Genomic DNA, 143,789 nt, shown 5'->3' on the forward strand with positions numbered 1-143,789 from the left:
CATATATATATATATATATATATATGTTAGGCCTTACAAGCTAGATGTGTGAGGATTATATGATACTTGAAAAATATTACATTATATTATTAAAAATTGTTTTTAAACTTGATTTTTTAAATAAATTTAGCTAAATCATTTTAGGAAATATCTTGAACACAAAAAATTAGCGAAACTTGATTTAGAAAATAATTTAATAAAATAAGAAAAGATAATTAGTTAAGTTAAAGTTATTTAATATTTTAGTGGCATGAGAATGTAAATATTGAAAAAAATATAGGATTAGTTCAGTTTTGTACTTATGTTTTATGTTTTAATAGATTAGATGAATATCAAGTAAGTTTAATTAAACAAAATCTCATAAATGAGAAAAGGAAAAAAAAATAAAAAAATTACTTTTTTTTTTTTTTGTCAACAATAAAAAAATTACTAGTCACATGAACATTGCAAGGAAGTGTGCGTTACATAGAGGGAAAGAGGAATGCATAGCAAAACACGTGCCCCAATAAATCTCATTGGTCAGTGATTTTCGGCGATGATGCCTACACGCATGCTTCTTCCCCTTTTGCAAGTTGAGCACCATTCAATTGTTAATAAAACTAGAACTTTTCCCGGGCTACGCCCGGGTTTATTTTCATAAATTCTTACTTTATTTTAAGATGTTATGTTATTTATATTTATATTTAAATATACAATATATTTTTTGACAATAAAAATTATTAAAATGGAGTTAAACTTATTAGAATGCAAAACGAAAATAATGAAAAAATACACATTTCCATTATTTGAATATTATCATAGTAGAAAAATAGGTTATAACTCTTATCATTTAATTTTTTTTTCCTAATTCTTTTGCTCATTATATATTTTCAAAATCTTTCATTTTTATGTGTATGTGAAAGTTGCATTTTATATTATATTTAATTTAAAATTTTAGTATACCTAATATGTTTTTTTGTTATTTTTCGATGTTGCTTGAATCATCTTAATTGAAAAAGCATATATGATATCATAGATAAATGATCAGAAAGAAAATATTCCTCTAATAACACTTCAATTATTATTAAAGATTATGTCGTTAATGTGAAATCGACTTTTGAATACCAGAATAGATCTCAAACCATTTTTAATATATTTTATGGTGTAATATAAAATTTAGTAAATAAAATTTATATTTGTAACATAATATGAATTAGAAATATATAAAATATAATACTGAATTTTATTAACACAATATCTGAATCATCTTTTTTACATTTCTTTGGTTTTTTATTAATTATTTTGAAATGTTAACTTATGAGTAGTTAATTTTTGATACCGGTACCATAGTCTTTCATATAATTTGACTATTGTTAGAAAAAAACAGTGATAATTTGATTAATTGTTGTTTCTTCTTTTAAAGGTATATTAACTTCTTCTTTTTTTGAGCAAAAAGGTATATCAACTACTTCTGGATATTCTCTGTTTATTAAAATGAGAATGTTGTTTTATATATTCTTCTTCAATTGTTATGTGATCATTTTTAGTGTTCTGGTCGCATGTAATACTCATTTTTCATGTTTATTTTGGTTTAAATTTTCAGTTTTTTTTTTATCTTTGCTTGTGTTTTGTTATATATATAATCTAATTAATAATATAGTTTTATTTGAACCATAAGTTTTTTTTAATGTTTTGTGGTTCATATACTTTAATCTAATTGATAATAGTGTTTTGTTATATCTCTTCCTATTTTAGATGCTTGATTTGTAAGAATAGCTGAGTGAACCATATTCATTATTTTCATCCCCATTTTTAAAGAATTTAGTTGTGAAGTGCATTTCAATGTTACAGTTGAAACTTTTATGTTTGATTAAAATGATAAAAGTACGATTAGTTTAATATTATAATAGTTTCAACTAAACAAAAGAAATCAGGTGATAGATACATGTGTACGACTGATAAGTGAGACGGTGGAACATGAAAAAGTATTTTTTTGCCAAAAACATGAAAAAGCATTTAGTAAAATAGTTTCATATCCACGACTGTTTTAATACAAATAATTAATTAGAAAAAATTACTTAAACAAACATTTTAAGTATCATTGTTGTTATGTTTCATAAAAATGAAAACATTAAAAGAGAAACACAATCATTCTTTTTGCTAAATACAGTTATGGAAGACTCATTCGAGATTTGAGATGATGACAAAGTAATCTAAAGTGGATTAGTTGAGAGCTATATGTCAAATCTGGACACAGACATATACTCAGAGGGGAGTGTGGTGAACTGGCCAGAGTAGATAGCATCAGGATCAAGATGACCAATGTTAAGCTAAAGGGAGCCATGGTCATTTAAGGTGATTAATTTTTTTGTGGCCGAGCTGCTAATTACAACCAGACAACAAAAGAATCAGATTAGAAAATAAGATAGCAAGCTAAAGATCAATCAAAACATTATGGGAAGAATTAAATTAGCCATATACCATTTCTTCTGAGTGTATTGCACTCTTACGACTCCTTCTTTTGCATGATTCTAGTTTTGAAAACTAATATGATCCGTAGAGCTGAAATATTCCAATTCTCAGTCTCGCTCTCATTTTCTCCACTGGTATTGGCACACCTTAGAATTCGTCCGGTGGTTAACTGGAGCTGACGTCGGCGGGACCGTTTCCTCCTGATCTATTTCTCTCTTCTATGTTCAAATGCGTCTGGTGAAAGCATACTCGACCATTCTCCTCCAGCCGGTGGTTCCCGCAGTGCAATGGTGTTCTTGTTGTTCTCACTCAAGCGAATTCCTCTTCACTTTTCGAGATTTGTGTTCATTCTCCATCGAAGGCTCCATAAGGCCTTTTCAACTAAAAACGCATTTCTTACCAACTTTATTTAAGTTGTAAAGCCATTGTTTATTTATTTATAAGCAATATTTTTCTCTTTTGAGTCCTTATACGTTGATTACAAAAAACACTCTTGATAGGACAAAACATATATTTGTACACAAATGAATATTGGTAATGGCAAGTACAATAGAACAGCTTTCAAACTTTTGTCTTTGATCGTCATAACATAGTTGTACTGGGAGATTTCCTATCTCTAGCGTGTTGAGAATACATACAAAGAATTAAGATAACTACAGAACCTGTCAGATTTGTTTTTGTTTCATTAACTCATGACATCTATTTTTAACATCATCAATCATCACTGCTTTTTGCCAGGGCACATCCAATAGTCCTCTCAGCATTAAGTAAGGCAGCTTATTTTGATTAAGTTATACGATTCAAAACCATCTTATCTTCTTTAACCTTCCCAACCTAGGCAAAAACAAAGCAGCTGATCAGTGACTTCATCAATTTTACATATTCCTATATGAAGTTAGAGAGCAAGAAATTGAACTTACAAAGAACATAAAATACCTCTTATCGTGCAAGCTTAAGCTCAGCTTCTAATGGAGCAAGGATGGCTTCAATTGGAGGCATAAAATCATCGTTTTGTAGAGCATGGACCCTTCTTAAGATGGCTTCCGCAGAATACTCAGCAACCATTGTCCATTGATGTTTTTTTCTCCTCATTGATTTTATTGATTTCTAGATTCTGCAACACGTTTACTAAGTGTTATTTAGCATAAAAATTAGTGTAACATTATCCAGCAAAGGAAGGATTCATCAAGCAATAATTTGTTTTAAAGATTGGATTCGGTCAAGTTGAGCTTCTATTCTATGAGCTACTGTAAGCTCACTACTTGCAACCAAGAAACAGAACTTAGTAATAAAAGGTCATGTCTACAAATGTTTGACAGTGTACGACATAAAAGTCAAAGACAAACATGATAAACGAAATGTACAAATGTTCAAATAATAAAAACTTAAGAACTTGACTTGTTGTGAAAGGAAGAGATAAACTCACTTATGAATTTAGTGGAGGATGTTCATTGTACGAAGCTGATAAATAAACACTTCATGATTGTTTTCGTGAATGAATCATACTCCTACTTCTTAGTCTCACAGCCATCATTAAGCAGCAGAGCAGTTGATAATTATGAGATGGTTTAGTTCTTATTCCCAGTCTGCAATGTCATAATTAGAAGTCGGCGAAGAAACATCTTATTGTGGGAACATTCAAAATTTGCCAACTTACGCTATAAATTCTTCTTTGTCTACCAAAACCTTCAAAAGAGTAAGCAAAGAGTAGAAACCTTTAATGTGTCCATTTTCTAGGTAAAGATTTTTTTTTCTTTTATCCTCTCCTCTGCGCTCTCCTCCAGTCATGTAGTTTCAGTGTAGATAGGAGAAGGTCCCTCGAATGCGCTGCATCATACCATTGTGAGTTGCAAAATAAGTTAGATTTTTTGGGTAAAGTTTGTAAATGATATTTTGGATATTCTCATAGTTCTCACCATGAATTTTTCGTAAGAATCATTCAACTTTCCATAGACTCTGCCTTTCTGCACAAAGTTTAACAGTTTTAAATCATGCCATGCCACAAAGCTGACTGTGAAACTACGTTGAGGACCATGATGGAGAACATTACCTAGATATTCTGAGACTGAAGATCTCAGTGGTGTTTTCCACCTCAGATTTGAACTCCATGTGAAAAGCATAAGCTATATAGTACGAAGCATGTCTTTCCAATGTCATTAACTTCAAAAATATTGTAAATCATTTATGCATCAGCAAATCCTCCGCCTTTGAAAATTAACAAAAGTTACCATCAAACCTACTGAGTTCATAGATAGCTACTTCTTTTATCATGTGTTTAAATGTTGAGACAATGCACAATTACAGAGGGAAGCGATTTATAGAAATCTAAGCAAGCAACTAAAAAAAACTTCAGAACAGAAAACACAAATAGCATGAACCAAACCACAGATTAGTTGGACTTCTTGGTTTCAAATTAAATAAATAAATTCACACTCAATACAAAAGATCTAATTATAAACAAATGAAAGGCAGCTAAAGTACGCCTCTTCTGTTCAATTTTATGGCAGATGATAATAATCACAAAATTGATATCAATTTAAAGAAACAATTTTGGGTTAAAGACACAAACCTGTTCGTCCATGATGACCATTTCAAGTCCAATAAAGTTCCATACTTTTTCTGCGTTTTTCGGGTGAGATGTGAAATACAAAGCGAGAGGAGAGGAGATTTCTGGTTGAATAGGTGACTATCGGTTGGGTTTTGCCATGGCTTGCGCTTATTGAGATGAGCTTTTCGGGTTTTGATTCTTAGCAAGCTAAAAAAGCTAAAAAGAAAGAGTTTATAAAGAATGAGAAAGAGAGGAGGCCAAAGGAAATCATTAAGAGGGAATTAAAGCAAACGATTGATTGCATAGAGGATGTGTAACGAAGATTGGAAGAAGATGAAAGAAGATGGTTTATTCTATGACGATTTTAGAAGATTAGGGTATGTCAACTGTTTTTAACCTGGGTCGGATATGAGGTCCGAAAAGTTGATTTCGGAAGATTTAAGAGCCCAAACGCAGGAGGCCCGTATTTTTTAAAAAATTGGCTAAGTAAAGATGATGTGGCATATTTAAATCTCCTGATTGGATGATTTTTTTAAGGACGTGGACATGCTAGAATCTCTCCATATCTTCCTTTTAGTATAGGATAGATATCACATTTTTTGTTTAAAAACGTTGACTTATTGACCATCTTATAAGTGATTGCTTCCACTCCCAGTTTTTTCTTATTCGAAGCTGACTTTACGGAATTAAAGTGGTACTTTACTGAAACAATACATAACCAAACTTGACGGATCGCAATTAATTTGTGTTTTTTTTTAGCAAAAATTTTAGTGTCTTTCTAACGAAAAAGGGTATTCTAACACTATGAGTCGCATTTATTTAATTGTTTTGATTTAATTAAAGAAACAGCGTTAGGCTTCCTCGTCCTCTCTAATGGCCACCACTGCTGTTGAAGTATGAACAAGAAACCCAAGACTTTGAGCTCCGTAAGCTTTTCTTTTCTATATATTGCTCTTCTTTCTTTTGCTTCATCGGTAGGAGTTGGTGCTTTTCTTTTCTTGTTCACGTCTTGCCATTTCAAGGTCTTCTGGACTTCCAGGGAATTGCAAAAAGAAAAGAAAGAAAAAGTTGTGTAGTTTAGTTTTATATAGCTTGATCCAATTGAAGTTTTCTGTCAACATTGAATGATATGAAGCTTCCTAAACCATGGAATTTCAAGTCATTTTTGTTGTAGTTAGTGGGTTTGTGCTTATTTGATCTAGTTCTCTCTTCCGCAGCTCTGCAATGTCAGACAGCGAAGTATGTGTATAGAGATGCACAATCTTCACATTGTGGCACTGTTGATAAATGAGATCATTTTCGCTCTTGTCATCTGTGAGTTTAGTGTTGTTGTTGTTGATCTTCTCTTTGTTGCTTTTTCAGGTATCACTAAATATGAACCAGAAAAGAAAGAGCTCGTCTCTTCGTCGCTTGTTCACTTTCGTGTTCTTGCTTGCCGTAGTTTTCCTTATAGGGAATGCGTTTATTACAGTAGACTATAAACAAGTATAACTTTCTTCTGTAACTTCAGACTTAATATCTTAAGCATATTTTAAATCTTGAGTATAAACTGTTTTGGTTATAATTTATTGACAGGGCAATATCTCGGCATGGAGTTCGATAATTAGACTAAATCTTGGAAAACTGAAAATGTGCAAGGTTTGTTGGTTCGTTGATTACTCTAGTTTTTTATGGACATAAACAAGTTTCCTTGCCTGTCTGAATATTGATGACTCTGTTCATGTAACTTTGTTGAATTAGACACAACTTAGGCCTCTTGGAAGCGAGACGCTACCGAGAGGCATTGTTGCAAGTACATCTGACTTGGAAATGCGACCGTTATGGGGCGCAAAACGAAATAAGGTGTTTACCCGTTACCAGCTATTTCTCAAGTTTCTCTTTAGACATTTCTTACCGCACTTGAGAATCTATTTTCTGTTTTGTTTTTTTTTTCCTCAGAACCCAAAACAGAACTTATTGGCTATGGCAGTCGGAATCAAACAAAAGGAAAGTGTCAACAAGATTCTCAAGAAGGTAAACCACAGAGATTGCCTCTTGGTTATGAAACAAGTTTGATGTGATATCCACCTTCCTTTTGTGGCAGTTCTCATCAAGTGAGTTTGTCGTTATGCTGTTCCATTATGATGGCACCGTAGATGAATGGAAGGAGTTTGAGTGGAGTGAAACTGCTATTCATGTTTCTGTTGTAAACCAAACCAAGTGGTAACTATCTTTTCTGACTCATGAATCTGATATAATAGCATTTGGCTGTACAGTTTTTTTTTTTTTTAATTCGTGTTAGGTGGTTTGCAAAGCGTTTCCTACACCCGGACATTGTCTCAGCATATTCTTACATATTTCTATGGGATGAAGATCTCGGTGTTGACCATTTTGATGCTACACGGTAATATTGTCAGACAAAGAGCTTTTTTTTTTTTTATAATTTAGTAAACATGTGAAACTAAAGTATTATGCTATCATCAGGTATGTTTCAATAATTAGAGAAGAAGGGCTTGAAATATCGCAACCAGCTCTTGATCCTAATTTGTCTGAAGTGCATCATCAACTTACTTCACGAGACAACAAATCGAGAGTACATAGGTATTTCTCTCATGTTCCAATATTTTTCTATCTAAGATGATCACTTGATGTATACTATTGCAATGTCCTTTATGTGTACCAGGAGAACATACAAAGTCATTGGTAAGGCTAGGTGCAACGAGAATAGCACTGGACCTCCTTGCACGGGGTATGAACACTGACTATCTTGTCTCCTTCAGTGAAAAGCATGACTAGATAATTTAACTCATAAAAAAACTACCTACATACAGATTTGTCGAAATGATGGCTCCTGTGTTCTCCAGAGCAGCCTGGAGGTGTGCATGGCATATGATTCAGGTATTGCATTACGTTTGATGGTGAAGACCATCACCATCTGTATACTTGAACTGTTTTATTCTTTTACAGAATGACTTAAACCATGGATGGGGTATAGACTTTCAGCTTGGATATTGCGCTCAGGTAAATTATGACTAAGCCATGCCAATACATCCTTTGTGTTGTTTTTTCTTTTCTTTTCTGAGAGTACTGTGTTGTTGCGTTGAATAGGGTGATCGAACTAAAAACATCGGCATTGTTGATTCCGAGTATATACTCCATCTTGGTCTTCCTACGTTAGGAGGTTCGGCTGAAAATAAGGTTTGATACTGCCTCTCTTGCCAATCCTTTAGCCTAGCCTTTATTATTTTTATTTGGAAAGTAACAATAGTTACTGCATATAAGCAGATAGATTCGGAACAACTTGATAAGACCAAGACTGAGGATAGTTCAGACAAATCTGTATGCAATTCAAAACATTTTTTTTGTAATTGCTCGCTCTCTCAGTAGATATCCAGTTATAGTCTAATAGCTGTTGTCATGCAGAAACCATCATCAACTTCTCAAATGTCATCTGCTAGATCTGAGGTAAACATGTAACCAGTCCGGTATTTGAAAATATGATATCAGCAGTCTCTTCTTAAGGTTCATAGACTGTTTTATATGGCTAAAAAGTGGTTATTACATAGGTTCGGAAGCAGACCTACGCCGAACTGGAGACTTTTAAACACAGATGGAGAAATGCCGTCAAGAACGATGAGTGCTGGATAGACCGATTCCAACCATAGAGGATTTCTTGTTTTGGACCAAATTATACAATTCATAGAAAGGCAAAAGACACGGAGAGATGACAGCTAGAGATCTTTGGATGCTGTTAACCAATTAATGGAGGTATACATAGAATTTACCAATACTGGAGATTCTACTTTGGTGATTCTTCTATCTCTCAGTTTATAGAGCCTCAAAGTTTAGCACAAAAATCTTACTAATGACTTATATATGTACGCACCACTGGAAATACACAAAGGTTGTGAAATAAAACTTGAGTTTTTTTTTCTTTTAACAAATGGGGTTGTTCATGACATCTTTGTGTGTTTCTCTATCTTCTTGCTGAAGTCGCCCTAGTTAGATAAGAGCAGCTTTGCTTATGATTCTTGAGATTAGTCCCCCAATCTCTTCTCCGCAATCCTCTTGTACATGATGACCAGCCTAATAATAAGATAAAAATAGGTTAATGTTGGTAGCTTTCCTGTTTATGGAGGTCTCATGGGCACACAAGGAAATAATAGACTGTACCATTGGAAGTTCAACAAGATTATGGCCCGAACTCTTGCAGAACTCTTCAACTCCTTGATAGCTCAGCCACTTGTCTCGTTGTCCCCAGCACACGGTGGTCGGGATTTTCCAGTCTTTATCCATCAGTGAGCTCCTCATTTCTTCTGTATAGCCCTGTCAGGGAAAATCCATAAGAATATTCCAATCTTCCTCTAGATATCATCAAACCTTGGTTTTGGTAAGCAACCTTAAGCTCCTTCTTCATGGCCCTACTGATGGCGTTGAGTGCAAAGCCAGAAGAACCTGAGGTAAGATAAGGTCTTCGGTAAACCATCGCATCATCTTCTTTCATTTTGTAAGGACCACAGCTCGTCAAGGGCTTGTCACTTGCTCTCAGAGGATCCTATTGGTGGTTTTAGATAAGCCAGGATTTTATTTCATATGATCAAAAACAGTAAGAAGCAAGTTTGACGGAAACAAACCTGAGAGAAAATCTCTCCGAGCAAAAAGTTGCTGAATACAGACAAGGTTGATGGAAGTTTAGCATGTTCGGGAGTGAGCTGCAACGGCAACAAACTAAGTAAAGTTAGTTTGAAAGAAGAGAAGAAAATGTTACGTTTCAATTTTTATGTTTAAAATCCCTTCCTTACAGGAGGATTCAAGAGTATGAGATTCTTGATCTTCTCTGGTCGGTTTCTTGCGTATTTAACCGCAGCGGTTGAGAAGTAACCCTGATAAAAAAAGACAAGTTTACACTGAACATATCTGACATATTGCTACATTAGTTAAAAGTGAGAAATACTATTTACCTGCACAACCAGTGAGACCTGAGTAGTAGTAACTTCATCAATGAATGATTCAAGAGACGAAACATACTCTGAAAAGCCGCAGATTATTGTGATAAAATCAAGCAAAAAAAGTCTGTTCACGGGAGGTTTAAGACAAGATGTTACCGTCTAATGTATAGTTGAATCCATATCCAGCCTGAGGCTTGTCAGAAAATCCAAATCCTAGCCAATCGAAAGCAATGGCGCGGTAGTTCTTTGAAAGGACGGGAAGAGCTTTCCGGTAAGAGTAAGCCTAGTCACAAAATAAAAACATGCTCAAAATCTGAAACTTATTCAAGATAACAAGATTTTATTTATTTACCTGGGATGGGAATCCATGGATGAGTATAACAGGAGGACTGTCTACCTTCCCAGATTCTACACAAAACCACCTATGGAAACCAAAAATCAGAAGTCCTCCTAATGTAAGATAAGAGATGAGAAGTTTGTAATCCTACCTGAAAACATCTTTTGAAGCTTGAGAGCTAGATCCCATTGTTAGTCCGAAAATGGGATCTTTGGCTTCTTCACCAGATCCACCAACTCTGTGAGCTTTAACCCATTTGCCTTGCTTTAACCATTCATCTGATGGACTCGGTTGATCCGAATACTTCCCTGCCATGAAGAAACCATCATTATTTGTTCTTTTCCTACTAAACCAAGAAGAAGAAGATTAAAAGAATGGGTAAAAACCTCCACTGAATGAGAATCCATCTCCAGCAGACACAGGAGCATCAATAAGATAGTCCTGTTAAGAAACGAGTTAATTATTTTGCTCAATGTTTTATCTTTCAGTAAACTGACTTCGATCATACATCTTTGTTATTGGACTTGCAGATGAATCCGGGATGTTTTGCAGGAGAATATCTGGTGAAGTGATATGAAGCAGGTGATGCAGAGGCCGATGTAAGAGATGATCGGAGCTGATGAGTGTGCAAAAAGTTAGGGTTATGAATATGAACAGCCATTATATTTTTCTTCTGATATGTGTGAGAGAGAGAGAGAGAGAGAGTGAATGGTTGGTTTAAACCGTTGCTTCGAGGTTGAGATAGGCTTTATGTGGTTGACTGGCTTTCCCCAGTTTCGCCGTGACGGAGACATCAATATTTTCCTTCCGTCTCTTACGAGTATAACTTTTTTTTGTGAAACGAAAAAAAAAGGAATATAATTGTTTTATAAAAATTTAAAGTGAAAATCTCGTTTTTTTATTATTTTAAAAAAAAATTAGCTTCGTCAATTTAAGAATTCTCAAATTTATCATTTGTAGCTTCGTCAATTTAAGAATTCTCAAATTTATCATTATTTTAACACAATTTTTATAAAACAATTATATTCCTTTTTTAAAAAAAATAATATAAATAACATATCAAAATGCACATTTATCAAAAAAAAAAGTTAGGCGTTTAAAATGCACATTTCTAGTAAAATAAAATCAAACAAATAAATTTTGATATTCTTATATTATTTGTTTGGTTTTATTTTACTAGAAATGTGCATTTTAAACGCCTAACTTTTTTTTTTTGGGTAAAATAAGTTCAGTCATCGGAATTAGGCAACCAGGCTTCGGTGGTACGAGGCTTTACTACAGATGATCTGTTAATATAAGGTCGATTAAACGCTTAACTTTTACTACGTAATACACCAAACTATAAAAAGTTTTATCAAATGGACAATGGTGAGATTTTATTATTCCAAAATAGATGTTTGTCTCCCTACATTTTCATCTTTTGTACCGAAACATTATATAAAAGATATGCAAAGTAGTATGTAGTCAAATGCTATATATTATTGTTTACATTTGTTAAGATAATTGTTTACATTTGTTAAGCTACGAAAAGATGTTAAGCTATAAGAGCGATTTGCATGAAAAATATCGAATAATTGAAAATTTTGCAAGGAACAACATTAGGCCAACTCCAACGCTAATAACGCTAGTACAGGATAAAAAAAAATAAAATGATAAAAAAATTCAAAGAATTGGAGAAAGGTAAACCTTTAGAAATGTTCGTTCCTAAACATAGGCAGTACAGGAACCTCCGTAAAAATTCCCTAAGACACTTGTCATTGTTTAAATGGCTAGTTTTGGTTTAAGAGTTCAACTTTAAATATGTAAACAAACAATATTAAAACTATTAGTATTTTATTGTTAAGATGTATACCCACCGTTGGGCATGCTCTTAAAAACATGCTTGTCAATAGCATCTGTCGAGAATATTTTATCATATACTATTTTCTATAATTTAGCCTAAATTAATATAGAGAACTAATAATACATTATTATAAAGTATTATCTAACTATATAAAAAATTGTTTGAGTCTCTCCCGCATTGTCCACGTGGAAAGTCTTTTGTTATAGACGTGACGCGTGTCTCACTTCTCCACAAACCGAGCTAGGCTGTGTCTAGGAGGTCACATGACCCCAATTTATTTGTGGAAAAAAAATTATTTTCCTGGATTTTTAGCTACTATCAAGTAAATTGATTATATTTTGTTACATGCTCCCGCTAATTTTGGTGATTTAATTGTTTTTGCCCCCACTATATAATCATCATGGGTCAACCATTGAGCTCGAGCTTGCTCCTCTGCAGCTACGCCTTCTTCCAAACATCAGTGCTCTGCTGGCCGGTTTGTTGTCTCGTCTCGCATGTGTCTCCGTCCCACCGTCGTGACCGCATCTCCGCCATACACAAGCACTGCTGTGTCTGGATCTTCTCTTCTCGCCACCGTCACATCTCCACCATTCGATTGTGGGCACATGGGGTAAAGCTTAAGCCGAGAGGATTGAATCGAGCATAATGGTCTTCAGTAAGCGATCGATTCGTCCATCTTGGGCTGGATCGAGTGCTGCGGTTCGAGCATGATGAATCGAGCGGTTGGGTCTTCTCAGTTCGATCGATGCAAGCTTAGGGCAGCTGAGGATCCATCTTCTGTTGTTTTTGCGAAACTTATCCCTGCTCTTTTGCATATTTTCTATTTGACCCCTAACTTTACAATAGTGCAGATTTCTCCTTGTTTTTGGTTCAAAACTTCTGGTTGTGTACCCCAAATCCATGTGTATGCAAAATTTACTTATGTAACTCCTAATGATGCATAATTTACAAATTTTCAAGTATTGGGTGTTTTCATGCAAATCGCTCATATATATTTAAACACTTAAAATGACTAAAATAGATGATTAATTATATACAAAACACAATATATCACTAACATTACTTAAAATAAAAATTGTCTAAGGATAAATATTAAAATAGTCATATAGTAATATTATTTTTAGCTAACAAAACTATTATCCGGCTTTTACAATGTTTGTTGTAGAAAAAATAAGCTAAGATTTGTCAAATCATTTAAAACGCTTTCTCCTAAAATGTTTGTCCAAAAACTTCCATCAGATATACACTCATAACTCAAAATTGGTGGCCGGATAAATCTTTCTATTTTCAGCTAAGAATAATATTAGTTGTTAATAGGGTTTGATACAATTTTGTAGGATTGTTTATAGTAAATTTTATTTGGTTTTTTGATATTTATATGGATATAATTTTTTATTTCAAGTTTTTAGAATAATGTTTTCATATTATTTATTCAATCTAACATGTGAAATGCAATCTTTTCTATCGAACATATGAAATGTTTAGTGAGGCGACCGGTGTGGATTCAATGTAAAGGATTTGGCTACAACCATTTTGAATGTACAAGACTGTTATAGAGAATGTGCATTTAAAAGGAGGAGATCGACACTAATGTTAAGATGTAATTAAGGATTATTGGATGTACAAAAATTTATATATTCGGATAAGCTTAACATTAGCTATGATTTAAATAATTGATAGCTGGATAAACAAAATTTTAAGTATAACTAACAAATTTATTAACTGTCGTTTAATAACCGTACAAACAGAAAAATCCTTGAAAATAACAATACTCTAATATTTACTATTATTATCATCTGTAAACTGCTTATATAGCTTGCTAAAAAGTTATTATCCCGTCTAATAAAATATGTAATCCCCCTATATATTAAAAGAGAAGTTACTTTAGTGAGGTCTGGTGACGTTTCGTTGATATGTGAAGTTTCAAAAAAATTGTTATAATTTGATTGGTCGATTGTTTTTAATTTTTGTTTATTTAAATTAGATCTAAAAATTTAAGGTAAGTCTAAAAACATTTAACATCACATACCATATAATCTAAATAATATTACAAATAACAATTTATGACAACTAATTCTCGAAATTATAGAAAGATTAATTTCTTTTAATATTTATAAACTATAAAATATAGTGAACAAACTTTTATATAAGATAATTATAATAGTTTTATACTCTACTTGATGAATTGTATTCCAATATAATTATATAGTAACTATTTTAAATATTACAAAATCTAAACATGTTTATTAATATTATTTTGAAATTATTTATCGTTGTTTACAGAATACATTTATCAGAATTTTAAAATTATTTATATAATGTTATAAATTATTTATAAACATATAAATTCTACTATATATTGATTGAGAAGTCACATAAATGATTTTTTATTACGTGTTGATCATAAATGAACTCTTCAAATTGTTATAATTTGATTGACCGATGATTTTTAATTTTATTTATTTTCATTATATCTAAAAGGAAAGAATAATTCAATTATCACTTTCCAAATAATCTACATAATATTAGAAATAATTATTTATCGTAACTAATTGTTGAAACTATGAAAGAGTAATGATGCGATCAATTTTTTTACATATTTATAAATTACATAAAATAATAAACAAAAATGTTTATTTGAATTGATATAATGATTTTATTTCTCGTATAGAAAGAATTATATTTGTATATAAAGTATCATATAACTATTAATGTCTAATAATTCAATGAATGCTTTATAAATAATTAAATACATTTATAAAATTATAAATACATTTATAAAATTATAAATACATTTATAAAATTATAAATACATTTATAAAATTATAAATACATTTATAAAATTATAAATACATTTATAAAATTATAAAACATTTATAAAATTATAAATACATTTATAAAATTATTTATATTGGCTATCAGATGTTTTAAATTATTATAAGAGGTTCTAAGTTATTTATAGAAGCTTATACATTAATTTATAAAATGTATTTTGAAAATTATCCTCCTATTATAATATTTTTAATTTTTTCATTTTGAATGGTAAAATTCCTCAACTATGTTTACTTAGTGTAAAAACCCCTAAACTAAAGATTTACTGGTAGTAATGGTAATTATGACTTGTTAGAGTTTAATTCATTAAATAAAGTTAGTTTATGGGGTTTTTCTTTAAATACTTAGTTTGGGGGTTTTTACCCAAAACAAACTTAGTTGAAGAGTTTTAACGTTAAAATTTCTTATTCTTTCCTTATCATCTAATATTTAAACTAGAGTTTACCCCGCACATCGTGCGGGTATATTTTCATTTTATAAATATTTAATTTTAATATTATTATATAAATTTAAATATACAATTTATATCTTAGTGTTATGTATTTTATAACTTTTTAATTTTATTGTTTAGGTTTCTTATTACTTTATTAATATAGATAACTTTATTAATATAGGAGTTTGTTTTATACATTTTACCTTTTTATTACGTTTTCAAGTTTTCATAATTTCAAATAATCAAATAAAAATATTTTTCACATTTTGATTTTTGAAAATATATAACTGTAGAAATAAATTTTTAACATATGTTAATAACTTCATTTATATAAAAAAATCTGACATGATTAACAAATTTGAACCTGTTTTAGTGGTAGATGATAATTTATTTAAATGAAAGCATTATATTACTTAATTACGAAATTAATTAATGTAATATTTAATAAAAATTATTTAAAATTTAGTAGGATTTTGTTAGATTTTTCTCAACAGATTTTGTTATAACTAAAAATAAAATTCAAATCTATAGTTAAAATTTATTTATTATTAATATTCCTATTAATTATTATGTCATATTATGTGATTAATGAAATGGTCCTAGTAGACTTCTAAATAGTAGATAAAAATGGTACTTCTCTTTTAATAGAGAAGATTCTTATAGTGGGATTTGTTTTATCAAAAACCAGTTGCAATCAACTGACGAGATATCTTCTTTCCTAATATCATGCATTTAATATTTAAATATATATCTAGCAAGATTTGAGTTACCAAAATTATGTATATATTATAACCAAAATATCTTAAAAAATTTATTAGAAGATATTTTATCTCATAGCTGAATTAGAATTTATTAGAGGATATTCTATCTCATAGCTTCTCTTGAAAACTAGGTCATTTAGAAACTTAAACCAATTTGTTATATAAATATCACGCAACCATATTAGTTTCACGCATCTATCTTTTAAGTTTTCATATCTTTTTGATCGTTCTAATTTAAATTCTACTTTTGTGATCTTGCGCAGGTGTATGATAATCAATAAGTAACTCATAGACGTGAACTCGATTACTGGTAATTTTATGGGAGATTCTTCTTTTCCGTTTATTTTTGTTATCTTCCTCTCCATGTTGTATTTCTATCTATATTTTTGCATCAGTAGTGATTCAACTAACAAAAAGAGACGAATTTATTTATCCAGGAACTGATCATCTCTTTTTTTGAAAAATGTATTTCTTTTTTTTATAAAGTTAAATCACTTATCAAGAATATAATATAAGATGTGTATGCTAATCAAGTGCAATTTATTTTATTGTACGTGATCCTCTTCGGTACGTCTGAGAGCCAAAGGTAATCTCAAAGTTTCTTAAAAACTTTGAAACTCATTGACGTTGTCCTATCAATTATATAATTTGTTATCTTTTGTAGATTGTTTACATCTTTAAATATTTTTGTTAGAATTACCTCTTTTCTGACTCAAGGCTTAGAGAAGGAAACCGTAAATCATCTCTGCTGTTACAAAGAAACCAATGATAATAAATCTCAGGTAATTCAAATCTCTCTTTTATATTTCATGGCTGATTTTTTTATTAGGTTTATGCGTGAAATATTTATTTTTTCTCAATTACATTTTTCTGATGTTTTAAGATTAGTGTTAAATGTGATCGTTTGAAGCATAATGCATTCTCAGAACACACCTCCATGATAAACACTTCTATGTATATTGTGTCAATTATGTTAGTGATTTTGCATCTGAGTATTGTGATGTTTCGAGAGAGAAAGCGTATCATCTCAAACCGAGATTGTTGGGAAAGGTAATTGGTTTATAGATATGTAACTGGATAATTGACATCTAAAGGATACATTTTATTAGATAGTACCAAGCATTCCTTTTAAACCTTTTGAATAACTTTTTGAATTAACAGAATAATCATGTTTAACCTATAAGTAGTTCAAAGAGTTATGTATCTAAAGGGATACGCTTTATCAGATATAAATGATATGTTTTATTAGATAGTACCAAGCAGTCCTTTTAAACTCAAACAATGCCATGTTTTGAGTTATATACATTGATTGACCTTTTTTTCCTTGTGGTGTGTATTCAGATAGCAGTAATGAAGTGCAGATATAAAGTAATATCAATCAAAATTAAGAGAAAAGTCTTTTAAAAGCATAGATAATCACATGGGCCTCTCTTGAACATGGAAAACAACCAGCAGTTTTGCCAGACCTGAATTTCTTAAACATGTTTTCTACTTTCTTTTTTCTTTTTATTTAGTTTCACCTGATGAAAAGTTTGAATCACAAACTCTTGACATTTTAAAATTTATATTATTTGTTTGTGTAATGGTGCAGAGGTTTCAATGAGACCGGCTTATCGTTCGTCCAAAAAAGTATTGGTGAATGACAAGCTTGAAGCTGAAGTGAAGAAGAATAGAAGGATGATAAGCTTGAAGGAGACGCTGCTTTGAACAAGTTCTTCTGGTGATATATATTTGAAATCTGATGAAGATATGAAGAGTGCTAGAGCAAATAATTTGTGAGTATCTATCTATCTATATTTCTATTTAGTCTTTCTTCACTCATGGAGATTACAATGTTTTGGTATTTTGATTGACTCTTTTGCAGTTTTGCACAATCAAAAGGTGGAATCTAATGGGACAGTGCTTTCAATAGACTGGAAAGATGTTGGTGCTAAAAAAATCGAGAGCACTCTTCAAGATGATCTGGTGCTCAAGACATGTGAAATATGATCTTATATGATGTGTGGGTTTTACCTTAATCTAGACAGAACTCGAAGCCTTGGTCTTAAGGTCTGGTTTCTCTACTTTGTAGACTTAAGGTACTTTGTATTTTCCATAACTCATATTGTTTATACGAAACACTGAAATGTTTAATCTAAACGTTTTAATGTATTCTTTGTTCATATGAACATAGTATAAATATCAATATGTAACATCGAATCTTTCATATTAACCACATAAATGTAACATAAGTATTATATAGTTGTAAATATATAATTATTAATTTAATATTAATGTTAATACCTGCATATGCGCGCGGGCGGTCCATCTAGTCCTCTACTATATCTGGTGCTCATATAGCTTGCTAATAAAATATGTAATTGTCTAATAAATTATGTATTGTCTACTATTTTTGGTTTGTAGATTAGGATCTCTCAAATCATTAAAGATATTGGCTCTGTGGGAACCAAAATTCACACCGTCGATTTCCGTTATCGGAGGAAATTCAAGAAACCCTAACTTTTCCTGAGGCCCCGGATTCTCTACGAGAACCAACGACAAGTAACCAGACAAATGCGGAAAATACGAAAAGATAACAAAACGAACTCATAGAAAAAGATAGATCTTATTTCGAATCCATGTAAGAGCGTTGCAATCATTACAAGAGATTATAAAAGCTTCGGCCGCAAGGGCTGTCAGTAAATTCCTTAGTTCTAACAACCTAAAACCTTAAACCTAGTTGAGTCGCAGCTTGAATACAGAAGACGAAAAAGATACGAAAAAGGTTTTGATTGATTTCGGACTGAACCTTATGAAAGGCTGCCTACGTACCCCTTTCGAGAATCAAGCCGAACGTAGTTCAAGAGTGAACCAAGAGACGAACTGCTTGTGCGGGTTCGTCTGGTAATCGGGTGCCAGTCATAGAAACATAGCATGTCGAGAATAATGCCTAAAAGTTTCTAAGTGCAGAGAGTTCTAAGTCTAAAAGAATTGTCCTTTTCCTCTTCAACCTCGAAGTCCTTATATACTCCTCCTAGAGACGGTTTTCTCTTTCCCTTTCTGCCCTCGGTCGAGTTTATTGCTTCGCGGAAATATTCCATTTTCCTTCGATCTTCGTGTTTATCTTTGGAAACTTCACATTTATCCTCCGAACTTGACATTTATCTTCTCTTGCAGAATAAAAGATAAACAGTCATAATGATTGGGCTCGATTTAGTATAAAATTGCAAGTGGGCTTCTAGCTGCGTTTTGGACCCTTTCGGGCCGTTTTCCTACTTAAGCGTTTTTAAAATTGACGTCGATTCCGAAGAAGGTTCAAATTTCTCGTATAGTGGAGGCAGTTCGAGGTGTTAAGTTAACTGTTGCAATTTTATACGATCAATTCGAACTTCATACGAGACAACAAGTTAATGCGGTTTTAAATCGTAAAGTTCCGATGGTGACTCTGATCGAGATGAAACAAGAGCATGTTCGATCCAATCCCGAAGGAGGGAGCTATGAGGACGGGACTGTGACAACACGATCGTTCCAGCTCAGCCATCCGACGAACTGGACTGGTCCAGCTCGGCGGATGGCCGAGCTGGTCGCGTGTTTGATCCAGCTCAGCCATCCGCCGAGCTGGACTGGTTCAGTTGGCGGATGGCCGAGCTGGTAGTGTTTGTCGATCCAGCTCGGCCATCCGCCGTGACCGATTTTGACCGCAACAGGCCCTTACAATGTTTGTAAATAACTTCCATCAGATAAACTCTCCTAACTCAATTGCATATAAACTAACATCAAATTTGGTTATACGGGAACAATTTTAACCAGCCAATAATCCTGGCTTCAAAACTTTGAAAAAGATTCTGATGAAGAAACTGAAATCACATGTCTTCTTTTCTTCTTGGCTAGACTAAATCTGAAAGTTCAGATTTTTAAATCAAAAGACAAATCTTTTATGATGGGAATGAATGACACACTTGGATAGATTGCACGATTGAAAGATTCTGGGTTGATTCGCGAGGATGTTTATGTAAATCTAAAACGTTTGGGTTTAAACTGAAAAGAACCAGAATGTCAGAGACCTGTCGTGCAAAAACATAGAAAGTCACCATTGGAGAGATCGATCTTTCTCTTTTCCGGATCTGGAGGTTGATGGCGATGGCAAGGATGAGCATGAGGCTTGATTTCGAGCATGACGACGTCGGTAGAGTAAGGCGACTGAAGATCTGGTAACGGAGAAGTATGCCGTGTGAAACTCGCGATGGTCTCGAACTCGACGTATACAGAGGTGAAAGGTGAAGCACATCCGTGAAAGGGATAAGCTTGACGGTGCTGATCTACATTCAAACGCGGTGGTGGACAGAAGAATAGAGCTCAGGTTCATGGCGAGTCGGATGCGGTTGCAGAAGATGACAAGTGAAGCTTGATACGAAGAAGAACTCGAAACTCGAATTCTTTAAGGTTGAACAAGAGAGGTTAAGTAAATTTTTTTCTTTCTTTGTTTTGTTCGATTGAAAACATTTTCTGAAGGTTTTACATCCTGTAAAGAGAGAGAAGAAATTAACATGGATATACATATATTGATATATTTTTGTAGAGATATAAAGAGAGAGAAAGAGGCATAAATACACATGTCTAAATCATAGGGGTATTTTGGTCTGAAAATGAATCATACAGTTTCACAAAAGTTCATTTTCTAGATTTGCAAATTACATTGTTTCCCTTGTATATGGAGTGCAATTTCTCATTATAAAAACTATAAAGGATTATGAATTGGTATCTGGTCAAAAGATTAATTTCTCAAAATCTTATTTACAATTGAGACATAAAATTAATTTTCAATAAAAGAAGAAATAAAATATATTTTAGGTATTCACACAATATGTGGAATGGGCTTTTATCTGAAAATCGTAAAGAGACTCATAGGTACAAAGATAGATTTTTAGCTTATTTGAGAAAATATTTTACAATCAGATGAAAGAATGAACTTGAAATTTATATCAAAAGGGAGAAATGAGGTATTAATTAAGTTGGCTCCAACCGGGGTTACCCATTCAATAACATCGTGGTTTTGGTTTCCCAAACCTGGGACTACCAAGCTAACAAAATATAGTAGCACACTTTGTGGAGCTCTGTTCAAAAATACGGAGGTATGAATTGGATGGTTTGAGATCAGTTATCTCTCATAAATGGTGAACTTCTGTAAGTTCAAGAAAAGGTACTTGTTCATTGTTGAAGCAGAGGGAATACTATACATGCGGAATATGTCAGGAACCACTGGGACATAAGCTCTGGCAGCATAGAAGAGGGCCATACTGTCCCTGATGACTATATGTTGATCACATAGAGTTATGCAGGTACCAAACGCAAGGTTGCTGTTGATCCGGGCTTTCTTATTTCAGGCAGGAAAAAAACCAAGGTCTCAAATGCAAATATCATAACTTCTCAGCAATTTCCGAAGTGCCAGGCCAAAGTGTTGTTTAATCTAAACTCCAAAGTGTTCCCTTCTGATAAATTTTCTATGCCAGAAGTCAGTCCTTCACTCCTTCCGATGTCATATGAACCCTCCTATCTACCTCTAGGGTGATCTTCTCAGGGTAGGATATACTTCATATAGTTTCATTACTTTTTTGGATTACATCGGATGCTAAAATTGATTTGTCTTTCGTTGCAGGTGATTTCTCAGTTGTACTATCTTGGGGGCAAGTACAAAGGAGATCTCTTCTGCCACTCAGGAGGAGACAGAGGCTTTGTCTTGACTGTTGATGGAGGGAAGGATAGATGTATCATCAAGGAGAAAGAGATCAAAATTCTCAAACTGAATGTGAAGACCTTGGACAAAGCAGGAATATCGACAGCATCATAAAATACCAACATGTTCATTGAGAGAGAAAAAAAATTGAAGAAGAGTGTTTGTCACTAGTTTTGTTGTTTCTAATTGCTGATAAGTATTGATAGATTTTTTTTGGTAGGTTGCAGGAGACATGAGTCTCCTACTCTTTATTTACAACAAAAACAAAAGGTACAGGCAAACTTGCCGAGGTCTAGAAACCCCCTGAATATCCTCCAAAGAGATAGCACCAACACTATCAGACACAACCTCAAAAACATGCAAACCCAATGATAAAGAAGAAGCATAGTTAGCTAATCCATCTGCTAGACGATTAGCCTCCCTATACACATGCGACACCTTGACTAACCAGTCTCTTGATATGAAGCCATAGCACAAACGTACTAGGAATGACAGGGGATGAGAGTCGTTAATCCCTGTATGAAGAAAGCCCACCACACTCTCTGAGTCCATTTCCAGCTCTAACTGACGATATCCCCGGTCCCATGCTATACATAGACCGTAATATACTCCCCACAATTCTGCCAAAGGTGCTGAACAGATTCCAATATTAAAAGCAAAACCTCCCTGCCACACACCATACTCATCTCGCATAACACCCCCCGCAGTAGCAAGACCCTGATTACCTTTTGATGCTCCATCTGTATTTTAGTTTTATCCATCCATGCGCTGGTCTCCGCCATGATATCTGCATCCCCACACGTTCCCGAACTCGACTGCAATCACTAAGTTTGTCATGCGCTGCTAGCACTTCATGAGCTTTTTCTTTAAGAAACTTCACTCTGTCTCGACACTTTCCTTCGTCTCCAAAAACATAACCACATCTCCATTTCGAACACCACCAAGCCGTTAGAGCAAAAGTCATGGGCCATAGATTTCCAAGCTCTGCTTCTCTCTTCGCAAGGTTCTCAAAAAGCCATGGTAAAGAGTGGAAGCTGAAAGAAACGTTGTTGTCTACTCGGGGGGAGAAGTCGCGTCCACAACTCCGCAGCTGCTGGACAGTCCCGAAGCACATGAAGAATAGTTTCGTCTCCTCCCTTACACAAAGGACACTCACTGGTCTCACTCAAATGTCTGCGTTTACGTTCCACATTAGTCATGATCACCTGATGCGTTACCAACCATAGGAAAACACAGACCCGTTCTGGGGTCATCACACTCCACACCCGCTGATATAAAGCCTCCATGTTTGGCCGTGGCACCATGTTGCTTGTCAAGAAAGCATAGGCTGAGTTCACCGTGAACACACCATCTTTACTCTCTCCACACGACATTCTATCTCTGGCACCAGTTACTTCATCAATCACCACAGATGCCAATCTCAGACGATTGGACATCGACATATACGGTGCAATCTCTTCCTGTACCCAACCAGTTCCAGTTTTCCATACCTCCCGAACACGTACCTCCAATCTTTCTTCCAGAATATCCACCATACTCAACATAGCCAAAGGTTCATTAACCAGCCAATTATCTTTCCAGAACCGGATGCGGCAACCATCACCAAGAACCCAAGCCATTCCCGGAACAACCACCTCTCATAATCCCATCACTAGGCTCCTCCATGTCGACGACCACGTTCCCTTTTTTTCCAACCACGATGCGTCCTCTACTTATCCCACTCGAAACTTCTTCCTCAGTATATTGACCCAGAGTCCATCTTGCGTGTTTAACAACCTCCAACCCAACTTAGCTAATAAAGCAATATTCATCTCTCTAGCTAAGCGTATCCCAAGTCCACCTTCACTCTTTGGTTTACATATCTTCTCCCAAGAAAGCAGATGTTGTTTTCTATTTCCCTCGTGGCTACCCCAAAAGAAAGACCGAGCAATTTTGTCTAACTGGTCCAGAGTTGATACCGGAAGAGCTATGGTACTCATGGTATGTACTGGAATAGACGCAAGAACATACTTAGTCAGTGTAATCCTCCCTGCCAGGCTTAAGAACCTCCTCTTCCAACCAGCTAGTTTAGATGACACCTTTACAATAACTTCTCCAAACGTCTCCTTATTAATTCTTTTTTGCAACACAGGCATACCCAAATATTTTTCCAACTCTTTTGTTCCCTTAATTCCACTCTCACTGCTTATTAAACTCGCTAAATCCCGGTGCACATTCTCAGAGAAGAAGATTAGAGATTTTTCTAGACTTACTTTCTGCCCAGATGCTCCGCAGAATTTCTCCAACACTCTGCGAATCACTCGAATCTGCAAGACTGACGCGCCCGCAAACAAGATCAGGTCATCCGCAAAGCAAACATGTGACAAAGATGGCCCTCCCCGTGATAGCTTTATTGGCTTCCACTCCTTCTCAGCAATATGGCATAAACGCTCCATACATAGAACAAATAGATATGGAGACAGAGGGTCTCCCTGCCGAAGTCCACGCTGAGGCATAAACACTTCTGTCCTCTCCCCTTTCCACAGTAAACTCATTTCTGGATTCATCACGCATTGCATAATCCATTGGATCCATCTCTCTGGTAACTTTGCTGCTTGGAGAATATCTTCCAAGAAATTCCATCAGATTCGATCATAAGCTTTTTCAAGGTCTAATTTAAGCAACATCCAGCCTCTACGTCCTTTCTTCCTCCTCATCGAGTGAACTGCTTCCTGGACCACTACAATGTTGTCCGTACTAAGCCTGCCTGGGATGAAACTCGCTTGTGCCGGACCAATAAGATTAGGCATAAGCTTCTTTAATCTCAGCACCATCGCTTTTGTTATTGTCTTGAACAAGACATTGCATAAGCTTATGGGGCAAAATTGCATTATTCTTTCGGGCTTGAGGACTTTCGGTATGAGAACCAACATTGGATCATTCATCCCTTTGGTAAGTATTCCTGATTCAAATAACCCCAGCACACACCTCGTGACCGACTCCCCCACTACTTCCCACGAGTCCTGGTAGAAGACAGGTTGAAAACCATCCGGTCCTGGGGCCTTGAACTTACCCATAGATCGAACCGAAGTCTCCATATCCTCAGAGCAAACGGTTTGTTTAAAATCTCCTTCTCATCTCTCGTGAAAGCAGTAAAGCCCTGCTGCGGAAGTTTCTCTGTGTTCATATTGAGATCCTCCGTTGAATACAATCTTCTATAATAAGCTATTGCTAGCTTTTCCAATTCTTCTGACTGATCTATCCAACGACCATCTTCATCCTTCAGCATCTCAATTTTATTTCTCTTACTTCGAACAATTGTACTCGTATGGTAGTAGTTTGTATTCCTATCACCAAGCACTACCCATTTCTCACATGATTTCTGATACCATAGAACCTCCTCCTGTTCCAAAACAACATCAAATTCTTTCTGTAAAGCCGCTTCCCTCCCCAACAAGGCATCTGTCGGGTTTCTCTCCAGCTCCTCTTGAATTCCCTTAATATCATTCATTAACTTTTCTTTCCGTTGTTTCAGATCTCCAAATACCTCTTTGTTCCACTTTTTAAGCTTCACTTTCAACAACGCAAGAGCCTCAGGAGTACGCATTTCCCGGTTCCAAGATGCCGAGAGTAGGTCTTTGAAACCTTCATGTTTAAGCCATGCCGCTTCAAAACGAAAAGGTCTCCTCTTAGGATTACCTCTCCTTTCAGGTTCTAGCTGCACATAAATTGGTGTGTGGTCTGACGCTAAACGGAAGATGCGAGACCACCGCCTCCTGCCACCTTACCCGTGTCTGGGCACTACACAAGACCCTGTCCAACCTTCTAGCAACAAAATTCCGAGTATATTTACCTCTTCTCCATGTGAATGTGCTTCCTCTTAAACCCATATCAACCAACGCAAGTTCATTTATCCACTCACCGAACGCCAAGGAGTCTGGTGAAAGTCTACCATTGCCTCCTGACCTCTCATCCAACCTCAAGATAGTATTAAAATCTCCTCCTATCAATACCGGCTCAGCGATATTTTCGATCACCCGCTTCAACTGTCCCCACAACCCACTTCGACGACTGACTGTAGGCGCAGCATAGACCGCAATAAGGTGAATAACTTCCATTCCAATTTCCACCCGTGCATGGACAAACTGTTCTGACGATTCCACAACCGTTAGGACACCATCATTATTCCTCCACAATAGCTAAATGCCGCCACTCTGTCCAACGGCATCCACCCGAAAAGAATTATCAAAACCTAAGCTCTGATAGATCTTCATCGCTTTATCCCCTCCCGCATGGGTCTCGAATAGCGCAAGAAAGTCTGTGTCGAACTTCTTCAAAATATATCGCATAGAACATCTGAAATTGGGTTTATTTGCCCCCCGGCAATTCCAGAATATGCAATTCATCATTCTTATAATGATACAGTCTAAGTGAACTACCGGGTGCCCTGTTAATAACATTTAATGACCTTAAATATCAGCGGCCGTTTTGTAATTTTAATTTCTGAGAAATGTGATTATCCGCTAGCTCGGAAATTACATCCGAGGGATTTGATTTTTTTCCACCTACAATCTATTCTATTAACATAGAAGACACAACTTATATTCACTCATAAGTGATTTTTTAAAAAATTGGATCTTTTTAAAAAAATCATATTTATTTATTTCTATTTAACATGTTGGCATCATTAAGATATCACATCTTATATAATCAACACATATAATAACTTAAAATATTTTTCATTTTATTTTTGTTATAAAAATTCTATTGAATAAAATCTAACAAAATTTTACAAATAAATAATATTTTTATATAATAATGCATTTATTAATTTGGTAAATAGTAGTATGATTTTATTCAAATCAATGTTAATTATATTTTATTATATAAAAAACATTTATGATATTTTCATAAACTTTATAGTTATAGTATATATTATACTAAATTTGAAATTATATTATTATGTAATAAAAATTTTATAAAAAATTAAAATGTATAAAAAATATCTATATATTAACAATGGCAAAGAAAAACTTAAAAAACAAAATTATAAAATTATATTATATATAGCATTAAAATTCAAATCATATATATATATATTTTTAATGATTATATCAAAATTATACATGTATAACATAGGCAGAAGAAAATAATCGACAATAAAAAAAAAGAAAAGGGTATAGTCTTTGTTAGATTTAGAAACATACATATGTTTTTTTCCCAAAAAGAAAATCAGTTCCTATAATTTTTCCTTGTGAGAACAAGATAAATTAATTACTAATTAGTAATGATCCATTTGATATTGACATACTATATTGACCCATTTATAAGATGTATATTGTTTTAATAGATAAGAAGATTTCTATATCAGGTAAATCCCAATTTAAATTTATATATGTTTGCATTACATTACATAAAAAATTATGTTCTAATATTATACCTCCAAATCTAACATATTAAAATCAAAAATAAAATTTTATTTAATACTCAATCGTTTATTTTATCATTTCTATAAATATCTTTTACTAAATGCTTAAATATTAGTGGATGTGAATATAGATCCATTTATTAGTTCTAATAATATATAAGGAATTATAAAATAATTTTCAAATTTTTTGAACTTTCCATATATTAGTTTGTCAAATAATAAACACAATCCAACAAAAAATATATATAATAAGAAGCAACAAATACATGTGAGTTTAAAATACTTAATTGAATAAAATAAACAAACTATAAAATCTAAGCATTTGAAAAATAATATAAATAATTAAATATATATATATATATACATATAAAATTAAAACAAACACACGCATGGTCGTGCGGAATGCGGATCAAGCTCAAGTTTGTATTAAAAATGTAATTTTCTTTTTGTGTTCAATGAATTTTTTCCCATCAAATTGCTGATCTATTACTCGACCAATGTAATAAAATTCCTAGTGAAAATTGTATCTAGGAAATAATCAAAAGAAACATTTTCCAACCGGAGAAGATAAATAATAGAAAAATCATTGAATCAACACGTCTTTTAGCTCTATTGAAAACCTCAACCATGCTCCTGGATCTTGAATCATTGTGATTAGCTCTCTGGAGTCAGTCCCATAAAACTGGCACGTCGACGTTTGTACACTCCATATAGCGCTTCAAGTTCTGAATGTAAGGATGATATCCTTGTTCTTTGTTTTTTGGCTCCCAAAAGTTATATTTCCCCTCTGGAATTCTTCCATGTCCATCCACAACCATTGAAGAGTGCGTCATGTGTTCATGAGCCATAGATCATACAAATCTCTGAGATTATGATTTGTAAAGAAAGTTGTTTAACTTCTGGTATATCTTTCCGTTTGCTGTTAACTTCAAACCATGCATGGCATTATGATTCCGCATGTCGAACAGTTTTCAATGAGTCCATGTTTAATTTTTTGGACAATTTTTCATTCGTTATTTTTCAAATATAGCAGATAATCCAAGAATATAAATTTCTATCCAAATCTAGGTTTTCAATACCGTTCTTTCGCCAAAAGAGAAAATATATATCCCTGTATTGACTTGAGGAGAGAAAATCAAGGGTGGTGTAGGAGTTGCTGCTATAGACCATTTTTTTATTGTTGGTGGACATTTAAAAATTGCATGATTGATAGTTTTATTTTCAGTTTTCACATCTAGAACAATAATTATCATATTGCATATGACAATGGACAAGATTAATAGTAACAACTAGATGTCCCGATACCGTTTGCCATATACGATGATGTATTTTTTTTTTACGGTGCTTTGTCCTTTCATTCTCTGCAAAGATTTGAAGTTTTGCAATAAAAGTTTATTGTCAGATGTCAACAAATCATTATGTGAATAAAGACCAAGAAATATTTAAGAGGAGATCCATAGTATTATACAAAGACGACCCTGAGATTCAAGATTCTTGCTCAGACAAAAGTAAAAAAGAAACAATGGTGCAAGAGAGTCTCTGTAGATAACATACTGGTGAAGCTCATATTTTGAACTACATTCATTTGACGTAATAAGGAAGGTCAAGAACGTAGAGGAGAAAGTAAGCCCAAGTCACACCAGAGATCCCTCCGAAGAAGAACCCTCCCGTGAATTTTGCCCATCCCTCAGCTGTCTGAAGCTGATCGGGCTGCTTCTTCCGCCCAGTCAACGTCAAACTCGGAGCAATCGAAGGCTCTCCTTCCTTGAACGAAGAGATTCCGTAGATAGTGAGGCACATGCTGAGGATGACTACAAGCCCAGCGGCGGCTAAGGAGCCGGCAGAACCAGCGTAAGCAGTGTTCCTTAATGGGCCAGCTTTGACGAATGGGCCCACTAAGAGGAAACCATGTGCCAAGCCCACTTCGACACCACGGAGGAGAGGGTTGACGGCGGTGCGGTAAGCCGGGAGGTTGGAAAGATACCACGCAATCAATGGGCTTGACGTTACAGGAGTCTCCAAACTTCCGATGAATGGATCGCCGTTGATTGGTTGGACCACTTGAAATGTTGGCTGCCAAATTATACTTGTCAGATTATTTGCATTCTAAGTTTTTTTGATCGATATATCTATGTATATATGGAGCATATAACTTTTCATTGCATATATCAAGAGGGCAACTTACTATTATCTTATAATATTAATTCTGTAGAAGAGGTTCTGCAGAGTTATAAAAAAATTGTGATACCTTGTTATGGCTACTGAACCCTAACAAATCATCTAGATATGAATAAAATGTTGCTTTTCCTAATTTTTTTAAGACATCATATCGCATGATTGATAATTAGTATTGAAATCTGCACGAGTAATTTGTAGATTTGGCACATAATCTGATCTGCATCGTGTCGGATTGTTAACTTAAAAGATAAATACCTTGTCGGACTGAACAGCTCGGACGGTGAAGGAAGAGATTCTCTTGGTCGGATATACGCCGAAAGAAGGGCCGGAGATTCCCTTAGGGACGGCTAGACGCCTAGCAATTGAAGTGGAGGATAAGCTGCTCCTTAGCTGGCTCGCCATTGGAGATGCACTTGCTGCCATTGTTTTTGAGAAACAAAAATCAAAACGACTTCAGTATGTGATGAAGAAATAAGCAAATCTACGAGACTTAAGATTGCATATGCCGATGTGGCATGATGAGGATCTGGTTCGTGAGATTTTGTGGCGCTTAGTTATACATGTGTTTTACTTATCTGATTCTCATTGGATGTTATCTTATCCTCTTTGAGACAACATTTTCATATATTTTTTTTATCATTGTAAGAAATAATTATTATTATTATTTTTTTTTTGTAAAAAATATTAAAATTTGTTTTTATTAATAGAAATAGAAACGTAATAATACATGGTATTATACTCCACAAGACTCAACAACACTGCTCCAGGTGTAAAGACTAATCCCTCACTGTCTTCACTCGCTGTTGTCATCATCTTCCTCACTGTCTTCCAACTTGACATGGTTCATGTTCCTCTCTGGAGGAGGGAGCCCATCATCTTCATCCTCCTCCTCATCTTCTTCTTCACTGTCTTCCGATATGATATGGTTCATGTTCCTCTCAAGAGGAGGGAGGCCATCATCATCATCATCATCCTCAGATTCATCACCTTTTTTCCTAACATGTTCTTTGAGGGGAGCTGGTTGTTTTGAGATCTGAGTTTGCTGAGTAAGCCAAGAATTTTGCACTGATATGATCTCAGCACTATTCCCGCATATTGACTTTGAAGTTTGAATGGAATTTATTGACAAAAAAAAGAAATAATTATTTACCTAAACACTAAATAAAGTTGTTTGATATTCAAATTTGTTTTTTGACTGTTAAGAAAATTGATAACTGTAAAAATATCTCATTCGAATATGATATGTCTATAATCGAGTCCCTAACATGAGACAAGTTTGTTTTAAAAAAAATTAATTTTATTTTTTTATATTATATAATAAATATATATTATTTACTGATAATTAAAATATAGTTATTCATCTATCACAAATAACTATGCAAATATGTGAATCAAGTACAACAATCAAACAACATAATGATTTCCACAAAGAAAATTTAAAAAATATATTTATGTTATGTAGTCTTATTTTATATTCTGTAAATAATGTAATACAATATTATACATTATTTTTTTAAGAATTGAGAAATACATATAATATCTTATCCGAATTAAAAAATCTAGTAATTATGAAAATTTTATAGAAGATTAAGGAGGAGGTGAAAGCAACATTATTTATGGTGCATCCGAGAAAAGCCATAGGACCTGATGGTATGACAGCTTTATTTTTCTAACAATCTTTGTCTCTTATCAAGATGGATGTTGTGAATATGGTTAATGAGTTTTGAATGTGTTGTAGCCCTGAAATCCGTGGTTCAACCAGAGTCTCACCAAACCTCCCAAACCGACCATCTAGGAGAAACCAGCGACCGAGGTTCAGTCCAAGGCGTATATCTCCACAACCAGAATAACTTTCAACATGAAACAATTTTTATTGGATTCTACACTCACGAAGGAGTCCAGCAAAATTGGAATCGAGCCAAAATATTAATGGAGCAAGAAGTTATAAATTTTACAAGTCACACGTTTCTCAGCCCGTCCATCTGCGAGTACCCGACTTTAGAAGCAGATTCAAGTCCAAGGAAGGAGCGGCCTGAACCAAAGCCCATCATAGGATTCAATAGGGATCTCTCATCTTTCCAACAAGCCCAATATCAGGAGAAATGGCCACGGAATTATGAAGTTATGATCTAATCTCCAAAACCGGCCAAACCAGTTCTACACTTGCCTCAATTGGAAGCTAGCCGGTTCAATCAGCTTCAAACAAGACATTGGCGATCAGGAGATCATTTCAACCAATCAGGAGATATTCTAGGAGTCCAGGAGGAGTTCTGCAAGTTCATACCATGCACCAGGAACCATTGGATCAGGAGGATCCTCATTTACTTCAACTTGCCTTATTTGGAGTCTCAAGCATTAAAACTCCAACAGCTCTTTTTCCTTCAGATTAGGCACGACCTCAGCACATTCCAAACCATCAAGAAGGTTCCCAGGAATCTTAGTTATCCCCTCAAACCGTCCAGATACAAGGAGAACACCATCTACATTCATTTGGCCAAGATTCTCACCATAAAGCCTCCAACAGCTAGTTTTCATGGAGCCATCAATTCCTTTGCTTCCAAATTTATTATTTCGATTATATTTCTTTCCTTATGTCATTTTATGACTGTTAGAGAGTCCCAATAGTCGAGCCTATAAAGCTCAATTATTTTGTCTTTGTAAATCACCTTGAACTTTTATGAATAAAAATACAGTTTTTCTAGTTTTGTCAAAACTATTGTTCTAAGTCTTTTGAGTGTGTGAGAAACAGCTCCAGAGCAACCAAGCTTATCAAAGATCCCTTCCATAGATCTTTGTGGTGTCTATCAATCCATTTCGTCCATCCCAACCACTGGCCAAGCTTGAGAGAGTTACACAACCAGCAAGCAAAGCTCCATCTCATTCCACTTCAACCATCATTTGATCAAGCTGAGAGTGTTACACAACCAGCAGCTTGATTCCATCCTATCCTTTGTTTATTTATCTTGTTTAATATCATTATCATCATCATCTCATTAGTTTTCATAATTGTTTCTGTTTGCATGATAAAACTCTAAAAACTCATAAAAATCGGTTCTCTTTGTTTTCAGGTTTAAACCTTGGTTCCACCATTCTATCCATTCGTGGGTTACCCCCCCCCCCCCCCCTGTGCCTACAACATTTTGGTATCAGAGCTGAAGTTCCTGAATCAGGTTATATCTATCCTTGCATCATATTTCAATTTTTTGCATTTGTTTCCATTTATAAAAAAAAAAAAAAAAACAGTTTTTGCATTGTTATTGTTGTTCTTAAGAAAAGAAAACTAAAGAAGAAGGAGTTGTCTAGTTTGATCCACGAAATTCTTTTGAAATACTTGTCTAGTTGTTTGCATTCATTCCCCCAGCTCCACTTGTCATATTTAGATTTTGTGCATTCATTTAAAAAAAAAACTGCATTTCCATATTTGTTTCTTGCATTGAAAAGTTAAAAAAAAAAGAGCATAGCATTTTATTAATTTCGTGCATACCATATTTTTTTCATAATTTTTTTTTATTTGCATTAAAAAAAAATCATTCAGATTAGTTTATATCATTTTGGGTTCAAGTATACATATTTGTTTCCATTTTCGGTTACTTGCATAAGAAAATTCAAAAAAAAATCAGTGTTAGTTCTCTTTACATATTTTCTTTTCACTTGTGTTAATTGTCATTCCATATTGATTCATTTCGTTTTTGCATTGAGAAAACCAAAAGAAAAATTATTTTAGCATAGTTTATTTCATTTCGGTTCATAATTGCAATTTTTTTTGTTTCATTTTAGTTAGCTTGCATTTTTGGTTCATATTTTGATTCGACCAGAACTTTCCATACCTTCACTTGATCTTTGAGAGTGTTTTCAGGAAGCCATGGTAGGAACTAGGAAAAACACACAGCCAAAGTCAGATGGCCAAACAAAACCAACAGTTGACAGCTTTGCAAGAGATCAATGTCGGATTGCTCAGTTGAGGAAAAGAAACAAGGCACGAGTCCAACGTCCACAGCAAGGAGAAAGGAGATTTGGAGACGCACCAGAGGCTGTCTATGTCGAGCCCAAGCCACCAGATCCTTCAAGGATCAATCAACATCCAACTTCTCAAACCCATACTCATCATGTTGCTAATTCTCGGTTTGAATATAACTCTTTTGCTGATAAAGTTAAACTCTTTACATTTTCAGGAAAAAGAGGTTATCTAATATGGGAGAGGAACCTTGATGAATGGTTTCACTACAACAACATCTTGAAGGAAGAAAGGCTTGCTTATGCCATTGATCAACTTAGAGATGATGCCTTTAAATGGTGGGTACAAGAAGAAGATGATAGATGGTATTACAAGGAGCCAACTATCAAAACGTGGAGAGATCTTAAGGAACTCATGAGATATGAGTTTGCACCAAAGTATACAAGTGCTGAAATCCAGGAAATATACCCAAGGAGGTATCCAACTCATGGTTCCAAAGAAGCAAGAAAAGTTGTACCAAAAGAAGGCCATAGAAGCTTGATCCGCCAAGACCAGATTCGGCCAAACCAGAGGCCCATGGTTTTCTATGATCAATACCAACCTTATAAGGTCCCAAAGGCCATGGAGAAGAAGAACCTTGTCAGCCAAGACACACTGGCCAGACACAAAGAAAAATCAGACAAACCGATTTTTCAAGAGAAGGCCAAGGTAAGTCCTATACTTGATAAATTTGTTTATAAATCATCTCCCACTGGTATGAGTCACTTGTATTTGTCCAAGGATGTTAAGACAGGTCCTGAGGTTGAGAAAGACACGATCTCCACATCTTTGTTGGAATCAAAAGTTGTCCATGATTTAATTCTAAGAGACAAGGAGATTGTAAACCAAAAGAAAGAAGAGCCATCAAGCCAATGTAAGTCTTCTAACTCTGAGGATTTAAAATATCAGACATGTTATAGATGTCATAAGAAAGGACACTATGCTGTAGTTTGTCCTACTAAGCAAGCATTGATAGAAACATCACTAGAAAAGAAAACAGAATTATCTACTAAAAGTGATAGTTTTATTCAATCTAATTTATTGGTTCCAAATTCTTGCGTAATGCACTTATCTTTGTCAAAGGGTGATGTAACAGGAACTAAGGAGCATGAATTAAAAGGAGAGGAGCCACCAGGCGCCACACCTATGATGGACAAGAAGATGGTTCAAGACACGATGCAGTCCATGTTGCTTAAAGAAGCAAAACCAGTAAATGAAGTATCATACCAAGGTAAGTGTCTAACACCACCTAGAGATACTAGTACCTGACGTGTGTGTTCTTGATGTAGGGAGTAAAAATGAAAGCTATCTGCTTACTGAAGTTCCACAGAAGGAACCAGACCATAAGCTCAGTCATGAACCTCCTCACAAGTGGAAACCAAAATCTAAACAATGGATTGTTCAAATTCCAAAACCTATGGTAAGATTCATGTTAGCTCAGCATGTTCTTAATATTTCCATGATAGATATAATGCACTTGCTTTTTGTCCAGAGTGTTGAGACTATTTCAGGTTGCCAAGAAGAAAGCTTCAAAGAAATCCCACCAGATTATCTTACGTTGCTAGGAGAATCAACTCCAAGGAATATCAGAAACGTGGCCACCAAAACTTTGAAAGACAATCCACTCCAGAAGATAAGAAATGACCATGTCAAGAGCAGAGGCATGATTCATTCCTATTTTCTCAAAGGAGAACCACTTGATACACAATCCATTCCCAAACCGAAACAATCCCAAAGTAAGGCTCTAGAATCTCAAAAGAGAATGAAAGCTGACTTGCCCTATCTTGGTGCAGGTTATATAGTTTCGAGGTCGAAACCTTGTCAAGAGGGAGGGGATGTTGTAGCCCTGAAATCCGTGGTTCAACAAGAGTCTCACCAAACCTCCCAAACCGACAATCTAGGAGGTACCAGCGACCGAGGTTCAGTCCAAGGCGTATATCTCCACAACCAGAAGTACTTTCAACATGAAACCAATTTTATTGGATTCTACACTCAAGAAGGAATCCATCCCAATTGGAATCGAGCCAAAATATTAACGGAGCAAGAAGTTATAAATTTTACAAGTCCAAAGTTTCTCAGCCCGTCCATCTGCGAGTACCCGACTTTAGAAGCAGATTCAAGTCCAAGGAAGGAGCGGCCTGAACCAAAGACCATCATAGGATTCAATAAGGATCTCTCATATTTCCAACAAGCCCAATATCAGCATAAAATGCCACGTAATTATGAAGTTATGATCCAATCTCCAAAACCGGCCAAACCAGTTCTACACTTGTCTCAATTGGAAGCTAGCCGGTTCAATCAGCTTCAAACCAGACATTGGCGATCAGGAGATCATTTCAACCAATCAGGAGATATTCTAGGAGTCCAGGAGGAGTTCTGCAAGTTCATACCATGCACCAGGAACCATTGGATCAGGAGGATCCTCATTTACTTCAACTTGCCTTATTTGGAGTCTCAAGCATTAAAACACCAACAGCTCTTTTTCCTTCAGATTAGGCACGACCTCAGCACATTCCAAACCATCAAGAAGGTTCCTAGGAAGCTTATTTATCCCCTCAAACCGTCCAGATACAAGGAGAACACCATCTACATTCATTTGGCCAAGATTCTCACCATAAAGCCTCCAACAGCTAGTTTTCATGGAGCCATCAATTCCTTTGCTTCCAAGTTTATTATTTCGATTTTATTTATTTCCTTATGTCATTTTATGACTGTTAGAGAGTCCCAGTAGTCGAGCCTATAAAGCTCAATTAGTTTGTCTTTGTAAATCACCTTGAACTTTTATGAATGAAAATACAGTTTTTCTAGTTTTGTCAAAACTATTGTTCTAAGTCTTTTGAGTGTGTGAGAAACAGCTCAAGAGAAACCAGGCTTATCAAAGATCACTTCCATAGATCTTTGTGGTGTCTATCAATCCATTTCGTCCATCCCAACCACTTGCCAAGCTTGAGAGAGTTACACAACCAGCAAGCAAAGCTCCATCTCATTCCACTTCAACCATCATTTGATCAAGCTGAGAGTGTTACACAACCAGCAGCTTGATTCCATCCTATCCTTTGTTTATTTATCTTGTTTTATTATCATTATCATCATCATCTCATTAGTTTTCATAATTGTTTCTGTTTGCATGATAAAACTCTAAAAACTTATAAAAATCGGTTCTCTTTGTTTTCAGGTTTAAACCTTGGTTCCACCATTCTATCTATTCGTGAGTTCTGCAAGTTCATACCATGCACCAGGAACCATTGGATCAGGAGGATCCTCATTTACTTCAACTTGCCTTATTTGGAGTCTCAAGCATTAAAACACCAACAGCTCTTTTTCCTTCAGATTAGGCACGACCTCAGCACATTCCAAACCATCAAGAAGGTTCCTAGGAAGCTTATTTATCCCCTCAAACCGTCCAGATACAAGGAGAACACCATCTACATTCATTTGGCCAAGATTCTCACCATAAAGCCTCCAACAGCTAGTTTTCATGGAGCCATCAATTCCTTTGCTTCCAAGTTTATTATTTCGATTTTATTTATTTCCTTATGTCATTTTATGACTGTTAGAGAGTCCCAGTAGTCGAGCCTATAAAGCTCAATTAGTTTGTCTTTGTAAATCACCTTGAACTTTTATGAATGAAAATACAGTTTTTCTAGTTTTGTCAAAACTATTGTTCTAAGTCTTTTGAGTGTGTGAGAAACAGCTCAAGAGAAACCAGGCTTATCAAAGATCACTTCCATAGATCTTTGTGGTGTCTATCAATCCATTTCGTCCATCCCAACCACTTTCCAAGCTTGAGAGAGTTACACAACCAGCAAGCAAAGCTCCATCTCATTCCACTTCAACCATCATTTGATCAAGCTGAGAGTGTTACACAACCAGCAGCTTGATTCCATCCTATCCTTTGTTTATTTATCTTGTTTTATTATCATTATCATCATCATCTCATTAGTTTTCATAATTGTTTCTGTTTGCATGATAAAACTCTAAAAACTTATAAAAATCGGTTCTCTTTGTTTTCAGGTTTAAACCTTGGTTCCACCATTCTATCTATTCGTGGGTTACCCCCCCCCCCCCCCCCCCCCCCCCTCCCTGTGCCTACAACAGAATGTCAGGTTCCTTTGATTAACAACTAAATATAACAAATATTATTTTCTCATCTCTAAAACAATTAGGCCAACTCATATGACGAAATTGAGGCCAATTAGTATATGTAATGTGAGATATTAAATTATATCAAAAAAAATTGTGTCCACGGCTAAAGAATTACTCCCAAAAATAATTTTGGAGACGCAGTCTGCATTTGTCTCGGGACGGTTAATTTTCAGATAATATTGTAATTTCTCAAGAGATGTTTCATGGGATACATACAAATAATTCATGTAAGGAAAAATATTTAGCAATCAAAACGAATATGAATAAGGACTTCAACAAAGTAGAATGACCTTTTATATGTGGGTCTTTTTGAAAATGGGTTTCTCTCCAGTATGGGTTTCATGGATGATAAATGTATTTCGTAGGTCAAATATAAGGTATTAATAAATGGATAACCAAAAAGACATATTTGTTCAAAAAATTCCCAAAAATTGGTTCGAGACGAGGAGATCATTATCATCATATATGTTCTTTTTATGTATGTAAGCTCTTATTGCAAATAACTGGAAGGTGGAAAGAGAAAATACTTAACATGGCTAAAGAGAGCCAAAGAAAGATCGGAAATCTCTCATCTATTATTTGCAGATGGTTTTTTTTTTTTTTGTAAAGCGAATAGACAATAACGTAGGTCATTTTAAAGTTACTCAAAGATTATGGAGCGCATCGGAACAAGAAATTGATTTATTGAAATCATACATACAGTTTGGACATAAGGTTCCAGAATTTACGCAAGGGTAGCTGCAACAATTTCTTGGGATTAACATTGTAAGGGGGATGGAAAATTATCCAGTGGAGAGCCTTGACGGATCCAAGACACAAATATTTGGTTATCTTAACAAAAGAATAAACAACAAAGTGAACAGCTGGTGGTATCATTCAAATTACCCTAAAGAGTGACTTTTACTCTTTCAAATAAGAGGTTCAGTTGTAGTATTTAGGGATCAAATCCACAGAGACTCTAGGATTACACAATAGATTTGTAGTTTTTGAAGTAAAGATAGACATAGATGATGTTAAGCAGTAAAAATGGAAGGTTGTTTATAAGTTATCAAGACGAGGGAAATAGCTAGATTCAGGTAAATTCTCAGGTACGATAGGTATGCAAACTTATTAGGTTATCAGAGATTTATTAACATTGATTGTTCTCGAACTCAAACTTAGGTTATAATCTATCAACTCTAGTTTGTATAGATTATCTAATGTCTAGATCTAAGATTTCAACTTCCGTTTGTTAATCTTAAGAAAGTGTCGATCGATATACTTTATAAGTGTCGATCGATACACCTTTCAAAACGCCGATTGATACACCTGTCAGAGTGTCAATCGATGTTTTTTTTCTAGAAAGGTTTAGGGAATGGGTTTGATGTGTTCTCTAATCGCCTAGACCAACTTTCGTGTTCACCTAGTAAATTAGATCATACTAGTTTAATTTCAGGCAACATACCAAGCTCCCGTTTGCACCAATCAATCCTAAGATCTAAGTTATGGGTGATCAAGCCTGGACTTAGCAGTAAACACAACTACATGAAGAACTGATTAATTCACCCTATCAACAGTTCATATCAGCAAACCATAAATCAATCATTGAAGAACCTAAATCTAACAACAAGACTACTCATGCATATTCATAAGAAACATTATGATGGTCTGAATAATACTACAATAGAATAAAATGAAAAGTAAACAGAGTAGAGTAAGAAACAAAGGGAGTTCAAGATCTTCTCTGGGATGGTGTTCAGATCTCTCTCTCCAATCCTGAGCTCTCTCTCTCTCTCTCTCTCTCTCTCTCTCTCTCTATCTCTCTCTCTCTCTCTCTCTCTCTCTCTCTCTCTCTCTCTCTCTCTCTCTCTCTCTCGCTCTCTCTCTAAAGGTATCAAGTGTGCCTCTCCTCTAACAAAGCGTAAAATAAGTTTCTCTTTAACACAATAGAAAACCCTAATAAATAGCCTAACAAGTAGCCAGAGACTTGTGGTACAATATCTTGGAATTTCTGAGCAAAACTTGTGATTTCCTTAAATCATCATTAAATTCGCGAATTGCTCGATGTCTATCGACACTTCAAGAGCTTTCTTCAAAGCTCCATATGACTAAAAGCTCCAAATTTGTCCAATGGGTACCTGAACCTGTAAGACTCTCAAAGACACCAAATGCATATAAAAGACTCTAAAAACAGTTCATATCAGCTAAACAGTTCATTTTCTTACCAAGGGTGGTAAGGAAATACTTATAGAATCAGTGGCATTAGCTATGTCATCCCATGTCTTGTCCTGTTTTGGCTGCCTAAAACGGTTACGTTAAAATTGACTAGCGCAGTAAAACATTTCTGGTGGAGTAGTAGTGGAAACAAAACGCCATTCATTGGTTCTCATGGGATAAACTGTGTAGGGGTAAGGACAAGGGTAGTGAATTTTTTAGAGATATGCAAGATTTCAATACTGCATTACTAACAAAACAATTATGGAGACTAATAGAGACACCAAATTCCATATTTGCAAAGGTTTTTGAAGGGAGATACTACAGGAAATCTGATCCTTTGGATCCAATAAAGTCATACTCACTTTCTTTTGGATGGAAGAGTATTACTTCATCTCGATCTCTAGTTAATAAAGGGCTGATCAAAAGAGTGGGAACAGTGAAAGCCATCTCTATATAGAATTATTGTTGGATCCCCATTCCTCGGCCGAGGTCATCTATACCCAAACATGAAAACCAAATTTTGAACCAATTACTAAAGGTGGAAAACCTTATTAATCTGGTATATCTCTCCTTGAATATTAATTTTCTCAGGTGCTTACATACACCTAGACAATGTGGAATACAAAATATGGCAGCAAGTCGGTTATCTAGACCAAATAAGTATGGTTGAAATTTGACAGTATCAGATAGATATCCAGTCAAAACAGGTTATAAAACGAAACACTTATATATGGACGTCCAAATTATGCAGGAATGCTATGGACCAGATATCAAACCTATATTGGCGTTTACATGGATTCATATTGTCCTCTGAAATTATGACATTTTGTTTGGCAAGTACTATATAGTAGTTTATCGGTAACAATGAATTTAAGGTCTTATAGAATTAAATGTGATACATATTGTAGTATATGTGATGCGGAAGAAGAATCAATAAATCATGTTATTTTGAATGCCCACCAGCCATCCAAACATGTGCCTTTTCTGAAATTCTCTCACCCTCCAGTGTGATCTCAAGGGTCTTGATATTTGCGAATATGGATTATTTTTTCTGAAGACTACTAAAGAAACCTGATTAAAAGTTCTTTCTATGGATAATGTGGTATATTTGAAAGAATAGAAATGAGAAAGTCTATAACAATACAAATAAAAACCCACAAGAGATTTTACGCCTAGCGGAGGTAGAAGGAGCTTTGTGGGCTTTGACACAGATTAAAGACTCACAATTTACACCACACGCTTTGACACAACATCAAGTTTCAAACCCGGGGAATTTAACATGGTGATGCATCGACGAAGCATGGAAAGCAAGCAATAATTTTACAAGACATGGATGGTTTTGTATCAAGGAAGGTTCAGCTGAAAATATGATGGGTTCCATGAATATCTGAATCAGTCTATCACTTTTACATTTAGAATGTGAAGCTATAATCTGGAAAATAGAGTGCATGGCCAGGGGCGGATGCATAATCATATTTAGATGGGGGCACACGTTCTTATTTCATTATGTCTAATTGTAGAATTAGAGAGCATTTCTTGTATTGATAGTAACTACTGAAGGAAAAGAAAATAATAGATGGGGGCACGTGACCCCGTTGCTCCTCACTTGCGTCCGCCACTGTGCATGGCGACCTACATATCACAGACGTGGTGTTCGCAACATATTGTTTTCAACTGGTGAAAATTGTGTCTACACTGATAGAATGGTCGGCCATCACTACTTATATAGAAGAATTTTAATGACATACCTTTCCAAACTTTACGATCCAACATATTCATTCCAAGGGCGAAGAATACAAATAAACTTGCATATGGTGCTTAGAATCAGTCTCCTGCTGTAGTATATGTTGATATAATTCTAGTGAGTTGCATTCGGGATTGGAATCTTCATAGGATTAACATAACCTCTTGTTTTTGTGAGTGAGTTTCATAAAGGGACACATTTTGCACTTTTTGACATGTTAAGGCACATGTTGATGGAGGGACACTTTCTCTCATGACTCATCACATTATGGACTAAACTGCCCCTCGCTGGCTGAACCGAAACATGACCATCGTTAGAGTTTTATTAATTTTTAGTTCTGACTGGTTTGTGGGGACCAAACATAATATAAATTAGTTTCATTGGGTGTATAGGAAAGAGGGACCATTGAGAGCCATTAGATGTCAATAGATCTAAGGGTGGTGAGCTTTTGTGTGTAAAAGTTGGTTTTGATAATAAATTCATGGTTTCACTGCTTTTTTGAAACTGGAACGAGCTACAGCTAGGCGGAGGATAAGGAAAGGTAAAATTTTGTGGACGGGTTTTTGAAAGAACACACTCATTTTCATCTAAAATTTTAAAATAATGTTTCATTTTTTTTTTTATGGACGAGTTCATATCAAACATTTTAAGAGTTTTATCTATCCATATATTTTTCTTTACCTTTTTCCAAACCTACAATTTATATGTATGAAGTTTGTTTTGTGTACAAGGAGTTTGATCCAAAACAACGTTCTGTGGACGAGGTTCTATGGACTAGTACATTTACTTCTGGACGGAAAAATAGATGTTTGATTTGTGGATGCAATGGAAAATACAACTACAAACACAGTGGAGTCACTAGAACTTGAAGATTTTCCAAAAGTTGTACCTTTCGAAGAATTTAAATGGTTTTTGGGAGTTCACTTTTCAATATCCTCATTCCTAGAGAGTGCTTTCAAAGCATTTGAAGATAAAGAGCAGAGGGAGTTCACATCTTCGAAGGAGCAGAGCCTTCCAAGTTCACTCGGGTTTGGATGAAAGGCACCATGTCCGTCTAGACACCAAGAAAACTCCAGCCACCAGTAACCACCGCCCCTGTTATCTTCAGAACAGAAAAAGTCGTTCCACCCCTCCAACCTCCAAACAAAAACCCAGAAAAGATGAAAAAATGTTCAGAACAAAGTTTTAATCTTTTAGTTCTAAACCTAAAATTCTCCGACGAAGACTCAAACTTTGACCCATTAAACAGCAAGCCTACTTCGCATCTGAACAACCTCTATCTACCTAGGTTGTTAAATTTTAGAATGACCCAGAAAAAAAAAACAAATTTATCGATTAAGTGTTTATGGACAGAGTAAAAATGTGGACATGTATGTATATAAAACGTGGACATGGACACAATTGATAAAACCAAGATTTTATAGATAAAAGCTCCAAATCAAGAGCTAGAGAGCCAATATGGGTTTTTATGAAATCTTAACTTTACTAAGTGTATCCCTGAAACATAAGTTAAGAATGCCAACAAACAAAAATATACTAGTGAACACAAAAGGAATAGATTACCAATAACAACCTCACATAACTAGTTTTGACTCTATAGAAGAGGTCACAAAGACCATGCCTTTTGGAGAAAATTCAAAGAGATGAAGCAAATAAAACATCTTGAATTTTCTTACAGTGTTTGGACATCGGTGGCAAGACCAGAAACGCCTACGAAGACACGATCTGTGGATCTTGGAGATTCTCTGGAAAATGGTGGAGATTGTCTATAGCTGCAAACTAAGCCTACAGATCACTGGCGATGACATGGACAAAATTGATGATATACAAAACCATACTTTCGGGAAAAAAGAAGAAACCGAGGAAGAACAAAACCTCCTGCTGCGGTTTGCGATGGGTTGGTTCCTCAGAAGTCTTTGATTTCTTCTCTTTCTTCTCTGGATTCGAATTCGTCATGGTTTGTTTGACGATATTAAAAGGGTTTTCTAAGAATTATCGGGAAGCGGAGGAAGATGGGTAGAAAGTTGGAGAGGGAATCATGGAAACAAAACAAGCATCGAAAAATCTGGTTCATGGTGTGCTTCGACGAACGATGAAGGAAGAATATGATTGATACGAAATTAGGATTGGAAATTTGGGAAAGGAAAAGTGGATCTGAGTTTTAAAATAGGGAATGGAGAGAGAATATGAGACTCGCGACTTTTCGATAAATAAGAAATAGTCTTTTAATTAATTAGATGAGATAGTTGGTCTAGCTTGAGGGCATGAAGAACAATACACATCCATAAAGTGTCTGACCAGCGTTATGTGTCTATGGGCCTGACTGGTTCAACCGCAGCGGTTGCGGGAGTTTGCGGATGCGGGAGGTTGCCGTTCCTAGCGGTTTTAAGAAATTTGTACGACTAGTTTTGCGATTAGAAATTGGTGCGTTAGCGGGATACTTATGACTGGTTAACTACCAAATGCAGCAGCGGTTAAATATTAAATTAACAATATTTACATTTTATACAATTATAAAAATATCAAAATAATAATATTATAATAAATATAAAAGTTATATTTAGAAATTTATAGTTCATATTTTTTTAAATATAGAAAATATTTTTTTTTTAAAGTTTTATAATATTAATTAAAATATAATAGATATATTTTAGCATTTTTATAATTCCAATATAGTTTTTTTTTTGAATATTTTTATTTTTGTATTTATATTGTTTTGGAAAAAAAGACATTTTTTTTATCCTTGCGTAACCGTCCGCAACTGCAAACGCTAGCTGCAACCAGCTTTTGAATTTATGAGGTTCAGAGCGATTTGGAACGGTTTGAGCGATTGTTGCAAACGCCAACAACCGCTACCAACCGCCAAAGCTGCGTTTGCGGGTGGTAGCGGGAAAACCAGTCATACCCTGTATGTGTAGTTCATAAGTAATAATGTGTTTTAGAAAGTAAAAAATTCTGTTTCGTTGAAAAAAAAACTCCATGATTATTACAGCTAATTTACCTTTTAAAAATAGTTAAATCTGTTTTTCGAATTTTGTCAAAATAAAAATCAGTTATGGGATATAGGTGTCCGAATCCAAGCTGTATATAGAATATTCGTTGATCTCTAAAGAAAGACTAAAATGCCCTTGATTCCGTCCACATATAAAAAAAAAAAGGCCAGATCGGGTTTCCAGATTGAATTCCAATCCTCCAAATAGAGTCAATGGCGTGTCGTAGATCTCTTCTCCTCCTCCTTTTGGCTACGGTTCTTTCCGTCTCAGCCTATCTACCGGAGACTGGAACTCTTGCCGGAGACGACGTCGTCGTACTCAATCGCTCGCAGAGGGAGTTTGATTATTTCGCTCTCTCTCTCCAATGGCCCGGAACCTACTGCCGTGGAACTCGCCATTGCTGCTCCAAAAACGCTTGCTGTAGAGGGTACGTTTATATGTTTCTTTGATTTTGTTTCGGATCATCTCTCTGCTCAAAATCTTGTGTGTTCTTTTGTTGACAGCTCGGACACTCCAACTCAATTCACCATCCGTAAGTTATATTCTCTTTCAATTTTATTTTCAGTTTGAGAAGTCAACGTTTGTGTATGTTTGTCTGAGTTTGATTTTCTGGTTACTTTTACTGTTGTAAGATAAAAACGTAACATTTTTTTTTATAGTTGCTTAATGCTGATTTTCGCCATAGGATTTCTAATTACAACAATAATTTGAGTATAATCATCTCTAATACTAATCTCGTAGATGGACTATGGCCGGACTATAACGACGGTTCCTGGCCTTCATGTTGCTATCGATCCGACTTCAATGAGAAGGAGGTATAAACATTCATAATCTGCTTATGTGGGTCACTCGTGGAATTTTCTTAATTTGGTACTCCTTCCGTTTCTAAATGATCCATGTTTTGGAAAAATTATTTGTATATTCTATGTTTTCTATGAAAAAATTGCAAACTTTAAGAAAATTAATTGGTTTTATTAGATTACTATTGGTTAAAAGTTGTTGAAAATTGAAAATTATAGAAAACAATAAATTTATTATAGCTATTTAATGCGTTTTCTTAATATGTGTGAAAACTCTAAAAAGTCTATCTTTTAGAAACGGAGGAAGTATATTTTTCATGTCTTAATATCTCAAATGAAGATTCTCATAGGAAACAAAATTTGCAGATCTCTACGTTGATGGATGGCATGGATAAGTACTGGCCCAGTCTCAGCTGTGGTTCTCCGTCATCTTGCCATGGTGGAAAAGGATCATTTTGGGGCCATGAGGTGATATATATATATCTTATAACTTTCTTTCGATAGGTGTATGAATCTCCCATGACCAAAACTAACTGAGTTTCATTTGTTGGGTTTCATGTTATCTCTTTGCAATACATGATGGCAGTGGGGTAATTATATTTCCCTTCACATAACTGTATACATGGTTTGATTATGCTTCGAGTATATTTCCTCTGGTTTGAGTATATGCTAATACGATAAATGGGTTCTTCTCTTTAACATCGTTTTGATGAAACTTTTTTCAGAGAAACATGGGACTTGCTCTTCTCCTGTTATTCGTGATGAGTATAGTTACTTCATTACCACGCTTAATCTATACTTAAAGCATAATGTCACGGTAAGTCAAGTTTATGCCTACTAGCGAGTTTGTTAAACAAGAAGATTGGGCATAAAAAAAGATTTGCATGCTTTAGTTTGACTTGCATGTTTCATTTACTGTTTGAATGTTCTCTAACTAGATTGATCAACCAGATATTTTAAGCATTAGCAATTTCCATATCCTCTGCTCAAATGCTATTTAATGATCTGAGTTATAGAAAATTCGTTAACTCAGTATTTCCATTCAATTGTAGGCATGTAATGAATGTTGGTAGTTTTGTTTTACCATGCAAATGATATGCATGTTATATTGTCCCTGATTTGTCAGTTTATCAATTTGGGGTGGGCATTTTTGTACATTTTCGCTCCTAGAAGAGTTCTTAATTATTAATTTTTAACATCTGGATCTATATTTGATAGGATGTCCTTTATCAAGCTGGCTATGTTGCTTCCAACAGCGAGAAGTATCCTCTAGGAGGTATTGTCACAGCCATTCAGAATGCATTTCATATCACCCCTGAAGTAGTATGCAAAAGAGATGCAATCGATGAAATACGTATATGCTTCTATAAAGATTTCAAGGTCTGTATTCGACATCTCTTTCATCTTTAGATTGGTCATTTCCTTGATTAAAATGGCAAATTCATTAAGCTATCTGATCGCTGGCATTTTTTAAAGTTCAAACTATTTGCTAGGTATGAGAATTGCATCAGTTCATGACAGTTTTCTTTTAAAATGTTTATCACTAACAGCCCAGGGACTGTGTTGGTTCAAAAGACATGACGTCGAAAAAATCATGTCCCAAGTACGTAAGTTTGCCGGAATACACGCCATTGGGTGAGTAAAAATCATAAAACACAAACCATTTTTGTTCATTGCTTTAACAATGCATAATTCTAAGTTGTGTAGATTCATGATTAATTATAAAACAAGGATTAGTGAAGTATGGTAAAATGTTGAGAACGTGAACGAATTTCTTATGTTTGTGTGTTGCAGATGGAGAGGCTATGGTTCTGAAGATGCCAACAGATGAATAAGATTTTTCTTGTCTTCTTAGAGGCAATATTCTCATACAGGACATTGATGTTGTAATTTTATGGCAACCTATAAACAGCGAATAAAGATTGGCGTACTCTTGTTCTATGGGGAATATGATCATATGAATCTGAGCTGGTTAATTTTTTTCTCTTCTTTACAGTTACAATATTTTAAAATCCGTAACAAAATTTAAAATCTATCAATTACATGATACTATATCTGATGGAAACTTGTTTAACTAAGAAATTAGTAGTCCAAATTTATTATCAAGCAGAGAATTATAAAATTCGGGATCACCTGACGACTATCATATCATATGCATCATTTGCTTGCTTGATGCATATTTCGAAGGCATATCTTTTTATCATATGCGCTTTTTATGATTTTTTCTTATTTCATACCTCTCGTGAATATTGTTTAACTATGTGTTTTGCTCGCATATGCGGGCATAAATTTGTTATGAATACTTATTAATTTATGTTTTATTAATCTAAAATCAACATAATAAGTTATTATTTATGATTTTAAATAGTTAAATCAAACATCAAAGTATTTATATATGTCAAATATTTTTTTATCAAAATATATACTTACTATTGTGTTAATTTTTTTTAAACACTCATATCTTAGAAATAGTTTAGAAAATATCTTTATATAATTTTTTTGCTTGACTAATATTTAATTATCAATTGCTTTTTTTATCTTAACTTTTTAACTTTTATAATAAAATATTGTTTTCACATAGCAACACAATATATATAAGAATAATCTTATTTTTTATAATTCTATTATATTATTTTATAATCAATTATTTAATGTAACATATAACATATAAACTTTATACTATTAAAAGAAAATTCATTTTTAATTATATATAAAATTCAGTAAAGATATTGTTTAAAATTCGTTTTGATATAACATATAAATTTAATATTATTAACATTTGTTTTTAATTATATACAAGATTCATTAAGGATAATTTTAAATTAATATATTAATGACTCAACTAATAACAAATAATAAATCAATGATTTAGGTAAAACCTAATAAAAACATGACAATTAAGCAAAATTACATAAAATAATGGAAAACATGATAAATAAGCAAAATCACTTCATAAATAATAGTATAGATCAGTATTTGGTGATATGCAGTGAGCTATAAGAATAAGATGGTGGGTTACTCGGAAGACGTTTTATTGACCATTCTAGGATAAGGTTACAAGACAGTTAGGAAAAATGATTAGTAGAAAAGATAATGGTTCCGGCTAGGCATGGGCATTCGGGTTCTAATCGGGTTTCGGTTTTATCCATTTGGGTTTTAATTTTTTGGATTTATCAAAATCAAACCCCATTCGGGTTATATAAAAGTTCGGTTCGAGACCGGTTCGGGTTCTATCGGGTTCGGGTCGGGGTTAGTAAATCTTCAAAGAACCGGTATAACCCATTGTACTTTCGGGTTCGGGTCCCAATCGGTTCTTTGGATTTAAAATACATGATTTGCACATATTTTAATAGCCAAAACATAAGTAAAATCGATTCAAAAAAAAAACATCAGACGTGATCATTCAAAATCAAGCGAAAGATAAACATAGTTAGTGATAGAAAGAAAACAAGATAAATAAAATCATAAAACAAAAACTAAGTTCTCATGAAATGAGAAACATTATTCAATGAAAACAAAACCAAAATCTAAAAACTTTAGGCTTCAACCGTCATATTCCACCATCAACCTTCATGTAATATATAAAATTTTAGAGGTTCAATAATATCTTAAAGTATTTGGACCCATATTAAGAATTAAGATCATATTTGATGGAAGTTCTTTTGTGATTTTAAATATTTCGGGTTCTATCGGATATCTATTTAAGTCCGGGTTCGGTTCGGATAATACCCATAACCCAAAATACCAAAAAACAGGATCCATTCGGTATTTATGTCGGGTTCGGATCGGTTCAGATTTATTTTTATCGGATCGGGTTCGGTTCGGATTTTCGAGTTCGGTTTATTTGCCCAGCCCTAGTTCCGGCGAGAAGAGTAAAATGTGATAAACACTAATTCTTGCTGCGTTGGTCGTTTCTGGTTTTTAAATGCCCCTCTGTTTTGTCCTCTCCTCTCTCTATATTCGGCATCCCAAGCTCTCTACACGTGTTGACTTAATTCGGCTGGGCTGAATTGTAATGGGCTGGAATTCTTATTTATTTGCTAAGGGCTGCAATTCTTTCTCCAACAGTAAGCTCTCCAGTTCGTTACATATGTAACAGTTCGTGACGAATTTATATTGAACTCGGCAGAAGAGATTCGGCGAGAGATCCTCGGCGATTTTATCTGCTCGATTTCAACCGCGAGTTAAGTGCAGATTAAGACCGGTTTAACTGCTCCCCAATCTTTTTTGAAAAGATGTAACGTCGTCCCAATCGTGGCGCCTAATTTAGGGTTTTTGGATATTATTATTAATTATCTGACCCTAACGATGGTGTGTAAGACCCAATCCCGGACGCTTAGGCCGCGGTCGATGCCTCACGTCGCTCGGTCCACTTCTTGGCCGAACCTCTTAATTTTTGCCCTTTATTTATAATATCGCCTAAAGGTGAGGGCTAACTTAAATCTTAGCTAAAGACTTCCCTAGTCATTAATAGCCTAGATCCTTTCAACAGATACGCAGCGGAATATTCTCTAGTTAACCATTGGTCTAAAACCAATCTAACACTTGTCTGGTCGAATCACCTTAGCCTTGGTCAGTTTACTCAACTACCAATTAGCTTAAAGGTCAATCCTAAACCCAAACCAAGCCATACGATTCTGAGGTTCCATTCCCCTAAACCATTCTATCTATACTACATAAGTAAATGCTTGATCATACCTTTGCCACATCTATGGAGCTTATTAGCTCATCGGTCCTCCATTGACTCGAACTAATCATTCAACTCATTGAGTCTCTTATTGGTCTTTATCTTTGTCCCTGCATCAAACAGCTCCCCTAGGTACTTAGTCATTCAACCAACCATCCCCACAGACATAAGTAACCTTTGAGAAGTCTTTGAAAGGATAAGGGTTTGCATCTGGCCTTTCTCGGCTCATGCACAATCCGAAATCCTTTTACCTTATAGGCAATAGTACCAAGTCCACCTTCTGGACTGACAAAGCTCATTAGATCAAGTCAATCAACCAACCATCCTCACATGACTTGGAACTGATGAGTCATCATCTGGCCTGACCGGCCTTGGGACATAACCCAGACAACATATATGGTTTGTTCATACCAACCGATGCATTCATTAATCAGGTTAGGACCGACACCTTGAACCATGATTCAGAGGTCAGGTCGTCCATACTCAACCATGATCAGATCTTACACAGCCTTCCTTGAACAATTACACTTAGGCACAGTAACTATGGTCTACGACACATAGTACTAGCCACACACTTCGTCATGACTCTTAGCCAATCTCGAAGCTATCAACACCAAGGTTGATATCTAGAAGCATCACATCAATACTCTTACTCCAGCAACGTGACTATCCATACTAGTGTACGGCCATCGTACCATCGTCATGAAACATGATCCGACCACTAGACTTGATAAGCCATCATCCACTTAGCATGTACTGATATAACCGGCCTTCCATTGCCATCATGTAGGTCTACTCCCTACATAAGACATATGGTGCCTATCCTACTCACCAACCCAAAGTTGATTGTAAGATATCCCACTTAGCCTTTGCGGCCAGAACCATCCAACCATAGCCGGATCGTCCATAGTCTCGTCTAACCGTCTGGTTAAGATCTAGGTGCGATCGACCAGTTATAAGTCCGGCCCAAAGGCTCACGGACCTTCTTACCTGATCCGACCCAAAGCCTGGATCCATACCACAGAGTAAGGCCCAAGACCAAACCGGATTGCCTTGCAACCGATCAGAACTTGCAACACAACACTCCGGTTAAACTAACCGTCCGTTCGACTATTCAGCCGCGGACTGTCCCGTTGGTTTGGTCTAAGCCTTGAACCAATGGCACCGTTTGGAACTCACACCCTTTGGGAACTAGTACCCTTTGGACACACGTGCCTCTTGGCAACTCATGACCCTTGGCAACTCGCACCCATTCAGATGTTCCAACCGTTCGACCTAACCGTCCGTATGGACTGTCTGGTCCGTGCGTGTGTCCGGCCTATGGCCAAAGGACCACGCCTTAACCTACACAAGTCATGAACCATTGTGACTGTTCAGGGAAGTGTTGCAACCGTTCAGAACAGAACAGAACCGCCCCTATCCAATCGGATCACCTGATGCCGGTTTAGACCATGGACGCGCCTAACTCATCAGTTATGGACCGCGACCGCATTACTCAACCAGAACCACGGTTATAACCAATCCCAACACATCAACAAGGCCACGCCAATGTACAGAAGGAGTAGAAGAAGAAATAGATGAAAAGAATAAGAAGAATAGGACACAATCCAAACGCCCATGGCTAGACCGGTTCGGACTGTCCGATGGTCTTAGCCGATGAGTGGGTGGTTACCCCACTGACCCTATCTGACTGAACCACGGGGTTGGAGTCCATCTCCAGACCTTTCTCTACGCCTTGGGTATTCATAACCACACGGCCTCCTCTCTCCTAAACCGTTCTCCTTGCCGGAGATACTAAACCACCACGACCGGCCCTTTTCCGGCCGATCTCTTGGCCAGAACTCTCTCTCTCTCTCTCTCTACGTTTTTTCATGAGTATTTTACTCTGGAATTGGATAATGAAATCGAGAGGAGAGGCCCCATATTTATAGAAAACGAGGGAGTAAGTCTTGCCCCACGAACAGGCACGACTTGCTAGCGAATGGGCACCATCGGCCAAGGGTTGTCCCCTTTCGGCTACTTGCATCCTTTCGCCCTTTCTGATTGGGTTTGATGTCGGTCCCACGCCCCAAGACTTCTTGACTTAGCCCACGGCCTTGTCCAAGGACCCAACAGCCCATGGCCTCATGGTCGGACCTCACAGCCCGCCACTGACCCGGACCCGGACCGTCGGCCTAAAACCCGAACAGTCCGTCTAGCTGACATGAGCTGACCCCCAGCTGCCTCAGCTGAGTGAGCTAGTAGTCCAGCTAGTGGAGCTGACTTAGTAGTGGCTGAGCTGGAGTGAACTCAACCTAGCTTTGTTAAGCTGGTCGAGCTACTTCTCTATCTCGTCCAGCTACCGTCTTACTCGTCTTAGCTGTCTCTTTGCTCTTATAAGGTTAAGTCTAAGTTTCCTTATGTACTTAACCTTCTTTCTTGACCATGGAACGCTTGCCTTGATGTCCTAAGACTGGCTGGTACATTTCCTCGAACCATGGCCGTCCCGACAATCCTTTCCAGGATTGGGGGCGTGACAAGTCTCCCCCACTTGTAATGGATTCGTCCTCGAATCCGGTGATGATTATACCTTGTCCCAAGACAAAATATTCCAACCGAACGTATTCTTGTCTTGATCAGAGAATAGAACAAGCTTGATTCAAAACAACCAAATGACCACTTCGATGATCAAATTCCTTTGACCATCGTTGTACAAGTCTCCCCCACTTGATAAGGATCTAACCACAAAGATCCTATCAAGTGGTCCTTTCTGGTTTTGCTGATGGCACCCTTACTACTTCGACCACAGTCGAGGGTCCATCAAGCACCCATTCAAGTGATACATGAAAATCCATCCAAAGACATTCCTTGTGTCACTGGCCGAACTCTCCAGGTTGCGGTCCTAGTATCCAACAAGTCTATGTCTTTCCTTTGAATAGCATCTTTTTCAGATTTTATTCTTTCTCTGATCATAGTCCAAGACTAGATCATAATCAGTCCCTAGGAACATGCTGCATACTCGAGCCTTAGTAGATTTGGCCAAACCCCACACCACTCGATGTACCAGTCAAGTCCTCACAAACTTTTTCCAATCTTTAGGCTGCTCGTCCTACAACGAGTCCTAACAGATTGTTGTGGTTCTTTTGTCCTTCATGGACAATAAGGTTCATGACCTCAGCCACAACGTACTGGATCATCCCCTTAACCGACCACAACCTTTTCAGGCTTGGCCACATTGCGATCTTAGTCCCTCCAGACTAAAAACGCCTCAGACTTGACTTATGTCCTTCACTGGACTTTGTCATAATTCGATCCTGGTCCTTCCTTGGACTCGATCGTACTCTGGTCCTGGTCCACTCAGGGACTCGACCGTTTCACCCCAACCATAGGTCCATCTCCGAATAGGTCGTGGCCTGATCCTTGTCCTTTACTGGACTTGATCATTCTCAACCTTAGGTCAAACTCCGACTTGGTTGTACTGTGACCATGGTCCTCTCTCGGACGTGGTCAACTTCGGCTCTGCCATCTCGGCCCGAGCCGACAGAAATGGACTCTAGGACAGTGGTGCTGTCCCTGGTTCTAGTTCAATCATAAATGGATCCGACCAACCAGAGGGGACACTCTGTAGCGAACGGAACACATCTGGGAACTCGGACACCAACGGGTCCTCAAACAGATCTTTCAGATCGACAGAATTTGCCGCACTCCATAGTGGTAATTGTGGTAAAAAAAAATACTTCACAATCACGTCTAAGCATCCGATCCACACGGAATGCTGACACCACTACTTTCCTTAAAGCCGGACTCACACAATGGATCTCGATACCAACGAGATCCCATACAGATCAACATAATTGCCGTGCTCCGTAGTGGTAGTTGTGGTCAAAAATACTTCACAACCCTGTCTAAGCATTCGATTCACTTGGACTGCTGACACCCCTACTTTCTTTAGAGCCGGACTCAAACTCAGACTTTGGTACTGGATCGGGTGAGGTCCAGTCTCCAATTGCACACGAAGTTTGTGGCAATCGAGAGTGGCCCGATACTTTCCCAAACAGATTCATGCCTAGGATCATCTCGTGATTCTATAGGCGCGTGGATATTTTTCTCGATCAGATCTACAGGCAGATTTCTCTCCTGGATCATCACCGGGATATTTTTCAAGAGCCCTAGTGAATGCATAATTTGCCCACCGGCTGCCCTCACTAGTCTCGGATCATCCCCAGAACTCAGACATAACAGACTCTTTCCGACCAGTCCTGGACTCACAAAACTATGTGTAGCCTCTGTGTCAAAAAGTACGTGTGTTTCCACACCACAAATCCACTTGTGGAAAATATCTCAGTTCATGACCACACCACAAGGAACGTCCAATAACATCCCTCATGAAGTCTTCAATCACTTAATACTTCCACTACCATTACGTTCCTAGTTGAGTAAGATCTCGGTTTGACCACATACTTGGAAAACGTCCCATACCATTCTCCAAGGCGTCTTACTTTTGCGAATGCTCACACCATTCACAAGAGCAATTTTAATATACCTCAATCCCCATCATACTATGGTAGCTAAGATCATGTTCTTCCATTGATTGGAATGAACACCCTGAGTTTCCTCATTCTTTCTTTGGACGGATTCAGATTGGAATTGTTTCATTCCATCCGACTAGATCTATTGAAACCTACCTCGACTTATACTGAGTCCTAGCTGATCCATCTGATCACAAGTCCACTCGTGTACTGGTCATGTAGTGTCTCCTTTGAGTCAGATTTAACATTGCATATGCTTTACTTATTTTGAATAGCCATCAAGGGATAACACTTAACTTCTGTAGAATGCTGAACGTTTATTTCAACCAAAGCCACTCTCTGGTCCATGTTACTTACCTTGTTCAGGTCATCCATAAACAAGCCTTGCATTGCTTCCATCCCTTCCAACCCGTCTATTACTTCTAAATACTAGATCGACCAACCTTTCTGCTTTTTAGGTTGTTGCCCTTGGAAAATGTATCATGGCTAAGCCGGTTCATCTTAGAATTCCCACATTCACAAGCATGATACCCTAGCTTACCTCAACTCTTTCTTGGCTCACCCCAACTAAGGTTTCATAGTCATCATAGTTTTGGAAATAATTTCGGTATTTGGAACACAACATCTTAGAGCGTTGTCCTAAACAGGATCAAGCATGCTCTGTTACCAACTTGTAAGACCCAATCCCGGCCGCCTAGGCCGCGGTCGATGCCTCACGTCGCTCGGTCCACTTCCTGGCCGAACCTCTTAATTTTTGCCCTTTATTTAGAATATCGCCTAAAGGTGAGGGCTAACTTAAATCTTAGCTAAAGACTTCCCTAGTCATTAATAGCCTAGATCCTTTCAACAGATACGTAGCGGAATATTCTCTAGTTAACCATTGGTCTAAAACCAATCTAACACTTGTCTGGTCGAATCACCTTAGCCTTGGTCAGTTTACTCAACTACCAATTAGCTTAAAGGTCAATCCTAAACCCAAACCAAGCCATACGATTCTAAGGTTCCATTCCCCTAAACCATTCTATCTAGATCTACATAAGTAAATGCTAGATCATACCTTTGCCACATCTATGGAGCTTATTAGCTCATCGGTCCTCCATTGACTCGAACTAATCATTCAACTCATTGAGTCTCTTATTGGTCTTTATCTTTGTCCCTGCATCAAACAGCTCCCCTAGGTACTTAGTCATTCAACCAACCATCCCCACAGACATAAGTAACCTTTGAGAAGTCTTTGAAAGGATAAGGGTTTGCATCTGGCCTTTCTCGGCTCATGCACAATCCGAAATCCTTTTACCTTATAGGCAATAGTACCAAGTCCATCTTCTGGACTGACAAAGCTCATTAGATCCTAAGTCAATCAACCAACCATCCTCACATGACTTGGAACTGATGAGTCATCATCTGGCCTGGCCGGCCTTGGGACTTAACCCATACAACATATATGATTTGTTCATACCAACCGATGCATTCATTAATCAGGTTAGGACCGACACCTTGAACCATCATTCAGAGGTCAGGTCGTCCATACTCAACCATGATCAGATCTTACACGGCCTTCCTTGAACAATCACACTTAGGCTCAGTAACTATGGTCTACGACACATAGTACTAGCCACACACTTCGTCATGACTCTTAGCCAATCTCGAAGCTATCAACACCAAGGTTGATATCTAGAAGCATCACATCAATACTCTTACTCCAGCAACGTGACTATCCATACTAGTGTTCGGCCATCGTACCATCCACATATACAAGTAGACAGATGATACCTGAGGGTGTAGTGAGAGTGAAGAGAGTGTGATCCAATTCAGACTTCTTGAACCCACGCCCATTTAAGGTAGTGCTCAGTTTGTTATACCATGCTCTAGGAGATTGCTTCAACCCATAGATAGCCTTCTTGAGTCTCAATACATTTCCAGGTTTCACAAGGTGCTCTAGACCTGGTGGAGGATGCATATACACTTCATCCTCTAGCTCTCCTTGAAGAAAGGCATTCTTCACATCCATCTGCCACAGCTCCCACTCAAGATTCACAGCAAGAGATAGAACAATTCTTATGGTATGGAGTTTGGCAACAGGAGCAAAGGTATCAATGTAGTCTTCCCCATATGTTTGAGTGTATCCTCTAGCCACCAATCTTGTCTTCTTCCTCTCAATAGTTCCATCAGGTAGATACTTGATAGTGAATATCCACTTGCTTGTTACTGCCTTCTTCCCTCTTGGCAGCTCACTCTCAAACCAAGTGTCATTCTTTATCATAGCATTTGCTTCATCACCCACTGATTCTTTCCAATCTTCATGTAACATTGCTTCCTCATATGATCTTGGTACACTGCTCTCATCTAAGCTTGTAATGAATGCACAATGTTCCTTTGGGTAACTTGCAAACGAGCACACAGCCTGAGAGGGATGCTTCACAGCCTGAGCATTGTAGTACACTCTCGTGTTTACCCAGTTGGAAGCATCTCTATTTAGCCGTGTGCTTCTCCTTAATGGGGCTTGTTCCACTTCCACCACCGTAGGCTGGACCACCGTAGGCTGCTGAACTGCTTCTCTTTCTTCTCCATTTGGTTCCACATGATCTTCTTGAATGGATTCTTCCTGTTCTTCCTCTCTTTGTATCACACCTTGACCATGACTATCTGAGTCTTGATCCTCATGATCTTCAGGCTCAGCCTCATTTCCCCCCTCATGATCATGGTGTGATGGTTCTTCAGCTTCATTCTCCCTTGATGGTTGCTGATCCTGGGACATGTTGATTCCAAGTCCTTCCAGTACACACGCCTAAGACTTGTAGCTCTATCAGATGGTTGAGACAAATCTTCAAGATCTTCCCACTTTCTATCTCCATAAAAGCTCTTATCCTCCAAGAACTTCACATCTCTAGACACAAGTATGACATTTAGGAATGTAAAAGATTATCTGAGTTTAGAAAGGATTAAAGAAGGAGAATAAGAGATTAAAAGACAACTTAGAGACTAATGGAGAATCATAATGAAATGAGTAAAGAGAAGGATTGTTTAGAACTGTCTAATCTTTATTAAGGGATGAGATTACATATATATAGGTCCATACACTTAGGGTTTTCGAAATCATAAAGCTAAGTAAGCATGTAGAGTCAAAGAGGAGCCTAAGCTTTAATTTGAACCGGCCAATGAGTGCCTTCACACGTTTGGAGCATCTTCTTGATCCAAGACTAGATACTCTTCCTTTCCAGCTCTTGCCAGCCTGTCCTAGCTGTCAAGCCGCGTCTCCCTTATCCTCTCAACGTTCGGATAAGGTCTTGGCCGAGTGTAACTTAAGCTCAGTACATGGGAGTAACTTGGATAGTTACTTTGACCCCTTTTACCTTGTACGGATGATCACTTGTACGGCCTTGTACGGATGATCAACCCATTCCTCCTCTTCACCTCTTTGCTCTCTTTATGTTCTCAACTCCTTTGTGCCTTTACCTCAAATGCCTCAACTCATCTCAACACTCCCCCTCAAGCTTAGCTTTGTGAAAGCCTAAGCTTGGATAGCTATGAGATCTTCCTCATTAAAAACCTTACCAAGGAAAACCCATTGGGATAAAACCTTGATAAGGGAAAAAGAGTAAAGACCTCACAGCCAAGGGGATCAGCTCCTTCTCTTCCCAAGATCAATGAGGCCCAACCTGATGTGAATGGACTCCATTGTCTTTTGTCTTGCAGCTTTGGTGAACACATCCGCTAACTGATCTTCACTTCTTGTGTAGCATGGCAGGATGACTCCTAAGATGATCATCTGCCTCACCTTGTGACAATCAACTTCAATGTGCTTGGTTCTTTCATGAAACACTGAGTTGGAGGCAATGTGGATGGCAGCTTGGTTATCACAATGCATGGTCATTGGAGTGGCTTGATCAATCTCCAAATGCTTCAAGATGCCTTTGATCCACACCAGCTCGTTGGTAAGCTTCAGCATAGCTCTATACTCAGCTTCTGCACTTGAACAAGACACCACCTTCTGTTTCTTACTCTTCCAAGTAACCAAGTTGCCTCCAATGAATGTGCAATAGCCTGTGGTTGATCTCCTGTCTGCTCTATCACCAGCCCAATCCGCATCACAGTATCCAACCACTTCAGTGCTCCCATTGCAGCCCATCCATACTCCTTGATCAGGTGAGCCGTTGAGATACATCAAGATCCTCTCCACCATGCGCCAATGATGCTCCTTAGGCACTTGCATGTGTTGACTCACCTGATTCACAGCAAAACAAATGTCAGGTCTAGTTATGGTAAGATAAATCAATTTGCCAACTAGTTTTCTATAGAGTTTAGGATCCTGATAAGGTTTGCTGTCTTCAATCTCCCCCTCTCGTGGGACTTTGTAACCATCCTCCATAGGCATCCTTGCTGTCTTGCCTCCATAAGCACCTGCACCTTTCAAAAGATCAAGTGTATATTTCCTTTGGGACATGAATAAACCTTCCTTGGATCTACATATCTCAATTCCAAGAAAGTATTTCATTTCTCCCAAGTCTTTAATCTCAAACATGGATTTAAGAAACTCCTTGGTTGCTATGATACCTTCCTTATCACTTCCTGTGATAATGATATCATCAACATACACAAGGAGTGCAATCATACCTGAGGGAGTAGTGAGGGTGAAGAGGGTGTGATCTAGTTCAGACTTCTTGAAGCCTCGGCCATTGAGAGTAGTGCTCAGCTTGTTGTACCAAGCTCTTGGTGATTGCTTCAGCCCATAGATAGCTTTCTTCAATCTTAACACGTTCCCTCTCTTCACTAAGTGTTCCAGGCCTGGAGGTGGATGCATATACACTTCATCCTCAAGTTCTCCTTGTAGGAATGCATTCTTCACATCCATTTGCCATAAGCCCCATCCAAGGTTCACAGCCAAGCTCAATACAATCCGGATTGTATGTAGTTTAGCTACTGGTGCAAAGGTTTCTATGTAATCTTCTCCATAAGTTTGAGTGAAACCTCTTGCAACCAGCCTTGACTTCTTCCTCTCAATCTTTCCATCTGCCTTATACTTGATTGTGAATATCCACCTACTAGTCACAGCCTTCTTCCCTTTTGGTAACTCACTCTCATACCATGTATCATTCTTGATCATAGCTCCTGCCTCAGCTCCAACTGACTCCTTCCATTCTTTATCCATGATTGCTTCTTCATAGCTTCTTGGGATGTAAGTCTCATCCAAGTTAATCATGAAGGCACAATGTTCTTCAGGGTATTGAGCAAATGAACACACGACTTGAGAAGGATGCTCCACAGCTTGGGCATTGTAGTACACTCGCGTGTTTACCCAAGAGGAAGGATCCTTTCTCAGCCTTGTGCTTCTCCTCAATACTGGTTGTTCTTGCTCTTGAACCGGCTCATCTTGTGTAGTTGGTTCTTGTGCTTCACTCTGATGTTCTTCCTCTCCTTGGTCTTGCTCACCTTGATGATGAGAACCTGAGTTGAACTCTCCTCCTTCCTCACTCAAGCCGACTCCTTCTTGGCCATTTTCTTGAGTTTCAGGTTCACTTCCCCCCTCATGATCAAGGTGAGGTGTTTGAGCAGCTCCACTTGGTGCAGTTGAGCTCTCTTCTTGTCTTCCACTTCTTGTGGATTGGTCCTGGTTCATCTTGATACCGAGACCTTCCAAAATGATTCTTAAGACTCCAGCCTTATCTGATGTGAGATAAGCCATCATCCACTTAGCATGTTCTGATATAACCGGCCTTCCATTGCCATCATGTAGGTCTACTCCCTACATAAGACATATGGCGCCTATCCTACTCACCAACCCAAAGTTGATTGTAAGATATCCCACTTAGCCTTTGCGGCCAGAACCATCCAACCATAGCCGGATCGTCCATAGTCCCGTCTAACCGTCTGGTTAAGATCTAGGTGCGATCGACCAGTTATAAGTCCGGCCCAAAGGCTCACGGACCTTCTTACCTGATCCGACCCAAAGCCTGGATCCATACCACAGAGTAAGGCCCAAGACCAAACCGGATTGCCTTGCAACCGATCAGAACTTGCAACACAACACTCCGGTTAAACTAACCGTCCGTCCGTTCGACTATTCAGCCACGGACTGTCCCCTTGGTTCGGTCTAAGCCTTGAACCAATGGCATCGTTTGGAACTCACACCCTTTGGGAACTAGTACCCTTTGGACACACGTGCCTCTTGGCAACTCATGACCCTTGGCAACTCGCACCCATTCAGATGTTCCAACCGTTCGACCTAACCGTCCGTATGGACTGTCTGGTCCGTGCGTGTGTCCGGCCTATGGCCAAAGGACCACGCCTTAACCTACACAAGTCATGAACCATTGTGACTGTTCAGGGAAGTGTTGCAACCGTTCATAACAGAACAGAACCGCCCCTATCCAATCGGATCACCTGAGGCCGGTTTAGACCATGCACGCGCCTAACTCATCGGTTATGGACCGTGACCGCATTACTCAACCAGAACCACGGTTATAACCAATCCCAACACATCAACAAGGCCACGCCAATGTACAGAAGGAGTAGAAGAAGAAATAGATGAAAAGAATAAGAAGAATAGGACACAATCCAAACGCCCATGGCTAGACCGGTTCGGACTGTCCGATGGTCTTAGCCGATGAGTGGGTGGTTACCCCCACTGACCCTATCTGACTGAACCACGGGGTTGGAGTCCATCTCCAGACATTTCTCTATGCCTTGGGTATTCATAACCACACGGCCTCCTCTCTCCTAAACCGTTCTCCTTGCCGGAGATACTAAACCACCACGACCGGCCCTTTTCCGGCCGATCTCCTGGCCAGAACTCTCTCTCTCTCTCTCTCTCTACGTTTTTCCATGAGTATTTTACTCTGGAATTGGATAATGAAATCGACAGGAGAGGCCCCATATTTATAGAAAATGAGGGGGTAAGTCTTGCCCCACGAACAGGCACGACTTGCTAGCGAATGGGCATCATCGGCCAAGGGTTGTCCCCTTTTAGCCACTTGCATCCTTTCGCCCTTTCTGATTGGGTTTGGGGTCGGTCATAAGCCCAACCCACGCCCCAAGACTCCTGGACTTAGCCCACGGCCTTGTCCAAGGACCCAACAGCCCATGGCCTCATGGCCGGACCTCACAGCCCGCCACTGACCCGGACCCGGACCATCGGCCTTAAACCCGAACAGTCCGTCTAGCTGACATGAGCTGACTCCCAGCTGCCTCAGCTGAGTGAGCTAGTAGTCCAGCTAGTGGAGCTGACTTAGTAGTGGCTGAGCTGGAGTGAACTCAACCTAGCTTCGTTAAGCTGGTCGAGCTACTTCTCTATCTCGTCCAGCTACCGTCTTACTCGTCTTAGCTGTCTCTTTGCTCTTATAAGGTTAAGTCTAAGTTTCCTAATGTACTTAACCTTCTTTCTTGACCATGGAACGCTTTCCAGGATTGGGGGCGTGACATGGTGCCACCTTAGTAATCGCACCCTTCCTCTATAAAAGGGACGAGAGAAAATTTTATTTCTTAATTTTCATACCCGAAAAACTGATCCATACGTGAATACCCATGCCTAGGGGACCCTAAGCTATTGTTTACACGAGAAACCAATGTTTTTAAATCCGACTAGAACATTAAACTGAATTATTCTTTGAATCACCATATCATTAGATTAATTTAGAATTAAATTAAATTTAACATTTTATTTTAATTTTCATATACTATAAAATGAATTATTTTATTAATTTAAATTTTACTATAAATAATAAATTAAAAAAATTATAATCAAATTAACTTTTAAATCTATAATAAATAAAAATAAAACTTTATAATTGATACTCAATAACAAAATAAACTAATATTGTTATATTAATAAATTTTGGTTTTCTCTACTACCATTTTCTTCGAATAACATAGTAAAAAATTCCTTAAAATTTTAAGCATGACAAATATAATAGTTTATTCAATTGTATTTAATATTAAAATGTTTATGAAAATTTAATCAAAATTTAGTAGAATATTATCAAATTTTATGGGTTTTTATATTATACTATCAACCGGTATAGAGTTACGAGTTAATGGGGGAGAGAGTTTGAGGTTTGGAGTTTTAACAGATTTTAATAGGTTTTTAATTAATAAATTTCTCATTAAGTCCAAATAAAATTATATATGGAATATGGATCACTGGATTTATCATTTCGACCGCAGATCCATAACATAACATGTATAAAACACTGCAGGAAACTGAATATGCAACTTCAGTAAAAAAAATGTGAATGTCATCACCATCAACTGTGGAAAGAAATAATTTTCAAATAGTTTACCAAAAAATGTCCAAACTGTTCACCAATAGAAATTTTATGTTTCCCAAAAATATTAAATTTTGAGATTCAAACTAAATATATGTATGGTTATATACTACAGAGTTGAAATCTTAAATTCGAAGGTAAATCATAGGTTGAATAGTATGTTATATGTGATCATGATAATTTTGTACTTAGTGACTATTAATGCATTTAATTCATGAATGGTAAACGTTAACAAGTGTATTAGAGAAATGTTCAATGGATGATGATGTAATACTAGATGTTATCATATCCCCTGTATATTATTTGAGAAGCATTGCAACATTTGTTTGTAGCCACGTGTCATCACTAGAATGATTCTTAGAATCCTTAGAGAAATATGTTGGTCCATCTAAATATATAATAAACTTTTTTATTAAACCATAATAAAAACATTATTAATGTGCTTCATTATTTGCTTAAATAAGATTATGGAATTACCTAATGTGCCTAAAGTATATATGACAATTAATGATTTTGAATAATAAAGATTTGATAAAAATAAGTGTGTATTATAATTATATTTGTTTAATTTAAGCTATTAAAATAAATTAAACAATCATAGTAACCATATAATAAAAATTAAAAAAATTATTTATATATTATATTTTGAATTCTTAAAAACGAGTATAAATTACTAAAACTGTTAAAAGTTTCACATTCAAATTTTGTGATCTATAATTTAAAACTTTTGTTATGACATGATACAAATAATTAAAAAATAATATAAGTTGAAAGTCTCATTTAATAAGTATCAAAAATAAAAAGATATATAAATATATGTATCATTTTAAATTAAACTATATGCCATATAAAAATACATAAATATCTTAATTTTGAAATTTACTTTGAACATTTTTTTGATAAACAATTTGAAAAAATATTGACAACTTATTTTTTTAAAATATTATAAATTACTTAAACCCTTAATCCCACAGTGAAAATTTTGATATCACTAATTTAGACTTTTTGCTATAACAGATACAAATGATAAAAAAAATATGAGCAAAAAACATCATCTAATAAATATTAATATTAAAATATATCATATATATGTTACTATCATTTAAATTTAATTATATATCATATCAAATAGAAAAAAATATTTTTTCGATTTATAAAATTTATTTATATGGTCGCACCAATTTAATTATATAAGTAGTAGATAATGACTTTTTAATTATTCAATATATATTTATTATTTCATAATATGTTATAAACATATAATATAGAAATAATTTATATATATAATATTCATCCCACGCAAGGCGCGGATCTTAACCTAGTGTTTATTATTATTCAAGACCATGATCGTATGAATTACTAAAGTATTATGTAAGCGTTTAAAGGGTCTGTCTGGTTTCGCCGCTACCACCCGCAAACGCATCTTTTGCGGTTGCTAGTGGTTGACAGCGTTTCGAAACAATCATACAAACCGTTACAAATCACTTCAAACCACTCTGAACCTTTCAAAATCGAAAGTTGATTCCAGCTAGTGTTTGTAGTTACAGGAAGATAAAATTTTTTTTTTTCAAAAACTATATAAATATAAAAATAAAAATATTCAATAAAAATTTTAAATTGGAATTATAAAAATGCTAAAATATATGTATTATATTTTAATTAATATTATAAAATTTTAAAATAAAAATATTTTCTATAATATTAAAAATTTAAAACTATAACTTTTTAAATATAATTTTCATATTTATTATAATATTACGATTTTTGATATTTTTTATAATTATATAAAATTGTTAATTTATTATTTAACGCTGCTGTATTTGGTAGTTAACCAGTCATAAGTATCCCACAAACACACCAATTTCTAACCGCAGAACCAGTCGTACAAATATCTTAAAACCGCTAGAAATAGCAACCACCCGCATCCGCAACTTCCGCAATCGCAACCGCTGCGTTTGAACCAGTCTGGCCTATAGTTCATCTATAACCTTTAATAAAATTATAATATATTTTAAGATTAAATAGTTTTATTGTTGATTCACCCACTATATATAAAACGAAGGGATCGAAATCAACGAGGGAAGATTCACATGAGTAGACTTTTTCGTTTGATCACATCTAATTAAACTGTTGGGGAGGATATGACGGAAACAGTATAATTAATCCTTGATTTATTTTTCTTATTTTATTATAGATTTATATAAAAATAATTAATTAAGACTACGTGATGATACACGTGGGAGAAGCAATGCTTTCTTTTTTTTTGTTGGTGTGGTCAAATTGTAATTGTCACGCGTTAAATATCTGTCAAACCAAGCGCAACCTCCATTCATTAATTGAAGGAGAAAGAATCATCGAAAACCCTAAAAAGTCTTTAGAAGCAAGAATCGCTACGAGAGCCGACCAAAGAGAAAAAAAGGAAGACGCAACCAAATACTCAAAGGTCGAGTTTAATCTCTTTCTGATTCAATACTATGCTACAGAGCTTGTGATTGTCTCTTTTTTTTGGGTTTCGAAAGCTTCTGCCGGCTGCTTTCACTTTCAATCGATTCTGATATTTTCCTTGTTTCAGGTGCTGAGATGTGTCTGTTGATTGCTTCTGGTCTATGGGTTCCTGCGACATACTGAGTGTGTTGTTCGGTTTAGGTGTTTGGTGCATTGCTTATATATCTGTCGCCGTCTTTGCATCTTTTAGAATCGTTCACTCTCTTTGCTCTATTTAAGTTGGAAGATTTTGCTTTGTTACAATGGGTTATGCTCAACTCGTTATCGGTCCAGCAGGCAGCGGAAAGGTCGTTATATAGTCTTCTCATGTCAATTTTGTTTGAGATTTTTTCTAATCCGTTTTTTTTCTGGATCAGTCAACTTATTGCTCGTCTTTGTATGAACACTGTGAAACGGTCGGCAGAACAATGAATGTTGTTAACTTGGATCCTGCTGCTGAAATCTTCAACTATCCTGTGGCTATGGGTGAGTTATTCAATCAAAATCCCTTGGGTTTCACTTTCTTGGGTTCACACTTTTTTTGTTTTGGCTGTTTGCAGATATCAGAGAACTTGTTTCTTTGGAAGATGTAATGGAGGAGCTCGGGCTTGGTCCTAATGGTGCCCTGATGTACTGCATGGAGTATCCTTTTTACATAGACATAAAATGAGAGAATTTAACTACCTCCTGAGTCTTAATGCTGTTGCCTTGCATGGAGAATTCTTAACTCTTAATCCACAGATACCTTGAGGATAGCTTACATGATTGGGTGGATGAAGAATTGGAGAACTACCGAGATGATGATTACCTTATATTCGATTGTCCAGGTGCATACATGATCAATAAGTTTATTTGTCTGATTATTTTTAATCAGCTTTTGTTCTCAAGTGTTTTTTTTCTCTCTCTATTTTTTTTGTAACATCTATGCTGTTATATAGGCCAGATAGAACTGTTTACACATGTTCCTGTGCTCAAGAACTTTGTGGCGCATTTACAACAGAAGAACTTCAACGTCTGTGTTGTTTATCTGCTTGATTCACAGGTTTTCTATTTCTTTTTCTCTACCTACTAATATTGTAGTGAAAAAACGATTTGCGTTGATAAAAAATGATTTATCTTGTTGGAGCAGTTCATAACAGATGTCACCAAGTTTATCAGCGGTTGCATGTCGTCTCTCTCTGCAATGATCCAGCTTGAATTACCTCACATCAACATCCTCTCAAAGATGGATCTCTTGCAGGATAAAAGCAACATTGACAAGTATGGATTCTTCTTTTTTTTTTTTTTAGTTTCCGTTGTTAATGTTTCGAGTTAAGTAAATTTGCGTTGGATTTATGATGACTTTAGCTACTTGGATCCGGAGCCTCGCACATTGTTGGCAGAGTTAAACCAAAAGATGGGTCCTCGATATGCGAAATTGAACAAAGCCCTGATTGAGATGGTATGTAATATGGTTTTAATCCATATGTTGATCATAAAGCAAGTGTGTAGTTTGATTTTCATGATTGCGGTTTTGGGATGTGGTGGTTATTATTAGGTGGGAGAATATGGGATGGTGAATTTCATACCCCTTGACATAAGGAAAGAACGAAGGTGATAAACTAATCTGCTCTCTATCATATCTTCCAACATTGATCCAATGCAAAAGCTAATATCGACAATGTTTTCTTTGCGCAGTATTCAGTATGTGCTGTCCCAGATTGATGTCTGCATCCAGTTTGGAGAAGACGCTGATGTTAAGATCAAAGATGAGGATGAAGATTTTGGTGATGATCAATAATTTCTTACTCTGTTTCACGAACGTTTCTCTTAAAACTTCTAAACAATCTTGGTGTTGTCAAAAAGGCCAATGAACTTGTGAGAAATATTTTATTACTGAATATCAAACCTTAACTAGTGAGATTTCCAACTATTCGAAATTTCTCCACGCAGAAATTAAATGCTAAATCAGCCACAGTTCATCTTTTTTGAGGCTGCATTAACAAAATACGTCTTCTAGGTTAATATTCAAAATCTAGGTTCGTAATAGATCTCAATTTTAGTTAGAATTTTAAGGATTTTTAAGGTAAAAACTTTTCAATTAAGTTTGTTTTGGGTAAAAATTCTCAAAATAAATATTAAAAAAAAACTTTCAAACTAACTTTATTTAGTGAATTAAACTTTAACAGGTTATAATTACCACAAATACCAGTAAATATTTATTTTAGGGTTTCTACCTTACGTAAACATAGTTAAGGAGTTTTACAATTAAAAATAATAAAAAATTCAAAATTTTATAATATTATCTAGTTTGATGTGTTTTTAACATCAACATTATATATGTAAAAACCCATAAAATAAATACATAACATCAACATTAGTTTAATTTTGATTATATTTTTGGGGGTTTTACATTTTAAATTTATACATATATAATGTTGATCTTAAAAACACATCAAACTCATATATTTACAAAAGAAAATTAAAAATGCTAATTTTGAAAAATTGAACTCACTAATTTTTAGATAATTTTTTTATTTTTGGACTTTTAATGGTAAGACCCCTCAAGTATGTTTACTTAATTTACAAATCCGTAAACTAAAGATTTACCGATATTAATGGTAATTATGACCTGTTAGAGTTTAATTCATTAAATAAAATTAGTTTAAGAGTTTTTTCATTAAGTATTTAGTTTGAGGTTTTTTACCTAAAACAAATTTAGTTGATGAGTTTTAACGTTAAAAATCCGAATTTTAAGTATTTCTGTCTGTAACACAATGAATATCATCCATCACCTCGTTGCTTTTCTTTTTATAGAATTGTAAGAATAAAGTTTGTAATGTCTAAAATGTAGGATTTGTTAGAGATTTAAGTGAATAACTAGATAAAGACATGTGCAAAGCGCATTGTGAAATATTGTTTTTTTTTTAACACTAAAGATGATTATATTAACATCAACACCAAGTTACAGACCGACGATTACATGCAATCCCGGTATACAAGTCCTTACATGCAAAGTGATGAATATTACGTATACAACCTCAGAGAAGTATCCGGTTAATATAATATATGTCTGGTTATTGAAAAACTTACATCGACAGTCAATGATGTTGTTTGGTTTGCGAATCGGATAGCGTCGTTGATGATATCATTTTGGGCGGATTCGGTATGAATACCTACACGGTGTGGTGAAGTATGCCTGATGTCTCGATGTTGGCCATCTCTAGCGACATTGAAAACATTTTCAGTCTGCGTTGAAGAGCTAACTGGTATCTGGCCAGAAGAAACCTCCAATTTACGAACCAATTGTTGGATGCTTTCTAGGACATTGGTTTGGAAGGTGATGAAAGATTCAGAAAGCGTGCTTAATTGCCTCTCAATCCGGGAAACATCTTCTCTAACTTTGTCTCTGACCATCGATGCAACTGATTCACAATCTATGACCTCTGAGGTTGTTGTCTGTTTTGTCTGCTTTGGCTTCTCTGTTTTCCGGTTAATTGCTTCTGTTTTTGCATCTTCGCGCATCCTATTGACCTATAGATTAGTTACGCCGCCGGTAAAGCTTGACTTGTTGAAGGGAAATTGCTGCTCGAGTAGACTCATCAAATTGTCCACGATAGGATCCTCCTCGTCGTCCGACCAGCCAAGATCAGGTGACGCTTTGAAGTGTTCTTTGTCTTCTACTATTATAGAATGAACTGCGACCTACCACGTAAAGTAAAAAAGTAACGAGAAGTCAGTGTTGGTTGCAATGGAGACAGTGGCTCAAATTGTACTATTTCACATTTTGACTGAGAACGTGAATAAGTATGGGTAATGGTAATATGTACCTCTCCAGCTGCGTCGGTGTCGCGAGCATGACCCGGGCTGAGGCTCCGCTTCCCATTCTTATCTTCATCTACTAGATCATCTTCCTCGCCGCCGTCACCTTCTGAGCCATATGAGGATCTATCGTTGACAACCTATGTTAGAGCGGGGATGGCTTCGACCATTACAAGCTGTAGTGAAAGCACAAATCCTTTCAAAGCAATGGTGTTTTGCGACAGTGAAACCTCCTTCCTCTCTTTAATACTACTCATGAGAATGTCAAAGGATACTCTGCCCCCAGGGTATGCAAAGAAATCATCTATGTCTTTAATAAGCTCTGCGTGATCTTGTGAGATACGCGGTGTGTGCGTGGTTGGTAGAATAACAGCAGCTAGTAAAGCTAATAGAGCGTATTTCACACGAATGCAGCTATCTTTGACGGTTCTTTTCTTGAGCATTCTTACAACAGAAGTGACGGGGACCTCCTTCAGTGTCCCAAAAAGCTCCCCCCAGTATGGTTTTTCCGAGATAATTTTCTTGGCTCTTTTTTTTTGTGTGTTTTGGAAGCTTACGACAGTTTAGCCAGTTACATAGGCGAACTCTCGAAGAGAAAAACGTACAGGTTTTCCTGCGAAGATGAACCAAGCTTCGTGTTTGCTTGAGACTTTTAGCTGCCTGGAGATTATGAAAATGGCCAAAACGTCCGGAGAAAGAGGGCTTCTCCCCAATCTCAAGAAGCTTCCCGAACGATAAGCCCCTGATGGTGTCTACTTCTTCAGGATCGAGATCGTTGAGTATTTGCCTAATGGCATAGGGTTTGTGGTATGGCGTTACTCTAACGCCGACTGGTTCATGGCCCACTGCGAAAATCCTGTCTAGAATGCGTAGAGGTGGAGATGAGTGATCTTCTTCTTCCATTTTGTTACTGATTTTGTAGAATTTGGGGTTTGGTAATGAACCTCGAAGATAACGATGAGAGAGATGGAAGATTGTATCGGGGAAAGGAGAATGAGATTTCAGAGAGTAAGTATATGAATATATGTGAGAAGAGGAAGATTCACTAAATCTATTAAGATCGCTTTAGTATTAAGGACTGAGAAAATCCCAAACTGCGTACTTCATATCTTTTATCTTAGATTTTGTAATCTCACGCCGAATTGATACATATAGGGGTAGCGGTGTCTAGAAAAATTATGAATAGTGGTCAAAAAAGTGTCTTTTGGTATGGTGTTAAATATGGTATAATACGTTGGTACACGTCCTAATTTCCCATTTTATTATCAAAGCTTCTCTTTGCTATTAATAAAAAAAAACAACATTTAGAAAAATCATTACTTTCCGATTTATATCCAAAACATGCAATACTTAAGTTATAATATATAGAAGACTTTGATTTAAATTGATGTCTAAGTAATACAGATTAAAATTATATCTTACACTTTTTTAAATAAATGTATTATGTTGGATCGCAATATAAATCAACCTTGAGCAATTTAAAGAAAATTTCATTTAATAAGATCGCCGACTATTAAGTTTATCATATACATTTATGTTTGTATTAATATAATTTTTTTTAGCAAGGGGCTGTTTGTTTCACCATTTGTCATCTCCATCCAAATGATTCATTTGTATGATCTATTCAGATGATCCATTCACACTTTTGTGATTGTTTGTTTGTCCATCCACATGGCTCATCTAGATGAATCATCCAAATGGATCTTATGTTTGTTTCTTTATTTTCATTTCCATTCAAATGAGTTTATTAAACAAATTACCAAAATACCCTTGTGTTGGTTTAATCATATGTTTGATATTAATTTTAACTATATTACATTTAATTATTTAGTTTAATATATTTACATTAGAATTATTTCAAAATTAACAATTTTTTTTGCGGTTTTTGTGGGAAAAAAAGATTTTTCGGTTTTAGCGAGAAACACACATTTTTCGGTTTCAGCGGAAAAACAAGATTTTTCGGTTCTGGTGGGAAAACAAGATTTTTTGGTTTTGGCGGGAAAATACAAATTTTCGGTTTTGGCGAGAAAACACGTTTTTGCAGTTTTGGTAGAAAAAGACGTTTTTGGCGGGAAAACGCGTTTTTTGCGGTTTTGGAAAGAAACACACTTAAACAAAAAAATTCGGTTTTTGGCGGGAAAATGCATTTTTGCTGTTTTGGCGCGAAAACGCGTTTTTGCGGTGTTGGCGGGAAAACACGTTTTTGCGGTTTTGGCGGGAAAACGCGTTTTTGCGGTTTTGGTGGGGAAACACATTTTTTGCGGGAAACCGCATTTTTGCGGTTTTGGCGGGAAAACGAGATTTTTCGGTTTTGGCGAGAAAATGAGATATTTCGGTTTTAGCGGAAAAACGAGATTTTTCGGTTTTGGCGGGAAAACGAGATTTTCGGTTTTAGCAGGAAAACACGTTTTTTTTTGTTTTTTTTGACGGAAAAATATGTTTTTTGCAATTTTGGCGGGAAAATGTGTTTTTGTGTTTTGGCGGAAAAATGTGTTTTGGGGTGTTAGCGTGAAAACATATTTTTTGTGATTTTGGCATGAAAACATGTTTTTCGGTTTTTGCGGGAAAATACGTTTTTGCAATTTTGACGGGAAAACACATTTTTACAATTTTGGCGGAAAAATCGTTTTTGGGGTTTTGGCGTGAAAAAATAGTTTTTAGGTTTTCACGGGAAAACGTGTTTTTGTAGTTTTGTCAGTTTTCGTATGTGACAAAAATGATATTATTTTTAGGTTTGTAATTTGTGAATTACATTAGGGGCATAATAGACATTATACCATTTTGAATGAACCATCTCCATTCAAATGATCCAAATTGGTTCAGCTGAATGGACTTTAAAATTAAGCCTAAATTTTCAAAAGTCATCCGAATGATCCGTCTGAATGAGTTGCACTTTTAGTGTCTAAACAAACAAATCTCTCATTTTCATCCAAATGACTTATCCAGATGGAGAAACAAACAGGCCCCAAATATATTTTAGACTTAGGGTATGAATGATGACCAGGGAACGGCGAGGAATAATGCATTCCCTAACGTTCCTGAAAAAAATCACCATTCACAAGGAATAATAATTCTCTCTCATTCCCTTTCATTCCTTTATTTTGTAGAGAATTAAAGAACAAAAGTATTCCTTGTTAAAAGTGATAAGGAACGACAATTTATTTTCATTTCTGCTATTTTATTCCCGAATATTCTTTTTTAATCTGTTCCTCTTGTTTCCCGAATGGTCACCAGTCAGACCCTTACTATTTTTTTAGTTAAATTTTATGCTGCTATGTAAGCTAAATTGACATCATAATTAAGTGATATTTAAGTTAAAATTTTTTTATACTAATACAAACTTAAGATTACCACTTTTAAATGTTTCTCTATTAATATATAACGGATAGTTTTGCAGAAAAATAAAAATAACTTATATTAAGGGTGAAATAGGAACTACAACTCCATTTATCTCTTTTTATTTTTTTGATCAACACTCCATCATCTTTCTCACGGTGCGAATTGAATGATACTTCTTTTTCGCGTGCGGCTAATAAACCCTACATTTGAAAGATCAACGGTCGCTACAAAAAGACAAAACCCAAAGACGACTCCGAGTTTCCACTGCAAAGCTTCGAGCTTCGAGAGCAAAACGATGTCCCATTCTTCTGCGCCTCGGATGAGAAAATGTCGGCAGACAAAAAAAGAAGAAGAAGAACCCCTTGGAGGAGATATGGAGGATCTCTTCAGCGAAAAGGAGACCGAGAACATCAGATTGTCTCTGCTTGGTTGGTACGATGAGAATCAGCGAGATCTTCCATGGAGGAAGACAAGGAGCGAGACTGAAAAGGAGAGAAGGGCTTATGAGGTTTGGGTATCGGAGATTATGCTGCAGCAAACTAGGGTTCAGACTGTAATGGAGTATTACAAACGATGGATGCATAAATGGCCCACCATCTACGACCTTGCTCATGCTTCCCTTGAGGTTATTCTTTCTAATTTCGAATCAATTCAGCTTTTCCTTTTTTTTTTTTTTTGTACTAGTGCAGACATTAGGAACACACCCTGCAAATGTGAAATGTCCCATTTATGTTGCTAAGAAAATTGAGTTCTTGGCGCTGCAGGAGGTAAACGAAATGTGGGCAGGTTTGGGGTACTATCGACGGGCACGTTTTCTTTTAGAGGTGAATAAACGTTTTCTTTTGGAGGTGAATACACTTTCACTAAACATCCTAAGTAATGTTTTATTTCTGGTAGGGAGCAAAGATGGTTGTTGCAGAGAAGGAGGGCTTTCCTAATAAAGCGTCTAGCCTTATGAAAGTTAAAGGAATAGGAGAATACACGGCCGGAGCAATTGCCTCCATTGCTTTTAATGAGGTGAGGTCAGTTTTATTTCTCAGTCATAATAAACTTAAGTGAACTTTTGCTACTTATCATGTTCCAGGTGGTACCTGTTGTTGATGGTAACGTGATTAGAGTGCTTGCCAGGGTAAAGACTATCTCAGCTAATCCGAAAGACCGGCTTACTGTCAAGAATTTCTGGTGAACCAACTTTTGCATTTCCTCCGATGTTGAGACAATAACAAGAGAGTGGATAAATTTTTATATATATATATACACTTTTTTGGTCAGGAAACTAGCTGCACAACTTGTGGATCCCTCACGTCCTGGAGATTTCAACCAATCTCTGATGGAGCTTGGTGCGACTCTATGCTCCGTATCAAAGCCAAGTTGCTCTTCTTGTCCTATTTCCAGCCAGTGCCGTGCATATTCTCTTTTCCTGGAAAACGGAAGCATTCCCGTGACAGAGTATCCTACAAAAGTGGTCAAGGCCAAGCCAAAGCTCGACTTCTGTTGCGTATGTGTTTTGGAAATACTGATACAGGAGAACAACCGCTCAGGAGGTAGATTTGTTCTTGTAAAGAGACCCGAAGAGGGTCTGCTTGCTGGTCTTTGGGAGTTCCCATCTGTTATATTGGATAAGGAAGCTAGTGTGGCAGCAAGGAGGAAGGCGATCAATCTCTACCTTAAAGAAGCATTTCATCTAGAACCCAAGGAAACATGCACTGTAGTCTCAAGGAAAGAACTTGGAGAGTTTGTCCACATCTTCACACACATACGTCGAAAAATTTATGTGGAGCTATTAGTCGTACAACTTGCAGGTTTGTCCAGCATATGTATATCCCTTTCTTTTTTTTCGGGTTTTCCTGTACGTATTTTTAGACAATATGTTACTTTCTTTTATGTCATAGAAGGGGGAACAATTGATATGTTCAAAGATGAGGCAAAGGACACTATGACATGGAAGTGTGTGGACAGTGATGTTCTTTCTACCATGGGACTGACATCGGCTGTAAGAAAGGTATCTCCTTATCCTCATTATAGAAACAGTCAGTTTTTGTCATGCTCGTTGAATTGGAGAACTCTATGGTTAAAAGTAAGTAAATGTTGATGGAGTGTAGGTGTATTCAATGGTTGAAGCACACAAGCAAGATTTATCTGTCTCATCAAATAGAACAGCCATTTCCAGGAAACGAAGAATCACATGATCTTCTTCTCACAATTGTCTGTATGTATTGTGTAGCATTTGGATATCAAAGGCATCAAAGACGGGAAACACTTTCGATTTTTTTTCAAAAAAAAAAAAAAAAGCCCAGAAACACTTGTGATCTTGTTTTCTTGTTAGCGTTGGTACTCTCATAATATATTTGTGTTAGTTCTTGATTATATAAGCAATATTTATAAGCCTCAGGTTGTTTCTTACTAAGGTTTTGATTATCTTCTAAGTAGGAATTTTTTAATCTTTACTTTAGTTTCTGTTAAATTCATTATGCTTTTGCTTCATTCGATTTAAGGTCTACCAAGTTGAATCAGTCTGAATTTTCTTAAAAATAAAACATTAGCTACGTTTAAACAAGTCATGTCCAAGCTCGAGTTCCACTTCTCATTTAACAAACCTGATAGATTATAGCTATCTGTAACTCGGGAATGAAAAGAAAGACTAGATTTATTGATTCAAGCTTGTTTGTAAGATTCGTTTTAGAATCTCATATCGATTATTTAACTTATCAACGATCTTTTAGCGATTGTAAGCAAAGAGTCATCACGTCTCTAAGCTTAACAACAAGCATAAAAGATACTCGTACATTCTCTCACACTTAAGTAAACAAACACTCTTCACATCTTCCACTTGATCTAGCCGCAGCCCTCCGAGTCAATCCATATCTTTCATTTCCTCATTAATATTAAAATCTCCAATGTCTCCAGCCACATCAGCCTCTGTTTTTCTTCTGAAGCAGTTCATTTTTCCTTTGGGGCTAATACACATTTTAATTTTTTTTTTGTAACACACACATTTTAATTTTTTTTGATCAACTCACACACATTTTAATATTTATCAATACTTCCTCCAACAAAATCAAGCTTGCCCTCAAGCTTTTAATGTGGAAACTAAATGATATAATCTCGATAAGAAACCATGAATTCTCTTTTTTTTATATCAAACCCATGAGTTCTTTAAAATCTGATTTTCAATCCAACTAATTAACTAGAAGCTCCAATACTCCAAATTGATCATAGCGCTTATCCACCACCTAATCGAGTTCCAACAACGATTGTACATTGCCTTCACACACCACTAGTAGCTCCACCACCCGTTCATGCTGGCCCAAAGCACGCTTGAGTTGAGAAACATGAAAGACAGGGTGGATGCGAAACTCTTCTAGTAAACTCTGTCTATATAGGCTGCAGGTCCCACTCTCTCCAACACTTGATAGGGATTGGGATACTAACCTCTTACAAGATTATTTCCATTATGACGACCTCTTATCCTCTGGTTGAGACATAGTAATATATGGTCCATAGATGGCTATGCATGGAACCATAAGAAATCAGAATTTTATTTCGTTAAATCTGGATACCACTCCCTACGAAAGCATAACCTACGAAGTGTCCACACTCAGGTTGTCCAACTAAATAATACTGGTTCACATAGCCTTGTGTGGAGCTTGAAGGCTCCAGAAAGATGAAACACTTTATGTGTTAACCGCTCACAGGATGTATTGCTGACTAGGGGTGAGAAAAAAAAAAAACAAACCCAACCAAACTAACCGACCCAACCAAATCCAAACCGATCCAAACCAAACCAAAGTATATGTCCAAACCATTTGGTTCAAAATTTTATCAACCCAAATGGTTTGGATTGGTTTGGTTTGAAACCGAACCAAACCAAAAAATCGAAACGTTTTTTTATTAGATTAATTAAATATAATAATAATAATAATAATAATAAAATTTAATACATTTAATCAGTTAACCTAAATAACTAAACATAATTTTCTTACATTTTACTTCTAAATGAATAAAATAAATACAACTAAAAAATATGAATATGAATCTCATATATTAACATCAAGACAAAAAAACAAACTTATGATATTTATCTTAGGTTTAAAGAGAATAATATAAAATTATTGGACTACGTTATTATTGTGATGTTTGGCTTCACGTTTAAATATAAAAAAAAATTAGTATCAAATAATGAAATTTTATGTTCTTATAAATTATATTTTTGTAACTGAACTAGAACAAAATTAAAAAAAAATCAACTTGATTGAACTGAACAAGCACAAAAAAAGACCAAATTAAACAGAAATAAACACAAATCAAACCGAACTAAAACTGAATCAAACACAAACCAAACCCCAAACCAAATTAAATACAAACCAAACTAATTTGGTTTGACTTGGGTTAAAGTTTTCTTAGATCCAAATAAACCAAACCGAACAGAACTCAAACTGAACATGTATTTAAAATGCCCACCCTTAATTGCATGGACATAATTACTTGCTTTAGACATTTGGGCATCAGCAGGAGCTGTCCTAGATGCGGTGACTCTAAGGAAACCAAAACACATCTTCTTTTTGAATGCCCCCAACAGTCTAGGTTTGGGCTTTATTAGACCATATGTCCCTTCAAGATTTCTTCTTGAGTACCTCTGTTTACCAACACATGGATTCTTGTTTGGGGGAAATAAGATGTGGTCTAAATGCTATGGTGTTTTTCCTTCTCCGCATTGATACCATCGTCTTCATGGACCTGAACATCGTCCTCCATCTGTGCCTCATCACCAATATCCTCCTTAGAGAGACTCTGACGTCATCTTCCATGTTCTCAGTAATCCCTTCTGTTCAAATAATAATATGAATCTCATCCATTTCCATCACTTCATCATATAGCAACTTGTTCTGGCCCTCTATGGTCTCTTTGATCAAATAAAATTCATCTTTCTCTCCTATAGTATCAGGTAATACCTTTGTTGGTGCGGTCTGAGTTTTGATCAATTTAGATTGAAACTCTGCTGAAGCCTGAGCCAGCTCTCTCTCTTCCTGAGCATTCTGTGCTTCCTGTTTCATTATCTCTACATCCTCAGGTGCTGCCTCTCTTACATCGTTTTGTGGACTTCTTTCCCTTCTTGTCCCCTGGTTGTACCTATCACGATTATCTTGAACCCAACATGTGTTCCTCTGACGAGAACCGTCTTCATCATCACGGATACTGCCACGGTTTATGTAGGATCTTTTATTCTCTCTCTCTCTCCCACCTTTACCCACTTGAACTCAGGCTCCTCAAACATCTTGCCCTTACCCTTCCCATAGTAGTCGTGTTTCCCATTATCCCTGACTTGTTGGCCCACATTTCTATTAATTACCACTCCTGTGTAGCTTCGAGCTCGATCCTCATGCTTTTCACTGTTTCATCTCAGACTTCCCTCATTTTCCGGGGCTCTTCTTACTCATGGGACAATTATCGGGATCATGATACAAACTGAGATTTTTTTAGCAAACCGAAGAGCTTCTCATACTTTAAAGACACCGGAGACTCTTCACATCATAGAACTCGCCTCCTTTGAAGTCCACAGTGGTTTCAAAACAGAGCTCCTTGAAGACATCAATAACTACTTGCACCTGACCATAATCGAGATCAACCTCCACTGTCCTCCTGATAGCATCACCTATATTCTCGAATGTGGAAGCAACCCAAAACTCCAAAGGCACTCCCAACACTCGTATCCAGAAGGTGATTTCCGAAGGATAGTTGTGCGACATCCTTGGTTGCCACCGTACCAGAGAAAGCATCCAATAGTCAAAGTGGAAGGGTGTCTTCCTCTTGATCGGAATTAAATTGAAACTTACCAAACCGGTCTTCCATCTTCCATATCTTTGGAAGCATCATGATCAGCGCCTTTATATCTTGCTCCTTCGGATTCATACATCTTCCAATCAAGGTTTTGGAGTTACTTTCGATAAGGTATGAGTTGTCGAAGTGAGGAACTGATATCGTCAATCTTTTCCGATTCCCTTCTTCATTCTTCCCATCTCCATTCTTTCCAATCAACTGGCTCTGCGACATTGAGAGCTGCAATAAAGAAAACCTAAGAGATTTGATGAACTTGAGTGAGTTAAGAGATGTAAGTGTGATGATAATAACGACAATGCTTGAAACTCTTTATAGTACATCTAAGAAACTAACATCCTACACAAAACTTCATTACCATTAATGCCATATTTCCAAAATTTGATTATATCGACTTCTGATAAGCAATCAAAAGGCCAAGTAAATATTACCGAATAGACTTTTGAATCCACTGTTGGTTTTACGATCCCACCGTCGTATGGTCATAGGAACCCTAAGTCTCCTTCTTAAATAAGATATTATAAAACAAATATTGATAATATTTAATTTTACACATATAAAATAGTGTTCTCGACTAATAATTTTTTTTTTTTTGCGTAAAATAATAATTTTTTTTAATATATTCTGAAAATCTGGTAAGAGTGCAAAGATTCATTTTATTTAATATTAAAATAATAATTAATAGATATTTTAAAATAAACGGGAAACATTAACAGTTAATAATAATTAATTATAGACATTTGAGGAACGGTGATGGTAGCACCGACACATGTGTATGCGCTGCAGAGGATAAGTACCCACGCAGACACACACGATTTTCTTGATCTTTGTTACTCGCCCTTTGCGAACATACAAAGCAAGGCTAGGTAGAGATAGAGAGAGAGAGAGAAGTCCCTCTCTTGCCCCTGGATCTGACTTCGTCGAAGATCTCGATCTGCCTCAGGTTTGCTCTTTCTATTTCACCGAGATCTGTCGTTGCATCGTCTTTCTTTCTCGCCGTTTGATTTGATATTCTCGTTTAGCTTTTGGATTGTTAGTTTGCGTTTATGATCCGTTTGGATCTGATATTCCAAATCCAAACTCGAAGAACTGCTTGGATCTATTAAGTCCGAATCTCGTTATTACGCATCGACATTTGGATCGATCTATTGAATGTGCATTTCGTGTTATAAATTAATCAGAATGTAAAGTGAGAGAGAGGCTTTCTCTCTGTATGCATCAACTTTTGGATCGGTTTGTTGAATGTGTATTTCATGAAACTGATTGCTTTTTTTTTTCTTCACAGGAGGAAAATGTACGGGGTTTTCGTTTTGCTAGTGTTTGTTGCACAGGTTTGCGATGGGTTCTACTTGCCAGGGAGTTATATGCACACATATTCAAACGGAGACTCAATCTTGGCGAAAGTCAATTCCTTGACGTCTATAGAAACTGAGCTTCCTTTCAGTTTCTATAGCCTTCCGTACTGCAAACCACTCGAGGGCATCAAGAAAAGTGCTGAGAATCTTGGGGAGCTTCTCATGGGGGATCAGATTGATAACTCTGCCTACAGGTTCCGGATGAACACGAACGAGTCTCTCTATCTCTGCACCACCAGTCCTCTGAACGAGCATGAGGTCAAGCTCCTGAAGCAGAGAACACGCGAGTTGTACCAAGTGAATATGATTCTCGATAACTTGCCTGCTTTGAGATTCGCCAAGCAAAATGGGGTTACCATCCAGTGGACTGGGTACCCTGTTGGATATTCACCACCCAACAGCAATGATGATTACATCATCAATCACCTCAAGTTTAAGGTCTTGGTACATCAGTACGAAGGGAATGTCATGGAGGTCATTGGCACGGGTGAAGAAGGTATGGGTGTCATCTCTGAAGCTGATAAAAAGAAGGCCCTGGGCTATGAGATAGTTGGATTTGAGGTTGTTCCATGCAGTGTGAAGTACGATCCTGAGAAAATGACCAAACTTCACATGTATGACCCCGTTCCTTCAGTTAACTGTCCGTTGGAGCTTGACAAAGCCCAGATCATAAAAGAACATGAAAGGATAACCTTCACTTATGAAGTCGAATTTGTTAGAAGCGAGACAAGATGGCCCTCGAGATGGGATGCCTATTTGAAAATGGAAGGTGCTCGTGTCCATTGGTTCTCTATACTGAACTCGCTTATGGTGATCGTCTTTCTCGCCGGTATAGTCTTTGTCATATTCCTGAGGACGGTTAGAAGGGATCTGACCAAGTACGAGGAGCTGGACAAGGAAGCGCAGGCACAGATGAACGAAGAGCTCTCAGGATGGAAACTTGTTGTCGGAGATGTGTTCAGAGAACCACAACTTTCAAAGCTTCTATGCATTATGGTGGGAGACGGTGTTCGGATTACAGGAATGGCTGTTGTCACTATTGTTTTCGCAGCACTAGGATTCATGTCGCCTGCATCAAGAGGAATGTTACTAACCGGGATGATTATTCTCTATCTTTTCTTGGGTATTGCTGCTGGTTACGCTGGTGTCCGGCTCTGGAGAACCGTCAAAGGAACTTCAGAAGGATGGAGATCACTATCCTGGTCCATCGCATGCTTCTTCCCGGGTATTGCTTTTGTTATACTAACAGTCTTGAACTTCCTTCTCTGGAGTAGCAACAGCACTGGCGCCATCCCAATATCACTCTACTTTGAGCTCTTGGCTCTCTGGTTCTGCATCTCGGTTCCCCTCACCTTGTTTGGAGGATTCTTAGGCACGCGAGCAGAAGCAATTCAGTTTCCAGTGAGAACCAACCAGATTCCAAGGGAGATCCCAGAACGTAAATACCCGTCATGGCTTCTCGTCCTTGGAGCAGGAACACTTCCTTTCGGAACTCTATTCATAGAACTCTTCTTCATCTTCTCTAGCATATGGTTAGGCAGATTCTACTACGTATTCGGGTTCTTACTCATAGTGCTGCTTCTTTTAGTAGTTGTGTGTGCAGAGGTATCAGTGGTGTTGACCTATATGCACCTCTGCGTGGAAGATTGGAGATGGTGGTGGAAAGCCTTCTTCGCATCTGGTTCAGTCGCCTTGTATGTCTTTGCTTACTCCATCAACTATTTGGTGTTCGATCTCCAAAGTCTGAGCGGACCGGTCTCGGCTATGCTTTACATCGGCTACTCTCTGCTTATGGCCATTGCAATAATGCTCTCGACGGGAACCATTGGCTTCCTTACTTCCTTTTACTTCGTCCACTATCTGTTTTCCTCTGTCAAAATCGATTGAAACTTGACGAGAAAATCTCACCCGTTGAATTTTTGCTTTTGCTGAAGCAATTTTTCAGGTGTTGTTATTTTTTCTGTCAGTAATAGACTTGTAGAGTCCAGTGTTTTTCAGGTGTTGTTATTTTTTTCCTTTCTGAATTTTCGGACTTATATTACCGTTATATGTTATTTTCGTTTTTTCTGAACTTTTGAGTAGAAATAAATGATGTCGTATTTCTGCATTTTTGCTCTTATATTTTTTAATCTCACTTGTTTTCAATTTCAACTTTTGTGTGTTTTTTTTTATTTACCTTGTAATTCAGTGATTTGTCGAGCTTCTGGGAATGAGTTGGACAATCAATGTGTGGCTTGCTAAAAACAACAACAAGAAATTTGTGAGAAAAGAGAGTTTGTTGCTGCCAGATTCCACACATGCTGCTTAAACATGGTTCGAGAAGTCCATTTATCGAGGTCGGAGTCTCGCTGGGCTATAAACCAAGTACGGCTCAAGTAACATTTTAACTAGCTTTTGCTGCGCACCCATGCGGATGTTAGTTCTTTATAATCATATGTTTTTAAGTTTTGAAAATGAGATCAATTTAATTTTTTATACTTATTATCTTTTTGTCACTGCTTATGTTATAGATTTATATGTTGTTCAAGTTTAACATTAGTGTGTATTACTGTTTAATGTGATGAATTTAGTGTATATTTTATTTTGGGCCATAGTGTTTACATTAACATTATGACCCAAAATAAAAGATGTTTATGAAGTCCAATTTGTAACTGCTTATTCCGGGAAAACATTAGTTTGTGCGTGTATCAAAAACATATGCAAAAAAAAATTTCTATCGTCTCTTTGTCTCTCTCTCTCTCTCCAATTGCTGCTTCGATGTTCCATCTGTAGAAAAAGGGATCGAAGAATCAAATCCATTGAAAGTACAATTTTATTTTTATCAACTTCATTCGATCAAGTATTTGCTAAATCAGGTGATGTATTATGTCAAAGGTTAGACTTCCAATTTTTATTTTCAGTTTAAACGATTACTTTTTTTTTTTTTTTTTTTTGAATAAATGTTAAATTTGATTCAAAAGAAAATATACTTTTTACAGCTCATGCTACTTGTTCTTTAGCTTTTCAGAAAGAGAAATAAAACTAGGAATTTGATCAAATACAGTTTAAGCTTGGACAGCTCCAATCCATGTTTGATATGCACCTCGCAAAGCTCTAGCGTGGTGGTCCCTTCGTAATGACATCAGTCTGTTTCGGACCGCCTTGTCAATGAACTTGATGATGGTTCCCTGCGAGGACGGAGCCTCACCATGCTTACGAGCGTTCCTCTCCCTCCATAGCGTGTGAATTGCAGCTTGGAAGGCGTAACGAGCAAGAAAGTATATTATGTCAATAGATCATTGTCAAAGACCTAAACACTTTGATCGTTTCTTTCTTATGTCAATAGATCATTGTCTCCATGAGTAGATCGGCCATCAAGTTTCAAATTTGGAGAAATCAAATCTTTTTGTCAAGATCGAGACTGATTGAAAACAATCAAGTATTTTCAGACATCTTCTCGTGCTAAAAAGAGTCCTACAGGGTCAAGTATTTTCAGACATCTTCTCGACACATATATCTTATTTACTTTATGCTTCCTGTGAGCAGGTAAATACAATTAGTTTCTTCTAATATACATTCTTTGTTTTAATTTTTCAAATACCTGCATGTAGATAAAATATAGACCCTTGGAGCGGATAGACAGAGCCCGGATTCAGATTTATAAACTGGCATAAATCTGATGATAGCATCATATATGTAAAGGTGACGTATAAGTAACTCTCCTTTCTTTGCTTTTGCAAATTGTTTGATTTTAGTTTACTTTTCTTTAGCTCAGGTAGCTCAGGAATGATTTTAAAGTTGGATAGATTGTAGCTGTTGTGGCCGACTTTTCTTTAGCTCAGGCATACTGTTGAACGACTTCTTAATCAGACGTTGATATGTTAGTGGCATGGTTTGTGCTCAGTTTATATGTTAGATTTAAAAGTATTATTGTCCTGAGCTATAAGTAAGTAAAAATCTTTTGTGGTTCACAGGCATGAAGTGTTAGATTGCAGTCATCATAAGTGATATAAAGAGACGCTCAGACTGAGTACCGAGACACACATAGAGAGATGAATTTTAACGACAATGACATCACAGATCATAAGGGCCAGAAGACCAATGAGTTAGTCAACAACATTTGCGAACAACATACTTTCAATACGGTTAGTAATAACTTATCTATAAAAACTAAATCATAAGTTTAAAGCAATGTAAAAATATTTTAAAGAACTTAGATTAAGAAAAAACAATGGATTAAGTATTTATGCTGGGTTAATACCACGATTAATACAACTCTTTTCTTCACAATAGTTTATAATCTTGCATCAGTCATCCTCAAAAAACCTGATATCATGTCATTTTATATGTGGTGTATGTTTGAATTGGACTATCGGAGGACGAAATTCAAGTTATCCAAATACAATGGAAGACGACAACCTCGACGCAGACTGAGAATACGGTTAGTGATTACGATTATCTATCGTAGCTAATTTATAGGATTAAAGGAATGTATGAGCATGTAGAATAAGTATTGATTAGGATTGAACCATGCCTTAACTATTGATGTTTGGTTTTAGCTTGTCTGAGTTATGACTTAGTTGATGTTTGGTTTTTACTTGTCGGACTGATTGCTTCTGTAGGTTTATCGTAAAGATAGAATTGTATTTCAGAAAATTAAAAAAACATAATAGAGTGAAATGAACAAAGAGAATTCACACGCAGGTCAAAAACTGAAGTTTTACAATCTTATTGAAATGAACGTTTGATTTAACAAATAATAAAATGCAGTTTGCATCTATTAAAACAATCTTTCTGAACCAGCAACCACTCTTCCACCAACACAAACCTGGAAAGAGCAAAAGTGGACATAACACCAGTTAAAATTAATTTTAATTATTTTTCTTTAATAGATATATAAGAACAAACACATAGGAATCTGAACTTTTTAAAGAACACATACAAACATAAAACGTATAACATCTAATCGATTAGGATCACATATCTTATCCCCCGCCAGCTAAAGGTTGTCGAAAACTTCTTTAAAAACTACATTCATAGTTTTTTTTTGTGTTTTTCCATCTTTGTCCACAATCAAAATTTTTAATCCTTTTTTTGAAGTGATTCTAGAAACAGCCACATATAGCTGACCATGTGAAAAGAAAGGTCTTGGTAGATACATACCTACTTGAGATAGTGATTGTACTTGGCTTTTGTTGATTGTTATGGCAAAAGCCACAGCAAGAGGCAGTTGCATTCTCCACATTTTAAAAGGCAATCTGGTGTCAGAAGGGGTTATCAACAATCTAGGAATATCAACTATTTCCCCAACTCTTTCTCCTGTTATAATCCTAGCTCGAACCATAAAATCCATTAGATGTGTGATCTGCAATCTGGTGCCATTCATTAAGCCGTCTGTAGGAGCTATGTTTCTCAAACCATAACAGGACAACCAACCTTCAGTCTAAGACTATGGTTTGGTAAACCAGAAACCTTAATAGTGTTCAGAAAATCAGAACTAAGTGCTTCATTGTTTACTGAATTTGTATCTGAAGGATCAATACTATCAGCACTGTTATAAATTTTTTCCTCACCTGAAATTGAAAACATATTTTAGGAGAATTAGACTTACAAATATAGTGGACGCAGAAACAATAAGTGAAGAATAGAAATTTACCATTTAGCTTATCCAACATATAATCATTAACAATATTCATATCCTCATTGGTTGGACAAAGAATAGCTCTCTCTTGGAAAACTTGGCCTCTTTTTTTTCATGCAATGTTGTTGAATCACCATAAATAGCTTTGCGGATTGCTTCTATAGGATCATCTGACTTGGTAATAAGAAATTCAGTGGGTATTTCAACCTCTGCTTCCCCATCATTAGGCTCAGAAAGTTTACCATCTTCAACTTTCAAAATCCACTCTGAAAATTCTTTTAGATCCTTTGACTCTTCAAGTGATAAACCACCAGAGAGCTATCTCATATTCTTAGTCAAATTAAGCACTTTGCAGTTATCCCATAGATATGAAGAGTTAAGTGTGGCCATAACAATTTCAGCTCTACCAGCTCCATTTATAACAGGCAAGACCTGCCTAAAATCGCCTCCGAAACAACAACTTTTCCCTCAAATGGCTGTGTGTCGTGCTTTCCCACAATATCAGATAAACTTCTGTCCAACGCTTCAAAACAATGCTTGCTCATCATAGGCGCTTCATCCCAGATAACAAGTGATGATGCTTTCACTAAATTAGATTGGTCAGTTCCATGCTTCCTAGTACATGAGGAAAACTCATATGGATTTAGAGGAATACCGAATCTTGAATGAGCTGTCCGACCGCCTTGCAACAACAATGATGCGATGCCACTTGAAGCCACGTTTAGAACAATATCTCCTCGAGATCTAATGGCTGCAGATAGCAATTTCCAGAGGAAAGTTTTCCCAGTTCCACCAAAACCGCTAACAAAAAACAATCTCTAGTAAAGCATACTTCTTTTTTTTCGTCATCGCTCAGCAATAGACCTAAAATTAAAATAAAAAGGACAGGTGTTGGGGTCAAAAACGGTTACGACAAATTTAACATTTAAAACGTCCGAGGAAGAAAATAAGAATTTCTCCGAAGAGTACTTTTCGAAATAGATTCTTCCTTACGAAAAAGCTTTACGGAAGAAAGAATCGAGATGTCCGACGAAAGATCGAAACATGTCGTTACGCCGCGACCAAACGTCCGTCCCGCTCGGTCGCTACGTAGCGACTGAGCGATCGTCCCGCTCGGTCGCTACGTAGCGACCGAGCGATCATCCCGCTCGGTCGCTACGTAGCGACCGAGCGATCATCCCGCTCGGTCGCTACGTAGCGACCGAGATCGAGCCAAAGCTCGGTCGCTACGTAGTGACCGAGCGCTTGTCCCGCTCGGTCGCTACGTAGTGACCGGGCTAGAGCCGAAGTTCGGTCGCTGTGTAGCGATTGAACTCTTCCGAACATCGACATACATCAATCCATGCATTCTCGTCAAACCTTCGAATGCTATCTCCCGAAAACCGTAGCAAGTTCAGTCCATGTTTTCCGCTATTCTAACTCATCGATCAAACTTCGCGGATTAGAAACCGCGGAAGGTTCGTTCTTTATCAAAAAGATATCGTAGTAAACGTGTCGAGTCGGAAGACGGCCTAAAGGGACCTAAAACAAGACTCGAGGCCCATCCTACGATTTCTTAACCAAAAGCCTGTAAATCGCAGCACGGTTTACGCTTGGCCCACAAGGAAGGATAAATGTCAAGTTTCGCGGATAAATACGGAAGTTTTGAAGATAATTGTGAAGATCGGGAAAAATGGAATATCTCCATTTTTATGCTATGACGACTTAAGGGCAGAAGAGTAAAAGCGTAAACCGACCTTGGAGCTAGTATATAAGGAGTCCTAGGCGAGGAGCATGAAAGGAGAACTTTTTCAGAGCAAACTTAGCACTTAGAGCAATTTAGGCAATTTTCCGTTTTTGTTATTTCGAGCTGCGACTCAATTAGGTTTAGCCGTCTTAGGGTTACTAGAACTAGGAATCTCGCCGATAGCTCTCGAGCCCAGGCTTATACCTTGTTGTAAACAGCCGTACGCAAATTCGGAATAAGATCTTCTTTGCTCTCTTTTTCGATTTCTTATACTTTATCGTTGTTATTCTCGTGTTCTGATTGCTTGACGTGTGGTAATTAGCAGATATCCGGGTCCTCTGGGAAATTAGGGTTTTCCTAATTTCCTTATTTAAACGTAAATCGACAGTGCGAATTTCGGTTCCCACTGTTTGGCGCTAAAAGGAGGGGGACTTACGGATCAATCTAACCCGCAATAGCCACTCAACGATCAAGAACGGTATGCAAGATTCGATGTGTGCGAACATCATCTCATTCAAGGGGGGAGAAACGATTGATCGAGCCAAACCTCGAAACGATCTCCTTGTTATTGAGTTGACGATTCGAGATATCAACGTCGCTAGAGTGCTAATCGATACCGGAAGCTCGGCCGATATCATCTTCAAAGACACTCTTGAAAAGATGGGGATCAATCAATCCGAAGTCACGAAATGCCCAAGCCCACTGCTAGGACTTTCGGGGGAAACGACCATGGCCTATGGATCGATTAGACTCGCTGTCAAAGCCGGAACCGTGACCAACGTCACAGAGTTTCTAGTCGTTGACCGCCCCGCATCTTACAACGTTATCATGGGAACGCCATGGCTGAACACCATGCGCGCAATCCCATTAACCTACCATCTTTGCCTCAAGTTCCCGACCCCTAGCGGAGTCGAGGTAATTTGGGGAAATCCGAGAGTTTCACAGGTTTGTTTCGCCGCGGAACTAAAACGAAAGAGACCGATCCTCGAAATCACTCCTAGAAAAGCGGAGAAAAAGACCTCCAGGAAAGATACACGAAGTCAGGATTCAGCGGAATTCTTCTGGCAGTCTCGCAGCATCGCAGCTCTAGATGAAAAACGCGAGCCAACGTGCGAACCCGTGGTAACGATCTGTCTCGACGAAGCCTTCCCAAAACGCTGCATCGAGATTGGAGCCAATCTCCATGAGCCTTTAAGGACAGAACTCATAACCTGTCTTAAAAAGAACCTTATTACTTTCGCATGGGCTGCGGAAGATATGCCGGGAATCGACATTAACATAACATGTCACGAGCTGAATATCGACCCAACGTTCAAACCCGTCAAACAGAAAAGAAGGAAGCTAGGACCCGAACGTGCTGCCGCAGTAAACGATGAGGTCGAAAAATTGCTTAAAGTTGGGTCGATAACAGAAGTAAGATACCCGGACTGGCTCGCCAACCCCGTAGTAGTCAAGAAGAAGAACGGGAAGTGGCGAGTTTGCGTGGATTTTACCAACCTAAACAAGGCATGTCCAAAGGATAGCTTCCCTCTACCACATATCGATCGATTGGTAGAAGCAACAGCGGGCAACGAACTCTTATCCTTCATGGATGCCTTCTCAGGTTATAATCAAATTAGGATGAATCCCGACGATCGTGAGAAGACTGCGTTCATTACCGATCGCGGAACTTATTGCTATAAGGTAATGCCCTTCGGCCTCAAAAACGCTAGTGCAACTTACCAACGACTCGTGAACCGAATGTTCTCCAAACAACTCGGAAAAACGATGGAGGTTTATATCGACGACATGCTCGTCAAATCCCTCAAAGCAAGAGATCACGTGTCACATCTGGAAGAATGTTTTGCACAACTAAACTCCCATAATATGAAGCTCAACCCAACAAAATGTAGATTCGCCGTGGCATCAGGGGAATTCCTCGGCTACTTGGTCACATACCGCGGCATCGAAGCAAATCCAAAACAGATCAACGCACTAATCGAGATGGCTTCACCAAAGAATAAGCGGGAATTCCAAAGACTGACCGGCAGAATCGCAGCGCTTAACCGATTTATTTCACGATCAACAGATAAGTGCCTGCCCTTCTACGACGTCCTGCGAGGAAATAAAAAATTCGAATGGTCGGAAGAATGCAAAAACACCTTCCAACAGCTGAAGCGTTATTTAGCTACTCCTCCAGTCCTCGCAAAACCCGTGGAAGGGGAGCCTTTATTCTTGTACATCGCTGTGTCGGCAACGGCCGTAAGCGGAGTCCTGATCAGGGAAGAACGCGGGGAGCAGAAACCTATTTTTTACATAAGCAAAACCTTGCTGGATGCCGAATCTAGGTATCCGTTGATGGAAAAATTGGCATGCGCGGTCGTAACATCGGCCCAAAAACTAAGACCATATTTCCAATCCCACACAATCGTCATCCTCACGACTTTTCCCTTACGGACAATTTTGCATAGCCCAAGTCAATCAGGCCGACTGGCTAAGTGGGCGGTCGAGTTAAGCGAGTATGACATCGAATACCGACCAAGGACGAGGGCAAAATCACAAGTGCTCGCAGATTTCTTGGTCGATCTTCCAACGGGAACAATAACCAATGATGAACCAAATTCCACCTGGCTCCTCCACGTCGACGGATCCTCATCCAAGCAAGGATCAGGAATCGGAATCTGTCTCACATCTCCAACGAGCGAGATTTTGGAACAATCGTTCAGGCTGGAATTCCATGCCTCATACAACGAGGCCGAATACGAAGCATTAATCGCGGGTCTACGTTTGGCTCACGGCTTAAAAATACGTAATCTCCACGCTTACTGCGACTCCCAGTTAGTGGCCAGTCAATTCAGCGGAGAGTATGAAGCCAGAGACGAAAGGATGGACGCGTACCTCAAACTTGTCCAAGGTCTAGCTCAAGACTTCGACTGTTTCGCCCTTACCCGGATCCCCCGTTCCAAGAATGTCCAGGCGGACGCCCTCGCGGCCCTAGCATCAAGTTCCGATCAAGGACTCAAAAGGGTAATTCCGGTCGAATTCATCGAAAATCCGAGCATCGGACCACCAATCGTCGTCAATCTCATAGAGGGTCAAGACGACGAGGAAGAAAAAATTACGATATCACCACCATCGGAGCGATCTGAGCACGGCTGTGATACCCCATGGCTTCAGACGATTTGAGACTACATTGTCGATGGGCAACTGCCCGCCGAAAAATGGGCAGCTCGCAAGTTCCGAACACATGCCGCACGCTACGTAACAGTGGATGGTGAAATCTACAAATGGAGATTCTCCGGACCACTCATGACGTGCCTGGAAGGAGAAAAGGCGAGAAAAGTAATGGAGGAAATACATTCCGGCGGAAGATCACTAGCCATGAAAATCAAACGCCATGGATACTATTGGCCAACAATGATCGGAGATTGCGAGAAATTCGCACGAAAATGCGAAAAATACCAAAGGCATGCACCAACCATCCGACAACCGGCCGAAGTTCTTTCCTCCATCACATCGCCTTATCCCTTTATGCGCTGGGCCATGGATATTGTCGGACCTCTGCATAATTCAAAGCAAAAGCATTTCCTTCTAGTCCTTACCGATTTTTTTCTCAAAATGGGTAGAGGCGGACTCATACGCAAGTATAAAAGACGTCCAAGTCGAGAATTTCGTATGGAGAAACATCGTCTGTTGGCATGGAGTTCCTTACGAGATCGTAACCGATAACGGGTCTGAGTTCATCTCCACCCGATTCGAGGCATTCTGCGAAAAATGGAAGATACGACTCAACAAGTCAACCCCCAGATATCCGCAGTGCAACGGACAGGCTGAAACAATCAACAAGACCATTCTCGACGGACTGAAGAAACGCTTAGAGGCCAAAAAAGGCAGATGGGCCGACGAACTCGAGGGAGTCCTCTGGTCTCACCGTACCACCCCAAGGCGAGCAACGGGAGAAACGACCTTCGCTCTGGTATACGGCACGGAATGCATGATTCCCGCAGAAGTAGAATTTCCCGGTGTTCGAAGAAGGTTATTACCCGAACGAGAGGAACTCAACGATGCTATGCTCTTGGATGATCTCGTCCTCATTAACGAACGCCGAGATCGACCGCTCATCCGAATTCAAAACTACCAGCACGCCGCTGCAAAATACTATAATTCCAACGTACAGAATCGTAGGTTCAATCAGGGAGATCTGGTCCTTCGCAAAGTCTTCCAAAACACCGCTGAACGAAACGCGGGAAAACTCGGAGCAAACTGGGAAGGTCCCTATAAAATCGAAAAAAACGTCCGACCAGGTTCTTACGAAATAGCCAACATGCAGGGCATAAAAATCCCTAGAACCTGGAACGCGATGCATCTCAAAAAATACTATCACTAAATAAACCAACTCGCAATCACTGAACTACGGGACGGCTTGATCTACGCAAAGAGTACGTAGGCAATTTGTCGAAAGGCAAATTCAGCTGTCCCCCCTCATTAAAAAGGGGGGGGGGAGTTGGTACGTATACTCGCATACTCCCAAAAAAATCAAAAAAACTTCTTACCACGCTCTTGGTGTTTTTGACTTATCAAAACATCCTCACCCGTAAAATCAGAACGAGGTCTTCAGAAATTAGTCGGCCGCTTAGGAGACGTCGCAAAAGATGCCTCAACGTTTATTTCTTCCGAGCAAACGAAACCTCCGTAACAAAAAAGACATATATATGCACACACTAACACTTATTTTGCGCAAAATATTCAAAACAACGGCACACGCCACCAAGTCCGATGCTGATCACATCGAACTCACAAACGTCCTAAACAGACATAGCCATCTCACGGAGATGACTCTCTTACATCCGACACAAGGATAATAGCGTTATAAAAGAAATCCAAAATTTTGGTCTAGCACTTCCGGTCTCCGGAGAGATGCTCGATTCATATCAAACAAGTCGTATAAGCCGAGAACCTATCGCGGACTTTACATCGATACGAATCAGGAAGAAATCGCGACAGGAAAAACGATAGCCAGTTAGTCACCGCACAATCCTTAAACCGAAAGTAAACCTAGGTCTTGCCCTAAACCCAGCGCACTGGTCTCTAACATCTCAATGACATGATATCTAAAGATAAGAGATTCTTAAACTATGCCTCTATGTTTATGTTTGACACCTTCAGCACCCACGCAGAGTTCACATCTCGCGGAAGAACTCTCGAAACAGATCTCGAATGAAATATTTCACAATCGAAGAAGGATATGAGACGACAACTCATCACCTTCCTCCCCACTATTCACAAACTCATAAAAAGCGTTATCCGATTATCGTACCATAAAAAGAAAGCCGCGGAGCGGCAGGGATTCAAAGCCACACACGGCCAGTCCCGAAATACAAACAAGGCCATTTAAGGCCGAAACATAAAAACATAAAAAAAATCTCTCGCAAGAGATCTAACCCAAGTCATCCTCAGAACTTACGCCCCCTCTTCACCCGCTGCCGCGTCCGAGCCTGGAGCCGCGCCACCTCCGTTTTCTCCGACATCGGGTCTTTCCCTCTGGGTCTTCTGAACATGTCGGAAGGAAGCACGCGGATTTCAGGTCGGCCAGGATGAGACCGAAATCTCCATCCTCGGCCGCCATATCTCCCTTGCAGCCGGACAGCCGGGCCTCTTCGGCCTCCAAGGTCGGGGGAGTCTCACTTTGGAACGACCGAACCACGACCATCCCACCCTCAATCGTCACCAAAGCTAGATCCCTGCTCCGGATACACTCGAGGGAACCCAGGGAAGCAGAAACCTTTGCCAAGCGAGCTTGAAACTCCGCGCGAAGGGTATCCGTAGCCTCTTGGATCCCACGGCGCGCTAGCCCCGCGTCACTCTCGATCTGACGCTGGAGTCGACGCACCTCCGAGGATTTGGCCTTCCTGGCCTTCTTTTCCTTAAGCAAGGAACTCGCCGTCTTCCCAAGGTCCCTCTCAAGCTCTCCTATCACAACCTCGAGCTTCGACACTTTCGCAGAGTGAGAGTCCTCCACAGCCATCAACATGGCCTCGGTTTCGGACCATCTGCCCTGAAGCTCCACCAACTCCCCGGAAAGGCGACTGGTCTCAGAACCACATTCGCTGATCATCCCATCGATCAACGATATGAACTGGGAACGGTGAAAATTCTTAAGACTAAGTCCGAGAAAAGAATGCACAAAAGACGATCGAGAATTCAAACAAGAGACAAACCTTTCCGCGAAGTCCCGATGCTAGGCTCGATCCACCTCGCTGCGAAGTCTCCCCGTCACCACTCTTGGCAAGTTTCCTCTTCCGACTCTTAGGCTGAGTAGCTAGGACAGCGCTAGGAGCACGCAATGCCAGAACGATTTCTTTTCTGGCTGGAGGAGGAGGCATAGAGTCAGCAGCCTTCTCCTTGTCCTCGACGAGGATCGGAGTCGTGGAAGATCCCGCAGGTAGGGCTTGCGGGAGAGGAGCCATGACTTCGGTCCCATGACACGGGGCAACGACCTGCACGGAAGAAGATGGAAACTCGGAGCCAGCTTGAGCTAGTTCTTTCTCGGCTTGGCGACGAACCAGTTTCTCTCGGAAAGAAAGATGACCGGCAACACAAGCCGGCGCTTCCGCTGGAGAAGTTAGAACCGGAGCCGGAGAAGTGGCCTCGCCCATCTCGACATCAGAATCCTTCTTATCACCTTGGGAGGAAGACATGTTGAAAGGAAAGTTATGAAACTAGAGAGGTTTTTGAAGGAATGAAGAAGGGAAGGTGTGAAGAAAATGAATGACAAGAGCTCACTACGTATAGAAGTATGGGTTCGGAATATCGTCGCGACAACTTTTTTCCGCGGAGTTTAAAATGTGAATTTCGTCTAATACACTTAAACTTGTCAAAGTCATCTATCCGCCCGCTAGAGTCACAACTCTAACGGGCTGGGGGGCAAACTGTTGGGGTCAAAAACGGTTACGACAAATTTAACATTTAAAACGTCCGAGGAAGAAAATAAGAATTTCTCCGAAAAGTACTTTTCGAAATAGATTCTTCCTTACGAAAAAGCTTTACGGAAGAAAGAATCGAGATGTCCGACAAAAGCTCGAAACAGGTCGTTACGCAGCGACCGAACGTCCGTCCCGCTCGGTCGCTACGTAGCGACCGAGCGATCGTTCTGCTCGGTCGCTACGTAGCGACCGAGCTCGAGCCAAAGCTCGGTCGCTACGTAGCGACTGAGCGATAGTCCCGCCCGGTCGCTACGTAGCGACCGAGCTCGGCCAAGCTCGGTCGCAACGTAGCGACCGGGCTCGAGCCGAAGTTCGGTCACTGTGTAGCGATTAAACTCTTCCGAACATCGACAGACATCAATCCATGCATTCTCGTCAAACCTTCGAATGCTATCTCCCGAAAACCGTAGCAAGCTCAGTCCATGTTTTCCGCTATTCTAACTCATCGATCAAACTTCGCGGATTAGAAACCGCGGAAGGTTCTTTCTTTATCAAAAAGATATCGTAGTAAACGTGTCGAGTCGGAAGACGGCCCAAAGGGACCTAAAACACGACTCGAGGCCCATCCCATGATTTCTTAACCAAAAGCCCGTAAACCGCAGCACGGTTTACGCTTGGCCCACAAGGAAGGATAAATGTCAAGTTTCCGCGGATAAATACGGAAGTTTTGAAGATAATTGTGAAGATCGGGAAAAATGGAATATCTCCATTTTTATGCTATGACGGCTTAAGGGCAGAAGAGTAAAAGCGTAAACTGACCTTGGAGCTAGTATATAAGGAGTCCTAGGCGAGGAGCATGGGGGAGAACTTTTTGAGAGCAAACTTAGCACTTAGAGCAATTTAGGCAATTTTCCGTTTTTGTTATTTCGAGCTGCGACTCACTTAGGTTTAGCCGTCTTAGGGTTACTAGAACTAGGAATCTCGCCGATAGCTCTTGAGCCCAGGCTATATTTTGTTGTAAACAGCCATACGCAAATTCGGAATAAGATCTTCTTTGTCTCTTTTTCGATTTCTTATACTTTATCGTTGTTATTCTCGTGTTCTGATTGCTTGACATGTGGTAATTAGCAGATATCTGGGTCCTCTGGGAAATTAGGGTTTTCCTAGTTTCCTTATTTAAACGGAAATCGACAGTGCGAATTTCGGTTCCTACAACAGGCAAACAAATAAAATTATTAGTTGCTTGCAGGACTATCATGTAGCATTATAGAAGTTTACTATGCAAAAAATAAATGTTGACCTGGTCTATTGAAATTTTTTTCTCCTGCAGTGCTCTATATCTTCAGACAAAACCTCCCAAGTGTGTTCCCATACAGTTTCCGGCTCAGATAAAGTGTTACTCATAAGCATCATAACAAAAAAAATTCGTAGCTCACTTGCTGTGCTTTCATAACTTCTTCTTAGTATGTCATCAATGTATTCCTGATCATCATCTAATAACCCACAAGCATAACATGCTGCTTTGTAACTCGGATATAGAACACCTTCATAGGTTTTAATGTCATCATAACTGGTGGATTCTCTGACAATGTTCAATAATACACACAAGAAATAAGCATTTTCCTGGGTCCGAGGAGCATAATTAATCCTCCCTAGACCAAAACTCCTTTTCCGTCTTTTGAACATCTTTGACCTTTTATCATAAGTGAAGAAGTTTGGAATCTGAGCGTAGGTCAACGTTCTGGCAAGGGAGTCAATCTTACACAACTCAAACCAAGCTAAGAACATTGTATTTTCAATGAGCTTCCGGGTGACCACTGTTTTCAATTTATCTTTCCCTTTGAATGTAACAATTTGCTTTCCGGGTAGATGAAAACTAAGCTTCTCTACAGCAACAGATCGATAGTGAATAAGGAATTTGAACACTCTCCAGGTTCCTTCACATGTCGAAACATATCTGCAAAAACGACAAATTTTTTTATTCAGTCCATTTAATTTGCAGCTTACTTATAACACGAACATTAAGCAAACATACCTGCAATCGAAGAATTCCTTGAGTTCATTCCTTTTCTTCTCAAGTTTTTCCTTAGTAAGATCGACATCTCCTAACTCACTTGCAACAATGTGGTCTGGGGGTTCAACAGCAACTGTGCAACGATCCTGTCCTTTATTTATTTATTTGAATAAATACTTTATAGACCCAACTTGGTTGCACCACTCAACGTTAACGTGAGCTCTGTAAAGGAGAGATAATTGCCGGTTGTAAGGAATAACATATCGATTGTCACATCGCACTCCATTCTTCAGAACATAATTTTCTAATTGTTGACGCCTTATGTAAACCGAAAATCCTTCTTTATTAATACTGGTCGTCTCAGCAAATGATTTAGGATATGACTTATAGCAACGGCCATTCTCCATGCATGGTGAATTCATATTAGCTGCTCGACATGGTCCATGAATCATCATATCCTTAATGATCTCAAAAAGTTCTGGTTCTTCCTTTTTATTAGGAATCTCAGCAGATATTATGTTGTCAATGTCCTCTGTTGTAGGCTGCTTTATTTTCTTCATGAATAGGAGAATGTGAGCATGCGGTAAACCACGCTTCTGGAACTCAATTGTGTACATAGCTGTTTCACGCAAAAACAAACATTTTAGACGTCAATGAGATCAAACATAAACTGCATCACAACATTAAAACAAAATTTCACAGCGGACTTTAACTTACATGCGCGGGTCTCTCCCAAAATATTCTTCTTGGCTAAAGCATCCATCAATGAATCAAGTCTGATCTTGAAAATTCTACAAATAATGTCTGATCTATCTTCAGCCTTTAGCTTCCTCGCTTTCACATATCTTGTGATCTCTTGCCATTTGGGATTACATGTGAAAGTGATGAAAAGGTCTGGGAATCCAAAATGCTTGCATATTGTCATAGCATCCAAGTAATTGTTCTTCATATATCTAGGACTCCCCACGAAAGAAGCTGGCAAAGTAAACTCTGATCCTTGCTCATTCATATCCACTTTGCCTGCATTCTCCGACTCTTTTATGGAATCATAACTATCAGATCGCAAGGAAGTTTGATTTAGCTTCAAATATCGCAGACGATTAGACTCAATTGTTGTGAAAGCATCCACCACAAATTGTTGAAATAGTCTTCTAGAATGTAGGAGACAATAAGACTCATTCTTACGTTCATGCAAGCGAAAAGCAAAGAATTGCCTCATACTGATATTAGGCTTCTTCTGTTTTTTTGTAATCTTCGTTGCCCCTTTCTTAATACCGAGTCTGATCCATCTTCTCCATACGTAAACAAAAGAGGATACTGAAGTGCAAGATAGGAAGCATATATCTCGTTAATTCTCAACAGTTTCCCTGATTTTTGTTGTAGAACAATATCCCTTCTGTCCATATCAAGACTAAAATCTCCAGGAATAAGGGCGGCAACCTCTGAGGCAGAGGGTGTGTTATATGTCCTTCCGCCTTTAACCTCTCACTAACAATCCTCGTATGAAATGAATCTTCAGGATCTTTGTTGAAGCGATCTCTTGCTGATCTAAACTTTTTTACATATGGATTGACCTCATTCAACATCCTCATCAAAGCATCAATAATATCTTTCCTAAGATTATCCTTTTTCTTGACCTGAATTTTCTGTTTTCCAAAGCTGTAAAAATATAAGTACAAACTATGTTAGTTATAACATCTTGATGAGAGCCAGTCAAATAAACATTGTAATACCTTAAACATTTTGCTCTGTTTTCAACTTCATTCTCTGTGTCAACTATGTATAGCTGTCTGAATTTCGCTTCACTTCCTTCAGGTGGAGTTAAATTCCCAATTAAGTGATAGTTTTCTCCTTGTAGTTGAAACATATCAGGTCCTTTACCCTTCTTTAAAGTCCTCTGAACTTTTCCACCAAGTGAAGTGAAAGAAAAAACCATATTATAAGGTCGTATATGTTTTTGGAAATGCCTGCTTCGTGGATCATCCCCTTCCAAAAGATTTTTTAGAATAGTTGGTGGCTCCTTCAATAGAGGCAACTGAACTTGGCCTTGCATGCAACATAAAGAAAAAGTAGGATTCTTTGCATTTCTACGCTTGTTTAGCCATTCTCCATACCACATTATAGCTCCACAGTGTGAACATTTGTAGTCAGGATCACCGTCATCTAAATATTCTGCAGAAAGAAAAAAATACATTAAAACTTCTAATGTTTATAGCAAAAAGGTAGAATGTCATATCTAAACTGAAACTGCAATCAGATTCGTTACCATTTTCCTTTAAATGTTGTTTTTTCTTCGCTGTGTAGTTTACCACTGTGGTGCCTGTAACATCAGGGCGTTGTGAATCTCCAGTTTTTTTAGTTACAACGTTTACCAGAAGCTCTACATCCACATCCGTAGGATCATCTATGTTAGATTTCTCTGTTTCTGTATCAGTATTATCTTGAGAAGTACAGTCAAATACTTGTAATTCATCAGTATCTTCTATTCCTGCATATGAATAGATAATATTAATATAAATTCAAAGTGTAAAACTAAAGTGTGGGCAATTACAGTACATCAAACCTCCAAATAAATCATTTCCAACTACAACATCATCTTCGTATATGTTCTGAGCCGAGGCATTGCTTGTAGGTGATGGTAACTTTTCATTTTTTCCCTTAAATGTGTGATATTCGTAATGTCTTTCATTACATTACGTGTTGACTGATACCACTCAAATGACCCTAAGGAGTGTTACTCTCATCAAAAGAGGTTCAGATGTAGTACTTAGGGATCGAATCCACAAGGAGCTAGGGAACAATTAAATCTAGTGTTTATTAATTCTAAGAGTTGTAAGTGTTTAAATGAAATAGCAATAGTAACAAGCGAAGTAAATAGTAAATGTAACTTGGTTGAAAATGATATTAGATGTTGGGCCACTATTCAGGTGTTGGAGATTATAATACATTAATACCTATAGATACCTATTTGTTGCATGCATGATATGTTAGAGCTCAACCGCTTAACTCAGTGATCAGCTGTCGCATGCTTCACTGGTTAACAAGCTAGATCTCGTGTCTCAACGGCACTACAAGAAAACCTGCGTTTTCCGACTGTATTTTTTCGACTAAAATAGTAGTCGCAAAAAAAGACGACTAATTTCCGACTACCATGCGACTGAATAGCGACGCCAAAAGAGTAGTCGTACATCAGTCGGAAAGAAGGGACACAGATGTTTCGTCGCATAACAGTCGCTAAATTTACGACTACTTAGCGACGGATTCATGACCAGAGACTCGGTCGCACAATAGTCGCTAAATTTACGACTGATATACGACTATAACGCAGTCGGGGAAAATTAGTCGTTGATCAGTCGTAAATGTAGCGACTAATTTGCGACTGATCTCTAGTCACAAATAAGTCGCTAAGTAGTCTGCAAAAACCGGTACAAACGTGGTAAACATTTTTTCGTCGGTGTACCTAATTTTTATCTGCAGTCGGAATTTAGTCACTAATTAGTCAGAATATTTTCTATATATATACAGGCTCTTACCGTTTTCTTCTCCTCACTCGTACAAAGCATGAAAAAAAAGTAGCAAAAAAAAACGAAAATTAAAAAAAAAACTAACATTTGTCATATAATGTCTGGAAATTATAATTATTCAAATTTCCGAGAGTGGATGTACAAGAGGATCGATGAGGAGACAGGAAAACTTTCTGAAGAGTTCATAGCGGGGGTGGAACAATTTATGACATTCGCAAACAGTCAGTCTCTAACACAAAGTAATGGCGGTAAGTTTTTCTGCCCGTGTACTGTTTGTCAAAACGATAAATTTCTCGCGGGAACAAAAATTTGGAGACATATATATAATAGAGGATTTATGCCAGACTATTATGTTTGGTATAAACATGGAGAAGAAATTGATATTGCATTAGGAACGAGTTATGTTGACCCGACGCATTTAAGTGGTAGTGATCAAGAAGTTGGTAATGAGGATAATTATATAGATATGGTGAATGATGCATTTCGTGATAATGTGAGTTTTGATAACTATCAACATGATGATAGTTATCAGAATGTAGTAGACCCGCAACGCAACCATTCGAAGAAGTTCTACGATTTGTTAGAAGGAGCACAAAATCCTTTGTACGATGGTTGTCGTGAAGGGCAGTCACGGTTATCCTTAGCTGCTCGGGTCTTGCAAAACAAGGCAGATTATAATCTGAGTGAAAAATGTGTGGATTCAGTATGTCAAATGTTGACAGACTATTTACCAGAAGGAAACACAGCAATCGATTCACACTACGAGACCGAGAAGTTGATGCACAACTTAGGGCTCCCATATCATACAATTGATGTTTGTATTAACAATTGTATGATATTCTGGAAAGAAAATGAAAGGTGGGAAGAGTGCCAATTTTGTGGTGCAGCAAGATGGAAGCCTAGGGACAAAAGACGCAGAACCAAAGTACCATATAGTCGTATGTGGTATCTACCTATAGCTGACAGGCTGAAAAGAATGTATCAGAGCAAGAAGACAGCAGCGGCAATGAGATGGCATGCTGAGCACCAAGCAAAGGAGGGGGAAATGTGTCATCCATCTGATGCGGCAGAATGGAAACATTTTCAAGATATATATCCCCAGTTTGCCGAAGAACCTCGTAACGTTTATCTTGGATTATGTACTGATGGATTCAATCCGTTTGGGATGTCTCGTAATCATTTATTGTGGCCCGTGATTCTGACTCCATATAATCTACCCCCTGATATGTGCATGAGTACAGAGTATTTTTTTCTTACAATTCTGAATTCTGGGCCAAATCATCCGCGAGCTAGTCTTGATATCTTCCTCAAACCTTTGATCGAGGAGTTAAAAGAATTGTGGTCAACTGGGGTTGAAGCATACGATGTGTCCTTAAATCAAAATTTTAATCTAAAAGCTGTGTTACTATGGACGATAAGCGATTTTCCAGCGTATGGCATGTTATCAGGATGGACGACCCATGGTAAATTGGCTTGTCCAATTTGCATGGAAGATACGAAAGCTTTTTATCTACATAATGGAAGAAAGACGTGTTGGTTTGATTGTCACCGCAGATTTCTTCCTCGTGATCATCCACTAAGGAAGAATAGAAAGGACTTCTTGAAGGGAAAAAACGCGGTAAATGAATTTCCACCTAAATCTTTGACTGGTGAGCAAGTTTACTCAGAGTTATCGGGTGTCAATCCACTGAAAACGTCTGTTTGCGGTGGAAATGGTCATGAAAAGAAGAAGCCTGGTTATGGGAAATATCATAACTGGCATAAGGAAAGCATTTTTTGGGAGTTGCCAAACTGGAAGGACCTGATACTCCGACACAATCTTGATGTGATGCATATAGAGAAGAATTTTTTTGACAACATCATCAATACTCTTATGAATGTTAAAGGCAAATCGAAAGACACAATCAATTCAAGATTGGATATGGCAATATTCTGTGATCGGCCACACTTACATGTTGATACTGCTGGTCAAGCTCCATTTCCTCCTTACATGCTGGACGAAGATGAAAAAAAACGGTTATTGGAATGTGTGAAACACGCTGTTAAATTCCCAGACGGATATGCTTCAGACTTAGCTAATTGTGTTGATTTAGAGAACAACAAATTTTCTGGCATGAAGAGTCATGACTGCCATGTTTTTATGGAGCGGCTACTTCCATTTATATTTTCAGAACTCCTAGACCAAAACGTCCATCTTGCGCTATCAGGTACTAATTAGCTATTTTTTTAATTTATTTTGAAATGATAAACCTTTATAATTATAGTAAATATTACTAATAAATACATTTTGAATATTGTAGCGGTTGGTGTATTTTTCCGAGACCTTTGCTCGAGAACCTTACAGAAAAATCACGTCCAAATGCTTAAACGGAATATTGTTTTGATCATCTGCAATTTGGAGAAGATTTTTCCACCATCGTTTTTCGACGTCATGCAGCACTTGCCTATACATCTCCCCTACGAAGCTGAACTAGGAGGACCTGTGCAATATAGGTGGATGTATGTTTTTGAAAGGAATTTCAAAAAATTGAAAGCGAAAGCAAAGAACAAAAGATTTGCGGCCGGCTCGATTGTTGAATCATATATCAACGATGAGATAGCTTACTTCTCAGAGCACTACTTTGTTGACCATATACAAACGAAATCATGGTAAACGCTATCATTATTTCTCGGTTTCAGTTTTTATGTCTATGTGCATGCTTTTTATTTATAAATGTGCATTAATAATTTTCATAATCATTTGGACAGGTTCACAAGATTTCATGAAGGTGAAGTTCCCGTATATCATGTTCCTGGAGTGCCAGATATATTTACACATGTAGGTCGTCCAAGTGGAGAAATGCAAGAAATATGGCTTTCCGAGAAAGACTACAGATGCGCACATGCATATGTTTTACGAAATTGTGATTATTTTCATCCATTTGAGAGGTATAATTTGATAATATTATCATCTTCCGTATTGATTTACCCAACTATAATTTCCCATACTAATATTTTTTTGACTAATTTAGGATGTTTGAAGATTTCCTTACTGCCAAATATGCAGACCTCTCTGAAAAAGACCTCTCTGCGAAGAGAGCTGACGAATATCAAATATGGGTGAAAGATTATGTACGTTTGACTAATACTTTTATTTAACTATGTGTATATAATAATATATAAATATATATTGATTTAATTATATATATATATATATATGTGTTGCAGGTTAGCTATTGGAGCAACACACATCATTTTCCTCAGTGGGTTAAAGATATTGCGAATGGACCCATGAATAAGGCGAGAACATGGCCCATCTATTTCACAAGAGGCTTTTTGTTCCATACGCAGAAGCATGGCGAGGGAAGAAAGACATGTAACTACGGTGTGAGTGTTAAAGGGGAGAGCTACACAAATGCTTCTGATGAAGCTGATTACTACGGGATCTTGACTGATATCATACAAATTCAGTATGAGGGGTCGGTCGATTTGAAAATCACACTTTTTAAGTGTAAGTGGTATGATCCGTTAGTTGGTAGAGGCACTCGGCGGAGCAATGGTGGCATCGTCGATGTTCTTTCATCGAGGAAATACCATAAATACGAACCATTTATTCTAGGTACGTATTTTATATTGAACTTATACTTTTATGATTTGATACTTAATTTAATTATACTTTTATTATTTGATATTACATGCACAGCATCTCAAGCAGATCATGTTTGTTATATCCCGTATCCGTACGTTAAGAAACCAAAGCATTTGTGGCTCAATGTTTTGAAAGTGAATCCGAGGGGAATCATTTCTGGAGAATATGAAAATAAAGAACCGACATTGTTGCAACAAGTAAATGATGATGCTGTTTTAATGACTACGGTTGAAGATCTAGCAGTTGATCATTTGGTTTATGCTCGGGTACAACCTATAAATCTCGATGTTGATGTGGAAGATGTTGAACAAGATGATGAATTTCAATGTAATATATCGTCATCCGACGAAGATGGAGAAGTACCCTACTAAAATATAGTATAATTTTCTAAACTTTGTTTAAATATGTATTGTAATATAATTTTGTAAACTTTGTTTTAATGTGTATTGTAATATAATTTTGCAACTTTGTTTGTTGTGTATTGTAATATATTTTTGTTTAAAACAAATATATAATCAACTCATAAACAAAGTAAAATTATTTCTCTGAGCCCTAAACCAACACATTCTAGATCACTACCCTATACCCTAAATTGTATTAACCTTAAACTAAAACCAAAAAGACCCGGCCAAATTTTCATTTGGTGATTGTGTTGTTAATTTTCATTTGGTGACTTATGTAAATAAGGTGAAATTTTCACTCCCCGCGAAGCCTAAATTAATTCCCACCCAAATTAATTTAACCCTCCAAAGCCCAAAATAATTACTCTTATAATCGATAAAAGAACAGAAACCCTAATCACTTGTGTTCTCTCTGCCTTCAACACATCTCACCTCTTTCTATCGATCTAAACTCTCCATATCCTCTGTTAATCACTGAAGACGATGTCGGGAAAGAAGAAACAGAAGAAGATGTTCACCTCCAGTGCGATGACACCATCTCCCCTTCCCTCGCAGTACGAATTCGTTCCAAGAACTCAAGCGCCTCCGCCTGTCCCGAACCGCCAACCTCCACCATCTGTGTCTGACTATCCACCTCCGGCACAGCTTTTCCAGGACTCGACGGTCCAATCCAGAAGAGATTCAACTCCATCGCCACAGCCTCGAGGGTCTCAGACTTCACAGCCTCGAGGGTCTCAGACTTCACAGCCTCGAGGGTCTCGGACCTCACAGCCTCGAGCGTCTCAGACTTCACACCCTCGAGCGTCTCAGACTTCCCTACCTCAAGGATCTCAGACTTCAGCGACTTGACAACCACAATCGCCACAATCTCAGAGCACTTCTGAAGCTCAGAACTCACAGACTGCAGAAGATTCAGAAGATGAAGAATTTCCTCATGTAGAACCCACTCTCTCCAAAGACCAGATGGATGTTGTCAATGCTCTTCTATCCCAGCCAGGCAGGGAGCGCTTAACTACCCTTTCTCCCTACTTGGAGCCTGGAACCACTTGGTACTTTCTTATCTTGAAGCTTAATTTTGATTGGGTTTGGAAATGATGAGCTTTCTTGTACTGGTGAATGTTTTTTTTCTTCTAAATGTTTCGTCTTTTATTCATAACGGTTTAAAGGGTAATGACTTGTTTCTTTTGTCTTGTAAATGAGTTGTTTGTTTTGTCTTGTAAAGGTTTATTCTTTTGTTCATTATGGGTCTTCTAAAGGTTTAGTCTTTTGACTAAAGCTTAAAGCTGCAAGCTGTACTGAACAAAAAGACTAAAGCTTGAACCTTCAATGACTTGTTCATAACGAGTTGTTTGTCTGTCTTGTGAATGAGTAGTCTTTTTTGTTCTTTACGGGTTTTAGCTTTAGGACTTGTGATTTTTTTCAGTTTTATCATTTACGGGTTTAAGCTTTAGTCCTTTGAATGTTTGTAAATTTTATTTGATTACTAACTGTGATTAATGTTTGTTGAATATCGATGAATGTATTTTATATCACTCTCAGCCTAATATGATTTTTCTGTGTTTCTAGGTTTGGTTCGGACAAGGGTAAACTGACTCGGAAGATCAGTAAGATCTTTAAAAACAAGTTTAACGGTCAATACTACAGCTGGACTGTTGTGCCTCGGCGAAGACAAGAAAGATGGTTTGTAGAGTTTGCAGTTGAGTTCTTTTCTTCTAGACTTCGCATTTCAACTTTCTTTAGTTAAATTTACTTTTTAATATCAACTTTCTCTTCTGTTGTAGAAAACTCATACATGGCGTTCTACACTAACCGGTTTAGTTCAGGAGAAGTTTGAGAGGATAGGTCAGCGCCGTCTCAAAGACATTGTTAGCAATCGCAGGACTTCTCGAAAGAGACCAAACTGGATTAAGAAAACTTTGTGGAGAAAAATGTGTGCTTTTTGGGACACTGCTGAAGCCAAAGAAAAGAGTTTGACGACTTCAGCTGCTCGGATGTCTGACCGTAAAGGTCTTGGTCCTCACAAGCACAACTCAGGACAGAAGTCTTTCCAACAAATCGAACAAGAAATGGTAACTTCCTTTTCTTTGAGCAAACTAAAAAAAAAATTATGTCTTAATACCCTTTACTTTGTTTACCATTTCAGGTAGAGGAATTGGGCAGACCGGTGACTCTTAGTGAAGTCTTCATTAGGACTCATACAAAAAAGGATGGGACCTTTGTGGATATGAAAGCACAGGAGGTTGTTGAGGTGTATCGGCGGAACAAACAGTCAAAGTTGGATGACCTTGAGGCTGAAAACGCAGACCCTTCAGAGTCTAGTTCACAAGCTCCAGAGCTCTCTATAGATGAGGATAATGAGATATTCCTCCTGGTAAATTTTTTCTCTTAAAGTTTAGTTTGTTTTTGATATATAATCTGTTTTCTTTGGTTTTATATTTTATCTTTTATACTTGATGCTTGTTTCTTCTCGTTTTTGGTAGATGATACATACTGTTTCCTCTGCTTTTATTATTTATTTTTCCTTCTGGGATACTTGTTTCTCTGGGTTTATACTTGTTTCTCTTGTTTCTATGATACAGGATACTTGTTTCTTCTTGTTTTTGATACATCATACTTAGTTCTTCTCTTTTTTTGTAGTCTACTTACACAGACAAAAGAGGAAAACATTATGGAATTGGAAGCCTCGAGAGTACTCTCGTCAATGGAAAGCGGAAGTACAGTGCATCCTCTTCAATCCTGGACCTGCAAACACAGCTTGATGAAGCTCACCGCATGATCGAGGAGCAGGCTGCCCAGAATGCAATCGCTCTCCGCAAAATCGAGGAGCAGGCTGCCCAAAACGCAAACAATCTCCGCATAATCAAGGAGCAGGCTGCTCATAGCGCAGAGCAAGGAAAACAGCTCAAGGAGTTATCTAGAGTGGACAAGTTTTTGACTGCAACAAATCCTCAGTACGTTGAATACGTTGCAGCTAACAAGTCGGATGATTAGGTTCTCTTACGATCAGGTGTTAAAATATTTTCTGTACTTTGAAACTTATGATCAGGTGTTAATATTGTCAGCTTGTTAAACTCCTATAAGAGGAGTTCTTTTGTATCAAACTTGTTAAACTCCTATAAGAGGAGTTCTTTTGTATCAAATATTTTAGCTTGTTAACATTTTCATTTTTTTTATTATCAATTGTTCCAAACAATAAAAAAACAGGAAATCAAGCAAAATAAAATTCAAATCACAAAATTTGGAAATAAATCTCGTTGTATAGTCGCTTATCAGTCAGTGTTTAGTGCATAAATAAACCATTTCGCCCAAAAAACAGTAGCAATGTAGTCGCTAACTAGTAGCAAAATCGTTAAATTTAACGACTGATGACCGACTAAATATAACGACTGATTCCCGACTAAGTTTTTACGACTGATTCCCGACCACTATATTACGACTGATTTTACAACTGATATTTTCCAACTGATCTGCGGCGACAATACATGACCTTATGACAGCAAAAATGTCGCAGACTGGTCGTAAGAGATGTCGCAAAATCGTCGCCAAAGATTACGACTGAATTAAGACTGTTCTATGACTATGTACTGTACTCGTAAAACAGTCGTAAATCAGTCGCTCAATTCCGACTGATTTACGACCGTTTGTTTTTTGCGACGCGTTGGTTTCCGACCTCATGTTCAGTCGCTAATCAGTCTTAAAGTGTGATTTTGCGACTAATTTGCTACCAATTGTGTAGTCGGAATATACATGTTTTCTTGTAGTGCGGTTATAATGTCGACAACGAAAGAGTGTCGATCGATGGTACTATTGGGACGTCGACCGATACACCTTTGCCTACGTCGACCGATAGTCAGTTGAGGACATCGATCGACGGGTTCTAGCCAGACCTATGCGCGAGTATGATATGCCCTATTAAGATACTAAATTGGCGGTTAGCCCTCTCTAGCAGTCCTAATATGATAGATAGATGTCAAAATGGGATAACAACGGTGCTTGAGTATGCAATCCTATGATCAAGTTCTAGTTAGCAAGGCTAAAACAAGCAATGAATACAAATCTATCTTGAATATCACAACAAGGCAGATCTATAGTTTGGGGCTAATCCCACAAACCTATCTGAACCCTGGATCTAATAAATGAACTACTCAGACATAGCAAAGCAATTCATAACAATGAAGAAATGTAAATTCATAGTATATATGAAAAAAATGGAAACAAGGAGTTCCAATCACAAGTGATCTTCTCTCCAAAACTCTCTCTTCTCTCTCAAAGTAAAACTGTAACCAAAAAGCTCTCTGCCGTCAAAACACTTAGGCAGTATATAATCTACTAGGTTAAAAACTCATCAGAGCATTTTCGTAATTTGGCTTGGCCTTGGGTTTTAAGTCCGCTGGATCCAGAATGTCGCGTGTCCAAAGTCTCGACATCGATCGATGGTACTTGTGTACATCGATCGATATTAATCTTCATCTGTCGAGGCATCTCTTGGTGTCGATCGACAGCACTGGATGCGCATCGATCGATTGTTCTTCCTCTCATCGACCTCTACATGGTCAGCTCGGGTGAAATGTCCTTTAAGCTCCAAAATGCTCCAAAATCATAGCTTTACTCTGAAATGCACCTGAACCTGAAAACATACCTAGAAGAGTAGAAAACATAGATATATATATATATATATATATATATATATATATATATATATATATATATATATATATATATATATATATATAGTAAAACGCTTATATACCATGGATGAAAACGGGTCAAATCCAAGGTATATCAACTCCCTCAGACTTACCATTTTTCTTGTCCTCAAGCAAAACATACATGCAGTCTTTCTGAAAGAGGTTTGAAAATATTAGGGACTTAAGATTTTAAACCATAGAAATCTTTTTCTCAACATTTTTGCAACCACATTTAAAAAGTCCTAATCACAGAAGCACACTATGCAATATCCTAGCTTAGCAACCATTTCTAACATAACACAACTCATCAATTCACGTCTGACATCCCCTCTACTGACTTCATTTCTTAGCATAAATATAAATTGATGAGTTGGATGCAAGGATTTCAGACAAGTATCTGGAGCTGCAGGTAAAAGTTAGTTCCTAGTTTCTCTCTCTCTAATTTTCTCTCTTGAGTCAAAGTCTGCTTCCATTGCAGGATCAGTGACCAAGATTGGACAGGCTTCCATGAATCAAAACTTAATGGTGGTTGCCACCAAGCTATGTTCACTTCTTTTTGACCTATATCGAGCTGCAGGTAAAAGTTAGTTCCTAGTTCTTTGCGAAAGCGAGCCTTGAAGATTGCCGCCTCCAAGTCCCGTTTCGAACTCTTTTATTGGAGTCTTTATGAATCAAGCCTTAATGGTTTTAGCCACCAAATCCTGTTCAGACTCATCCTAAGTAAACAATAGATCTTATTTTGATTATATATATATGTATATATATATATATATATATATATTTTTTTTTTTTTAAAGAGAAATCACTAAATATTTTAGGGTCGAAATTTAGAGAGAGAAAATAATCTACACAAATGTTGGGGTAAAAAACGGTTACGACGGAATTACCACCCGAAAATCCTCGGAGATCTTATTTCCGAAAGAGATAGTAAAAGGAAAGATGTAACTTTCGTAAAATATAATCAATACGAAGTTTTTACGAAGAAGTATCCTTGAAGATTCAAACCAAACAAACCAGGCTCGGTCGTTGCGTAATTACTGCGCATACACGCCGTCCGGTCGCTACGTAGCAACCAAGTCCGGGCCGATATCGGCCGCTGCATAGCGATCGAACGTCCGACCCACTCGGTTGCTACGTAGCGACCAAGATCAAGCCAAAGCGCGGTCGCTAGGTAGCGACCGAGCGATCATCCCGCTCGGTCGCTACGTAGCGACCGAGCTCAAACCAAAGCTCGGTCGCTACATAGCGACCGAGCGCTCGTCCCGCTCGGTCGCTACGTAGCGCCCAAGCTCAGCCAAGCTCAGTCGCTACATAGCGACCGAACGTTCGTCTCGCTCGGTCGCTACGTAGCGACCAAGCCCGAGCCAAGCTCGGTCGCTACGTAGCGACCGAGCGTCCGTCTCTTCCTCAAAAACCTGTGGAGACAAAACAAGACTACTCGGAAGCTCCGGTTGCAAAACAGTTAGTTCTACAATAGCTTGTTCATTATCAAGATTAAACTCAGTTTCAAGAGAAGGAAGATCACAATCTTTTTCACAAAACATCAAGCTTTCAATTGGCTCTTCATCAGATTCATCAAAAATGGATAGAGAATCTGAAAAACTTTTAAATTCAAAATGATTTTCAGATTCACCTTGGGCTTTCTTACTGATGAACAAGGATGGCTCAGCTACTGGGACACGTGTGGATGTGCTCTTCTTTTGGCTCTTGCTGAAGCCCTTGAGGGCTTTGTCCACTCCCTTCACAAGGTTATCACAAATTTGTTGGACATCAAATTGAAAGGGTTGCCTTTTTGGATCAGCCACATCTCTGGCTGTTTTTCTCCTTATAGCTGGCTGTTCCTGCATACTATCAAACTTATCAAAATAATTCAAAGGATATTTAAAAGGAGTTTGAGAGTTAGAATTTCGTTGAGGCTTCTCCTTGTTACTTTTCCTTAGCAAACCAAACATCATAAACCTGAAAAATCTCAACACAAAAGTTAGTAGATAAAAACCTCACACTCTCAAGTGTTTGATCCTCACCCACACAAGTGTTTCTCTCAGATTTTAAGGTAATCACTCAAGTTTCTAAGAAGAACAGATTCAAGAATCCCAATGGTCAATCTCAAGCAAACACAAGGGAATTTCTCAAGATAGCAAGATAAGAGATTTTTGGTTTTGGAATCCGTTTTAACCACCTCAAAGACTGGATTTCTCCTCAGCCAGCAGGCTTTCTCTTCCACCACCAATCCCCAAATGAAAACTTTTCGAAATTTCTTTTTTTTTTCTTTCTGTTTTTTTTTTTTTGATAGAGGATGGTATTGAGGGGCCCGGATTCAAGATAGATAGAAGAAGAAGTGTTTATGAAGAAATGGAAGATGAGAAGATGGATCGAGATAGAGAATACCAGACGAGTGGCTCTGATACCACTTGAAGGACCCTAAGATCGGCTCACTCGAATGAATCAGATTTGGATATGAACTCCGAATGGAGAACTAAATGGATTGAAGGGTCGCACGAAGGTTGCGGAAAGGCCTTCGATATTCCCGGCTTCAGTTGGTGCTTGATATGACTCACAAGACCACCAAAAGAAGAATCTCGAACCGTTGCTTGATATGACTCACAAGACCAACGAGTTTGAGGGGTGTTTACTTGGATATGACTCACCAAGAAACTAAGAACAAGTTCTACAAAGAACGAAGAGTTTTAACTCAACAAAAGGGGAAAACAATCTGTTTTATTTCGTGGCTCTACAAGTTGTAGAGATCCAAAGAAGAATGTGCTAAAAACAAGACATTGGAAATAGAAACAAAGACTTGACTAAATAAAGTCTTTGACTGAAACTTGGACTACCTCTTCATATAGCCACGACCAGGACTTTGAAAGGTGAAGAATATACTCCTGATATGGGCCAAGACATGTCCCTTTGAGGCCTGGTCGAAATCCATCTTTTCCCTTAGCCAATATTTTATCGGTTTCTCCATTTGGGCCAAACAAGCTCGTTTTTGAATATTTTTGAAAACCATCAAGCCCAATGCTTTCTTGGACATTTAGAACATGAATAATCACATTTTTCATGATTGGATTGGCCGTTGGTTCATCAGAAAGAAGGTTAGCCATTTCGAGCTTCTCGGGTGGTCTGAATTCGCGAGAACTGAAGATCACCTGATTTGTAAATAGCATAACTATCACATATGAACTCTGTTTGATCTGATTCTTCTTCGAGGAGCTCCTTAATTGAGTTGAAAACATTTTCCAAGTGATTTCATGTGTAGAAGCCTCGTGGTTTAGAAGATATGAGTCAAACAATGAACATATATCATTACTGCTTCCAATGATCAAGCCATGCATGTCTGTTTTGCCCGGTGCGCTACCGCATGGCACATCAGCTCGGTCGCTACGTAGCGACCGAGCTCGGCCAAGCTCGGTCGCTACGTAGTGACCGAGCGCTCGTCCCGCTCGGTCGCTACGTAGCGACCAAGCTCAAGCCAAAGCTCGGTCGCTACGTAGCGACCGAGCGCTCGTCCCGTTCGGTCACTACGTAGCGACCGGACTCGAGCCGAAGTTCGGTCACTGTGTAGCGATTGAAATCTTCCGAACATCGACAGACATCAATCCATGCATTCTCGTCAAACCACCGAATGCTATCTCCCGAAGACCGTAGCAAGCTCAGTCCATGTTTTCCGCTATCGATATTCATCGATCAAACTTCGCGGATTAGAAACCGCGGAAAGTTTGTTTCTTTATCAAAAACATATCATAGAAAACGTGTCGAGTCGTAAGACGGCCCAAAGGGACCTAAAACACGACTCGAGGCCTATCCTACGATTTCTTAACCAAAAGCCCGTAAACCGCAGCAATGTTTACGCTTGGCCCACAAGGAAAGATAAATGTCAAGTTTCCGCGGATAAATACGGAAGTTTTGAAGATAATTGGAAGATCGGGAAAATGGAATATCTCCATTTTTATGCTATGACGGCTTAAGAGCTGAAGAGTAAAAGCGTAAACCGACCTTGGAGCTGGTATATAAGGAGTCCTAGGCGAGGAGCATGGGGGAGAACTTTTTGAGAGCAAACTTAGCACTTAGAGCAATTTAGGCAATTTTCCGTTTTTGTTATTTCGAGCTGCGACCCAATTAGGTTTAGCCGTCTTAGGGTTACTAGAACTAGGAATCTCGCCGACAGCTCTCGAGCCCAGGCTTATACCTTGTTGTAAACGCTCATACGCAAATTCGGAATAAGATCTTCTTTGCTCTCCTTTTCGATTTCTTATACTTTATCGTTGTTATTCTCGTGTTCTGATTGCTTGACGTGTGGTAGTTAGCAGATATCCGGGTCCTCTGGGAAATTAAGGTTTTCCTAGTTTCCTTATTTAAACGGAAATCGACAGTGCGAATTTCAGTTCTCACAGTTTGACGCTAGAAGGAGGGGGATACGGATCAATCTAACCCGCAAAAGCCACATCACTCTCAATCAGACATGTCAAATAACGACGCGGATAACGTGCAAACTCCTCTTAACGGAGGCAGCGGCACCGATCTCCACACTCCAGTAGCGGACGTATCCGCGGCCAACGCACAAACCAACGCCGCGACGCTCGAGGAGTTTAAAAAGATGTTCGCCACCTATGAGAATAAGTCGGAAGAACAGGATAAGCTGGCGAATACCTTGACAAAACAGGTTGAAACCTTAACGGCAAGAACCCAAGCAATCCGTCCCCGCGGAACAACCAAAATCCGCGGGAAGAGGCTCGACTTCGCTACCCCACTCGACAGATCAGGAGTCGCGCGGGAACAACCTTCCGGTCAAAACCCTAGCGAGAAATCTCCCATCGAAAAGGGGAATCCTGAAAGTCTTCCGCCCTCTGCAAAGGACTCGGAGGATAACGAAGCCGAACACATTGACCTAGATCCTAGCAATGTCTCCAACGACACCGACGAGGACGTCGATAGACATCCAAGAAGGACTAGAAGCCGATCCGATCGAGTAGGCTCTCCGTTCGAAAAACCAATGACGGAAGAAGAGGAAGTCGCCTATTGGAACGAACAAGAGGAGCTGGCTGAAAAGCAAATCGAGCTCACTCGCAGTAAACGCCGACAAGCTTGGAAATCCACTGACGAGACATCGGATATCCGCGATCTTCGTGACTACATCACCAAGACTGCGGCAGAAGTGAGAGCCGTAAAGTCTCAAATCCATCATTTACCAGTCGCATTTCGGACATGAGGGTGTCCGATCTGGGAAAAATCAAAGTACCGAAGTACGATGGTACGGCCTATCCAAAAGCGCACCTTCAGGCTTTCCACATCGCGATGGGAAGAGCAAGACTGAAGGACGGCGAAAAAGATGCCGGCTATTGCCGCCTGTTCGTCGAAAATCTTGAAGGAGCAGCGCTCGAATGGTTCGCACGCCTTCGTCGCAACACCATCGGGAGTTTTCGACAGCTCGCATCGGAATTTCTCAAACAGTACTCTGTATTCATAGACAGAGAAACTTCCGATGTTGACCTCTGGAGTCTCTCCCAGAGGGAAGACGAACCCCTCCGCGAGTTTATCAGTCGGTTCAAGCTGATAATGTCCATGGTCAGCGGGATAAGCGACAAAGTGGCCATCGACGCGCTGAGAAAGACGCTCTCGTACAAGTCGAAATTCAGAAAGTGGATAACTCTCGACAAACCGCGAACGATCCAGGACGCCCTCCACAAAGCGACGGACTACATCATAGTCGAGGAAGAAACTAAAGTCTTATCGCAAAAACATAAGGCGGCAAGACCATCCTCGAATGACGTGGATCCAAAAGGGAAAAAAAAGAACTCTCGTAACGACAAGTACGTCCATCACGAGGGGGAAGATCTCCAAGGGGCGCATAACTATGCGATCAATTCGGATCAAGGCCGGACCACGGGCAACACATGGACTCGGAATCAAGGGTATGACGAAAACACCTTCTGCGAGTTCCACCAATCCCGAGGACACTCCACGACCAACTGCAAAGTCTTGGGAGCAAGATTGGCCGCGAAGCTACTCGCCGGAGAGCTCTCGGAAGTAACTAGCGTTAAGGATCTCATCCTCGATTCTGATCGCCCTCCAAAGACGGACAGAAATCCACCCGCTGAAAAATCCCTTCAACGAAACCAACCGGGGATAAACGCGGTAGGAGGCCGGACGACAAGGGGAACGATAACAATCGTCGCAGAGTCAATATGATCATCGGAGGATCACAATACTGCAGCGATACCGTGTCGGCCATCAAGGCTTACCAACGGAAGGCAGAGTCGAGTGCAAATTGGCCTACATGGTCTCCTCCTCGAGATGGCCAAAATTGCTCGATCACCTTCACAAAGGAAGAAGCCGACAGTATCGACCAACCTCACTGCAACCCGCTCGTCATAGATCTCGTCATACGAGATTTAGAAGTCGGAAGGGTACTCGTCGACACGGGAAGCACGGTCAACGTAATCTTCCGCGACACTCTCAAGCGGATGAGCATCGAACTCGGAGAAGTAATTCCGACGCCAAAACCGCTCACGGGTTTTTCAGGCGAAGTATCAATGACTCTTGGATCGATCCTATTGCCAGTCATGGCCAAGGAGATCACGAAAATCGTCGAGTTCGCGGTAGTCGATTATCCCGCTATCTACAACGTGATCATGGGAATCCCATGGCTCAACGCCATGCAGCCAGTTCCGTCAACCTACCACCTGCGTCTCAAATTCCCAACGCCAAGCGGAGTCGCGGCCATCTGGGGATGCCAAAAACAGTCGCGGCTATGCTTCCTCGCAGAACACAAATTAAGGCAAATCACGACTTCTGCAGCTGTAAACGGCAAGCGCACGAAGATAGACCGATCTTCGGACAAAAGCGCCCCGGGAGAAGATGAATTAAAATCGTCTACCAACGCAAACGCATCGGACGTCGAAGCTCGACACAAGTCTGAAGCCTACGCTACAACTCAACCGGAACATCCGGAAAATAGCGTTGACCCAGCCACGATCGACACGGTCAAGGCGGACATCGCGACATCTACCGCCGAGTAAGAACACTCGCGGCATGAAACAGAACTACGAGATGGCTTGATACTCGAAAGGGGTAAGTAGGCAGCTCGTCAAAAGACGAGTTCAGCTATCCCCCTCTCTAAGGGAGTGGGTGCGTATACTCGTATACTCCCACTTAGAAAAATCTTCATTATTGTAATCGAGTTTTAGAAACTTCAAAAACTTTTACTACAATATACGTTGTCCTTTTTATCGAAAACGTTTACGCTTCAGTAAAACACAAAAGAAACTTTCAGGACACGCCTGGAAACATTAAGACTCTTGTCTGCGGCCTCATCCGGCCCAAAAAATCGTAAAAATTATCATCTTTCGAACACGCAAAGATACACGTATAATCCCCAAAACAACTGCGAGACGTCGCAAAAGTTAAGATTCGAAGATAATACTAACCAATTGTCCGAACGCGACCACCAAAACCTTACACCCCGTTCGTCGATTGGCCCCGACAAGCACGCTAGTCGTCTTAAACAAACGCAATTTGATCACTCTTTTGATCTTTAAAACGTCCATCACAAGGACAAAAGCGCGCTACAACAAAAATTCGAAATTTTGGTTTAGCACTTCCAGTTGACTCTGAGAAGATGCTCGATTCGTACCATACAAGTCATATAAGCCGAGAACCTATCGCGGACTTTTAATCGGTACGAGTCAGGAAGAAATCGCAACAGGAAAAACGATAGCCGGCTAGTCACCGCACAAACCTTAACCGAAAGTAAACCTAGGTCTTGCCCTAAACCCAACGCTCTGGTCTCAAACATCTCAAGGCATGATATCTAAAAGATACGAGATCCTAAACCATGTCTCTCCGTTTGTATCTCAATGTTCTCGAAAATCGCAAAGATAGGTAATTCTTACGAAAATCACGAACGAACCAACAGATCGGACGTCTCATAGGAATTAAATATGAGACGACAACTCATATTTACTTCGAACCTACTCCGGAAAATTCGTAAAACGAAACATTCATCATATAAATAACCGCGTAAAGCGGCAAGGGGATTCGAAGCCACCAACGGCCAGTCCCGATAAGCAATAAAAACGGTCAAAACAAGCCCATACAAATCTCTCGGCCACACTCGGCCATAAAACAGAAAGACGAACATCTTTCTTTCGATAACTACTCCACCGCTCATAATCCAAAGTCAAAGTCCCCGGATAACGAAGCACCGAACGCATCCGCGGGACGATCCACTTCCTTGCCACCATCGGGAAACCCGGTCGAAACCTCCTCGGTATCAGGGGAAACCGGGATGGAATCCCAGAACCCTTGAATCCGCTCGTCGATCGGAGGATAAGCGCCTTAGCGTGGGCACGTTCATTCATCCCACTCTTCATCAAGCTCATTTCCTCCTCGAACACGTAGTCATCGGCTCGCGTCCTCCAAAGACTTCCGACCGAACCGCGGCACTCACGGAAATCACCCAACGAGGTAAAGGCGTTCTTGAGGTTCCCATACTCAACCTGGAATTGAGAGGCACGAGTCTTCATCACCTCGACGATTTCTCTTTTGCCTTTCCTTTCCGCCTTACGGACAGCCCGCGCAAGATCACGAGTAAGTTGCGCTTCTCGCTCCAAGATCTCGCCTTGCACGCGAGCGAGATCCCGTTCCGCTTTCTCCGCTTTGAAACGATAGATCATAGTCTCCCTATGACTCGCTTCAATGGCCGAGCCAAGCAAGTTAAGGCCCTGCGAAATCAATTAACGCATTGTAAGCAGAAAAGGAAAAACCTAGGCAATCACAAATATTTTCAAAAAAATCATACCCCGTTGATGATTCAGGACCCTTCCGCGACGATTTTCGGCCTCGCCAACTCTTTCGCAGGTGGAGGAGCATCAAAACCCGGTGGTAGACGGGCAAATAAATCATCAAAGTCCGGGATAGGGGCCTCGCTCGAGCCACTCCCATCGCCATAAGCTAGGTTCCGATCCCATCCTGGAAGCATAGAGTCATCCATCGAAAATTCTATATCGCCAAGGTCGATATCTTTTCCCTTCCAAGAGCTCGACTCCGGCACGGCTGGTGGGGCTACAGTGGGACTCTGGTCATCAGGTTCAGAGTCACTTCCCGTGTCCGCAACCGAGGCAGGACCAGGGTGCACGAACCTCAGTGCCCTCCGAACCCTCTTCGGCGTAAAGGAAGTCCAAAAGAAGGGACCATTCCTGAGAAGATCCCTCACCTCAATAATGTCCTCAGGGAACGGAGCAAGAGGATTGATGAAACGACGATCGTTCGGCAACCTCCGGAACAGTGGAATGCAACTCTCTTCGACAGACGCAACTCTCTTCCATGAGTTGAAGTTCAAAATGAACTTCTTAACCACTGACATAAACTTCCGAGGGACCAGCCTATGCTTGTCCGTATCTTTGACGAGTTGAAGCCTCAAAAGCGTTTCAAAATGATCGACGGAAAGGGAAAGGCCATGCTCGTAGCTCAGGATCATGATCCCAATAAGATGCTGAATGGCAAGAGGAGTCAACTGGCTTATCGCAACCTCGAAAGGGTCCAATACTCGAACGAGGATTTCGGGGATTGGGAACCATAAGCGACAACGCACTACGAACGCCTCGTAGCAAGTGAAGTAACCCCCTAGGGGGCTGTTAGCACACTCTCCGGGATAGGGAACTCGGAACTCCACAGCATCCGGGATATGGTAGAACGATCGCATGGTCGCAAGAAACTCGTCGGTACTCCTGCTTGCATCCTCTTTCTCGACTCCGCGATGGGTCAGGACCGGGAACGACTTCTCTTTGGGAGGAGTCATCGAACCATAATGAGCAACCCACCATGCCTCGTTCTCAGCGGGATGTACCGAGTGAGGCACAAAATCCATCTTCGGAACAATGAGCTCTTCATAAGCACTCGCGGACGAAGACCCTTTTTTCGCTACCTTTTTCTTGCTCGACATCTTTACACTTCTCTTAAGAAAAATAGAGGAAAAGGGTGGAGAGAAAAGAAAGAAAGTTTTTCTTAAAAAAGACCTTAGAGAAAGACAAGAAAGTGAAAAAATTATGAAACAAGTTACCTCCCTTCTTATAGGCATGAGGATTTACTATTCAAGCTCGGACTTTCGGATATTAATTCCATCCATCACGCCTAACTTGCCAAACATGCCTAACCGCACGCTAGGATCCTACGATGCATGATCCTAACGGGCTGGGGGGCTAACTGTTGGGGTCAAAAACGGTTACGACGGAATTACCACCCGAAAATCCTCGGAGATTGTATTTCCGAAAGAGATAGTAAAAAGAAAGATGTAACTTTAGTAAAATATAACCAATACGAACTTTTTACGAAGAAGTATCCTTGAAGATTCAAACCAAACAAACCAAGCTCGGTCGTTGCGTAATTACTGCGCATACACGCCGTCCGGTCGCTACGTAGCAACCAAGTCCGGGCCGATATCGGCCGCTGCATAGCGATCGAACGTCCGACCCACTCGGTTGCTACGTAGCGACCAAGCACGAGCCAAAACTCGGTCGCTACGTAGCGATCGAGTGCTCGTCCAGCTCGGTCGCTACGTAGCGACCGAGCTCAAGCCAAAGCTCGGTCGCTACGTAGCGACCGAGCGCTCGTCCCGTTCGATCGCTACGTAGCGACCGGGCTCGAGCCAAAGTTCGGTCGCTGTGTAGCGATTGAACTCTTCCGAACATCGACAGACATCAATCCATGCATTCTCGTCAAACCTTCGAATGCTATCTCCCGAAGACCGTAGCAAGCTCAGTCCATGTTTTCCGCTATCGATATTCATCGATCAAACTTCGCGGATTAGAAACCGCGGAAAGTTTGTTTCTTTATCAAAAAGATATCGTAGAAAACGTGTCCAGTCGGAAGACGGCCCAAAGGGACCTAAAACACGACTCGAGGCCCATCCTATGATTTCTTAACGAAAAGCCCGTAAACCGCAGCAAGGCTTACGCTTGGCCCACAAGGAAGTATAAATGTCAAGTTTCCGCGGATAAATACGGAAGTTTTGAAGATAATTGGAAGATCGGGAAAAATGGAATATCTCCATTTTTTATGCTATGACGGCTTAAAGGCAGAAGAGTATTTGCGTAAACCGACCTTGGAGCTAGTATATAAGGAGTCCTAGGCGAGGAGAATGGGGGAGAACTTTTTTAGAGCAAACTTAGCACTTAGAGCAATTTAGGCAATTTTCCGTTTTTGTTATTTCGAGCTGCGACTCAATTAAGTTTTGCCGTCTTAGGGTTACTAGAACTAGGAATCTCGCCGATAGCTCTCGAGCCCAGGTTTATACCTTGTTGTAAACGCTCATACGCAAACTCGGAATAAGATCTTCTTTGCTCTCCTTTTCGATTTCTTATACTTTATCGTTGTTATTCTCGTGTTCTGATTGCTTGACGTGTGGTAATTAGCAGATATCCGGGTCCTCTGGGAAATTAGGGTTTTCCTAGTTTCCTTATTTAAACGGAAATCGACAGTGCGAATTTTGGTTCTCACAACAAGGCGTTACCTTCCAGACCTGTCTAAAGAATCCGATCCCATGTATACCAAGCCCCAAGACAAGCTGTTATGTCAGGTTTAGTGTTGGAAATCAGCTTTGGTTACTTCATACGTTTCAAGGCAAGTGTGTAGTTGATAGGTTGATCTGCTTTAGCATCTATAGTGCTATCTGCAATCAGTAAATCTAAAATGGTGCTAAAGATTGGTTAGATATTCAAGTTTAAATTAATATAAGATTATAGTCCTTATTTTCAATAGCTAAGCATAATTTATTAAAATTTCTTTTATATAAGAATAAAATAAATTATATTAGTAAATCTCCCCCCAGACTTAAATTACACTATCACAGTGTAACTCAGCCGGAGTTATGATGAAATAGTTCATGATGTACGAAATGTAACAAGTAGGGAAGATACATCTGACCGGATTAGAAATCGATCGATGGGAAATAGTTACATCGATCGTCATGTGGTTGTCTATGTCGAGCGATGTCGACGTTTCGTCGGCGGTCGATATTCAGGTCCTCCTACTTGGGTCTCCAAAATCTGAAAGAAATAAAACGAAAGTAAATAAATGCTAGCTAAGAAAATAAAAATAAAATACCTAATAGTGGGTTGCCTCCCACTCAGCGTTTGGTTATAGTCATTTAGCTTGACTGTGGTAGTGATAGGCTATTTGGTAGAGAAACAACTGCTTGTTGGAAAACAAGCATCCACGTCATCTCTGCACATTCTGAACCAAGATGCAATGAAACTTCTTGTGGCCTCATCATTTCTTGTCCATTTGTCATCCATCTTTTCAAGTACATTGGAGATGTTCTGTAGCCTATCTTGAACGTTGTCAATGTTGACCTGGTGCCAACCTATGTTGTCATAGGCGTATGCTGAAAGTTCTGTCAGTTCCTTGCGCATTGACTCTATCGTCTTGTGTATCAGCTGCTCTCCGGCTGGTGTAGACTCGGCGTCGATCGATGCGATTATGTGTTCGTCGGTCGATCTCGGTGACTTATCATCGAGCGATTTCGCTCGCTTCCTGTCGATCGATGCTGATATCTGGTGTTGGGCTGCGAGTTGCCTCTGAATGGCTTTGACTTCTTTCTGTAACCATTCTGAGTGGCTGTCTAGTCGACTGATTCTGTTCTCGAATGGAAAGTAGATGTCATCGCAGCGTTTGTCAAGTCGTTCCTCCATGGTGTCTATAGCAGTGTAGATCTTAGATGTGATCTTGTCAACCTCTGCTGCTGTGTAGGGAAGTAACTCCTCAGAATACTTGCCCTCGATCCAAGGCCCTCGTAGCCTGTCGATCGAAGATGAGTTTGCCTGCAAAAATTTTTGATTAGTAATGTTATCAATATCCCTTTGGGCATGAATTATTTGACTAGACAATTTGTTTAAATCTAGCATGACTGGTGATACGAAGCGGTCATTGATGTCCTCGTAAGTCCTCAGCCTCTCATTCATGGCTGAGACCTTAGCGTCGAGCGATGTGATGGTACACACGTCGATCGATGTGGCTGGTTGTTGGTCCTTCTTGCAAATGGTGTCCAGATCTTGCTGTAGTAGCTCGATTTTAGTGCTCAGCCAGTCCACGTTGTTGTTGAGAGGGTAGTACACGTCGTTTATCCTCGTGTCGATGTATGAGACTTCCCATTCATCCTTGTGTTTTGCTGAACATTGCGGTTCTGCAGGGATCTGGGCTGTAGGAAGACTGACGTCGATCGATGGTGCATGTGGTGCGTCGATCGATGCTGAGGTCGTGGCTTCCTTCTCAAGTTGCTGACGTAAACTCTCAATTTCTGTCCTCATTTCTACCATACTTCTGAAAAGCTCATTGTAGCCTCTATCCAAAGGGTGATGTGTATCTTCTACCAATGATTTGACCTCCTCTCCCGGTTTTTCCTGAGCTCCACAAATACCAGTCACTATCTCGTTGATTTCATCTTTGGTGCAGAGTTTTGGTGCCAGTCTTGTGAGTGTGAAGGAAGTGACATGTTCTGGAAGACAGATGTGGCTCTCTTCAAAAAGAGATGTTCTTTCCAGTAATTTCCTGATGTCGTCCTTTGTGACAGGTATCATCTCACCAGCTACGCCTCGTGCGTGTCCACACTCATCTCTGTAGACTCCATACTCGTCCCTTCGTTCCCAAGTGAACTTTCTTGCTCCGTACATGTCAAAAGCGCGGTTTCCACATTCATAACGTCTGTCAATCGACGTCGGGTCATCCCTATCGTTCGACGTTGATGTTACCCTATCGATCAATGTCTCAGTTGTCCCGTCGATCAATGCTTGACCTTTTGGTGGGTATGAAAGATCTGGATTGATTTCTTTTGTGGCGACTCCTACGTGGTTGTTTGGATCGGTTTGAATGACTGCTGGAGTGCCACGTTGCTGTGAGAATAGGTTGTCAGGTCCATTTGCCACTTGAAGGATATCTGCTATGTCCTCTCTGGACACTTGTAAGATCCTTCCATCTATTGCACGTACGTTGCCATCTGGGTCCCTGAAAATACCATATTCATCAGGTGTTAGAAAACCATAATCAATGTTTGCATTATCATTCAATTTAGAAATAGAAAGATTAGGGTTTAGAGTAGTATCGATCGATGTTGATACAGATGCATCGATCGAGGGCAGAGTAATTTCTGCAGAACTTGTGTTCTTGAGATGATTGCTTTTCATGGACTTTCCTGTTGATGTAGATGGAAGAGTGTTCGTCTTTTCTGCTTGTGTGTCTGCTTTGGTGTGCGGAGGTGGTTTCAGGGGTGCAAAACGTTTTAAATAGGTATTTATAAACCTAGTTGGAGAGAGAATATTCTTCTGCTCCTGGATTTTCGCTGCAGCGCGAATATCGATCGATGTGAACGGTTGTTTTGCTGGACGAGGGTGGGTATCGACCGATGTGGAGTGCACTTCGTCGAACGATGTTGGAAACGTGTTGGTGAACTTATGTGTTTCAAATCTTTCATCCTGCAAAGACATTTCTATTGCACGTTCTTTCCAATAATCCTCATCGTATTCCTCTGTATGTTCCTCGTTAGGCGAAGTACATCTGCAAAACTTTCATGGAAACCACTGTCTGCCCAACTGCCTATGGAATAATCATCACATCCTCTCTTGCTTGGAGGTTGGAAGACAAAGTGTGGGTAACAATGATTAGGTGGAGTGAAATGGTCAACCGGCCGATCAACGTCGAGCGACGTGTTGTTGCGGTCATCGGTCACTGTTGACTCATTGGAATCGATCGATGGAAAAGTGGGGGTGTCGATCGATTCTGAGTACTCTGTTTCGTACTCCGATTCGTACTCTGCTCCACAATGGCATGCACCAATGAAGCCAAGTTCTTTCCCGTAATCCACATAATTAATAACCTTTCTCTTAGGTTGGATAGGGTTGTAGTGGATGTTGGGTCTATCAGCCTCAGACACAATTTGTTATTGTTCATGTCACATACAGCTCCTACTGTAGCTAGGAAAGATCTTCCAAGCAGAAGTGAAGAGTTCCAGTTAAGCTCGATGTCTAGGACATGAAAATCTATCGGGACAAGGGCATTACCAATCTGTACCTCCAGATCTCTTATGATACCTCCGTTGAAAGTTCGATGGTCAAACCAAGCTGGTCTGCCATGATACTAGGGAGGATACTAACTGATGCTCCTGTGTCACACATTGAATGGGGAAATTCAACATCCTTGACTACGCATGGTATTGCAAACTTCCCAGGATCACTCTTCTTCGTTAATGTGATCCTGTGTTTCATCTTCTCTCTGACTTGATGAAACACTCTCCTAATGTCCTCCACAGTTACCTTTGTTTCTCTGAAGAACATCCACAACCGGTGTGTGAAGTAAGCTTCATCAAAAGCTTTTTTGATTAGGATTCTGAGGACTCTTTTAGTGAAACCATCCATCTCCTTCTCGCTAGCTTCCCTCTTAAGGTTCTTAGGAATTTTCTCCTTTCTTTTCCTTAACCTTCTCCCTTCAGTTTCCTGATCTTCTTGAACTGGTTTTGGTGAACTATTTAAAGGGTTGGGTTTTGTTTCGGGTGGGCTAGCTAATGGTTTAGGTGGTGGTCTGAGTGCGTTGATATAGTCATTATCGATTGAGGGTAACCGCACTCGGTATGTCAGAGGTGCCCGTCGATCGATGGGAGGTGTGTTGTGACGATCGACGTCGGACTCACTCTGTCGATCGATGGTTGGCTCAACCGATCGATCGATGTTATCATAGAAAGGGGAGTGTGGGTGAGGATGCTTAGCTGCGAATTCCTCATGAGTTAGAATTCGAACTGCATTGCATTCAGTCGATTTAGTGGACGACGTCGATCAACGACTGGAGTAATCCGTCGTTGATCTTCGTCATAGTCTGTTGTCGATCGATGTGAGTTCATCGACATCGGTCGACACCATTGGGATCCGCCGAGACTCATGGAGCTTTCGATTTCGAAGTCTCCTTCCTCAAGCTTTTCATTTTTCACCACTTGCCAGAAATCATCATCTATGATGGCATTTACGTGGTGTTTTCCTTTGCCGGCTCCTGCCTCTCTAGCGAAAGCTTCTTGCCTCTTTATAGTCTCGCCAGTCTGAATCACTTGCGTTTCAAGTTTTCTCACCTGAGTCCCTAAGGTCTCGATTTTTGTGTTCAGATTGTTGTAGGCGGAGTATATTTTACCGTTGAAATCCACGTTGATTTGTTGTTGTCCCAGTAGTACTCGATCAAGCATCTCTTCGATCTTGCTTTCCTGAGTCTGGGGTGGTGGATTCTGGTAGTAAGAGTTCGAGTAGCTTTCGCTGTTGTTGAAGGGTTTTTGAAATTGTGAACTCTGCTTACTTCTTTGACCATTTCCAAAGAAGTTTCTGTTTCCGCCATGGTTTCCAAATTTGTAGAATCCGGTACCTCCGATGTAATTCACATTTTCTTCTCCTTCCGTATCTGCTACTTCTCCTTCAGCTGAACAGACTTGCTTCCTAAGAAGCTCGTGCACCACATCTAACTTAGCTCTTACTTCGTCCATCTGTTCCTTCCCGATAGAGGCTACAGACTTCTTTCGTTCAGAGTCAATGTTTTTGGTGCTGCTGCTGTTAGCAAGGTTTTCGATAAGTCTCACAGCTTCCAACAGATTCCGAGTAGTGAAGTTTCCTTCACTCGCCGTATCAAGAGCCATTTGATACTGTAAGGCGAGACCTCGGAAGAAAGTGCTTAGCAGCTGCACTTCGTTAAATCCGTGGTGTGGACAGTCTCGCTGGAAGAACCTAAATCTAATCCACGCATCTTTGAAGGAATTTTTGTTCCGAAGTTCTTCAGCACGCGCCTCATCGAAGAAGTTTCGTAAGAAAGCATTCTTGATGTCGGCCCAGGATGTTAAGGATCCTGTGGGTTGCTGCCTAAGCCAGTGCATCGCTTCTCCATTCAGCATGTATCTGAAAAGCTTGCACAGCAGGTAATCTTCGGGGACTCCTTCCATCCGAATAGCAGCGATTAAATCCTCGAACCGTTTTAGATGGTCCATAGGATGCTCGTGCGGTAACCCATAGTAGGATATCTGCGACACGAGAGTGTAGTATTGAGGCTTCAGCTCGAAATTCTGCTTCTGGATCTCCGGAAGTCGAATAGCTGATCTGTTGGAATAGTACTCATCTGGGCGATTGTAGTCGGCCAGTGGTTTCGATCCAGTGTCCTCGTCTACAGATTGAGCAGCTCCTGTAGCATCAGCATCATGGATTACAGTCCCCTGAGCGTCTATTTTCTGACTTAATGCATTACGCAGATGACCGTTCTGGTCATACAGGTTTCCGTTCTCGTCCTGTGTTAGAATAATAATGTTTACCATTTTTGACGACACGGTATCGATCGACGTACGCGGTGTAGTATCGATCGTTGTCGAACGATTTGGATCGATCGACGATGAAGGTCTGGTGTCGGTCGACGGTTGGTTGTGAGTATCGATCGACGACGAAGTTGTTGCATCGAGCGAATGTGGAACGTTGACCTCTACGGATGGTGCGTTCCAAGTGAGCAGGATCGTCTGAGAACAGCAAGTTTTTCTCCTTGTTGCTTCTGGTACCGCTGGGCATGCACCTGAAAAGACAAGAAAAAGATTATGTTAGAAAGGGGGTAGAGAAAAGAATAAGAATCAATAAAACTAAATCTAATGGCGATCAATGCTCCCCGGCAACGGCGCCAAATTTGATACCACTCAAATTACCCTAAGGAGTGTTACTCTCATCAAAAGAGGTTCATATGTAGTACTTAGGGATTGAATCCACAAGGAGCTAGGGAACAATTAAATCTAGTGTTCATTAATTCTAAAAGTTGTAAGTGTTTAAATGAAATAGCAATAGTAACAAGCGAAGTAAATAGTAAATGTAACTTGGTTGGAAATGATATTAGATGCAGGGCCACTATTCAGGTGTTGGAGATTATAATACCTATAGATACCTATTTGTTGCATGCATGATATGTTAGAGCTCAACCGCTTAACTCAGTGATCAGCTGTCGCATGTTTCACTGGTTAACAAGCTAGATCTCGTGTCTCACCGGTTAGTATGTCGACAACGAAAGAGTGTCGATCGATGGTCCTATTGGGACGTCGACCGATAAACCTTTGCCTATGTCGACTGATAGTCAGTTGAGGACATCGATCGACGGATTCTAGCCAGGCCTATGGGCGAGTATTATATGCCCTATTAAGATACTAAATTGGCGGTTGCCCTCTTTAGCAGTCCTAATATGATAGATAGATGTCAGGATGGGATAACAAGGGTGTTTGAGTATGCAATCCTATGATCAAGTTCTAGTTAGAAAGGCTAAAACAAGCAATGAATACAAATCTATCACGAATATCACAACAAGGCAGATCTATAGTTTGGGGCTAATCCCACAAACCTATCTGAACCCTGGATCGAATAAATGAACTACTCAGACATAGCAAAGCAATTCATAACAATGAAGAAATGAAAATTCATAGTATAGATGAAAAGAAATGGAAACAATGAGTTCCAATCACAAGTGATCTTCTCTCCAAAACTCTCTCTTCTCTCTCAAAGTAAAACTGTAACCCAAAAGCTCTCTGCCGTCAAAACACTTAGGCAATATATAATCTACTAGGTTAAAACCTCGTCAAGGCATTTTCGTAATTTGGCTTGGCCTTGGGTTTTTAAGTCCGCTGGATCCAAAATATCGCGTGTCCAATGTCTCGACATCGATCGATGGTACTTGTGTACATCGATCGATATTAATCTTCATCTGTCGAGGCATCTCTTGGTGTCGATCGACAGCACTGGATGTGCATCGATCGATTGTTCTTCCTCTCGTCGACCTCTACATGGTCAGCTCGGGTGAAATGTCCTTTAAGCTCCAAAATGCTCCAAAATCATAGCTGTACTCCGAAATGCACCTGAACCTGAAAACATACCTAGAAGAGTATAAAACATATATATATATATATAAAACACTTATATACCATGGATGAAAACGGGTCAAATCCAAGGTATATCATTGACCTTCTTGAAGTTGAAGCTCCTTTCTTTTGAATCCCAGGTTTAATAGATCTGAAGCTTGTCTTTTCTAGATCCCCTGGTTTAAAATTAGTAATATGGTTGTAATGAGTATAAGTAATTAAAAGATACACGGCTTGTTTGAAGTAAAAACATGAGTATGCAAAATTACTTGTTAATGATGTGAAGCAAGATCTCAGCTCTGGGGTGTTAGGAACTTGTGATCTAATTTGGTCGAGACCTTGGAAACATATCAAAATTAAACTCATTATAAAGGATTTCAAGGTTAACCGATTTGTGGTGATAAGCATGGTTGGACATGAAACACTTACCAAGGACACACCTTCGTATTTTTCTTGGTGTATGTGGTGAAAGCATGCTTATCTTGTCATATGGGGTTGTATTGCTTGGTACTTGCCGGTTTTCAAAGAGTCTATAATATATAGAGCATAAAGGAATTTCTTTAAAGGCTATAGTACTTGAAGAACTGTGCCTTTGAGGTTCAACTAATGAGGTTGTCGTTTTTTCTGTTGCAGGTTCGACTTCAGTGATTGGTTTTGGTTTTTTCCGTTTCATCTTCAGAAAATCGAGACCAAGAAATTTTTCTCGTTTCAGTAAGAGGATGAGAGAGTAGCCGAAAGAGGAGATTGGTCGTGACTGATAAATTTATTTAAGAGGTATTCTTCAATTACTGTTTCTAATTTTAGATTCATAATATATGGTTGGCTTTAATTTAGGAAAACTGTTGATAACAATTAGGATTCTTGATATCTTTTTTTCAGTGATATACTTCTGATTTTGGTACTGTACTTTATATAACTTTAAATTGTTTTTTAAGGTCGTAGCAATCTTGTAAATGGAGATTACAAAGGCCTGTGAAGAATATGGAAGCATCAAAGTGTTATATGAATCAAAACTGTCTTATAGCAGGCGACTACTATGATATTGAACTGGTATGTCATGTATAAACTCATCTTATATTTCTTTGATAGTTTGTAGGATGGTAAAAATCGGTAAACCAGACAAAATTTGGTTTAGTTAGGAGAATCGAATGGTTAGTTAGGTGGTTAGTTAGGCGAATCTATTGATTATTTAATTGAATTTTGAAGACTGGTTGTCCATTGTTTAGATGTTGAACTAATGGAATGGAAAAGTCAGATCAAATTGTATAGAGTCTAATCTAATTATATAATCTAATTTATGGAATGATATAGGAAATCTCAATATTCTTAAATATAAAAAACCAATCCAATAAGAAAAACCAATAAAAAGCAATGCATAAATCATAAAGTTCAGAAATAATTAAAGTAAAAAACATCATTAAACATAAGGGGGGGGGGGGGGGGTGGTTGATGGCGAAGTGGACACATTCTCTTGAGACTATTCTTTCTTTTCCTTCTCTTGTTTAATCATCTTGGTGCACAGCTTCTTGGAAGAAGATGATATGTCTGTTAGATCAGAATGATCTTCTTTGCGCTTTGTGATGGGAGTGGGAAAATCTTCTGATGAATTCTGATCCAACATCAGAACCTAAAATTAGATTAAATTAATCAGTAAGATTGTATTATAAAAGTCCAAATTAAAACAGACACAAAGTAAGACCAAATATAAAATTCCAAGTTAAAACAGACAAAAAAGAAGACCAAATGTAAGGCTCATGTTTTTTAATACTAATACACTTACAGATCCAGATGACATGGTGGAAGATGTTGTGGCCATACCAGAAAATGAGTAAGAGCCATTTTCAATACTTAAAACTTTAGCTCCAGAAAAAACCTCTAAAACCACAAACGTGACCGCTCCATTTGTAACATTATCAGAGCTTATAGAAAGCCCAAAACAGAAAAACTTTCCAACCAAACTAAGAATATGTTCTGGTAGTATCTCTGGATCTTCAATCTACAAAAAAATAGCAATATATTTATTTGTTATTATGGGTAATGTTAGTGGTTTACACACAATTTGAACAAAATAATACCTCTTCATAAGAGCCATCCCATAGCTCTTCAGCTTTAACTCCAACGATTGACTGACCAACAGATCCTAGCAACATTAGGTTACATGTCCATGTGTCATCTTTCACAACCAAATGTAGGTTGAATCTACTCAAACAACAAAATTTTGTATTGTTAGGACATGTATGAGAATAAAAAAGGTAATACGGGCCTAAGCTTTGAAATTAATTACTTGAGTGACACGTTAGTGATATTGGAACGGCAAACTTCACAGCGAAACTATGGTTTATCTTTCTTTGTCATCCTCCCATAATCAACGTTGGGAGCTTATTGACACGTTTCTGGTGCCGGATACAACCAAAATAGAACCATGCCCAATATGTATCTATTGCCTCAACAGAACATATTATTTTGCAAATCTCCACCTATATTGGTTTAAAAAGAAAACATTATGTGATTTTATGTTGATAACATTAAACCATTTGAAAAAAAATCGGAGCAGACAACATATGTACCTGATTGGCCTCATTGACTTCTGCAGTTGATTTGATCTCAGCATCATTCCAGTCATATTTAATTCTTTTACCATCCTTCTTTCCATCATGTTTGTCCACCAGCGCAACAGATAGATGATCATCTGACAGCCTACAAAGAATTAAGATCACACCAACATCAGTGTGTGGATATGATTCTATAATACAAACATGAAACAACACTAAAAGAAATCGATGTTTAACCTTTCTGTTAAATCTGTAAGTTCAGGGATCATCGGATTCAAGTAGAGGCGTGTTGCATCAAAAGCGTTTGTGATTTGTACCTCACCTAGTTAACATAGATTAAATTATGTGCAAAAATATAGAGAAAAAGTATTTTTACACGTTTAAAAATACAATTAAAATACCTCTAAAGTCTTTGATTTTTGCAAACCTGATCAAACAAACAATTGATTGATCTTTGTCCTCAGTAAAAGGTTCAAGACAAAGACGCCCCGAGAGAGTCAACGGAACAGAATCCCGATGAAACGGCTCCGGCAGGGCAGAGAACAACGTCGGATAACCTTCCCCCCCCCCCCCCCCCCCGCAGTGGGAAGCGAAGGAGACGACATCGAACGAATCAACCTGGACATCAGCGATCGATCGGATCATTCTGACGACGCCGCTGATATCCATCCTAGAAGGACCCGAAGTCGGTCCACTCGACAGACAGTGACCTTTGAGAAACCCATGACAGAAGAGGAAGAAAACCTCTACTGGGTGGAACAGGAAAAACTGGCCGACGACCAAACTCGGATCTATCGCAACCAGGGCCGACAAGTGATATCACTCAAATTACCCTAAAGAGTGTTACTCTCATCAAAAGAGGTTCAGATGTAGTAATTAGGGATCAAATCCACAGAGACTCTAGGATTACTCAACAGACTTAAATAATTAGAAATGAAGATAGACTAAAAGGTTTTAATAGTTTTAAAAGCAGTAAATGATAAATTGAAAACAACAGTGACTCAATAGATTGAATTGAAGTGGTTTCAAGATTGGGAAAGCAGCTAGATTCAGGCCATATTCAGGTATAAAATGCATGCACTTAGTTTAGACTAAAGGGTTTAATGGTTCTTGAACTAAACATTGATTTAACCGGATAGGTTATCTTCACTAGATCTCGGCTCTCAACTGTCGTACTTTGATCTCGAGAGAGTGTCGATCGATGTGACTTGATGTACATCGACCGATACACCTTTGTAACAATCGACCGACAGAACAATAGTTGCGTCGATCGACGGTTATTCTAGCGAGCTTTGCGAACGGGTTTAACTTGTTCTCTAACCTTCTCAGACCAACTGTCGTTGCGCCTGAGTTAGTTAGATCACGCAAATGGGTTCAGGTATTGAGGAGAAACGGTTAGTTGGACTCAATTAATCCTAAGATCTAAAAAAAGATGGTGATCAATCTCAATTTTAGCATTAAGTCCATAAGCAATGAAAGAACAATCAAAACACCTTTTTAACAGTCATATTAGCAGTACATAATTTCAACCATGATGAGAAACCTAAATCTAACAATTGGTTTACTCAAACATATTCATGAGAGACAAAGTCATGATGGTGTGAAATAAACTCAAATGAAACATAGAACACAAATAGATAGAGTAATAGAAATAAAGGAGTTCAAGATCTTCTCTGTTTTGCAGTCTCAGATCTATCTCTCCAATCCTAAGCTCTCCTAATGGTAGCCAAAATGCTCATTCTCCAAACTAGGTCTTTTTCCAGTGTCTCCCTAGAAATGATACAAAACCCTAGTACATATAGCCTAACATGCGGCTAGGGACTTAAGTTGTAAATAATAGATCTTCTGGGAAATGAAATCTTTTAATTTGGGATTTCATCCGTGTGACTGCGTATCGATCGATGCACATATATGTATGCCGATCGATTGTAAGTGATTATGATCGACCGATATTGCTCTTCAAGCGTCGATCGATTTTCCTTGCGTAAAAGCATTTCAAAACGTCCCAAAAGTATCATTTCCTTTCATAAGGTGAATAAACATGTATTTGCTTTGAAAAGACTCTAAAACATGATTAATACATCTTAAAACCTTTATATACCATATATAAAAACGGGTGAAAATCATGGTATATCAACTCCCCCAGACTTATCTTTTGACTTGTCCTCAAGTTAAACCAGTGGACAATCTCTCTGGAAGAGGGTTGAAAACATAAGGGACTCACAGATTTGAAACATTGAAATTATCACCTCTATAATATTGCATTCCACTTCTAAGGTTCCTTCTTACGGATATACATTATGCAATATCCTAGCTTAGCAACCAAAATCATCTAGCCAACAATCTTAAATAATCTTATATCAATCTCCTCAACCAACCTCATTTCTTAATGTAAAAAGTGTACGCTTTACCTTGGGAGTATCGATCACATGATGCAAGGATTTCAAACAAATATCTGGAGCTGCAGGTAAAAGTTAGTTCCTAGTTTCTCTCTCTCTAAATTTCTCTCTTGGTTCAAAGTCTGCTTCCATTGCAGGATCAGTGACCAAGATTGGACAGGCTTCCATGAATCAAAACTTAATGGTGGTTGCCACCAAGTTCTGTTCACTTCCTTTTGACCTATATCCTAGAGTTCTTTGCGAAAGCGAGCTTTGAAGATTGCCGCCTCCAAGTCCCGTTTCGAACTCTTTTATTTGAGTCTTTATGAATCAAGCCTTAATGGTTTTAGCCACCAAGTCCTGTTCAGACTAATCCTAATTAAACAATATATCTTATTTATTTTTTATTTTTATTAATTAATTAAATATTTTTTTTAACTAATCTAGGGTCGAAATTTAGAGAGAGAAAATATGATAAATAATCTAAACCAGGCGTTACCTTCCAGACTTGTCTGAAAAATCCGATTCCTTGTATACCAAGCCCCAAAACAAGCAATGAAGTCAGGTTAGTGTTGGAGGTTAGTTTTGGTTCTTTCTAACAAGCTAGCAAGTGTGCATAGTTGACTGGTTGATCCACTTTAGCATCTATAGTATTATCTGCAGTCAGTAAGTCTACAATGGTGCTAGAAAGTGGTTAGACATTCAAGTAGAAATCATTAGTTCGTAATCCTCTTCTTGACTCAATAAAATTATTTTTAAAAAGATTTTTGACAAAAACTCGAGAAAATGGTGTTAGTAACTACCTCCCCCAGACTTAAATTGCACCGTCTCAGTGCAAAGTGTCCAGGGGTAGGTTAAAATCAAGTTAGATATTTGAGAATGTTAGAGTAAAAATGAAGTACCTGTCCGTACTGCACATCGATCGATGTAATCCTCTCCATATCGATCGATGTTACTCGCTTAGAATCGATCGATGTGATCCTCTCCATATCGATTGATGGCGAAGCACAGATATTTTCGCATGTGCTTGGAGTCAAACTCGATGTTCCTTGCTTAATGTTAGCTCTGTTAGACAAGCAAGCATAAGAAATAATAAGCATCCTCAAACATAAAATATAAGTTTAAAAACATAAATCCTACAAGTTCGGAAAATAAATAAACAAGTTCATAATAAGAGGAGAAAAGATAGAAATGGGAGGACTAGTCGGTGTCCTCATCAGTCGCCTCATCATCCTCTTGGGATGGGTCCCTGCAAGCTGCTGGTGCTGGTGCCTGCGCTCCTGTGGCTCTCCTGCTCCGACAAGACACTCGAGCCCAGATGGCCTGAAGAGCGTCCACCACGAACCTCTGAAAGTCTCCCTGGTCCTGCATAGGGATGTCCGGGATGTTCGGGAAGTCGGGGATAGGAGGTGCCTGTGCGTCCCGAGCTCTGGTACGGCGAATGCTGGGAGGTCGGCGTGACATGTTCCTCGGGTTGCAGAGGAATGCCTCGTCTGGCATGCATCGAAGCTGCTCCACGTTGTTGCCGAAGTCAGTGATCCTCCTATCTGGTAGGGGTAGAAGGCGATGCTCGTCGCGGATCCTGAGGCGCCAGAGCTTCCCTTCCTCGAGCCATAGCGAGTGCGTCAAGTGCTGCTCGTCGAGGAAGGCGTGGTCGCGGTCGGCAGAGCGAGAGTCGAGGTGGATGCCGAGATACTGGAAAATCGGGGTCAGAAGACTCCCAACTGTCTCCTTCTTGTTCTTGCTCTTGCTGGTGAAGGGCTTCTTCTTCAGCTCCACCAAATGCGCGGCAAAGACAGCTCCGAGGTTCGACGGGCTTACCTCGCCATCCTCGTCCAACTCAACCAAATCCACCACGCCGTTCACTGCGCAGAAAAGTAGTGTGAGCTCCTTTATCCTGACCTTGTTGGGCTCCATATTGCAAACAAGTGTGTTTGCAAGGAGCCGTAGGAAGTAGCGAAGTGCAGGATGGCGGATGTCTGATAGTACGGCCCTGTTCATGTCCCAAACTCCTGTGCCGACGATTTCCCAGAATTCCTCAATGTGTGAGAAAGGTGGGACCGTGTAAGAGGCGATGCTCTCATCGAAAGCGTAGATGCGACAGAGCTCGGAGATACTGATCCTGTAGCGTGTCCCTCTGGCGAAGAAGGTCAAAGTGCCATCTCCCGCTACCCTCGCAGCAGAAGTCCTGTAGGTGACCTCGACAGTGGCCATGAACTGGCGGACGAGATCGGGGTAGAGGTCGTAAGTGCGAGAGGGCATGGTACCGAGTCTTAGCTGTGTGATCATGTCCTTAACATCTCCCTCGATCCCGAGTTTCTTCAGGATGGGTCGGTCAAGGAATTTGGTGGGCTCGATAGAGATTCCTAGCCAGACATTGTAGAAGAGGCTGTCGTAGTCGTCCCAGTTATCGGACAAAGGACGCTGACGGCACTCGTTGCTGTTGATCGCTGCCTTAGGATCAGCATAGCCCTGAACATCAAATGGTATGTTTTCGGGGCGAGGCCATGGATGACGCTGTGGGTTGGAGGAGCTGCTAGTCTTGTCGAACCTCCTTTTCGACCTGAGTTTTCTGTTTCGTGCGTTTGTCTCTGAGCTGCTCATCTGAAACCAAGAAGAAAAGGAAGTTGGCATTGTCGAATAAAATGTAATATCGATCGATGGGTTATACTGAACATCGATCGATATCGTCGTTTCGGAACAATCCGACAAGAGAGCATCGGTCGATGCGAACAACTTCATATCGACCGATGTCGAATCGCGAAACCTGCAAAATCACTCAACTCCAAATCGCGTTTATACGAATCTAAATGCATAGAAATCACAAACCGAACTCTAGATAAGCAATATGAACTACAAAAACGTCTCTCAATCACACTAAATCAAGTGTTCTAATCCAACTCAAAATGAACACCCTAATTTTTCGAAAAATTGAAAATTTCGAGTGCATACCTTGAATGTTGATTTCGGGAGTGGATTTAACAGTTACAGAGTGTAAAATCGAGTGGATTTAGGCGAAGAACGGACGAAATCCGTCGAGAATCGAGAGAGAAAGTGGGTGTTTTTGTTTTCGGTTTCGTTTGTGATTTTGGAAGAGGAAGTGGGTTGATATCGATTGAAGTTAATGTTAAAACCGTCGATATGCCCGCATCGATCGATGGCAGTAATGTCTCGTCGATCGATGTCCTCTTTAAAGACAAATATTGATTTCTAAATTTCTAAATAATGCTTAATAAAAAGAAAAATACAGAAATTACTATTTATTACTAGTAAATATAATTTATTAATTTTAATTAATGATTTTTTTATTATTTTTTATATAAAAATAAAAATGGGTTGCCTCCCATTCAGCGCTTAATTTTTAAGTCTTTAGCTCGACTTCCTGATTAGACTAATTATCAGGTTCATACAGCACCATGGGCACTTTCGCTGGTGGTTTTGCCCAATAATGCTTAACTCGTTGGCCATTCACCGTAAATTCCTGGCCTTTCTCATTTTGTAAGGTGATAGCTCCGGAGGGTTGAACGTTCGTTACGGTGAAGGGTCCAGACCAACGGGATTTTAGCTTTCCAGGAAATAAAGTCAATCGAGAGTTATAAAGGAGGACTTGATCATCTGGCTCGAAGTGCCGGGATATGATCTTTCTGTCGTGATAAGCTTTAGCCCTTTCTTTATATATTTTTGAATTTTCGAAAGCTAAATGTCTGATTTCATCAAGCTCGTTAAGCTGGATGAGTCTCCTTTCTGCAGCTGGTTTGATATCAAAGTTCAAAAGTTTGGTAGCCCAAGCTGCTTTATGTTCCAGTTCGACTGGTAGATGACATGATTTTCCATAAAGGAGGTGGAATGGTGTTGTTCCTAACGGCGTTTTGTAGGCGTTCCTATAGGCCCAAAGTGCATTATCTAGTTTCCTAGACCAATCTTTTCTGGAGGTTCCTACGGTTTTCTCTAAGATTTCCTTAATTTGCCGGTTAGAGATTTCTACTTGTCCACTAGTTTGTGGGTGGTAAGGTGTAGCTACTCTATGATGAACACCATTCTTTTTAAGCAATCTATCAAATATTTTGATAATGAAATGAGTTCCACCGTCACTAATGACTACTCTTGGAACTCCAAATCTTGGAAAGATTATACTCTTGAAAAGTTTAATAACCACAGATGCGTCATTGGTAGGGGAAGCTATTGCTTCGACCCATTTGGATACGTAGTCTACAGCGACTATTATATATTTGTTTCCATATGAAGACGGGAAAGGTCTCATAAAATCGATACCCCAGCAATCAAAGACTTCAACTTCAAGAATGAACTTCTGTTTCATTTCGTGTCTTTTGCTGATTTTTCCACGTCTTTAGCATCCGTCACATTGGGTTATAAATGCATGGACATCGCGAAAAATGGTTGGCCACCAAAATCCTGCTCGAAGAATTTTCGAAACCGTTTTAAAGGTAGCAAAATGTCCTGCATACTCAGCTCTGTGACATTGGTAAATAATGTCTGGAATTTCAGCTTCGGATACGCATCGTCTGTAAATACCATCAGAACAATGCTTATAGAGGTAAGGTTCATCCCAATGATAGCGTCTTACTTCTCTGAAAAATTTCTTCCTCATATATCCCTTGAGTTCGTCTGGCTCGACCTCAGCTGCTAAATAGTTAACTATATCGGCATACCAGGGTCGGTTATCCGAATTTCTACTAATCGCATTTACCTCCCGTTGTGATAATTCTTCAGGTGTGAGATTAATCTCATCACCAGAAACATTTACTTGTAAACCGAAGTTGATCTTAATAAACGGGGGTTCGTGATTTTGGTTATCGGAGAGATGAGAAATTACATCAGTCTCATCATCGGTCGATGTATCACTATGTGAATCGACCGATATGTCATCTCCCTCATCGATCGATAGACCTTCAGATGCGAGAGATATTTGACCGACGAAGGATGTATCTATGTGTGCAACATTCTCTGTGGGAAAGAAATCGTCTATAGGGACATCATCCTCTATTCTTATCCTAGAAAGATGGTCAGCGACTCCATTATCTATTCCTCTCTTATCCTTAATCTCGATGTCAAACTCTTGGAGTAGTAGAATCTAGCGTATGAGTCGAGGTTTAGCATCTTTCTTTTGAATTAAATATTTGATGGCAGCGTGATCAGTGTGAACTATCACTCGTGAGCCAATCAAGTATTGACGGAATTTTCCAAAAGCGTAAACTACAGCTAATAGTTCCTTTTCTGTTGTTGCATAATTCCGTTGTGCTTCATCAAGCGTGCGGCTGGCATAGTAAATGGCCTGTAGCTTTTTATCTTTCCTTTGGCCTAGAACTGCTCCAATTGCGAAATCACTCGCATCGCACATGATTTCGAAAGGAAGATTCCAGTCGGGGGCTTGTACGACAGGGGCAGTGATAAGGGATTTCTTTATATCTTCAAAAGCTTTCATGCATTCGGGGGTAAAATCGAATTTAGTATCCTTGCATAGTAGGTTATTTAGAGGTCTAGCGATCTTGCTGAAATCCAGTATAAATCTCCTGTAAAATCCGGCGTGTCCGAGAAAACTTCGCACGTCCTTAACAGTTTTGGGTGGGGGTAAACTGGTCATTACTTCAATCTTAGCTCTATCGACCTCTATTCCAGCAGCAGAAACCCTATGTCCTAACACTATTCCATCGTTTACCATGAAATGGCATTTTTCCCAATTTAGGACAAGGTTCTTTTCTTCGCATCTTTCCAATACTTTGCATAAATTGTCGAGGAAAATCTTAAAGTATGATCCATAAACTGAAAAATCATCCATGAATACCTCCATGAAATCCTCGATTATATCCGTAAAGATTGACATCATACAACGTTGGAAAGTAGCGGGGGCGTTACATAGACCAAATGGCATTCTGCGATATGCGAAAGTTCCATAGGGACATGTAAACGTTGTCTTTTCTTGATCATCCGGGTGTATAGGAATTTGGAAAAATCCGGAATATCCATCAAGAAAACAATAATATTGGTGATTAGCTAATCTCTCCAGCATCTGATCAATAAAGGGAAGGGGAAAATGGTCTTTCCTAGTAGCGGCATTCAGTTTCCTATAATCAATGCACATCCGATGACCAGTAACGGTACGAGTCGGAATGAGTTCGTCCTTTTCATTCTTCACTACAGTGATACCTCCCTTTTTGGGTACAACATGTACGGGGCTTACCCATTTGCTATCCGAAATAGGGTAAATAACTCCAGCATCAAGGAGTTTTATAATTTCCTAGCTTCTTAACTACTTCCTTTAGATTCGGATTCAATCTTCTTTGCTGTTCTATTGACGTTTTAGCGTCATCTTCCAAGTTAATCCGATGCATGCAAAGATCAGGAGAGATTCCAGGAATGTCATCGTGAGAATACCCGATTGCTTTCCTGTACTTGCGTAATTTATTCAGCAATAAAGCAAGTTCTCCGCTAGTGAGATTGGCGTTGACGATAACAGGGTATGATTGGTCATAAAGGTAAGCGTACTTAAGACCGCTAGGCAGAGGTTTTAATTCTACTTTTGGTGCTTTATCTTTAGACCAATTTGATTGTGAGGGAGGTTGTCGATCGATGGTATCTTGAAGATATCGATCGATGACAACTTCGGAATCGTCATTTTCTTCTACGTTTGCAACGTCGATGCTAGCGTCCATTAGTTGCATGTAATCGTCTGTCCTATCTGATATGCTGAAAACTTCATTTTCTACGTGGTTAAGAGTGTCTTCTAAAGGGTTGTCTGAAGACATGTTTATGAAAGAGTCTCTTTCATCCTCAGAAACCTTTTCCACGTAGAAGCCCTGGTCATCTATTAGGGGTCGCTTAATCAGTTTCTCCATATCAAAAGTCATCGAGATATCCCCTATGTTCAAATTGATTCGTCCTTCTTTGACGTCAATGATTGCTCCAGCTGTAGCTAGGAATGGCCGATCCAAAATGAGGGGGTCTTTGGGTTCTTGTCTGTATTTCAACACAACAAAATCCGTAGGCACGATGCAATCGTTAATCTTTATGGGAACATCTTGGAGAATTCCTTCTGGTACCCTAATAGATCTATCAGCTAAAACCAGGGTGATCGGAGTTGGCATAAACTCTTTATATCCTAATGTCACTGCAACAAAGTAAGGCATAAGGTTCACGCTAGAGCCGAGGTCACATAATGATCTAGGGAAGCGCATGTTTTCTATTTTACAATCTAGGACGAAACTTCCAGGATCTGATTTCTTCGTTGGAGTTTCTCCTTTAATCATAGCACTTACTTCTTCTGAAATCATCATCATGCTATGTTATGCGATTGGATAGTTTGGAGATGTCATATCCTTTATATACTTCTTGATTGAAGGTGCTATTTTTATAGCATCACTAAGAGACATCTCGACATAAATCTTATCTAAGGCTTTCTTGCAGATTGCGTTTTCTAATGATTTCTTAGTTTGCTTTTTAAGAGGAAAAGGGGGTAAAGTTCTATAGACTCTTTTAATTATGGGCTCGGGTTGAGTAGACCGTCGATCGACGGGTTTCTCAGGTTGTTGATCGATGGTGGGTGTTCTGGGTCGATCGATATCAGCTCTGTACTGTCGATCGATTTCATCCTAAATCTCCGTATCTTCTTCTAGTTCTAAGTCTTTTGCCTTTTCCTTAGCCTTTTCAGCGGTGGTTTTCCGGTTCTCTTGAAATGGATTTGGGTCAAGTTCGTCAACAAAAATAGGATGAGAGTTGCTTTTCCCGGTCTTGTCGGCGTTGTCAGGCTATTCAACATCTGAATTATTCTTCGTATCTGCTGCGAGGTTTTTCCCGCTGCGCAGCATTACGGCACTGACTTGACGTCTTGGGTTTAGATCAGTTCTTCCGGGAAGACATCCAGCGTTTCTCTTTATGGTAGTTGCAATCTCAGCTACTTGACCTTCTAATTTTCAGATTAGTTCTCCTAAAGAATCTGCTTTCTCCATCAATTCTCCGTAAACCATATTTATCTTTCCGTAAAACTCTGATTTTGTCTTACGGTTGCCAGTAAGAGCTTGTCTGATATTGAACCTTTCTCTTCCGGTACGTGATTTTAAAGCAGTGTCATAAGCTTGGGTAAAGCTATCGGCATGAAGCACATAGTAGGGATCAGAGTAGTTCGTTCCTTCACCCGAATAATCATCGGTATCAGACAAAGCGTTGTCATCGATCTGGGCTATATCAGATTGGTGATTGTTTTGAAGAATGGAATGAAGGGATTTAAGGGAATTCTTAATTTCTATTAAATCAGAATTGTCTTTTGGACTTGTAGTTTTTTTCTATCTCTTCATCCATCTTTTCGTAGGATCTTCCCGTTGTCATATTCTTGATAAGGCGTCTAGCTCCTTCGGGATTCCTAGTGATGAAATTTCCATCATTCGCTGTATCGAGTGTGGTTTTATAGCTTAAGTTAACACCTCGATAAAAGATGTTAAGAAGTTGTGGTTCTGAATAACCATGATGGGGACATTCAAGTTCATAGCCTCTGAATCTTCCCCAAGCGTTTTTAAATGATTCGCGTGGACCTTGGCGAAATGTAGAAATTTATTTCTTTACTTCCCAGTAGCGTTCATCAGTGAAAAATTCTCTAAGGAAAGCTCTTCTAATCTCTTCCCAACAAGTGAGCGATCCTGTTGCTAAACAGTTCAACCACCTGAGGGCTTCTCCTTCTAGGGAGAATGAGAATAGTTTGCAACGATCATATTCATCTGGTATTAATTCTTCCAAAGTCTCAATATGATCTTGTGGGTGTTCTTGGAGGGATCCACGGAATGGGTTTTGACGAACCATACGGTAGTAATATGCGTTAAACTTAGTTTCTTGATATCGTCTCCTGGTATTTTAATAGCGGACCTATTGGAATAGGTCCTACCAGGATCAAGGTAGTCTTGTATGGACAATTTTATATCTTTAGTTAAGGTGGAATTTTCCTTAACAGGGATTTCAGTCTCCTGTTTAGTTTGGCTAGTTTCATTGCTCGTTTGACCATTTAGTTCAGTTTGGACTACTTTCTCATTAGCGGGCTTGGTAAGAGAAAACTTACCTGCTTCCGGCTGGGCGGTATCAATCGATGTTGGTGACTCCGTATCGGTCGATTCCTCTGACTCAACGTCACTCGATGGAAACATGTTTCCGTCGATCGATGGTTGGTCGCGCTCTATGTTCTCCATTCTTTGTGTCTGATTAACAGATTAAGAAAGAAAACTTTAGCAAGATTTTCGTAACAAGTCTATACTAAATTCTAAATTAAATCTAATGGTAATAAGAAAGAGTCCCCGGCAACGGCGCCAAATTTGATATCACTCAAATTACCCTAAAGAGTGTAACTCTCATCAAAAGAGGTTCAGATGTAGTACTTAGGGATCGAATCCACAGAGACTCTAGGATTACTCAACAGACTTAAATAATTAGAAATGAAGATAGACTAAAAGGTTTTAATAGTTTTAAAAGCAGTAAATGATAAATTGAAAACAACAGTGATTCAATAGATTGAATTAAAGTGGTTTCAAGATTGGGAAAGCAGCTAGATTCAGGCCATTCTCAGGTATAAAATGTATGCACTTAGTTTAGACTAAAAGGTTTAATGGTTCTTGAACTAAACATTGATTTAACCGGATAGGTTATCTGATAGGGCTGGGCAAATAAACTGAATCCGAAAATCCGAACCGAACCCGATCCGATAAAAATGAATCCGAACCGATCCGAACCCGACATAAATACCGAATGGATCCTGTTTTTTGGTATTTTGGGTTATGGGTATTATCTGAACCGAACCCAGACCTAAATGGATATCCGATAGAACCCGAAACATTTAAAATCACAAAAAGAACTTCTACCAAATATGATCTTAATTCTTAATATGTATCCAAAATACTTTATGATATTATTGAACTTTTAAAATAATTATCTGTTACATCAAATGAAGGTTGATGGTGGAATGTGGCGGTTGATGCCTGAAGTTTTTAGATTTTGGTTTTGTTTTTATTGAATAATGTTTCTCATTTCATGAGAACTTATTTTTTGTTTTATGATTTTATTTATATGGTTTTCTTTATATCACTAACTATGTTTATCTTTCGCTTGATTTTGAATGATCACGTTTGATGTTTTTTCTTATTTTTGAATCGATTTTACTTATGTTTTGGCTATTAAAATATGTACAAATCATGTATTTTAAATTCGAAGAACCGATTTTATTTATGTTTTAGTTACAAAATAGGTACAAATCAGGTATTTTTAAACCGAAGAACCGATTGGGACCCGAACCCGAAAGTACAATGGGTTATACCGGTTCTTTGAAGATTTACTAACCCCAACCCGAACCCGATAGAACCCGAACCGATCCCGAACCGAACTTTTATATAACCCGAATGGGGTTGATTTTGATAAACCCGAAAAATCAAAACCCGAATCGATAAAACCGAAACCCGATTGGGACCCCGAATGCCCATGCCTAGGTTATCTTCACTAGATCTCGGATCTCAACTGTCGTATTTTGATCTCGAGAGAGTGTCGATCGATGTGACTTGATGTACATCGACCGATACACCTTTGTAACGATCGACCGACAGAACGATAGTTGCGTCGATCGACGGTTATTCTAGCGAGCTTTGCGAACAGGTTTAACTTGTTCTCTAACCTTCTCTGACCAACTGTCGTTGCGCCTGAGTTAGTTAGATCACGCAAATGGGTTCAGGTATTGAGGAGAAACGGTCAGTTGGACTCAATTAATCCTAAGATCTAAAAAGAAGGTGATCAATCTCAATTTTAGCATTAAGTCCATAAGCAATGAAAAAACAATCAAAACACCTTTTTAACAGTCATATTAGCAGTACATAATTTCAACCATGATGAGAAACGTAAATCTAACAATTGGTTTACTCAAACATATTCATGAGAGACAAAGTCATGATGATGTGAAATAAACTCAAATGAAACATAGAACACAAATAGATAGAGTAATAGAAATAAAGGAGTTCAAGATCTTCTCTATTTTACAGTCTCAGATCTATCTCTCCAATCCCAAGCTCTCCTAATGGTAGCCAAAATGCTCCTTCTCCAAACTAGGTCTTTTTCCAGTGTCTCCCTAGAAATGATACAAAACCCTAGTACATATAGCCTAACAGGCGGCTAGGGACTTAAGTTGTAAATAATAGATCTTCTGGAAAATGAAATCTTTTAATTTGTGATTTCATCCGTGTGACTGCGTATCGATCGATGCACATATATGTATGTCGATCGATAGTAAGTGATTATGATCGACCGATATTGCTCTTCAAGCGTCGATCGATTTTCCATGCGTAAAAGCAATTCAAAACGTCCCAAAAGTATCATTTCCTTCCATCAGGTGAATAAACCTGTATTTGCTTTGAAAAGACTCTAAAACATGATTAATACTTCTTAAAACCTTTATATACCATGTATAAAAACGGGTGAAAATCATGGTATATCAACAAGCTCGGAAGAGCGCAGGTGGCGATGACGAAATCCACAATTTACGCGAGTACATCGCAAAAACTGCAGCCGAGGTGAAGGCGGTAAAATCGCAAATTCACCACGCAACCAGTACCGCTCCCGAGATCGACAGACTTCTCGAGGAAGCACGAAAAAATCCGTTCACCGCCCGGATCACGGAAGCAGAGGTCTCAGACCCCGGGAAGATAAAAATTCCCGTCTACGACGGTACCGCTGTTCCAAATGCACATCTGCAGTCTTTCCAGATTGCGATGGGACGGTGTAAACTCCCGGAACGAGAACGAGACGCCGGTTACTGCCTCCTTTTCGTCAAAAATCTCAGAGGCGCCGCGCTTGAGTGGTTTTCTCATCTCGACAGAAACTCCATCGGAAGTTTCCGCCAGCTAGCCTAGGCATTTCT

The 143,789-nt window shown here is 38.7% G+C and overlaps 8 protein-coding genes, 4 long non-coding RNA genes and 1 pseudogene across 20 annotated transcripts in view; 8 read left to right on the forward strand and 5 right to left on the reverse strand.

Moving 5' to 3' along the window:
• Positions 1-1,583: 1,583 nt before the first annotated feature.
• On the reverse strand, positions 1,584-5,480 carry LOC103863663. Of its 4 annotated transcripts, none has more exons than XR_004457417.1 (5): positions 5,021-5,480; positions 4,502-4,656; positions 4,368-4,415; positions 4,109-4,278; positions 1,584-4,037 (listed from the first exon to the last, which is right to left on the reverse strand). It is a non-coding gene; the product is annotated as an uncharacterized LOC103863663 (long non-coding RNA). The 4 variants fall into 4 exon arrangements; XR_004457418.1 differs by having other exon boundaries at positions 4,502-4,611; positions 5,021-5,474; XR_004457416.1 differs by having other exon boundaries at positions 4,502-5,467.
• Positions 5,481-5,660: 180 nt separating this feature from the next.
• On the forward strand, positions 5,661-8,918 carry LOC103863665. Of its 4 annotated transcripts, none has more exons than XM_009141412.3 (15): positions 5,661-5,925; positions 6,362-6,484; positions 6,575-6,637; positions 6,740-6,841; positions 6,938-7,012; positions 7,083-7,201; positions 7,281-7,382; positions 7,463-7,579; positions 7,662-7,727; positions 7,810-7,876; positions 7,946-7,999; positions 8,087-8,176; positions 8,264-8,317; positions 8,388-8,443; positions 8,545-8,918. In XM_009141412.3, exons 1-15 carry the CDS (start codon positions 5,896-5,898, stop codon positions 8,624-8,626), a joined length of 1,200 nt encoding a protein of 399 aa, XP_009139660.1. In that variant the 5' UTR covers positions 5,661-5,895; the 3' UTR covers positions 8,627-8,918. The 4 variants fall into 4 exon arrangements, with proteins under 4 accessions (XP_009139660.1, XP_009139659.1, XP_009139663.1 ...); XM_009141411.3 differs by having other exon boundaries at positions 8,402-8,443; XM_009141413.3 differs by lacking the exon at positions 5,661-5,925 and adding an exon at positions 5,980-6,238 and having other exon boundaries at positions 8,402-8,443.
• Positions 8,782-11,033, reverse strand: LOC103863664 (cis-3-alkyl-4-alkyloxetan-2-one decarboxylase). Its single transcript, XM_009141410.3, has 11 exons — positions 10,773-11,033; positions 10,651-10,705; positions 10,416-10,572; positions 10,280-10,349; positions 10,084-10,210; positions 9,940-10,007; positions 9,781-9,861; positions 9,613-9,690; positions 9,378-9,533; positions 9,152-9,304; positions 8,782-9,064 (listed from the first exon to the last, which is right to left on the reverse strand). Exons 1-11 carry the CDS (start codon positions 10,923-10,925, stop codon positions 8,981-8,983), a joined length of 1,182 nt encoding a protein of 393 aa, XP_009139658.1. The 5' UTR covers positions 10,926-11,033; the 3' UTR covers positions 8,782-8,980.
• Positions 11,034-16,056: 5,023 nt separating this feature from the next.
• LOC117133541 lies at positions 16,057-18,239 on the forward strand. Its single transcript, XR_004457420.1, has 2 exons — positions 16,057-17,908; positions 17,998-18,239. It is a non-coding gene; the product is annotated as an uncharacterized LOC117133541 (long non-coding RNA).
• A 10,430-nt stretch (positions 18,240-28,669) lies between these two features.
• On the reverse strand, positions 28,670-29,971 carry LOC103863666 (photosystem I reaction center subunit XI, chloroplastic). Its single transcript, XM_009141417.3, has 2 exons — positions 29,687-29,971; positions 28,670-29,326 (listed from the first exon to the last, which is right to left on the reverse strand). The coding sequence occupies exons 1-2, from the start codon at positions 29,852-29,854 to the stop codon at positions 28,835-28,837; spliced, it is 660 nt and encodes a 219-aa protein (XP_009139665.1). The 5' UTR covers positions 29,855-29,971; the 3' UTR covers positions 28,670-28,834.
• Positions 29,972-44,674: 14,703 nt separating this feature from the next.
• On the forward strand, positions 44,675-47,295 carry LOC103863667 (ribonuclease 2). Its single transcript, XM_009141418.3, has 9 exons — positions 44,675-44,931; positions 45,008-45,036; positions 45,246-45,319; positions 45,671-45,772; positions 45,891-45,894; positions 46,030-46,121; positions 46,523-46,684; positions 46,855-46,939; positions 47,099-47,295. Exons 1-9 carry the CDS (start codon positions 44,717-44,719, stop codon positions 47,137-47,139), a joined length of 804 nt encoding a protein of 267 aa, XP_009139666.1. The 5' UTR covers positions 44,675-44,716; the 3' UTR covers positions 47,140-47,295.
• A 17,712-nt stretch (positions 47,296-65,007) lies between these two features.
• On the forward strand, positions 65,008-67,207 carry LOC103849064 (GPN-loop GTPase 3). The gene is made up of 10 exons (XM_009125887.3): positions 65,008-65,203; positions 65,333-65,552; positions 65,622-65,730; positions 65,805-65,886; positions 65,986-66,071; positions 66,183-66,286; positions 66,374-66,504; positions 66,592-66,685; positions 66,782-66,837; positions 66,922-67,207. The coding sequence occupies exons 2-10, from the start codon at positions 65,508-65,510 to the stop codon at positions 67,022-67,024; spliced, it is 810 nt and encodes a 269-aa protein (XP_009124135.1). The 5' UTR covers positions 65,008-65,203; positions 65,333-65,507; the 3' UTR covers positions 67,025-67,207.
• Positions 67,208-71,713: 4,506 nt separating this feature from the next.
• LOC103849063 (adenine DNA glycosylase) lies at positions 71,714-76,340 on the forward strand. 2 transcript variants are annotated; one of them, XM_009125885.3, is made up of 7 exons: positions 71,714-73,009; positions 73,149-73,208; positions 73,282-73,401; positions 73,469-73,566; positions 73,657-74,186; positions 74,277-74,386; positions 74,487-76,340. In XM_009125885.3, the coding sequence occupies exons 1-7, from the start codon at positions 72,551-72,553 to the stop codon at positions 74,571-74,573; spliced, it is 1,464 nt and encodes a 487-aa protein (XP_009124133.2). In that variant the 5' UTR covers positions 71,714-72,550; the 3' UTR covers positions 74,574-76,340. The 2 variants fall into 2 exon arrangements, with proteins under 2 accessions (XP_009124133.2, XP_009124134.2); XM_009125886.3 differs by having other exon boundaries at positions 72,551-73,009; positions 74,280-74,386.
• LOC117133542 lies at positions 74,663-78,719 on the reverse strand. The gene is made up of 2 exons (XR_004457422.1): positions 78,578-78,719; positions 74,663-74,702 (listed from the first exon to the last, which is right to left on the reverse strand). It is a non-coding gene; the product is annotated as an uncharacterized LOC117133542 (long non-coding RNA).
• A 233-nt stretch (positions 78,720-78,952) lies between these two features.
• Positions 78,953-81,683, forward strand: LOC103849062 (transmembrane 9 superfamily member 12). Its single transcript, XM_009125884.3, has 2 exons — positions 78,953-79,162; positions 79,505-81,683. Exon 2 carries the CDS (start codon positions 79,512-79,514, stop codon positions 81,459-81,461), a length of 1,950 nt encoding a protein of 649 aa, XP_009124132.1. The 5' UTR covers positions 78,953-79,162; positions 79,505-79,511; the 3' UTR covers positions 81,462-81,683.
• On the reverse strand, positions 81,489-86,482 carry LOC117133540 (annotated as a pseudogene).
• Positions 86,483-99,159: 12,677 nt separating this feature from the next.
• On the forward strand, positions 99,160-103,771 carry LOC103849065. 2 transcript variants are annotated; one of them, XM_009125888.3, is made up of 6 exons: positions 99,160-101,567; positions 101,661-102,009; positions 102,109-102,288; positions 102,372-102,471; positions 102,568-102,958; positions 103,043-103,771. In XM_009125888.3, the coding sequence occupies exons 1-6, from the start codon at positions 99,458-99,460 to the stop codon at positions 103,357-103,359; spliced, it is 3,447 nt and encodes a 1,148-aa protein (XP_009124136.2). In that variant the 5' UTR covers positions 99,160-99,457; the 3' UTR covers positions 103,360-103,771. The 2 variants fall into 2 exon arrangements, with proteins under 2 accessions (XP_009124136.2, XP_033145865.1); XM_033289974.1 differs by having other exon boundaries at positions 102,568-103,771.
• Positions 103,772-126,905: 23,134 nt separating this feature from the next.
• The window catches only part of LOC117133681, a 19,435-nt gene continuing 2,551 nt past the window's right edge, over positions 126,906-143,789 (forward strand). The window contains exons 1-2 of the long non-coding RNA XR_004457619.1: positions 126,906-130,331; positions 143,372-143,789. The exon at positions 143,372-143,789 is cut by the window's right edge and continues 2,551 nt beyond it. This is a non-coding gene — a long non-coding RNA (uncharacterized LOC117133681). The remainder of the gene's footprint in view (positions 130,332-143,371) is intronic.

Source organism: Brassica rapa, chromosome A04 (genome assembly GCF_000309985.2).
Source record: "Brassica rapa cultivar Chiifu-401-42 chromosome A04, CAAS_Brap_v3.01, whole genome shotgun sequence".
NCBI lineage: Eukaryota > Viridiplantae > Streptophyta > Magnoliopsida > Brassicales > Brassicaceae > Brassica > Brassica rapa.

Excerpts from the sequence above, each read along its gene's own strand:
- LOC103863665 (XM_009141411.3), top strand. The coding sequence starts at position 5,896 with ATGAACAAGAAACCCAAGACTTTGAGCTCC. Across the intron at positions 6,638-6,739 it reads GAAAACTGAAAATGTGCAAG|ACACAACTTAGGCCTCTTGG; the intron begins GTTTGTTGGTTC and ends TTGTTGAATTAG. Across the intron at positions 7,013-7,082 it reads TCAACAAGATTCTCAAGAAG|TTCTCATCAAGTGAGTTTGT; the intron begins GTAAACCACAGA and ends CTTTTGTGGCAG.
- LOC103863664 (XM_009141410.3), bottom strand. The coding sequence starts at position 10,925 with ATGGCTGTTCATATTCATAACCCTAACTTTTTGCACACTCATCAGCTC. Across the intron at positions 10,573-10,650 it reads TGGATTCTCATTCAGTGGAG|GGAAGTATTCGGATCAACCG; the intron begins GTTTTTACCCAT and ends TCTTCATGGCAG. Across the intron at positions 9,691-9,780 it reads TCATACTCTTGAATCCTCCT|CTCACTCCCGAACATGCTAA; the intron begins GTAAGGAAGGGA and ends TTGCCGTTGCAG.
- LOC103863666 (XM_009141417.3), bottom strand. The coding sequence starts at position 29,854 with ATGGCAGCAAGTGCATCTCCAATGGCGAGCCAGCTAAGGAGCAGCTTA. Across the intron at positions 29,327-29,686 it reads GAGCTGTTCAGTCCGACAAG|CCAACATTTCAAGTGGTCCA; the intron begins GTATTTATCTTT and ends ATAATTTGGCAG.
- LOC103863667 (XM_009141418.3), top strand. The coding sequence starts at position 44,717 with ATGGCGTGTCGTAGATCTCTTCTCCTCCTCCTTTTGGCTACGGTTCTT. Across the intron at positions 46,122-46,522 it reads ACTTAAAGCATAATGTCACG|GATGTCCTTTATCAAGCTGG; the intron begins GTAAGTCAAGTT and ends TATATTTGATAG. Across the intron at positions 46,940-47,098 it reads GCCGGAATACACGCCATTGG|ATGGAGAGGCTATGGTTCTG; the intron begins GTGAGTAAAAAT and ends TGTGTGTTGCAG.
- LOC103849064 (XM_009125887.3), top strand. The coding sequence starts at position 65,508 with ATGGGTTATGCTCAACTCGTTATCGGTCCAGCAGGCAGCGGAAAG. Across the intron at positions 65,731-65,804 it reads CAACTATCCTGTGGCTATGG|ATATCAGAGAACTTGTTTCT; the intron begins GTGAGTTATTCA and ends GGCTGTTTGCAG. Across the intron at positions 65,887-65,985 it reads GCCCTGATGTACTGCATGGA|ATACCTTGAGGATAGCTTAC; the intron begins GTATCCTTTTTA and ends CTTAATCCACAG.
- LOC103849063 (XM_009125885.3), top strand. The coding sequence starts at position 72,551 with ATGATACTTCTTTTTCGCGTGCGGCTAATAAACCCTACATTTGAAAGA. Across the intron at positions 73,567-73,656 it reads CTTACTGTCAAGAATTTCTG|GAAACTAGCTGCACAACTTG; the intron begins GTGAACCAACTT and ends TTTTTTGGTCAG. Across the intron at positions 74,187-74,276 it reads ATTAGTCGTACAACTTGCAG|AAGGGGGAACAATTGATATG; the intron begins GTTTGTCCAGCA and ends TTTATGTCATAG.
- LOC103849062 (XM_009125884.3), top strand. The coding sequence starts at position 79,512 with ATGTACGGGGTTTTCGTTTTGCTAGTGTTTGTTGCACAGGTTTGCGAT.
- LOC103849065 (XM_033289974.1), top strand. The coding sequence starts at position 99,458 with ATGTCTGGAAATTATAATTATTCAAATTTCCGAGAGTGGATGTACAAG. Across the intron at positions 102,010-102,108 it reads CATATACAAACGAAATCATG|GTTCACAAGATTTCATGAAG; the intron begins GTAAACGCTATC and ends TCATTTGGACAG. Across the intron at positions 102,472-102,567 it reads AAATATGGGTGAAAGATTAT|GTTAGCTATTGGAGCAACAC; the intron begins GTACGTTTGACT and ends TATGTGTTGCAG.